The sequence below is a fragment of the Oreochromis aureus genome, linkage group 19, assembly GCF_013358895.1.
Source record: "Oreochromis aureus strain Israel breed Guangdong linkage group 19, ZZ_aureus, whole genome shotgun sequence".
NCBI lineage: Eukaryota > Metazoa > Chordata > Actinopteri > Cichliformes > Cichlidae > Oreochromis > Oreochromis aureus.
The window spans coordinates 5,869,002-5,990,897 of NC_052960.1; the positions used below are offsets into that span (position 1 = coordinate 5,869,002).

Consider the following 121,896-nt stretch of genomic DNA (forward strand, 5'->3'; position numbering starts at 1 on the left):
TATTCCTCATACAGGCCACACATAACCATTGTTTATTTGTCTCCTAATTAGTTTCCCATCACAATAAAACACCAGGTATTCAAATGATACTGTGTATATACTGCAGAATAGGAGAGAATCTCATGCTACAGTCTGTTTGCAAATGTTTCAATAAATTCCTCCACCATTTTTGAGTTTTCCTGGCAAAATATAAAGTAATCGGGGTGGCTAAAAACTTAAGGAATATTTATTGTTTACTACAGTCAAGCAGCACAATTCTGGGCATCTTTGGGTCACAGTAGCTTGAAGATGTTGCAGCTGAATCCACATCATCACAGAGGCACAGATAATAGTGAGCCAGTGTGAATAATCCCTTAGAGGACTGCTGGTCCCTGCAGTGTGCTTTCCCATCACATCAGAGATCTCTCGAATACTCAGATGGCATCGGAGTGACAAGTGTTAGCAGGGTGTTTGACGTTTGTCTCGATGTTTCATGTCAGCTTTGAGACAGAGCAGTTCAAGGGTGCCACGTCAAAACGCAACCGTCACTTCAGGTTAAAATGTTTAGCCATTTGCAGTTCTTTAAAATGCCAGTGAAATACCACCAAACACAGGATTCTCAACATACTCTGTGTGTGTGTGTGTGTGTGTGTGTGTGTGTGTGTGTGTGTGTGTGTGTGTGTGTGTGTGTGTGTGTGTGTGTGCGTGCGTGCGTGCGTGTATGTGTGTTAACAGGTTTCTACTGAAGCGTTTGTAGATTGTCTGGTGCTAATCTGTCTGTTGATTTGTTTCCTGACTGATCCATCAATAAAGTCTGACTGATTGCACTGTTAATCCACATTTTACACACACACACACACACACACACACACACACACACACACACACACACACACACACACACACACACACACACACACACACACGTCCTTCTCCAGACTGATATCGCTGATAAAAAAACAGCTTAAACACCTAATTAAACTCTACTACGCAAAAACCTGCACACACTGACACACACACACGATCATTTGCATCAGGGTGACACGTAGAGACAATAGGTGACTCCTGGTTACTATAGCAACAGGCAGGTGATAATTCCCATGAAGGTTTGTTTTGGGGGGGGTTTTCCCTTTTTTCCTCTTCTCATTAATTCTTACTGCTTTTCATCTTTCTTATCCTTTCACTCTCATTTCTTCTTCTGGTCACTTTCCTTTAGCTCCTCTTTCCCTTTCGTGTCCTCTCTTTCTTCTTCTCTTCTTTTGCTATTCATCTCTCATCTTAGATGTAGTCTTCTTTGCCTTCTCATCCCATTATTTTACCTGTTTTCTTCAGCCCCTTACTCATCACTGCACCTCCCCTTTCTTTTCTTCCTCCATGCTTCTTCATTCTGTCCTTACCTTATTTTCTCCTCCTCTAATTCGCTCTCACCTGTTTTGCCCTCATCCCCCCACCTTTCCCTTGCTTCTCCTCTCCTTCACCTTACCATTTTGTATTCCTATGATTATCATCTTCCTCTTATGCTATTATTTTTCCTCTCCTCTCCTCTCCTCTCCTCAGCAATAACCCAGCATAGTTGTGTTTTCCCATTCCAAATACTGTCACCTTGCATTACCACAGAGGTTCTCCTCACCATCCCTGTGGATTATTTATGTGCACTTGCCTCTATATGTGTGTGCTCCTTTCTCCCTCCACCACCACATGCTCCAAACAGCTGCAAAGAGCTCAGGCATTGATATTCAGGCCCTCCAGGCATTTGGTGCAGAAGATATTTGGTGGAATATTGTGTTTAACGTTTATTTTCTATCTGTATTTATTTATTCTTTAGGTGATGGGATTGAGCAGAAATTCATTCAGTGGTAATATTTACGCCCTGAGGCATTCTTAAGAGTTGTTCTCAGATACTGGAGCAATATTGTGGTCTTTTTTCTTTGTTTGGGACAGTGCTCATCTGGCATCCTGCCTTCAAGCCCTTGTATAATCAAATAACTGTAGCGATAGTAAATATAGCATGTCGTATACGCAGTGGCTGCTGCTTCACTTCCAAATAGCCTTTCTGGCCTTGTGTTTATGTACGCTTTATATTATACTCAACTAGTGTTTGTAGTTTTTATTTCACCAGAGTTATTGTGCCACTTTGTGTGGTCTTGTGAGGTTAGAAAGATTTATCTGACCTATACTGCCCTCCCACCCCCAGGCAGCTATTGTCCAGTCAAAATCGCCCACATATGCTGTGAAAAAAATTCTTAATGAGTGTATCAGATGTAAAAGAAAGCAATCTGGGGCAGAGTGGGAGTAAATGAATCAGAAGGTCTGGGAAATCTACAATTAAAGCTGACTCAGAGTGCGATCACAAATGTTTCCATTTTTAGCTTTTTTGAAATTACTGTATTTTCACTGAGTGTATCTGGAACTTGCTACACAGCTTTTGAAGCCATCCTGCCGAGGTTTCCTGTAGCAGTTCAGCAATACCTCTGGGTTATTCGAACAGTTCTCATTCCCAGGGCATCAAATACTGATGCACATACAGTGAGAGTGAGAATGCCTGCACACCTTAATGAACTGAAGCAAAGCTCTATTCTTGGATTTTACTCAATCAATGATCATTTTAAATAATATAAGACTTTGTCTTTGGTCTCAAGGTCTTCAAGCACGTTTTTGACCGCTAAAATTCATAAGTCCAATAAACTGTTTTAGTGCCTCTGCTGTAACTGCAGATCGTACAGATCAGTATTTCTGTTTGATTTTTCTCCATGCTCTCACAAATGCATGCTCAGTTTTTTATATTAGTTATTTTAATCAGATTTGAAATTATAATGATGTCAAATATATCTCATTATCACTGAAATGAATTTTATTTACAAACAAAATGCATCAAGAGCATTTTATACAGTGCAACCGCAGACTTTTTATAAAAGATATACGTAGCCACCTTGATATCATCGTTGCTTAGTGGGCTGATTTTGTTTGTTTGTTTGTTCGTTTGTTGGCTCCACATTAGCTTTACTGATGATACACTGTTTTTTGCTAGGTTTAGGTAGGTTAGCCCATTAGTGCTTTGCAGATTTTGGATCGATCCTATTACACTAGTATTGATCCAATTCCAATACCAGCCTAGGTATCAATACTATTAATATTTAGATCAATCCGCCCACCTCTAGTGCCCATATTTGGACCAAGTTTGTAAAGCACTAAGGTATCAGACAAAAGCTTGGTCACTTTAAACCAGTGGAAAAACAACTGCTTTTTGCACTTTACAAGCCTGGAAGTTCCCCTTGGGTTTAAGGAGCAAATAAGGCTGTTAGAAATTTTACTATGTCTAGCTAAACCTGTTTGATGTGTTGCTTATGACTGCTCATGTGTCTGTTTTTCTCACTTAAATTATTGTTATTGTAAGAGGAAATAGTTTGTAATAATATTTAGAAATGGTTCTGCTTCTTTTGTAGTATTTCAGCATTTTTATATTTGTTTTATTGATGAACATTAATCTTTTTCTTCTAAAAAAAACATGGTGTTGTAAAAATGTTTTCTTGGATGTTAAAATCTTATTCTAACATTGGTCTTGACTTTGCCCACAAGGAGAACAGTGAATATTTCAGAAGTGATAACATTCATCGATTGCAGGGCTCCGACTGTGACCTCAATATTGATCATTTTAATATGAGAGAAAATGATGTTTCTAGCCTTGTACAGAGGTCCATGTCTATGTTTTGCTTTGTTTGGAAACGTAATATTTTATGGCATGGTATGGATGCAGCTGTCTTGTTTAATAGAAGTGTTTTACAACCACAGTGTCAAATATGAAATATAGCCGCATGCAGAATTAGTCTAGGGAATGCAAAGGCAGTGAAGATGGAGGAATGATGTTATGTAAGTGGAAGAAGAAAAATTCTATTTACAGTTCTATCTTTCCCCAGATGAACATCCAACTTTACCCTTTTCAACAAATTTGATCAGAATCAATCATTTGTTTCCTTATCCCAATTTGACGACTCCGAGCAAGCAAGAGCCCAGTACGTATTATTCATCTGCCTGTAGTCACGTTACACATCAATATGCAATTGTCATCTGGTGCCCGAGGAGGCTGACTTTTGCATCTTGTGGTTATTTTACCATTTCTTTCAACTTTAGTGCTTCTTTGGATATGGCCCGGATGTTATCTAAGAAGCTGCTGACAAAAGTCAGCAAGGACAAACCCGACATTAAACTTTCAGCAGAGGAGAGAAAACACTTCGGCAGTGATTCAGTTTAATGTTGTTCTGTTCGAGCTCTCCTCCAGACATATTTCAGTTAAATTATTCTGTAATAATGTCTCACACACACACACACACACACACACACACACACACACACTGATTCATTGATTATATCATGTCTCCTGCAGTCATGTTTCAGTCAAATGTTCACTCTCTAATAGTGTAGCTGGCCTACTTATGGCCTGATTGAAACCTAATGAAATCTTTTAATGAGCAGTCTCTGTGTGACAGCCTCTGGAGGGCGAGGCTGAATTCACACACCGCTTTGGTTGTGTGTCTGTGCATATAACTCGAGCATACTGCCAGAAGTGAAGTTATTTGTGCACTGATATGTTGTGCATATACGAGCCCCTGAGTGTATGTACGAGCCTGTGTGTGTGTGTGTGTGTGTGTGTGTGTGTGTGTGTGTGTGTGTGTGTGTGTGTGTGTGTAGCTGTATGAGCATCTAGTTTCTTTAAAAGGCCTGTTTTCTGTCACTGAAGCCTGGAAGGGATTCGGAGCAGAGCCAAGAGCCACACAACACCCAAGACAGGATTAGTTCAACTTGAAGAGAATAATTAAAATATATATTTTTTGTCAATTTTAATCTGTTTCTCTCCATCAGCCCTCTTCTCTGCTTTACATGCAACTCGAGTTTAAGATGTTTCTTCCCTCCCCCCATCCACCTCCCCTCCTTTCCTCATCCCCGCTTCCCTGCATGTAATTTTAGTTTTTTAAAATGTTTTCTCTGTCTCCACTTTCCCGTGGAGAGCAGGAGCACATAAGTAAAGAAGCTCTTATCCTCGCGCCGACGAGTAGATAAGAATAGGAATTACAGAGGCATTCACTAGAGAGAGAGAGACGGAGGGGGGAGGTAGTAGAAAGAGAGGGATTGAGTGATCCAGACAGGAGGTAGGGAGGGTAAGAGAAGGTGAGATGGAAACAGAAGGAGAGGTGGAGAGGGGGGGACAACATAGGAGAATACACAGAGCTGCACACAAAGACAGCGACACACGAGCTATGGCGCTTTGGGCTTCCTTGTGAATTTACTGAATTTCTTGTGTCTTTTTTTTTTTACCCCGTTCTGTCTCTCTGCTGGAAGTTTATAGAAGCATGACTGATAACAGGGAACTTCTTAGATGGTTCATTCAAGGACAGGGCCCAGTTTTCATATTGGCACAGAATACACGGATGTGATGAAACTTTCCCTCATGCAATAACAAGCAAATGTCATAGACAGAAATAAAAACAAAGCCGATCATCTCTGAGGTCCCTGCAGACTCTAATGATGAAACTGGCTAATGTAACAACTTCAGCATCATAAAATGTGGCTCCAGATGGGGGGAAAATGCTAATTAATTGAATTTGTTTCAATTTAATTCAATAATCTTATTGTCCCGGAAGGGAAATTTGATGGTTCCTGCCAGTGAATGTGTTTTAGATGTAGCCTCTAGACTCTGCATCTGATTGTAGTTGCTACACATGAACTACCACCCTTTGCAATATGTAATGCTTTTGCTAACCTTAAGGACAAGGAAAGCTCCCTGTGTAACAGAATTCATTATTGTGCTTAGAGTGAAACAAAAGAACAAATGCAACAAATGAAGGCTCCCTTTTTTTATTTTTTATAGTCAAGCCATACAAGCAATGGCGTGAAGAGCACTCAAATGCAAAGCACGGAAGCAGCATGAAAAGTCAACATGATGGTCATTTACTGGCTCCAGCAAGTCCAAACATCAAGTCAAAAAAGAAACGAGAGAAATTCAGAACCACCACAATGTGTGGAGAAGAGGGGCTTAAACAGTAGGCTGTACACTCAACGATTAACAGCAGGTGAAATTAAATCAGACAGACAAAACAGAAATAAAAGACAGTAAAAGAGTTCTAACATCTTTTTTTCCTAATCACTTTTTCTTAACCTCTTTGGAAAACATGAGGTCAAGGAAAGATGTAAAGGGGACTTAGTGCTAGGGAGCAGCGCACCTCTCTCTTCCTGAGTCTAGGGACGACAGATGTCTGACATATTTAAACTACAATGTCCAGAAAATTAAGTACAAAATGCAGTTCTATAGTTTTATAGTTTATGATCTTACTTAATCCCAAAAGTACATAGTTCCCTTTTCTTTAAAATGCCAAACTATTTTATTCTTTATCTATATGCTTTAGTTGGGTCAGGTCATTTGTAGATAGACTATTAAATTGCCCTGGAATACAGGCAATGCACGTTAGTGTCCCACTGACAGGCAGTGACATCGATATAATCTCCAATATTATAGCTTGTGTCTCTGATATGAAATGCTGAGTGTCAAAAATTTCCTTTGGCTCATTTAATTTAAACCTGAGCTCCGGTTATTTGATTTGATTTGTTTATTGATATACACATGATGTAATATAGTCAGAAGTTTTCAAGATAAGCATTGCAGTTAAAATCAACAATGACTTCAACAATTGTGATAATAATGTAAATGTTTTTGTTTTGATTTTTTTAGATGGATAAAAAAAAGCAAAAAAAGGGTGACAGAGATACAGATCACAATCGTGATATTTAGAAAGCACATCACTGACAACAACAATGTTTGTTAAACTATCATAAATGTGAGTTTTAATTAAGTCACCAGTCTCTATTGCCAACTCCTAAAAAGCTCATGTCACAGGAAGCAGCTTTTGTTACTAAAGGCAGCCATATATATTGCAAAGACAGCACATTAAAGATGGATGTAGCCACCGTGGCATCACCTCCTGTGAAGTTCAGGATCTGTTGCAGTCTTATTTTTTTGAGAGACAGTACATGTGAGGATCCAACTAGGAAACCGAGGATACTGCACTGGAGCTACTCTTCTCTCACACGGTAGCTATACTGTAAAAGCATAACCTTCGTCATGTTTTTTTTTTTTCTACTCTGCCATACTACACACTCGAAATCATTGTATATGTAAATCTGGCTCCTTGCTTTAGAAGGTATGCAGGTTTAATGCACTTCATTTCTCAGGCCAACAAGCTTCATATGTTTCATATAAACTCACAAAAGTAATTTTAGGATGTGCTTCAGATCCAGTTAAGAGTCGTGTGGGCCTGGAGACTACCATACAGCAAAATGCAGGGAACACCTCAGACTGTTGCAGGTATAATAGGGTCTTTATTTTTGCTGTTTGCCAAATAGAAAAAAATGAGGTCACATTCACTGGCACAAGCCACCTATTTCCTGTTGTTTCAGCATATCATGCACCTCTCTCCTTTCAAGTGTGCGATTGTGCTGGTTTTTAACCACAATTTTAATGATATATCAATGAAGAAGCTTGGAAATTAGACAGATTATACAGAAGGAGATGTTGCAACAGTGTGAGAGATGCGATTTTAATGGAAAAAAAAAATTTATTTGCGTCTTTTTTTAAATCCCCTCCTATACGAGCACTGATGTGGAGGTCTTGTCTGAATGGTGACATCTATCATTCAGGAGAAAACTGCTACAGGTACTGATGGCCTATGAGCTCGTATAAATGGTACAAAACTGTAATGATGTCACTGTCGGCACACAAAATGATCAGTGTGGCACCCAACCATTTAAAAATTATTTTTACTACACTCCTGTTGATTTTCTTGGGTGGTTCAGTCCCTGGGTTTCATAGAGGTGGCACAACAATGCAACTAAACTGAGTTATCATGGCAACATACCTGGAAGTTTTAACTCATTACATCATTACGTACAACTATAAATAGGAATTTTTTTACATACTTTAATTAAAATTTGTTAATAAAATAACATCTGTGACTGTAACAACAAATTTGCACCTACTTCTTCATGTGACATCAGTGCTTGTTAATGGAATTTCAATCTGATGATCATATGCAAAAGCAGACACACGGCATGAAGAATCAAGCTCCAAACCTGGATATTAATAGGACTATCACCACATGTTCCACTTGTTATCTCCAAGGCACCAGAGAAGCCAGATAAGCCACACAGGTGCATCCGTATTGTTCATAATTTCAGCAGATTTGTAGATTAGACCATTTTTACGCTGCTTGGTAGTCCTATAATTTCTATCCTGTTCCCATCTGAGCATTTTATCTCTAAATCAGACAATCCTAGGACATACATGGGTTAGACATCATAACTGATACCATGTCTATCATGACCTGGGGCAGTTTGCATGCTAGATAAGCCCATAAGTCTGATCTGCCTCTGAAAAAAGAATTTGTTATCCGCGCCTGGAGTCCCTTCAGTTACTATAGAAGCAGATACAGGATAGTGGTTCTTGCACAATATAATGCCACGTGAGTACTGTGAATACTGCTTGTGTGTGTGCGCGTGTGTGTTACTATGATCCATGCTAGCTTTAGTATTATTTTCTAGCAATAAAAAAAAAATAGCATTTGCCAACTACTTCAATATTGCATCAGGTATACTATCATCTCTCTCCATTTCTCTGTTCATCTTTTCACTGTTATATTGATGGGAGGACAATATTAGAGGCACTTCACTAAAGAAGACAAATCTCACTGTTTAATCTCGAAGCAGCCCGGATAGCACAACAACAGCGCTATGAAATAGATGAAGCACATGAAGTATGTGTTTTGGGGGAAATTGTTTACATGTCCTTCCCACCATCTCACACTGTAAAACCACATGTTTACATGGTGTGATCACAACACTTAGTGTATGCTTTCACTATAAATGCCCCCATAGCACTGGGATTAATAATGACCTGCTAAAACCATTCACCTACAGGGCTATGTGTGTATTCATAAAGCTCAGGACTATGGCATCTGTACGTGTTAATACATAATAACAACACATTACCTCCTATAATGTAGGATAATTGTATTTACCACCTGATAGGTTTCTGTTTGTGAATAAATAATGAATATAATGAACTGATCTGATGGCTTAAGGAAAACAGGCATACAAACACGCATTAACACATGCTGTACATGCACCAAATGTTTAAAGATCTCCTTATAACTATGTACTGTATATAGCTAAATATGCACACACTGAATCCTGTTCAAACATTAGTCTTCTTATGTTTGCATTTCTGTTTGCACATTAATCTTGTGCCTGGGTCCAGGTAATATCTTTGGTATGCATGAGCTGCACAGAAAAGGCTGCTTATCAGCCTGTTCTGAAGCTGCAAAAGTGATTAAAAATACATTTTAACCCTAACCCTATCCCAGCTGTCATAAGGCGAGAGGCAGGGTACACCCTGGAGAGGTTGACAAAGGATGATGATGAACAAAATGTATGTCAAAGTAGTAAGTGAATAAAACCAGAATGTGGGTCTATAATTGACAACTAGACCCTTTCTGATCAATATTTGCTATCAAATGGTGTAAAATAATAAGTATAGTATCAGGTCAGCCCTGCATGCATTGGCTAGGTATAATATTTCAGTGTTGGGCTGATCTTCTAAATTACCTTGCAAAGTACCTGCCATATTTTAACAAACACACCTGTGATTCTGCATTTTTAATTCACAAATTCAAATAAAAGTTTGGACAACTCATTAACAAGTTACCCCAAAACTACTTCCATTCCTTGAATACATCTGATACAGCTAAGTTTGAATAAGATAATGGTCTAATATATTTTTATTATAAATGAGAATGTTAATCGCAGATGAAATGTGGGTTAAATGTGTCTGTTGAGCAGTTTCATACAAAAATTAAATTGTTAACCTGACAGCGGGTGCTTAAAAAGCAGCGCATTAATTTGACTGTCCAGGTTTCATCTCCTCTGTGCAGCCTGTGCTACATGATAGATGTTATCATACAGCAGGATGAGTTAAGATGGCATTAATATTTCTGTATTGAAAATCTTTATTAACACTTAAAATATAAAAATGTAATTAATAAATAAACATGATTTGCATATTGTGCAAAGATACATCTAATGAACACCATTTAATGAGACAAATATTTATTTGTGGAGGCCAGATTTGAGTTCACACATCCACATACACGAAGCTTTAAATATGGGCAGAAATCTGTGCCATAATTATGATTCACAAAAAGAGTGAAAAGACGAGAGGTGACATTTTTGTTTAGAACATGTATTATTCCTCGTTCAGTTTGTATCACTCATTTAAACCTGTAGAGACAGACTGCACAGCGTTGGATGGTCACAAACAAAGACTTCTGATTAATTCAAGACTTCTACCAAGTGATGGCTGTTACGCAACAAAACACTGATGTAGGGGGGGTTAAGGGCTTCTCAGAGCTTTTCTGGATTTTATGAGGTGTACTCCACAAAAGAGAAGCAAACACTGTTAGTCTAGCGAGCAAATTCTTTAAAACAATGCAATTGACACTAGAAGAAAAAAGCAATTACTGGTTTGCCTGGAATTTGAAATTCCGTTGACAGTGAACTGTATTATAAGACATTATTCTTTTGTTTTCCAACAAGTATTGGTGGTAATCTTTTGAAACAAACAATAAATATGAAAAAGGGGAAAAAAATGATGTTAAAATCCGCAGGAAGGTTTCAAAGTGACAAGTTATGCAGATAAGTCCCGAATGTGACAATCTGCAAGCAGCCAAATAATCACAAGAGGATTTCAGCCAACATGCCAGGTTCTACATTTTTCCGTGACAAGCAGAGGTTGCCAGAGAGTTGGAGGAGGGCTTGGGTTTTGTTTGTTTGTCCATTTTCAGATATTTCCATACTAATATATATATCACTTTTTGCAGCTACAGCTCAATATGCTTTAATGACCATTTACACTTTACCACCTAAATGTTAACTTAGGATATGCAGTAATTGAAAAACTACACCTGTTTTTATAAACAGTGTCAGTAACCATCTGATGTAGCTTCATGGCCCAGGTTGTATATGTGGTTGTATAATACAATGGGGAAAAAAATTCAAAAGAAAAATTGATATTTACTTGTAAAAATTATTGTTTAGTCCTCGGATAGTAAATGGAGCTGTTGGTTGATCGTGAGGTGAAAATCAATAATGTGTACTTGGTCAGAGTTTTATCGCTGTCACTTGGAAAATGGAGAGTCAGAGGAGTTGAGAAAGGCATAAACTGACACAGAGAAGCCTGAGGCGAGGTTTCAGTTCATGTCTCTGGAGTCTGTTTCCCGTCTCCCTCCTGCCCACTTCTTGCCTGCCCATCACTGTTGAGCTGGGACTGCGTATGACACATGGGCTCCATGTAGACACCCATGATCACATTTACTGAGACTTTTGCACTTTGTTTCAGATATATTCTGCGCCCGAAGGCATTGCTGATCAAACAGGAGATTAAGTCTGCAACAGCACACTGCTCAAGGGCACAGGTTTAGGTGGAGACAATAGGGATATGCCCCTATCAATGCCCAGTCGCTAATGAATTGACCTTAGTGAAAATTTGGTTTGAGAAAAAGGCGACCACTGTTTTCCATTAGTGTCTAGCCCAGAGGTGTCAAACTCATTGCAGTTCATGGACTACATTCAGCCCAACTTGATCTCAAGTGGAATGGACAGGTTAGACCACTGAATAATAACCTGCATGAGGTGAAAACACTCCCCAATATTTCCCTTTCATATCTGATAAAACACAGATTTTAACAGTCTGTATTTCCACAGTCAGCCAGCCTACTGTGTTTACAACAGTTCCTTAGTGTAACCATCATGCTTGAGTTGGGAAAACTGAAAATGGCTCAGACCTCTGCTCCTGGCCCTCTCTTTTGACAGCCATTGCTGGTGTCTATTGTTGAGCAAAATACAGTGAAAAGTCCAAAAACTATTCTCAGAAATTTTCACACCGTGCAAAGCCACAGGTGATCTTTTGTAAGCCTCTTTTCTCTAGCACCTACAGCAGTATTCACAAGTTGCAAACATTGTCTTACAGAAGTTTTCTCTGTGAATTTTTCTCCTAATGTTTTGCAATTTCATTCACAAATATCGTTTATCCGTTCCACCATTAGTGCAATGACCAGATCTTTTATTCAAACAGAGCTAGACACTATTGTCTGGTGAGCTCTTCAGTTCTCGCTCTTGCCTGGTGAGTTTATTGAATTTTAGTATTCCATCAGTATTTCTGATCTATAGAGTCCAAGGCTGTTCATTTGGTTCCTACGGAGCTTGGAAAAGGAAATTGAGTACTTTCAGGTGGAAATTTAAAAAAAAAAAAAAAAAAAAAAAAAAAAAAAAAAGACTAGGACTTTAAATATTTATGTGAATCTTTATGTATATACTTTATCTTTGATCACATAACCAGAGCAGTTAAGGTTCTGGCATGGAAGTGCATCTTCCTCACAAGACCTGTCTTAGCCTTGCTGTGATCGTCCACCTGTTGTGATGCTCTGGGTCAAGGGCGTAGATTTGGCATGGACGGAAGGGACATGTCCCCACCAATATCCAGTGATTATTCAATTGTCCCTACCAATAATTTGATGGCTTCTTGTAAAGAAAAACAAACCCAATAGAAAGAAAACAACGATCTGTCAACGTCTCATTCACCAAGCGGTGCAGAAAGAGTTAAATTACGTTCTCTATTGGAGTCTTGCCTCATGTGAAAAATATGGCCAATGTGATTGGCTGTGCCTTTCAGGGAGCTCTGTTTAGTTTTAGCAGCGGCAAGCCTGCGCTGCGAGGACCTGCAAGGAGGAGAGGAGGATGGCAGCAAAAAGGAAGAACCTGATATAAGAAAGTATTTTTCAAAGAAACCTGTAAGTCACTTAAAGCCAAGTTAACTCATAAAATGTGTCCGTCATAATAATGTTACAGGCTATGCTAGGCTTTGGCCCACATGAGTCTAAAATTGTATGTAACCATGAATAACGTTTTTTTGGAAACTAACTGCACAACAGGCAGCACTATTAGTTCTCTCAGTCTCCCAGAGTAGCATTTCTAATTTTGATTGAAAGTGTCAGAAACAGCAGCCTCGAGTAAACCAGGATATTAGTTTAAAGAGGCTGTTAAAATTATATGTCTAACGTTAAAATGTTGGTGACACAATAATTTCATCCTAGTGGCACTGACATATTCATAGGGTTAATTTTTGAGACAAAATATCATGAGGTAGTCATGATTTTGCAAATATTCCACCTTGTAGTGCACTTTGCACAAATTGTTTTAAAAATGGACTCACCCTACAAACATTACTGATGAGTTAAGATCTGCACAAATTGACAGAAACACTGAAGCAGCTACACATTTTATTCTTATTGTCATGTATGTCCTGTTTGTCAGGTGACAGAAGACCCAACACCAAGCTCAGAGAGCAATGGTGATACAAGATCACAGGTGAAATTGGATGATGACTTGGTGGTTCATGACTGTATTTGAAGCACATGTGTGACTGCATGTATTTGGAATGTCTCACTGTTATTTATCAGGTGACAGACGCAGCTCTGCCATGTTGTAGCTCAGACAGAGGTGAAGAGGCGAGGTCACAGGTGACTGACTGATGATTTGGTGCTATAGATTAACTAATATTTATTATCATGACAATTGTTAGGCTGCTGATGTAAAGTGATTCATTAGTCTATATTTGACAAAGAATCTGAATTGACAAGTCTCACTTTTTATATGGCACAAATCAATGTGTTATTTTATCAGGTGGCAATATGTCCTAATGCAGTCAGAGGGGAAGAGCCAGGGCCAAAGCTGAGGCACGTCAAGCACATAATAATAATTTTGTGGTAATCTTAGATAAGTAGTTTTATGGACAAAAACCACCAGGTCATTCAGAGTTCCCTTAGTGCTAATGTATAAGAGATGTTGGTGTACTATAACTGAAGTAATCTTGTTAAGATAAAGATAACCTTTATTAGTCCCACACGTGGGGAATTTGTTTTGTCACAGCAGAAACTGTACAGAATAGAATAAAATAGTAGAATAAAATATACAATAGGATAAAAATAGAATACAAATGCTATATACAACTGAGTAAAAATACAACTTTGTCAGAAAAAGTATTGCACTTAGTCTTATTGCACATGTGTGGGTTTGTGTGTGTTTGATCAGCTGCAAAAGTCTTTGTTGTGGAGTCTGACAGCAGTGGGGAGGAAAGACCTGCGAAATCTCTGTCCCACATTTAAGTCCTTAAAGTCATATTCTTTTATTGTCTTGACTGTATTTGAAGCTATTTTTATTTTTGTATGATACCTGATTTATATGGAATATGGCTGAAGTAAATTAAAGTCTAAAATACTTAGTCATTTGTTTAATAGTAATTTAACATTATATAATTCACATATAAAACTATGAATTGTAATTTTAAATGGTTTAAAAGCATGTAGAATAGCATATGTAGGCAAGTATATTTCTCCTTTTTTATCAAGAAGCAAAGACAAAAAGGGAAAAAAAAGAAACAGGGCAGGGTTCGGTGGTTGAAACACCCGTCCCCACCAATGCCAAAACCAAATCTACGCCTTTGCTCTGGGTTATTTCATTTCCTCAAACTCCTTAAGCCCTTAAACCATGGCTATATTTCTTTACATTTTCAGCTGTATAAAAACATCCCCAAGTCAGCAGCAGCTCCTCACCTGTGAGGCAAAAATGAGCAACCTTGGATTCTATGAATGAGAGGTAGCGGTGGAAATTCGAAATTCATTAAAGCTCCCTTCGCCGGGCCATAGTGCAACTTAGAAAACAGGTGGAAGAAGTAACAACTTTACTTCTGCCTGATCAAAACTGTATTGCCTGTCAGTAAGTAAATAAACATATGATAATGTGTCAAAGTTGTTACTGAACCGGTCTCAGCTGTGCCACGCCTGGTGACAACCTAAAAATTGCCCCAGGCTGTGAGGCGTCTTTATAATAGACCCTGCTGTTGATTTATGATTATGTTTCCCTCTTCGTATTTTGAAACCAGACAACCAGGGGCCAAAGTGCATTGCCATTCAGTAGCCAAATAGCAGAAACAAGGCAGTGTTGCTTAAAGCATACCCAAAATACATGCATATTATTAATCCACATGGTGACATAATTTCCATGCACCACACTGTGAAAAAAACAATAAATAAAAACTGAAATACGTTTAAAAAAAAAAAAGTTAGAAATACCATTGTTTTCCACAGAATGCACGCCAGCAATACTCAAGTTATTAAAACATGTTCAGGGTGAAAATGCCTAAATAATGTGTAATAGTAATGAGAGAATAATGCTGACTTGTTTATGGGAGTATCCTCGGCTATCCCTTAGCAATAAATTAAACAAATGCATTACCAGATATGTGTAAAATGATACTAATGGCTCAAATGAATAGAAATGGTAAACAAAAATAACAACAACAAAAAAAGGATACATTTTTAATTCCACTTAAGGTGACCTAAGCCAGGATATACACTTATATATTGTAGGTTTGTTCTCATTTTGTGCTTAGATACTGGCAATTTCCTCAACAAGTGCGGAAATTATTAATTAAAGGATCTATTTGTATGGCAGCACGGTAGCACGGTGGCACGGTGGTTAGCACTGTTGCCGCACAGCAAGAAGGTCCTGAGTTCAATTCCACCATCAGGCCGGGGTCTTTCTGTGTGGAGTTTGCATGTTCTCCCCGTGTTTGCGTGGGTTCCCTCCGGGTACTCCGGCTTCCTCCCACTGTTCAAAGACATGCAGCTTGTGGGGATAGGTTAATTGGATAATCGAAATTGTCACTAGGTGTGAATGGTTGTCTGTCCCTGTGTGTTGGCCCTGCGACAGACTGGCGACCTGTCCAGGATGTACCCCGCCTCTCGCCCTATGACAGCTGGGATAGGCTCCAGCGCCCCCCGCGACCCTGAAAAGGATAAGCGGAAGCGAATGGATGGATGGATGGATCTATTTGTATCATATATACTCTTTAACCCTATAAGACCCAACCCATCCAAAAATAGCCAGAAAATTTATTTTTTGATTCTGATTTGTTGGAAATTAGATGTTTAATAAACCTTATAACAAAATCCACAAAAAATGCTATATCGTATGTGTATCATATATTTATTATATATTTTTTGTATTGCATTTGATGCATTGGGAGTTTTTGACATCTTTATGTTCACAACAATGTTTTGTCCATAACATTTTGAAATTATGGCAAGTATTGATCATGTCGATGAGATAGAGGTCTCAGAAACTCATGTATCAAATATGATACAATATAGGGCATATAGGGTTAAATCTGTAGTTTTTATGGATGTCAAGTCATTACCTTGTGCAGTAATGCCATGTGTCATAAAACAGCACAGTGACACTGGGTTGCAATGGACTTGAACTAAAAAGCTAACAAGCCATATATGTCATGGTTTCCTTTTGTTCCACCCCTCTTGTCTCTGTGTCACATTCATACAGTATGTGTGAGTCTGTCTCAGTGTTAGTTAAATTTCCAGTTTTATTTAGAGCTAGAGCTTAAGTATAGCCAGGACTGAAGGCGCAAAACATTCAGGAATAACTGAAAATTAAAAGTTATCAAAGAAAACTAAGAACAAAGGAAACCTAAAGCAACCAATCCAAGAGTGCCTAAAAATTAAATAATTTAAAAAATTCAAAAACCAAGATCACTCAGGGATCATCACACTGTTAAACTCTGATCGTCCCTTCTTGGTGAAGCTAATGCATTTAAGGCATTTATTTGATGTAACGAAAAGGAAAGGCAGCAGTTTCAAATGTTCTCTAACAACAAATCCAACTGCCTTGAAGTCACACTTAGAGAAATATTCGTAAATAATATAGTTGAATATTAAGAGGTGCTGGTTTGAAGGTAAATGCAAAGAAAAACAGTAATTTGTGCTTCAGCTTGTCAGCACTTAATAATGCTCCTGTCAGCTCTTGAAGCTCGAGTTTTGTCAGACTCAAAGAATGTTGAGCTTAAGCACGAAACACTGCAATTAACAAATAAAAAAGACATCCTTGGGAAGAAAACACTTTTTATCTAACAAGAAATAAGAAAAGATACAAAACTAACCACTTGAACTACAAGATTGCATGGCAGTTTACGTTTTTGGTTCATCTTGTGAACCTTTATAATTTAGCCATTCTTTAACCATGCTCTTCAAAGGTTACGTTTATCCCTGGAATGGTTTTAAAGTGCTATCAGCTGCTGTGAGGACTTTTTAGACTTCAGCCATGAGTGTAGTCTCACTCCACAAAAAGTAATTTGTAAGTTATTGCTCTATCTGGCAGCACTGATTCATCTCACAGTGCATTACATTTTTCCATTTCACCACCAAAATGGACAAGGATTGGTTCTTCTACAGCAGATTTTCTGGCCTGACTTGAGCTTCCAAGACAACCTTCTTCTCTAGGTGGATACAAATCCCACCTCCTACTCCTGGAATATAAATCTGAACTGTCTTTATGTGTTATGATGAGTCTTTTAGTTTTGTATTTAATGCACTTTCAGAATGACAGTGGAAGGTCCATACTAAATAAAGGGATGGGAGGCACTAATAATAAGTCAACACTGTGGATCAGTTTCCAGTTGAAGCCTTAAGAGCTTTGTAGGACTGGTACTTTGGCCTAATTTCCTAACAGTTCTACAAAGAAAGGAAGATAATTTTCTTGTGAAGATATCTGACTGGACACATACACGGAGTGGCAAGATTTAAACTCCTGTTCATTCGGATTTGATTTTTGTCTTTGTAAAATATATTTTACCTATTTGTCTGACATTAAAAGGGAATGGCGTTAATCTTCTCAATAACGTATGAAAGAGGTAGGTTCACAGTGTTCTGTGGCTTTTTAAAGTATCTATCCGAGTACAGCAGACATAATAAATAAGTTACATAACTGCTCTAAGAAAGCAAATAACATGGGCTTATTTTTAAAACAACTGAAACTTCAAATGTTATCAGAAATATTATTAGGTTCAACTTAAGAGATAGGCATACTCTATCGGCTTTAAATGGAAAGCTTCAGAAACCCTCACTCTCCAACACCTTTCTTTTGAGGGCTAGGCTTGGATTAAGGCGATCCGTGTCTGAGCATTTCTGTAACTTTCCAAAGACGACAGTGTGACATTCACACCCACTTCACACTGTGACTGCCTTGTTATGTGTCGGCAAGAAGGTGGTTTAAAACTTCTCTCCCTCTGGCTCTTTTAAGGCATTTCTGTAACACCAATTTGTGGCTTTTCATGTGCACCGCTGTCATTTCTTCCAAGGGGAAAATTTCTCTTAATGTGCGCAATTATTGTTCAATTACATTCCCTGCCTCTTTTTGAAAGTTAGCTTTTTGTTACATTTTGAAGTGTGTCTTTTCGGAAGTGACTTTACAGGCATGGTTACGCAGCACATTTGTACCACCTGTGTCAATCTGTATTAATCAAACACAACCAAATATACTTTTGTGCCGGTCATTATTAGTTGCCCATGGTTATTACTTTTTCTAAGTCTTGAGATACCCCTCATTTCTTATTATTTTTAAAAAAAATTAGCAATTGTTTTTCAGGATTTCTGAAGGTCATAAACACTAATCCGAATAAATTTGAAAACAGTGTTTTCGTCTAAAAACGCTCCGCGTCCACACTATCGTTTTCAAGCGTTTCCGAACAGTTGTTCATCCACACTGAAACAATCGAAAACGCTACATTCCTGTATTGCGCATGGGTGAAACGTAAGACCATTTAAAAAAACTCAGTGCTTTTCCTCGACATTTTGCAGCGATGTTTCAAAGAGCCAGAAAGTAAATAAATGGCAGACAGAAGTGACGCAGGTTGAATCGACTGACAATGAGGTGGAGTTGTTTCTGCGATTAACACAAAAGTACAAAGTTGCAAAAGTGAGTGAGAATTACATAATTTGAAGAAAAGCTATCTGAAGCATGTACAAACTGATATTAATCTTTAATAGGGCTGTCAAAATTGAGAGCAAACAAAACAACTGCTCTATAATGCCCTGCGTAATCTTAGTTTAATTGGTCACATGACTGTAACACATGACTAAAATACATCATCGTTTTCGAAAAGGCTCCAGGTTCTCGGTCCACTCTGCGACACAAAAACAGCGTTTCCAAATGTATCCGCTTTGGAGAGGGTTTTCAAAGAGCTCAGTTTTCCTTGACCAAAAACATTGTCTCCGTGTGGACGGAAGGCCAAAACAGAGAGAAAAAGATGTGTTTTCAAATGAAAATGTATTATTGAAGACATGGCCAGAGATGCATCTAGTCTCAGCAGAAATGGTCACAGTTCAAGGGTGTCAAAACACCATGCTTAAGGAAGGGAAACAGGGAGAATAGGCAGAGGTATGCCAAATTGCAAAAGAACTGGAGTTCTTTTGTGGTGTTATTAATCCAAATGTGTGACTTTTGGTTCAAGTCATTGTCAATATGTAGCGTTGGCCAGGAGAGAGGTACAACAATGGATGTCTATAGCTCTGACATGGTTTGGGGTTTTATTTCAACCACAGGTGTTGGAGATCTTGGTAAAATTGATGGAATTTTGAATACAGAAAAGCACATTAAGATTTGATCCACCATACAATAACATCTGGAAAGCATGTGATTGGAAACAGCTTAATTTTTCAGCATGATAATGATCTCAAACACTAAGATCACAAGCCTAAGAGAGCCAACAACTTCCAATACTGCACACCAGGCTGTGTTGCAGTATAAAGGTGGACATACCAAATACTGATTTCAAAGTCATTAGAATTGTACAAGCTCTGTTTATGCTTATTATACTGTTTCAATAAATCAGTGCACTTCTTTCCCATTCTCCTATTAAAATATAATGAAATGAGGAAGAGGTCAAGATTTTGCATATTACTGTGGCCATCTGAGTAGCGACATGGGCGACTGGCCCTGTCATCTGGCCTGGGCCATCTTGGTGCAGTTCAAGTGCAACGAATTTACTAATCTCCAAACAGAAACATCTAAACAGTAACATGCATGGCCCAGCTCTCAGGTTTGGGCATTTTTGACAAAAAGCAGGCAATTCTTTTAATAGATAGATAGATTCAGGGTAAAAATAGTCCCTTATGCCAAACTCCCCTCTTTCATGACCAACCAGGTCCCACTTGAGTTTGATATTTATAAGGATGCAGGACTGACACACAATGCAGGTTTGAAAAGCTGATGTTTATGGAAGTAAGAACTCAACTGATGTCACAAGACACAACACACAGGGGGGGAAAGACATTGTCTTCATTGAATGAATTTAGAATGAGATTCAGTGTGTGCGTGTCTATACAAAAAAGTAAGTGTCTGTGTGCACATGTGTGTCCAAGAATGAGACAGAGAAAAGCAAAGGTAGAGTGCATTTATGTGTGTGAGAAGGAGGATAGTAGAGAGGGTGAAATCATTAATTCCTGGCATTGAGGATGGGAAGCTAAGCCACTGAGGACACACACACACACACACACACACACACACACACACACACACTTTTTTGCAGATCAACAGTGCCACCTAGGTCTAAAGTATAGAATTGTATCTGTTGAGTCATATCTGCAAGAAATATTCCAACTGCACCTCCATCCAGATCTCTACATATATTAGGTTTCTTTTCTAGTTGATATCCTTGCATGCTAATGAAGCTATCATCATTTTTATAATGACATCCAGCAAGGCCCTAAAGGCACACAGGAAGTGAAGGGAAAGACCACAGTTCCATCACCTAATTGATGAAGACATCAGTCTGTCCTCTGAGGGGAGTTTGACATTACATTCGAAACTCAGTCGCAGCAACCAGGGGAGATAGGCAGCATTGATGAGTATACACCGTGTTTGAGGGGACCGGTTTTGATCAGATACTATGCTTTCAATTCCTATCACATTTCTCCTTTTGGAGAAATAATCTTCCAAACTATGGCTATTATGTTAATGGCTTTCAAACTACACTTTGTCTGGATAGTACTTTGTCTGCAATGCCCTGCCAGCAGTCTTTTCTCTGGATAACTCAGGTCCCTGGGTTAAATGGACACACAAAACTTCCACTACAATAAGGTGATTATTCCAGCAGGGCAGCAGGGATTCCAGCTGAGTTTAAGCATCTTTAAGCTTCCCTGTGGAGACATTCTGAGACTTGCATTGAATCCCAAGCTGTGACTTCAAAAGCCACTAGAACTTCTACTACAGTGATTACGCTGGGTGGCAAGCAGTCGTCAGATATGTGAGTATTTATGATCACTGACATGTATATATTAGTACAAATGAGATATTTAGTGTTTCTGTCATTCAGACATAGATAACTTTATTCAGGCATTCCAAAAGCTTCAGGCCAATTTAATTCATTTTTTTTTTTTTCCATTTTACCTTCTTTCCAGTTTAGGGAATTGCATGGATCTGGCTTTAAACTGGGCACCATCTCTGCAGCAGTTGACAAGGGTTTTAAGTCGGTCTGTGGAGTCTAAATCTAACAAGGGATGGAAATTTCAAGTTGTGGGTGGAACTCAGGCTGAAAAAATAAATCAAAAGGTGTTGAAAGATTCCAGGTAGAGTGTGGTAGAGGGTTTGTTGCAGCATTTTGAATTTAGATGGATAATTTTCCTAAAAATGTGTAGTTGTCACAGCAGGGTTTGCCGGTGCATTAGGTACAGGACCCAAAAGCAGATGCAGAGAGGTACAGCTAGTTTCAACACAAAGTGAGCCTTTACTTGGGCTGAAGGCAGTTGCAAACTATGAACAACTATGAAGAAATTATGAAAAACTATGACTGACTTTAAACACTGTGGAGCATAAAACAGACGACCTGACAATGAGTGAACAGAAACACACAGACTAAATACACACAAGGTGTGATTAGGGGAAGTGAAAACACATGAGGAAACAGCTGATACACATGAACCTAATGACTCTACTGGGAAGAGAAAATAAATACAATGACAACTGCACAGTAGGCTCCTCCAAAATAAAACAGGAAACATGAGACATAGAAATGACAACAGAAGCTTGACAACAGGGAACACACAGACCTAAAACACATAACAAACTAGACAAGAAACAAAACACAAAAACTCATGAGACAGATGATAATAATGGCAACTCAAAACTCAACTAAACCCTAAATAAGAATAACAAAAGAACTTATCATCACAACTTTAACATAAGCGACTCAAAAATACAAAATAAAGCACAAAACGCTGAGTCAGTGACCCATCCCGTGACAGTAGTCTGTGAATAAGTTCTTCCATTGTTTGAGCTCAAGTTCATGGTGACAGTTCTGGGGTGGAAGTTAGAGACACAAGGAATAATCTGTTGTTTAGTTTGTTCAGATGGGTTGTTGATGTGTCTCCTAGTAGACAGTGGGGTGTTCCAGCCGAGGAAGCATGCCTATCCTCCCACTATTCCCGTCTACTTTCTTCATCTTCCTGACTGTCCCCCCGTTGTCTTTGCTAACCTCTTTGAATACTTTGCTGTATTTCCTCAATTCACCACCAAGTCATTTTGTCCTATTTCCTCTATCCAGAGAAAACACCAGATACCTTCTTGGTAGTTTTCTTCACCACTTCAGTCCTCTGGTATCTCTTCACCACCACTCAGAATTTCTACCCGATGTCTGTTCTTCCTTCTTCAACTTCAACTGTTTAATCTTTGCCTCTGCCTTCACTGACTTCTTCTTGATTTCTAAAACCATCCTACCAGCTGATGCTGCCTAGCTACATGCAGGCTCCTGCATACGCCTTCCTTTACTCTTACACATCAACACCACTCTATGTTCCTACCTCTTCTTGGCGTACTTGTTAACCACAGTCATTTCAGTTTTTTTCCACAAAATTCACTAATCTATCCTTCCACATTCATCTCTTTAACATATCTACCCAACACCTTCCTTTTCCCTCTATTCCCTTCACCTGTTTGTCCATTGAAGTCTTCTCCACTCACTTCTGAGGATACTCTGTAGCTTCCTCAGGAATTCCTCCTTCTCTTCTAACTGACATCAGAATTTGTCCAGCTTCAAACTCATGATCCTGCACATTCCCAGCATTTACATACTCTTCCTTCAAGATTACGCCGACTCAGTTTCTCTCCCTATCTACACCATAGGCAAACAGTTTGTATCAGTCTCCGTAGCTGTACATACAAAATACCTACTTTCCTTCTCACCATCACAGCAGCCAGCTCTCTTCTTTTATCAGTCATATTTCATACAGGACTGGACATTTAAGCATGAAGATGTGCTGGTTCAAATAATGTCTTGAAAAAAAATAATTGATTTGCTACTGTAACTGCTATCGGTGAAATATACAATAACAATACCTACACAGTGAAGACAAAGAAGAAAGTTTTGGTTGTTTTATTCTAATATCAAATTATCAAAATATGCATTTAAACCACCTACTGGGAGAATCTCAATGTCAAAAACATGGTGCTATGATATGCACGCTCCAAGATGCATTTGTCATGAGGTGTACTACAGCATGCAGCTACTTATTTGTAAACAGTGTGAAAATGCATGCTAATTGGTTGGGAAACGGATGATGCTGTTTTGTAGTATACACACACACACACACACACACACACACACACACACACACACACACACACACACACAGATGCTGCCTGTTAGAGAAATCACACCATTAAATATGATTGACCTCACTCTGATGAATATAAATTTAATAGTACACTGACCTTCTTCAAACGTATGTGTCTGAAGCGCTAAAGCGACTTTAGCTTATTTAGCAGTTAATCCAGTACAGACTGTACTATAAATCCTCTTTCTGCATATGTAGCTGTCTCACACACACACATTAAATTAATTACCGTGCCCAAATCCCAAACTCAATCCATGCTCTGCATTTCTTCCTAATCCCCAAACCTACAGCTTTGTTGAATGCAGGGGTCAGCCTATACTTAAATCCATCAATGGAGTGAATATTGAATGGGTTCTCTTCTATGAATAACTGCCTGAGTCACTTTTTACACATTCAGTGAATGTGTGCGTGTAGGTTTATGGTAGCTAATTCAGGGGACTTTGGCCCAAACAGCCCAGGCGACTACTTAATATGAGCCTGTTGAGCGGAGGCCGACACTGTGGTGACCTTTACAAGTGTAAAAGTAGGAGGAGACAGTGGAGAGACCAATTAATGTGCAAAATAAATTTTCATGTGGCAAAATAAATCCCCCAGGTTAACAGTGCAATAAATCAGACTCAGTGGGCTGAAAGAAGCTTTAGAAACTTAAAAAAAAAGTCAGATTTTTTTTTTAGTGGGGGGCTGTCTTTTGTGTATATATATATATATATATATATTTATATATACACAGTTGCCTTGGGAGCTATTCAGACCTCTTGTTGCGGGTTCCATTCTCTAGGGCAGGAAATACCGTGGTATCTCGTACTTCTCATGGAGGAATAAACCACATACACGTTGTTCGAGTTTTACATCCGAGGCACACGCCTTCCTTTGCGCCATCTTTTATTGACCACACACTTCCGTATTTATACCTTTCAGATTAAGAGCACATGCATATTTGATAGGGCAACACCCCCACTTGCTCTTAACACTGTACATTACACATTTACATGATATACATACTTACATAACATTCACAGATTAACATTTATGTTCCAAACAAACCATGCGTAAACTTATCCATTTTCACTTTACTTACAGACTTAGTCATGATGTCTGCTACCATGTCTTCTGTTGCACAATATTCAACTTGTACTTCCTTCTCAGTTATAGCAGACCTAATAAAATGATACTTGACATCAATATGTTTACATCTTTGACGGTTTATAGGATTTTTGGACAATGCAATTGCACCTTGATTATCTGCAAAAACAGTAACTGGTGAATAGTGCCTTTTCATGTCCATGCCATTAAGTAGCTGTGAGAGGTATAAGCTTTCTTGTACTGTGGCGGCCATCGCCATGTACTCTGCCTCGCACGTTGACAAAGCTACTGTAGCTTGCTTCCTGGTTTTCCAGCAAATGACTGGCCCATTTTTGGATAGTACAAAACAATAACCCGTTGTACTTCTCCTGTCACTCAAATCTGTGGCCCAATCTGCATCGCTGTATGCTATAAGATTTAGGTTTCCTTCTGTCCTTTTATAGCACAGCTCTTTGTTTAGTGTCCCCTTAAGGTAACGTCACACATGTTTTGCTGCTGTCCAATGATGCTCTTTTGGCTCAGACAGAGATTGTGACAGTTTACTCACTATCCAACTCAAATCTGGTCTTGTACATGTCATTAAGTAAATCAAACTGCCCACCAATTCTCTATATTTTCCTGAATCAACTGATTCACCATGTGCATCAAAGTCATTTTTGAGTTCACAAGGAGTAAAACGTGGCTTACAGTCAGACATTTTAAACTTTTCCAGGACTTTTGTGACGTACCGTGTCTGGTTTAGTCTTATCTCATGGTTCTCTTGTATACAGTCAATACCCAAGAAATGTTTGAGCTCACCAAGATCCTTCATCTTAAATTTCTCATTCAACATTTGTTTCACGTTTCCAATAGCATCTTCACTGTTGGCAGCTATGATTACATCATCAACCCAAATGATAAGAATCACTGTCTCACTCACTGTCTGTCTGGAATATACACAATGGTCTACAGGATTTTGTTTGTAACCTTTTTTTCACATAAATGGTCATGTAACATCTTATTCCAGTTCCTGCCAGATTGTTTCAAACCATATAGTGATTTGTTTAGTTTGCAGACCAGTTTTTCACCTGTGTCTGATTTTACTTCAAAACCTTCTGGTTGCTGCATATACACCTCACAATCGATTGGGCGTGCAAATAAGCAGTCTTCACATCCATTTGATGGAGTGTAAAGTTGTACTGTACTGCTAATTGCATCAGAATACGCACCGATGTCATATCTGCAGTCGGCGAAAAGGTTTCTTTGTAATCAATGCCTTGAACTTGGCTATAGCCTTTAGCAACATATCTTGCTTTAAATGTTTTAGTCCGATTCGGGTTCTCTTTTATCACATACACCCATCTCCCTCCCACTGCATTTTTACCTTCTGGTAGCGTGGTTAGAGTGAATGTATTATTGTCTTTCAAAGATCTCATTTCATCTTCCATAGCGTCTGACCAACACTTAGAGTTCGATGACTGCATAGCTTCTTCAAATGTCTTTGGTATGTTATACATCACCCTGTAACAATAATCTACAGTCAGCGATGTTTGGTCTTCTTCTGCAGTTTGGACATAGTCTTTCAGGTAATCTGGCCTTCTCCTGTTTCGTTTAGGATATCGTTCAGACTCTGTTCTGTCACTCTGTTTGTCTGAGTTTTGTGTGTCATTTATGCCATTGTCCTGAATACCACTTTCAGGTTCAAGGATCATACTTTCATTTGATCTCTGGTCATTCCCTGTTTTGTCCATTCTAGCGGGTACTGCAAAATGTCCCTGGAGTCAAATCATTATCTCCATCGTCATCATCCTGAATAGTCTGGGTTTGGTGCTCAACTACACTTTTAGTGAGGAACTTGACCAACCTATGTCTAAGAACTCGTCCTGTTTTAGGGTAGTAGATTAGATACGACGGACTGTTTTTATCGTAACCCACAAAAACCCCTTCGTCACATCTCGCATCTAACTTCTTTTTGTTGTGCCCGTAACCGTAGCAAACTGATCCAAAAATCCCCATCCTAGACATGTCTGGCTTCTTTCCTGTCAGCATGTAATAAGGGGTTTGCTTTGTGCGTCTGACGTAACACCTATTACAATTACTGCGGCAGCCATAACAGCATAAGTCCATAATCTCTTTGGCAGGTTACTTTCAATCAACATACACCGTGCCATCTCAAAAAGTGTTCGCCATTGTCTCTCGGCAGTCCCATTCTGATGAGGCGAATACGGCGCTGATGTCTCATGCTTTATCATGTTTTTATTTAACAATGTCTGAAACTCTTTAGATGTAAATTCAGTTCCATTGTCTGATCTAATTCTCTTTACCTGCCCATAGGGGGCGACGTCTGCCAAAAATCTTTCAGTTGCTTTTACAGTGTCACTTTTAGCCTTTAAAAAGTACACAAACATTGTGCCTGAGTAATCATCAGTAAATGCTAACGTGTACCTGAACCCGTCTTTAGCTTCTGGTTCTATTGGTCCAGCCAAGTCAGTGTGCACTAGCTCTAATGCTTCTTCTGCTCTTTCATCAGGCTCTCTATTCCTGGTTTGGATAAATTTCCCTTTTATACACACTTCACAGTCTTGATCAGTGGCGGTCCTAGCCTGTTTGGCGCCCCGGGCGAACACTCCCTCTGGCGCCCCCCCCCCCCACACACACACACACACACACATAAAACATATTAAGGATTATACATTAACATAAAACTGTTGTCAGAACCATACTGAATTTCACCAGAGAAACACACGTACACACACACACACACACACACACACACGTACACACATATGAAGAGAGAGAGAGTATGCATTGTATGCAAACGGCTACCAAACAGCCATCAAAATTCGTCATACAATGAGAACAGGACAAATCAACAAATGACAATGACTAATTAATATTAAAATCTGTAACATAATGTATTGTTTGGAGTTTAGTCTGTTACTGTTACTATTTTTACCATTTCTTCTTGGAGCAACTGTAACCCACATAATTTCCTTAGGGATTAATATTAAAGTATTCTGATTATGAGTGTTTCAGGATGACCTGCCATTATCCAATGACACATCTGCTTACCTGTATATTTTTCTCGTTTCTCCTCCTCTTCTTTTCTCTTTTTTCTAAACTGAGCACCTGATGGCTTTGAACTTTTCTTGTCCATCTTCCATTTGTTTTAATTTTGCACTCCAGTATGAACACAAATCCCCCAACTCGAGGATCACCACAACATAACCTAACAGACCTACACCTTAGTTCACAGATTCACTTTGTATAGGGTTTATTTGTGGGATTTCACACAACCCAGGATTCAAATCATGAATACATAATGGGCTTGGATTTACAACATTATGAATGAAATGTGCTCTATCTGGAAGCAGCCGGCCCCCTCCCTGTCGACAGGTTGTGTGTGAGATCATCAAACTGTAAATTATAAATTATAAATTGTTATTGATCCCTTTACCCCGAGTCCTAAAGTGTATATTTATTTTCTTACTCTTCTTATATTTATTGTTTGTTTACTTGCACTGCTGTAACTGGAGCCTCATCGTCTCGATACTGGACTGTATGTAGCGGAGATGACAATAAAGTTTACTTTGACTTCAGCAGCGAGCAGGCGCACCGAGGGCTCTCGCGATCACTTTTCGCGTATTGAATTTCGAAAAAAACACCAGTGCAAATTATAAGTCTGTATCATAATGTCTGGTGTTTTCGTGTTTGTTGGTTTGTTTTTATTTTGTTTTATTTTGCGAGTTGATTATTAGATGCTGCTCCAGCCAGCCAGAGAATCCCCCGCCGCCCCGCCCTCTCCTCCCTGTGCCGCAAGCAGCAGGCGCACCTCGCAAACGGACAGCAAATGGGCGATAGAAAACCGATCGGTGCCTATGCCATTCCCAATATGCGCTGGCTGATGTCGGGGCAGCATGAGTACGAGCAATTTTTTTTTTTTTTTTTTTTTTTTTTTTTTTTTTTGCCGATGCCCGTGATGCCGCCCCCCACCACGATGCCGCCCCGGGCAACCGCCCGTGTCGCCCGTATCTAAAACCGCTACTGGTCTTGATAATGTTTAGCTTTACCTTTTATTTTCATACCCTCGGTAATGTTCTCTAGTTTAACCAAGTCTTCATAGTTACAGTGGCCGAGGATTTTGTGCCAAGTCTCTACATCATGACAGCCATTGCATTCGTCGTTGTCAACATGATGATCAGATGTAACACTGTTCAAATAGTATAGGCGTTCATATTCACTTATCTGAAACCTTGTCCCGTTCTTATGGATAAGCTGGTTGCAGCCCTTCTTGAAGGTTACTGAGGCTCCTTTGGCCGTCGCCGCCTGGACCGAGAAGATATCTTGCGGGTAAGAGGGAATGTAAAGTGCCCCCTCCAGTGTCGCCTTCACCTTTCGTCCCTCGCTGTCTTGTAGATAGACCTCCACATCTCCCCTCTTCAGTGCGACCCCACTCGTCCTCGTCCCGTCAGCTAACTCCATGAAGTGTCTTCCAGGTGTGAACGTCTCATCAAAACTTTTGAATCTTTCAAGCCGTTCTCCATACACGTAACCCACAGTGACAAAGCAATGACATTTAGTGAATTTAAAGCTAAATTAAGAAGCTATGAGAGCACCGAAAAGGCCACATGTTCTGAAGATAATGTGATGAAGGCAAATAACTGGAAGAAAGAGAGAGACAATGCAGAAATCATATGTTACAACTGTGAGAAAAAGGGTCATATAGCACGTGAGTGTTACACAAAGGCCGAAAGGAAAGAACAAAAAGAGAAGCAGTGGTGCGGTTACTGCAAAAGCTCAACGCATAAGGACAGCGACTGTCGCCGACACCTCTCACCTTTTTGCACTTTATTGTGTTGTATATTTAATGTTATCCAATTTGGGGCTTGCAGAGGTCTCAGCTGGACAGGGTGCCAGTCTCTCACAGGGGTATGGTAATGAAAAGCAGAGCAGCTGATTGCTAACCCTGCTGTCTTTAACATTTGCATTCTCACATGCGCCTCGATTGGGAAGTATATTTTTTAAAGCCCATCAGTCCAGTTTTATGTGCAAAACGGCAAAGTTAATGGTAAACCTTTGCCAGGTGTGACTTTAAAAGCTACAAAGTTAAAGGAAAAGAAGATATTAATGTGGTGGTTTATTATTTGGCTGCTCCTTAATATTTATTCATGAGATTTCAAGCATTTATGCAAGTTACAAGAGCCTGGAAAAACAGCACACCCACTGATTTAATAAAAATTATGGAGTAACTGACTCACGAAATAGGAAATATCAAAGCTGCATTTGAGAAAAGGTGAACTTTCTATGATGTAAAATTTTAAGGTTAATTACTACATTGTCCCTTCTCTTGATGGAAGTTAGTAATTATGTTTCTGAATAACTACTTTTGATAATTCCCATGCACAGATACAAAAACTATTGTGGCCTTTTTTATAAATCCCTCCTCCCCTCTTTTAATCCATACTTTTTCTCTCCTGTAGGACTTTTTAAGTTAATTATGCTGCTCTTAATTATTTAACAGTCCTCTATGAATTTTAAATTTCAGACAGCAGTGGTACACATGTGGAAAAAATATAAAGTATAAAAGAAAAAAGACATAGCTGGTTGTTGAAGGGCTTTCACGAAGCTGTGTATTGAGTTTTTTTCCTCATAAATGAATGTCTGGAGTCTTGTTCATCACACTGCTTATAGATCAAACCAAGTTACTATTATTATGATTCGTCTCACATTGAAGTGGTCAGCTGTAACGACAAAAAGGCTGGTTTGATTAAATGGCAGTGTTTATCGAAGCAGAACAAAGATGAGAAAATCTGTCATGTAATTGATTTTTTTTTAAATATTTTCTAATGAAAATGTTGGAAATCACTTCAATACAAGTGATGAAAGCTAATGAAGTACTTGGCTGTGGAATAAAATCAATAAACCACATGAAGAGTCGTTATACAATATAGTGATAAGCTTTTATACTAATGCAAGATAATTAACACGTTTAAAGGTTTTCCTCAGGCAGCATTGGAGCCTTGAAATTAGCTGTTTTTTCTTGAATGTTGTACACAGCTGTATCATGCTGTTCCATTTATTTGCACCCTATTGATTTGCACCCACCAAGCAATTAATCCATTTTCACCCCTTGTACCGACATGGCTTCCAACCTTTTTAATTTTATTTTCCAGTCAATTCCCTGGTCAATATTCTGATTTATTTAAAAGCAATAAATTACTTGTTTATGCAGCTTATTTGCCTAAATGTACCAGACAGAAATTTGTAAATGTATCAATAGAATTTAATGGAAATCCATTTCAATTAACATATTACTGTCTGTATTAGTGTCTGGACCAACAGGCCAAAACTGCTGCCATCACAAAAACCAAAGGTGGTCTCAGACAGAAAGTATGAATATATAAACTTTATGACCTTTAGAAAACCTAGAAAACCTAGGAAGTGCCGTTCCATTAGTTTAGTTAATTCCATTCATGTCTGGGGAGCTAGCAGGTGTGCATGCTTTCCACAGGCTTCTACTGAAAAGCATCTAATGTGCTTCTCTGCATGTTTGCCACATATTAGGGCTTTCTTGTAAACTGCTACCCAGTTTTAAAACCATAGATTTAGCATTTAGGTTAGTGAGCACAAAATATTAAACATAAACCAAATAACTAGTTTTAGTCTGATGGTCACCAGAGTGACTCGGATTCCCGGCCGTAGGCCAGCATGTTTCCCCTAGAACCACAGCAAAGAAAAAAGGTTTAGTATAATAATCATCATGATCAAGCACGGTGTATACAATTTGATGTATACTTTTTAAATCTTTTTTTCTTAGAGTAACAAAAACTTTTTCAAACTCAAGGGAAACACACTTTCTGTGAGGCATCAGTGCTGACCACCAGTGTCGGGGTTGTTACTCAAAGTAATGTATTATGCTTTAGATTAGTCAAATAATCCCTGGAGAGTCATTTGTTACACTATTCATTACATTACTTTTGTATTAATCTGTAACATGTCTTGAAATGCATTGTGACATAATTACCAGTTAACAAGATAAACCTTTGACTACAGCCCCTCACAAATAAACCTCTAACCTAGTGTATGTACACAAAGCCTACATCAAAGTTAAAGACCAGCTCAGATAAACACCACACAGTGATTTCACTTACAAAAGGTTAATAAGAAAGGATACAATGTTCCAAGCCTTTCTTTATATTTTCCTGGGTAACATTCAAACATGGAAATGCAGCATATAAGGCAAAAACTGAGTTTCTACAATTTTAACAAGCATAAATGTCAATATTTGGTACGTTCATCCGTATTCTTCAACACAACCTGAAGTCTCTAAGGCAGCTTTCTTGTAATTTCTCTCTGTAGTCTTCAGGAATAGTTCTCCGGGCTTCTTGGAGGGCATCAAGGATGTTCAAAGCTCTTCTGTGGATGTTGGCTGCTTATAGATCATCCCACACTGCTTCATTAATGTTGAGGTCCAAGCTCTGGGGAGGCCAATCCATGACTGATAATGTTCCAGATATGCTTTTACTACACTGGCGGTGTGTTTGGGATCATTGTGATGCTGAAAAAGCTGTTGCTAATCAGATGCTTTTCAGATGGTATTGCTTTGATTCCCTTCTCTCACACGATGATCCCACCCCATCATTTGGGCTCATCACTGTGATTCAGCATGGGTCAACTGAAGGGCCAGATGCATCTCTCAGCTCATGTGTCAGGCCTTTGCTGGATTTTTACCGTTCCTCTGCCATAGATAGCTTTTTGGGCCTATCATTTGTTTTGTCCTCCACTTGTCCAGTTTCATCACACAGAATAAAAGTAATTATGATATTTCCACTCATTAAAAGCTGTGGACCACTTCACCTCCTGGAAACTGACATCGCGTGATTCCAGTGTCATACACCAATGCCCAACACTGCTGACCACTGACCCATGGATGGACACCAGTTTAAAAAGCAGAATAAAGGAAGAGCAGACTGCATCTGTTTCAGTTAGAAAAGTCATTCTGCTGTAGACTTTCCATCATCAAAGCTTTGTGTACTTTCTTTCAACATTTTCTTTTATGTAAGGTACTGCACACATTTTCCTGGGATGTACATAGAAAAAAAAGAGCAGGTAAATTTTGAATAAAAGAACACTCTTCTGTTTAAAAGCTTGTATAAAAGTCCAATAACAGACAGCAAACAACACATCATCGCTAAATTAAATCTTAGACAATGCCATGGTGAATGTTAAGTTCTATTATAGAGGCTATCATGTATTGCTTTAATGTTTAGAGGGAAATGGCTAGCAGAGATACTTCTGTATGAACCACTCTGGCTGTAAGCCTCTGAAGCAGGGATGTCAAACTCATTTTACATCATGAGCCAAATACAACCCGCTTTTTATCTTGACCAAGGAAACTACCCTTTCTATTGGTATACAGAAATTTAAACTACACATTTAATCAATGAGGTATTTCAAAATAGGAAAAATAATAATAATAATAAATAAGCATAATTTTAACAGTACATCTTGCTTTTTCTACATGATATAGAAATGCTGCTGTAGTAAATAAAAGAAATCTGTCAGTATGACTCTTTGGGTTAATGTGTAAAACACAGAAATCAATAACTTAGATTATTGTAATGTAAATAGCCACAGCAGGAAGTCTTATTAGTAGGAAAGCAGTAAAAAAAAAAAAAAGTCAAAATACAGTTAAAATTCAAAAATGTATGTCCTTCTTTACAATTTTCAAAACCATTGAGCGGACTAGATTGGAGGATTTGTCGGGCTTATTCTGGCCTCTGAGCCTTATGTTTGACACCTCTGCTGTACCGAATGATTTGCTATCTGAGGCTTGGGGTAGATTGATGACTGAATCCAGAGGGAACCTAGAATCTCTTCACTGTCCATTGATTGCAGACCTAATCAATCATATGACGAGACATTGTTTACTCTCTGTGATACCTGTAATTAGAGAAAAACAGCTAAAAACACAGTGATCACTACAAAACTGATTTAAAACAAAAGAACGTTCCACTAGTTACCAACATATAAGTAGAAATTTCAGTCAGTCTTACATCAGCTTACAGCTGCAAAGTAATTAGAACTGTGGTAGATCTCATCTAAACAATTTCCTTCCAGTATTCCCCTGTGTTTTTGTCAGAGATGATGACAGTAAAGTAAGGAAGAAATTGGACATAAGGGAAATGTAATGGAAAGCACCTAAAAAGAAAAAATCCTCAAATCAAAGAGATGCATTATGTTCGTCGCAGCCATCTTGCAGGATTTTATTTGAACGTGGATTCCCACCACATGCTGCACACTGAAAGAGTATAAGTGCTGACATCCCTTGAGGGATTCCTAGTTCTGGACAATTTACTTCAACAAAAATTTGCTCAAGTGCTCAAGTGCTTTATGGATTCCTCTGTAGAGAAACATAAAAGAATAAAAACGTGTCATACAGATGTAGCTTTTAAGAAAGAATATTTTTCTGTGACAGTAAATTCTCCAAATTTTGAATTCAAACCCTGCCTCACAAAGCTAGGGCTCTCTCTCTCTTTTGTAGAAATATCATCTGATGTACAGGATTTCCACACGGCTCACTGCTTTGAGGGAAACACTGAATACGTGTCCTGTGACTCCAGCTGCTCCAAAAAACTGCTTAGACTTTGTCAGACAGATTAAGCACCATGGGTTCTGTAATGGTTTTCAGTTATCCAAGTAGCAGCTTGATTCAGAGAAGACTGGATTCAATTTCAGTGAATAGTATACCTCCTGGAACTATTTTTTTTACTGCTGCTTTAACAAGCAAGTCTTTCCACCTGAGCAATATCTCTAGAATCAGTTGTTTAGCTTTAGAAACTGATTTACTGATCCTGCAAACTGTGTTCCACATGATCTTAAGAGTGTCAAATTCAAATCTGCACTTTCCCGATTAAAGATTTTGGTGGCACAACTATACATTACCTGTGCAAGGAAAAAAAATATGAGGGTTTGATGGAGTGAGTGTCTGTGTATGTGTTTCTTCAGGAAAAAGGGAGCAGACGGCAGTTGCAGCTACTTCTAATAGGTTTCTACAGTTTGTCTCTGGAGAAAAAGAACACACAGACACTCACCAGGTCATTATTGCTCTCCTACCATTCTCCAGGTATTTTGTAACCTTTGCTCCACCTTGGTGGTCTCACAAGGAAAATAGCAGAGTAGAAGACAGAAGAAAAAAAGAGACAGGAGAGGGGAGAGGAGAAAAGAACAAAAAGAAAGCTCTAGAGACGGACGCTTGGCTCTGTCAGTTTCCAGCTGAAACACTCCACCGGGGGTGGCAGCTGCAGGGAAGCCAATTTTTACAATATTCAGTGTAACAGTGGTGATGGATGATGGAGGGGAGGGAGGGATGGATGTTACCTTCAGAAAGAATTAAACTGAGACTCTCCATCCTTGCCAGCAAAATCTCTGTGAAGTGTGGTACATTTACTGTATGTTAAATACTGTAGGATCTAAAAGAAATGACAACGTAATGTGCACCGCACTATAATCAGCTCAGAAGGAAATTTTGTACATTTTACTTTTGAATTATTTATCTTTATCGGTTAAACTTTTACCCAGAAACTTAGTTTTTTAGTATTTCAGTGGGGGGAGGGGTTCTGACTGTGAACGCTTTCCTCTGCGTTATCTGTCAGTGTAATGCTGTTATCAAATGCCCAATGCAATTGTCTCCTTTTGGAGATTTGTCTCCCTCTGTCTCACTCAATCAGCAGCCCTGGCACATGTTTCTCTTTTCGAGATTTAAGTGCAGTGATGTGTTAGTTTCAAATTTATGTTTTTGTTGTGAGTTAAGAAGCACATACCCAGGATATCTTCAAATGTGTGGGGGATAGAAATTTGTTTTTCCCTTAGATCACAGAGGTTTTTACAAAGTCCACAGTGTTTGGAAATCTAATCAAAGCTGACATTCTTAACCTTTTTTTTTCCGTAAATAAAACACAGACAACGAGTTCAATGTGCTTCTACAGTCTGCAGGGAGTGAAGTACATCCAACCTTGAATCAAGAAGACCTCAGATAAATAGAGCCAATCAAATTCTGTTCAATTCAGTTTTATTTATACAGCGCACGATCACAACAACAGTCACCTCAAGGTACTTTATGCTGTAAGGTAAAGACCATACAATAATAGAAAAAACCCAGCAGTCAGTGGCAACAGTGGGAAGGAAAAACTCCCTTTTAACAGGAAGCATGCTTAGGGAGGGGTAGCAATCTGCTGTCACAGGTTGAGGGTGGAAGGGAGGAGACAGGACAAAATGAAAGAAGAAGAAAGAAGAGCCAATATATCACAAGAGAATTAGTCCTTTTGACCTACAAGTCCAAATACTAAGTAAATATAACTATTCCAGACGACAGACCGCCAGAGTTGTTAATGTGCAGTCTATGCTGGACCCTCAGGATACTCAGGATATCTTAAAATGTGTGGGCTTGAATATAGAGAAATGCTTTCACCTACATGGTGTGAAACAAGGAGAGTCGAGAAGGATTCCTCTGTTTCGTCTCATTAGTTCCACTCAGCAAGGCTGCTGTCTGCTGACGCTGCCAATTTAAACCAATTTAAATCCAGCTGCAAATGTATAAGAGTTATTTATCATTAAAGGTCGCCATGATGACGTGTGTCTGTTATGTTTCAGTGACGTGTCTAGAGATAACAAGGCTCTTAATATATAACTGAATTATTAAAGATTTAAAAACTGATCTGAACCAAACAAGGAAGGAATAACGCAACGCTAATTCCCTTTTTATTATGTAATTCATTTATAAAACACCTTGAAAATGAGATCATTAGAAAATAAATGCAAATTAATCAGGTGTGTGTTTTTTCACCTTTACACTGAAAAAGTCAATTTACCAGTTCGCTGCAATGTGCTTTGGGGAAATAACACCAATCCAGTTCACCGAGTGATGGGCAATGAAGGGAAAAGGTAGTATTTGTTTATCTGCCATCAAATAATGCAGAATGCTTTTTAAGGCATTTTACAATTTTGCTGAGCACTGATAACATTGTTCCCTGCACTCTTGTGAACAGATGTGATGCATTTAACGTCAGTTTTACACTTGGTACCACATGATGTGCTTTAAATATGGAGATCATTCACACTCAGGTGGGGTATGCATCAGAGGTGAGATCTAGCTGTAATAAAAATTGGGAAGCACGCTCTGTTTTTAGCATACAATGTCACTCTGTTTGCCACATTTTCCAAAATACAAAAGCAGTTCTCTGCACCATCTGTCTCTTCCAAAATCTGCATATGCTTGCAGATCTCAACTCTTGCACCTGCCTTCTTGTGTGACAGAAGATGGTTGAAACGCGGCCGGTATGTTAAGTGACTTCCTTGTGAGCTGTGCTCTCAGAACCAAAGCAGAAACAACATGAGATCACACTCCATTGCAAAGTTAGTTGTAACAACTGAAACAACTGGATGTGGCACCATTTTTTTTTTTTTACTCAATGATTCAAATGTACAGGGACACATTAAACACTGACAAGACCTTGAAGAGTGGCAAGGACCACCACAGAAGGTACAGTGATGTAAATGTGTTTACCCACTTCCTAATTTCCTTGCCAGTGTGTTTCAGATCATTGTCCTGCTTGCATGATGTGTGTCAAAGCTCGAAGTGATGGTCAGATATTCTCATTCGGGATTTCCTGGCAGGGAGCAGAATTCGTGGTAACAGCAATTACAGGAAGTTGTCCAGGTCCTGAAGCAGCCACAGATCATCACACTACCACCACCATGTTTGACTGTTGGTATGACTGAAAATTTCTTTTTCACATAGGGTAGATAGAAGATAGATGCAAATATAACTAAAATAACAAGAGAAAAAAGAAAAACAAAAACAAAACTTAAAAATCATCAAGTTTTCATGTAGATATCTATGTCTACAGAATTTGTGTGCTCGCAAAGGAGTAGGATGAAGTTTACACTTTTCCTTTTCCTACCCCCTTATTTCAAATTTCATTGCTTAAAAATCCATATCCAGAATTCAACATTATTTGATCGATACATGTTTAACTATGTACAAGTCTAACACATTAACATACACAAATAAAACCATTTTCAGCACGTAAACCAAAACAACAACAAACTACATTTTTACATAAACTAATCACCCTGTGTTTAACACGCGCTTAATCTCTGAGCGCATTTTGTATCTGTGACAAACACCTTAATAAACACTTAAGCTTGGGTTACTCAGGCCTTGATCTATAAAAACTGAGGATACAGTGAGACAACTCAGTCACTGAGAGGAAGTTTTCCTATATTCATGCAATTTATTATTTTTAAACAATCGTGTGAATTTTTGTATTGATGTATTGATTTTTGTCTCGATTTAATCTGTACAGGTGTTCCACACACTAACTCCTCTGACTGTAATGCTGTGATATTTAAATGTCCTTACTACTGGTTTGCTGAACATAAGGATTCCTCTCAGGTCATCAGTATTTGGTCTTATTTGGAACAAGTTTTGAATGTTGTGGGGCAAAGATTTATTTGCTGCTTTGTCAACCAAATCTTTAAATTTGAGAATATTTAATTTGATAAAAAGTGGATTTGATGGTTCTCTTGAAGTAGTTCTTTTTAGTATCCTTGTTGCCCTTTTTTGCAGAATATATATTGGATGGTTGTGTGTTTTATACATGTTTCCCCACACTTCCACACAGTACGTCATGTACAGCAGTATAATAGAACAATAGAGAGCATATAATGATGTTATGAGATCCTTAACCTTGTTGACAATTGCAAGAGACTTCAATATTTTGCCTTTGATATAAGTAATGTGGGGAATCCAGGATGGTTTTTAATGAATTATCACACCAAGGAATTTTATTTCAGATACTCTAATTCAATGTTATTTATTGTCAATTTACTATTGGTAGAATATGTGCAATTCCCAAAGGTGTGGGTGAAAAGTTCTGTCAAAGTACAGGTTTGAAAATTTGCATGACTCATACTGTACATATCAGCCCTACAGTACTGTTTGGTCTGTGACTTTGGTCCATTGTTTGCTCATTGTCAGGCACCGTGATGATCCTGTAATATATTTACATTCATAAGAACTTTCAGGGGCCTAAAATGTACCTGTGTGCCAACATCGTTTTTTCAGCTCCTGATTGGGACGAGTTTATGGGCAAAAAAAGAGATCTTGTTAATTATAGTAAAATGTAGACACCAAACATATAAACTAATCTAATACATTACAAAAAAAGAAAAGCGTGTACATGTATACAAACAAATTTACAATTTACAGGCAACACTGCCGAGCAGAGAAGTTGCTTGTGGGAATCAATCATGTACTCTGGCGTGGTTTTGATTAATCACACAATCTGCTAGTGCCATGATCATATTTTGTGTTTTCATGCATGCTATGAAAGGTTATAGATGAGAAAAACCAACCCTGCAATGTCCCTTCAGGAGGATTTGATTTAGTTTGTTTTTTTAAAAAAGGTTTCCTGCCTGTTTTGTGACAGTTCTCTGACTCAGCCTGATTTTCCTGGATTTCAACAGGGCCTCCAACTGTGAAAATTAAGGTAAAAATTCAGCTGTTTGCCTCAAGCTATAAACAAGGGAAACCAAACAGATTAGATGGGGTGCCAACAATGTCGGTGACAGACGATCAACACGGCAGAAGCACAACTGTGTTTCATATTCGAATGACGCAGCAACCTACTGCTGCAATAAATCTCATTAGGCATGAGCAACATGTGTCCCAATATTTAAAGTAAAGGAACATTAGTGAGTTTGGTTAAACAAAGTAGTGTCATACATTAGAGACATAATTAGAAACATAATGATGATGTGATAGTAGGACACCGCCACAGTGAAGCCACCCGTTGTTCAGTAGTTCTGATGTAAAGCCTTAATTTGAGCATTTCAGCCGCTTTAAAAGTGAAGTGGTGAAGAAGGAGCAGATGCAACGGAGTTCGTCACACAGAAACCCGATGCTGTAATTTTTGGCTGAATATATTCCAAAAGACTTGAAACTAGCAATTTAGATCATAAACTCATCAGTAAAAAGCTTTCCGAGGATGTAGAGTGAATGAGCAGTACAATCATTTTCTCACAGCCTTCTTTACTATCAGACTTCAGAAGCATCACTCACTTCAGCCTTCATTTTTCTCTCACAGTTTTCCTGTCCGCGAGATACAATCACAAAACTTTGCAGGTGTGTAGTTGGAAAGCTGAGTTCAAAGGTGGGTTGCTCACAGCTGCTCACAACAAAGAGCCTTCAGTGAAGCACAGTGCAACGTGTTCGACAGCTGGCATTTCCAGATAGACATCCAGATTTTTAGCTGATCCATATGCGTCAATTCCTGGATTTGTTTGGTTCAGGTCATTAATTATGATTTTGCACTCATGTTTGTTAAATTTTGTGCAACTGCTGCATGAGTGCTGTCACAAAACATCATCTATATAATCACCTAGCTCGTCCTGTGCATTAGAGCATCCCTGAGTATGGCCGACAGGCTTGAAAAAACCTCTTTGTTCTTACAGATATAAGAAGATAAAACGCAAAATTCAGAAGCTGATCTCCTCAGTAACAACAAAGAGGTGTGTAAAGGAGAAAACTGGTCCTTTTTGCTGACAGCCGACAAAGTGGAAATTATTAACCTGATTATGTCAATTCCCAGCTGGTGGAAAAATCCGCATCCGTCCCACTGCTGTGATTGAAATCTTCATGTGTCAATGCCACCGTGGGTTTTGATGATAAGGAAATGACTGTAAAACTGGATGTTTTCATCTGTCTCATAGCTGCAGTGTCAATATTTCCATATGACAGCAAGCTTGGTGTCAATGTGCCTAAAGGGGAAAAAAGTGCATGTCTGCCAAAGAAAAAAACATGGGGAGAGTAAGAAAAAGTAATTCTTAAGATGTCAGGAAACGGGGAGCGAGTGTATTTGAATATCACAGATTGGTGAGATCAGAGTGCAGCTCTCTACAATCTGTGGAGTTTTTGTTTAACTTCCTGTTCTGAGAAGCAGGATGGGCTGTTTTGTCTGGATATATGTCAAACTTAAATAAACTTGAAAGGTGACATTGAAGCTTTATTGATTTATGTCATAAAGATACCTTTGGCAGCAGTGTCTATTCTCTCAGCTTACTTCTTAAAAAGTACTTCCTGGCACTGAGGCTTCATGCAGCTCTGCAGATACTTCACTTCAAAGGCGTGACAGACATTTTGTTTGTTGAGTTTGACGTCATTTCTGTTTGTCTGGAACGATCCTCTGTCTTTCATCCTACACTGTTCATCCAGCTCTATCCAACTTCTCACAAGTTCCCCTTCCTTTTTCTTCCTCCCTGTCCACCATCCATTTGTTTATCCATAGCTGTATTTCATCAGCAGAAACTGTCTCCAGGTGAACAGGAAATTTTCTCAGTAACTTTAGCAGAAAACAAGTTCTAAATTGAAGCTACCCCCCAAACAATTCCCTATTTAGAACTTTCTGGGTAAGGCTTGCAGCACTGAAGTCAGGTTCTGATTGGTCAGGTTTCCTCCCGCATTGTCAGACATAAGACTTTCATACAAAAAAAAAAAAATAAGACACAAACATGTTTTGGTTGAGGTTCTTGGTTGACAGTAACCCGAAGGAAATGGTCCAAATAAAAAAACATACAATGAAGTCCAAGGTTTCCAAATACTGTCATTTGTTATATTTTTATTTTATTTATTTTTTTGCAGAGGATAATATTTGTTCTGTCTGTAGAAACAAAAATCATCCCGGACATTTTCCTGCTAAGAGAGTCAGCATGTTGTCCAACTGAGTAATCAGTAGTTACTGTTGTTTGCAACAATCGATGTCCTGACAAAACATTTGAGGGTTTCCAGTTTGGAAAACAAAAAAATCCACATTAGGAGATAGGTTCTGTATTTGTGACTCCACATATACTGTTTTATAATTTATATTTTAAGTTTCACTTCCACTTGCTATTTGGTTAATCTTTCCAAAAATTACAATAAAATTAGAAAGATCACAGATTTGGGTTAATACATCCTAAACATGTAAATCTCACTCCCGAAGTTCGATTGCCGCATCCCATGCCCATGGAAGGACACAATGAGCAAGTGTGGGTGAACTGTGGGGCAGGGGAAACCCAAACTTATCCCACACAAACGGCAAGTGGGTTTGCCCGCACAGAGCTCACAACAGTTTTGCCCTCTGGGGCCTGTATGGCTTTTCAGTGACCAAGCCCACAGTTGGCTTGCCCACAGAAAAGCCAAGTGGTTCCAATGTAGGGATTCAGTGGGCAGCTCACTGTTGGACACCAGGAAAGGTGTGAAATGTGGGGCACATATGGGCCCCGCACTGAGGCCCAGATGGGGCAGCCCACACCGAGAGTGTGGTGGGCTTCACTGTACACTCCTCTCTGTTTAGTGTGGACATCCCACAGTGACCCCATCTAAAGGTAAAGACACCAATTCATATTTTTTGTGCAGTTATTCACATGCCCACTAGAGATCCGTCTATCTTCTTCGAATTGTCCAATTCTGGAGCAAAGTCTGGGAAACGTTATTGGACTTCAGTTCATGGGAATTTAAACAACCTTTTGGTGGAAAAACAACCATTTTCTGAATTGTTTGTTTCTCACCTTCATTTCTCAGTCTAACCCATGAAATTTTTCTCTGAATCCTCCATCGTCTCCGTTTCTCACTGTCCGCCTTAAAGACCTGAGCTTCATTTCATCTTTCTGGTCTTGCTTTACAGCCACATAACTGCACACACACACACACACACACTCTCTCACTCTCACTCTCACTCACACACACAGACAGATTGAACAGTAACCTCAGGAGCGCACACACACTACATCTGTCTCATGGGCAGTCATAAAGCCAACCAATCAAAGCGGTTATGTCACTCAACAGTGTGTGCATGTGCGTCTGTGCATGTGTGTGTTAGAAGGGGGGACTTCACTATTGGCAGAGGACACCAGCAAAGCTTTCAGTATATTTGGTGTTCTCTCTCCAAATTCCCCAAGTTTATAGCACAAAGCACAGGATTCTCTCAGCTCTTCTGATTTATTAGTTTTCAGAAAGACTGTAATGTACCCCAAGCTTCTTCATATTGTGTTTTATTTTTAGATTTCTGCTACCTGAAAGTGGCACACAAACCTCTTAATCTCTAAACTTGGTGAGGGACGTTTGCTCTGTGTTAATATGATTTCTGCCTTACCAGGTACAATGAGCATGTCTTCAAGCTGACTTTGACAGTAGTATTGATTGATGTTGTGTCTCTGTTGTTTACACTGTAGTTCCAAGCTTCATGTACAGATCTACTATCTTGAAATTATGTTAAAGGAAGCATATTTTCTTCTGGATTACATTTATCGTTTGTGTGGCGTTTCCATCCTCTTCCTGTGCATGCTTGGGTTCTCTCTATAGACTCCATCCTCCTACAATCCAAAAGCATGCATTTAGTGTAGTGATTTAAAAAGCAGCATTTTTGCATTATCGCCTTCTAGTCTCCTTTTCCCCCAAACATACAGACAAAGAAGGCAGGAAATCAAACTTTCACTTGTTCCTATGCTTTAAAGCTATGCAAAGGATGAAACCAAACTGTGTCTGAGACATCACCTGCTGTATTCCTAGGGTTTGCTCTATGAAGGACCAGTGACCAGACCTGGATGTTGTCTGCCTCTTTCCCAATGTCAGCTATGATGCCTATCATTGCATAGGAACTGATGCTATGATAGGCTGCTTAGTTAACTAAGAAGATAGAAAACTGGATTGTAGCTTTGTTAACCAAGAAAATGTGATAAACACTGGAAAAGAGTCACAAGAGCAAGAAATTTTCTTATGTTTGATGATTAACTTTTTTAATGTCATGCTAGGACATCCCCAAAATAACAAAAGAGGTAAAAATGATACAGTCACTACATGTAGATATTATACCGCAAGACTTGTGGAGAGAAAAAAATGAAAACTCATTTTATTCATACATTCAGGTTCAATATATTCCTGCCTTACCAAAACAGGTAAATCAGCAGAATTTCTTCATATCCACAAAATACACTTACTGTCCATCCATTCATTGTCTTCCACTTATCCAATTCAGAGTCAAGGCGGAGAGCTGGAGCGTATCTCAGCTGTCATAGGGCAAAAGGAAGGGTACACAATGGGCAGGTTGCCAGTCTTTTGCATGGCTAACAGAGAGCCAAAGAACCATTCGCACATACCATCAGTTTAGAATCACCAATTAACCTAACCCCATGCAGGCAATCAGTCTGTTGGTGAAATCCAGAGTATCCACAGAGAACGAACACAGTCACACTGAGAACATGCAAACTGCACACAAAGTTGCCCCAGCCAGGATTTGAACTCGAGACCTTCTTGCTGTGAGACAACATTGCACTGCAGTGTCACCCCATACTTCCTGTTTAATGCTTCATTGTGTGGAATCCAATTTAAGGACTAATCCAAGGTGAACAATGAACAGAATGAAGTGTAAAACTCTGTGAAAGCTATAGAATGGTTTCAGTTGCAAGATGGGCCATTATTAAACTAATATTTAAAATTTCACATAGGAGGGACACACATCAATGTGGAGCACAAATGTGTGGATATATTGTTCTAAACATCTCTAATACCATGAAATCTAAATCATTGATCTATTAAGCATGTAAAAACCCAACTTCCCCCTTTCAAGACAGAAAAATTCATGTGCTTGTCCAGTTCCAAACTGAACATTCAAAATATGCCAGACGATAGCAACTTGATTGAATACCACAACTCATGAGTAGATGAGTCACCTACACCACCTCAGCTACAGAGAATTGTGAGACTGTCATCGCTCAAGTAGAAGAGCAGTTTTCACACAATAAACTAGTTGACAGTTCGTTTTTCCTCACTTTGTGTTCAGCCGATTTCTTCCCTAGAGCCTGACTCTGATGTCAAAACTCAGCCATTTAAAGCAGTGGGGGAAAAAGTTGAAGTCTAAGTTGGAAACTATGTGCCAACATTTAAGTGTGTGTCTGTTATCATCCATCCACAAGAGCCTCTCGGACAGTAGGTTTTGCTGACATTTCCTCCTGTCTGCTTAAAATCACCACAAATCCTATAACCAAGGCTCAGGGAAACTTTTTCACTCTGAAGAGGATAAACTCGAACCTGAAAAACACCACGTTAGAATGTACTGGATCTACTTTCTACTATTAAAAAACAGCTTATTCAGCAGCTGCAGGACTTCTAAAAGTGAAGATGGTGAAAGATTTGCCCACGGGAGCAGCTGCTGCACTTCATCATGCACCCTTTTATGACATCATAGAACCAAAAGTAGAAAAAATTATCTAAAGTCAAGTATTTACAGAAGGATATTCATAAGGATTTGTCATGATTAATACGAGCAGCTACTACTGGTGTATATACACAACAAAATATAAGGGAAATTGTAATAGTTGTCCTTTTTTAAAAACCAGTGTTCTATTTAGAGGTGCAGAACTGTTTTCTTCGCCCGTGGACCCACTGGGTTATTTGTTTTGCATTTTCTTATTTAAGCTGGCAAAAAATAAAATAAAAATTACATTGAACACTGCTTCTGTGTACTTTTTTCCTCTCTCTCTTATGCCTCATTTCCTGTATCATACATCATTACATAACTTATAGTGAACCACCTAACCCAAGATATATTGTACATAATAAAATTGTGTTCTGGTATTTGCTAAGTTACAGCACACTGAGAGAAAGCAGTGCCAACAACATGTGAAACAAACCAGTGAAATTAAGCATGGGATTCATTTTATGGAGCTCTACTGTATTTATGTGTTTTGCCAACACTCGAGTAATTAACAACAAAATCACACTACATTTGGACTTTCCAGTAGTCTAATCTAACATCATGTTTACATGCTGTTACAGCCAATGTGCTAATTATCCACAGTGTCCTCAGAAAGGCTGATATCTAATTAGAAACATGACAAAGTTTTATTCATCTGGCAGAAATTGTTAAATAACTTGTTTGTGCTTCATAAATCATTAACGGAGAACAGCACATGGTGAATGTGGCTCTGAAATGTGTCCATTTAAGTGTCCACTAACAGAAAGGATGGTGAAATCTGTGTAATATTGTGTGTACATTACACTCAGTAAGACTTCCAAACTACAACTGCCTCACAAAACATGCGTTTGAATATTTAGGTGATAATACATATGACACGTGACCATTCCTGCCTTCACTGTGTTGAAGGTTTGGATTAGTGTAATCTCTAAATATGAGTATTTAAATCTGTAGGTAAGTGAGTTTCCTGGTTTCTGTTTTTAGTTTGTTTGTAGCCCAAGTTAAAGAGTTGAAAAAGTGGAGATGAGGGGAGGGGGGGGGGTGGACTGAAATCAGCAGAATGGGATCTTGAAAAGGTCGACTGTCATTTAACTAGCAATTCTTGGTTTTTGGTTTTATTTACTCTTTTATTTATCTGAATTTATTACTAATGATAGGTGGATGTAAAAGGAAGTCTTCACCTGAATATCTGATAGCTAAGATGAAGTCCTTAAAATGAGGCCCAAGAGGCTGAGGCGGTGATTATACTCTGGTGTGCACATGGACAGTCGTCATTCCAGTCTGAGGGTTGCACTAGTAGTAGGGTATTGTCAAGCACACTCTGTTTTGTTAGCATTTACATTAAAATATCTAATGTTATTGAAGGTTTTATAATAACTAACTGATGAAGCTCTTTTCACTTTTACAGTTTTTTAAAATAACAAAGAATTTAGCCGTCAACACATGGTGGAATGTGTTGCTTTACACAACCATACCAATACCAAATATACATGGCATTAAAGTACACCAGCATGGTTTTCCAGGTCATAAACCTAAGTGGTTAAATAGCTACATGAGAGAGAAAAGGTTTCACGTAACATGTGGTATTCACCAGGGATCTTTTTCATATCATTTTCATAATATTTACAGTGAAACTAAGAAACCATACAAGTAATTATACCATTAACTGTGTACACTCTCCTCAGCTTTCTTCTATAACAATGTGATATCTGGAAGTGGACCCTGGTGCAGATAGTGCTGGAGGGCAACTGACGAATTAGCCAGGCTGGGAAAGGGGCTGGATAGGAGGCTAACACCAGGAATACTGAGGATAAAGCTTGGGCCAGTCCTGAAACAAGCGGCGCCAAGCATGGTAAAGAGATATGCAAAGTGAAGCCAAAGAAGGGTCCAAGGAGCAGGGGAAAAGACACAAGGAGAAACAGGGCAGAACAGTGACAGAATAGTGAGCAAATTTCTGGAATCTCGACTTGCATGACTGAATTTCTGGCAGCATGGTGGCAGCACAGCTAAGGAGGCCTGATTGGAGAAGTGGTTACAACTGGTGATGCTCTGCTCGGGTTTCAGAGCACCTGTGTCCACTTCTGCAATCAAACACACAGCACGACACCAAGAGAGAGAGCAATGCTACAGGAAAGGCAGCACTGAAGGCAAAAGCAGAGAATGTAACATATCCAGGCATTAGAGTACAGCTGCACTTTAATTTAAAGGATGTCCACTCCTTTAAAATACAAAAAACGATGTAACTTCTTTGTGCATCTGCTCTTTATTTGCCCCAAAATAAGTAGTCCTAATATGGTCTAAATAGAAAGCATAGTGCAGGCTTCTTGTGGGTCATGCTGAATTATTTCCTTTCTTGTCAGGCATTTGGTCATCACAGCACCTGATCTACCTCCATCTGACACTAGGTGTATCTCACATCCGTTGGTGTTGTCCCTGCATCCTCATAATTATGTTGGTCCAGGATCAACATCACAACTACACAATCGTCTTGTTGTGATGTCCTACCTTTGCAATGTTGGAAAAAAGAAAAAAGATATCCTTGTTTATATATAACTTTCTTGTGGAACAAGAGAGGCATTTCATTTTTTTTTTTTTTTAATAAATCATGCAGTATAATAAAAATATTCCTGTTAGCCAAAATTGGGTTACTCATGTTGGTTTGCTTGTGATATTTAGCTGACTTCTTGGCTAATGCTAAAGCTAAGTGAATGCTCAGACAACATCAGTGGTCAGTGGCAATGTTGACCCTGGACCAATATTATCCTGATATCCTGGTGTTGCTGTTCCTATATCATTATTATGATGATGTAGGAACACTAATGTGGGATCAGTTCATACCACTTTGTCCCTAGCATCCTCCTCTGTTCCAACAGCCCTCTGCACAATTTTAAAATTATATTTTTGTAAAATTAAAACAGTCAATATATAGGTGGAGACAAGAATGCAATACTTTATAAAAGCACCCTGCTCTTCTGGAGGAACATGTCCAAAAGATCTGATTTGCTTACAAAAATGTACCGCTTGAACAAGGTCTGCAGGTTCTTTTGGAGACACCTGCACAGACTGTCAGTCACAGACAGGTGTCTGGTATTGAAGGTATTGAAGCACAACATGGGATTGCCCGACATGGCATTCTCGGAGCACAGCTGTCATAAGCAGCAAGTCTTTGACAGCAGTACACGTTCAGAGGGCCGTTTGCACTTCTACATTAAGCAGAACTCCCTGCAGACTTAAAGGCAGCTTAGAATTTTTGGTCAGACTGTTGAATGATCAGGTTAGAAGCAGATTTTCTTGTAGATATGACCATTAACTTATTTACAATTAGACTTTCAGGATTTACAGAGGAGTCACTTGATGATATTTAGTTTGAACATCCCAAACATATAATTATTATGGCAAACACTTGTCTTAGCTCTCTTTTTTTCTTATCTAATTCATAATGTGGGGCAGGATGCTTTTTGATATCCTGCTGTATTAATATTCCATATCCTATGCCAACAGTCCACCACTTAAACCATTCCACATTATCTTCGTGCGCTCATCTGAGTGTTCCAGCCTTATTTTTGTCCTGCCAGTTTTTGATTGCCAGTTCTGACATTTTTTCTGTTTGTATGGACTTTAAACTCCGCTCAGTCCTTGGGTTTTATTGCAATCCTGCACCATCATCTATCATATTACTTTCTATCCTCAATAATTTGTATATTCAGTCTTTTTCCTAGCATGTTAGTCCTATCTTAGGTGCTCTTTGATGAAACAAGAAAGAGACACAAAAGAGCAGATGATGCACTGCGGCATCATCTGTTCATGAGAATAATGGTCTTAAAAGACTACAAAGAATACACATGTGCTCTGTCCTCTCTACTTGAGTTTCATTTTAAGAATTAAAATAATCTTCAAGAGGGTTCATTAAAATAGATTTCCTAGTCACAAGCAGGAGGATGCTGACAGAAGAGGCATAAGAGACGGAAGATTACTGCTGTGATTAAGCAACATGGTTTTTCACTGTTAGCTGAAACTACGTGACGGCGACTTGTTCAAATTTTTTACTTTGGTCAGTAAAGTAAAAAGGAGTTCAGAGAGACTGCAAGTAGTATTTGTGTTCCTCTTTACAAAAACTGGAAGTCACCCTCCTTCATGGACGGTCAGCATGATCACTGTCATCAGTAAAATGAAATATATTTTGTAAAGCCATGTCCTGGACGTTTGTGGCTATTCATACAAAAATACCAACATCTTCTTGCCTAAATTACTGGATTCAGTCTCCTAGCACACACACACACATATATGACACCCAGCAACTGGCATGTTGAATGGGTGAGATCCTTAGCACCTCCGCATCAGTGTGCTTGATCTTTCAGCAGTGAGAATAAGTGTGACTCACAGATTCCTGACACTGTGAAGATTCAAAGCATTAGTGTGAGGGTTAAAAAAACAAGGAGAGATGCTTGCTTTAACAAGGTGAAACAACGCACTCACAGCAGTTTGTGAGCTGCATATTAGGAAGCCAACTCACTGACAATGAGTCACAGGAGTGCAGGTAGGAGAGGAACTTTTGGGGTGAATTCCTAAAAATTGTGTGCTTCGAATATAACGTGTGTAAGATATCCCATACATTTGAAAAGTTGTCTGTCATTAGGAGATTCAAGGTTTAACTTCAGATATTTTGAACTAATTTTCAGTTGTTTCTTGATCCACTCCTACATCTCAACCACTACATGATGGTTTGGCTCTCATGTCTCCAAGAAGATTAAATTATCTACACACTTTGAACCCCGATGAGATGTTTTGGGAACTGTTTTCTGTACTGCAAGTAGAAAATTAACTTCTCCCAAAGGCATAAACTTAAAGCCAGGACAAGATTTCAATATTTTAAGCCTGATTAGACCATAATTACATTTTATAGTCCAAAAGAAAAAAAGAATCTAAGCAGCTTCCAGCAGAGAGAGACCAGGCAGGTGAGTATTACCACAGGTAAATGTACTTTCAGAGTCAGCTGGAGTTCCAGAGGGGTTCAGAAAGAAAAAAATCCCACACTGGTGAACATAGCATTCAACATCAATATTGCTACCCGATATTAACCCACCCATATAAAGCCTCACTGAGCTGCTATCATTAGGTAGGCAGGCCAGGTAATAGGCAGCATATTGTGTTACATATTTGAATACTTTCATTGATATCTATGGTTATATCTGAATCTGACGGGAATAGTTTAACAGACCAGTGTAGATTGGAAAATGTATTATGTTTTGCATTATGAGTGTATCACAGTGTGCCCATTGCGCAGGCCTGCCAGTAACAGCACATTTACAACTAATGCTGTGTGATGAGATGCTGAAATCAATCGTGTCACATCCACATGAAATATGAATCCCCCAACCACACAAACTCACTCCCCTGTTTATTGACCTGGTAAATTTATGACCCCTATAAACTACCAGTGTATGCTTAATAGCCTCTATATTTGATAATAACAGGGTACTGAGCATGCATGTCACATAAATATGTGGTGTTTTATGTATGTGGGTTCACATTCCACTTTTCATATCCTTCGTATGTCCTCTTGTCTTGAATTCTGAAGCGTCTTTGGCTGGCTTCCATCGCTTTTCCTCCTTCTCTTGCTTGTTCCATCAATTAGATTACTTATGCACCACAGGGAGAAAATGCCATGATATTACTTTACATTGCTCATAAATAATCACACTCGTGCTATCATCGCTCTGGCTTCCTCCGTATAAGAGAGACAATCTAAGTGCTCATTAAAGGGCCTCACCTCCTAGAAATTACCAGAACAAGAGTAGAGCAACACTACACCCTTTACCCAGGTCTTTAAAAAACAAGTTAACTTGGACACCCAGAGCTTTGCACCTAGTGAAAAAAATCTCTTTTATATCTTTCCCGGTTTTCGGCTCGGTGGAGTGAGACGAAGTTGTCCCCCGACTTGCAGAAGCAGCACGTCTCTGCAAAGCAGACCTGGATTGCATCCTGGTGCTTTCATAATATCTTACTGTTACTCTCTTTATATCTTCTTCCCGCTGTTTTGTGGATCTGCAGCTCCCTTGTCATTTGTTTCAGGATGCGTTTTTGAAAGAAGCAATTGTGTGTTTGCACTGTGTCACTGTCTAACCCGCCCAGCCCAACTTTGCACTCAGTCATTCTTTATATAAGCTGTTTGCTCAGGCATCTCTTTAGGGTGGAAGCTGAGCTTCTAGTCAGAGCTGTCACCAGCTGCTTGTGGATTCATATTTTCTTAGCTGGCTTTCTGCTCTGCTGCTGTGCTTGTTGGCATGAGCTTGAGACATTCTGATTCAATTTAGGTATTAAAGCCTTTTTTAATACAGCCAGAAAGTTTCAGTCTGAATTGGGTAGCGATAAAATACCTACTGGATCCCACTGACACTTAAATATATAAAGCAAAAATAAATCCTTGGAGTGTAGTGTTGCGCGCGCGCACACACACACACACACACACACACACACACACACACACTCCACAATCATGTTTCTCAGTGAGTGAAACGTGATATATACCATACCATTACAAATACGATATGTGGGCTGTATATAACAGATGGTTCACCTTTGCTCTTTAATTATACAGCAAGAAATAGGCTGCTGAGCCTGTTTAGGTACCTAAGGAGTATTTCTTTAGTGTTTCATTGGTACAGTATATTTACACTATAAGCTCCAAGCTGTATTGCAATGTATTACTGCTTTTACTTTCATGTATGCTAGTAGAGAATATAGATGTAAAATCTCTTATTTTGAGCATAGTTTGTAATGCAAATAACATACAAAAAAATTACTATTTATACCCAATTGAATGATAACCCAAAAAATTAACAGCTTTGTGATATTAGCTATTTTTATATGCTTAATGGTTGATCACAAGCTCTGATCAAAACGTCACAGCAAGCAGACAATAATCATTTAGGGTGTTTTTACCACTATAGTATGTTCATTCTAGGCCAAATCCCCTTTGTTTGGTTTCCTTTCACACGGAAAGCTGAAAAAGAAAAACAGAATGCATTGCTGCAAATCATGTGGAAACATTCATTCTGCTTATTGGCCAGATATATGTGGTGGTAGCATCACGATAAGAAGTGAGTCCTTGGTTCATTTTATGGCTTTTTGCTACAGTATGTGTACTGTGCAAAGTACACCTGGCTATGGGAAGATGTTCCTCTCAAACTTGCACTGTTCCACTGTTTTCATGCCTTAAGGATAAGCATCAGTGTGAAAATATAGGTACACATGGGCTCAAACCTAAAAAACTGCACTTCACCTTCAGAGCCCGCATTAAGTGACCGTTGGATGAAGTAATGGACAATCCAGTCCACCGTGTCCATTTCATGTTTTGCCTTTCCAAAGCATGAAACGGACAAGTAGGCATGCAGAAGTTGCAGTAAGCTGCAGTACCAACAGAGGGAGAATTCAATTTCAAGCCAACGTGAAAATAATCACGGGAAAGCATTTACATGTAAATGCATATTAGCCACTATGCTTAATCATTTCTACCATAGAAGGACCCTGAGGATACTTCATACCTTCCTTGGGCACTAGCAAATGGCATGACTATTACACGCTTTACTGTGATATTCTGTTGGACTGTTTGAAAGCTTTGATGGAATTGCTCCAAATGTTTCCATCTTTCACAAAGCCTCATTTTCTTCCTCAGAATAAATAACGGAGTCTGATTACAACCCAAAGGATGACAACAATCTGGTAAAGAGTGGAGGATTCAGCTTTATTCCACACTGGCAATGAGTTAATGGCAGACAGGTGTGCTGGCTCGCTCAGCCTTGGGGTGCCTTGCCTCATCCAAGGGTGGAGCATGGCACAAAGAGCTGCCCAACTCCCTGAGAATAAATAGAAAGGGAGAAAGACAAAGAGGAGGGTAGAGGAAGCAAATGTTAAGCAGCTTGCCAGAATTGTGAAATACGGGGAGTGATTTTACTTTAAACTTTTAAAGGTTAAGATTTTAGGTATGCGAGACACATGAAGATCGGTGTCTGCTCCCTCACCTTCACTAATTTGCTTTAATGGACTGGCCTGGTTATTATCTGAGCAATCAGAAGTTTGTGCTTTAGTTTTTGGGGTGAATATTTTGTCTTATTTTTTGTCTGTTATTTTTCACTGATTAAAGGGTACCTGTGTCTGTTCACCATACATATACAGTTCAAATTTGCTAACTTTAACCAGTAATTTGCATCCTCTCCATCGATGATATTCACTTCTGCCTCCAAAAAAAAAAAAAAAACAGCATTGCAGTGGCCAACAGGCTAATACCAATGCTTCAAAGCCACACAATCATCAGCAGCATATTTATCTTTTATACAGTATGTGTGAATGTAATGCATTTTGCAGTGCAGACCAACATAGCTATTACACATTTTTCTGTGATACTCAGTGACACTACGGTTGTTAGAGATGGAGTGCATTCAGTAATTTTGTTTCATGCTTGTTTGATGTGTGAGCCTTTTAACCATCCTGACAACATTAACACCAACCCAGTGAACGCATGTTAACTGAAGGCCCTGCAGTATAGAAAAACATGTCTGCACGCTTTTACACAGCAAACACTTTATACACTTTGGGAAAAAAGATAAAGAAACCTGTAAATGACAGACTTCACACGATGACAACAGCTATTCTGTGTTTGACTTGAATGTTGTTTCTTTCAGAATTTTCAAATCCTTCAGATTGATAATTCACACTCGCTTCTAAAGAACAGCTAACAGCTTCCCTGAAGGCTGAAAAAGCTGAAAAGAGGCAAAGCTTTTGCCGAAGCTCTTTTTTTTCTGTTGCTTTGTTGACAGCGAGCAGAGCAACTGTATGTTCCAATGAAATAAATAAAGTTTGAGATTTTAAATCTGAGACAGCCTACGCGTCCGTCTGTCATCGCCACATACAAAGCATCCCTCCTGCCACAGCTGAAGTTAAACCAAAAACTTTTTTTTCTTTCAGATTCACTAATACTGAGCAGTTTCTTTTCTTTTTTGCCATTTTTTTTATTTTTTTTTTTTTTTTTTTTTGCTATTATTTCCTTCTGTGCCTATTTCTTCAAATGTTTAGATATAGATTATTATGCAATTCCACTGACAGAAAGAAGAAAGCAAAAAATGCACATTAAACAAATATATTGCAACAAGTTGCTATAAAAAGGTTAAAATAAGTTAAAATATGCCTCTATATAACATTAAGCATACACGTTTGTAAGAAGATCGTTTACAAGCATCCATAAGTGATGACTTACTACGCATCCATCCCTTTTGAAATGTCTGTGGCACTGGCAATTTGACATGATGAATAAGAATAGGAAGGGAAACTCTGCGTGCAATGAGTCCTTAAAAATTTTGAGGAAATTGGAAACTGGACAAGCAGACCACAGATGAAGAAAATATGTCTATAGCAGATGAACAATATCTGAAAGTCATGCCCTCAAAGAACAGAAAAAAAACTGACACAGGACCTGAGAGATTCTTCTGACCCTTCAGCTGATCCATCCACTGCTCACTGCCACATCAGAAATAGTCTCTGTGAAAAGGTGGCTGTCAAGAAGCCATTCTTAAGGAAGGGAAACAGGAGAGGCTGATGAATGCCGAATTAAACAAGAACTGGGCTGAAAATCAGTGACCACAGGTCTGACAGTGTGATGAATCCAAATGTGAAAATTCCGGTTCAAATTGTTATCAATATATACACAGGAGGTCAGAAGAGCGGCACAACAGTGGGTTTCTACAGCCATCTGTAAAACACAGTGCCAACCAGTGGTATCTGACTGGCAACAGCTTCTTTTTCAGCATTACAATAATCCCAAACACATTACCAATGCTGTAAAAGCATACCTGGACCGAAAAGCACACAATGGGACACTATCAGTCATGGTTTGTCCTCCTCAGAGCCCAAACGGCAACATTATTGAAGCAGAGTGGGATCATCTTGACAGAGAAAGGGAAAAAGGCAGGCAACATCCAAAGAAGATCTTTGAATGTCCTTCAAGAAGTCTAAAGAACTATTCCCGAGGACTACTCAAAGAAATTGCACTGCCTCCGAGAGTTCGGGTTGTGTTGAAGGATAAAAGTGGTCTTACCAAATATTGGCTTTCAACCTAGTTAGACTTGTACAAACTCTGTTTTACATGCATATTTGCAGGCATTTCAATAAATCACTGCACCTATTTCCCATTTTCCTGGCAAAAGAAGAAGAAATGAGGCGTGGTTGAAGACTTTTACACAGTATTCCAGGTTTGTTGTTTAAGTGAAGGTGTTCTGCAGGCAGTAAGAAGAGCTTTTTGATTTTCGTAAAGAATCCCTACTTCAGTTTTTCTTACTTGGACAGTCCACTTCCTAAACGCAACATCTCAGTAACAAGATCTCACTATGCCACCCACCACGGACACACACGCCCGGTTAACACATTGCTCCGCTGCTGGGAAGCAAATCCCCACATGGACTGCAAATCAGATCACTACAGCAACACTATGCCGCAATAGCTGATTAAAGCAGTTTTGCAAATCACTCCTCTCTGGTGATATTCTGAACACAGATGGACTCAGTTTACTTTCACAGCATTTGTCACTTTAGGGCTATTTTAAAGGACGCTGTACTGCAAAGTCTTAATTTGAAGCCACTTCTCCACTCAAGGAGAACAAAATCACTCGGGCTGCAGATAATGATTATCTTCACCATCCATTAATCTGTGGATTATTTTTGTGATTCATCAGGTAGGGCCACTGTCACAACAGAGAATAATAAAAAAAAAAAAGAATTACTTTCCAAAGACTGATGTAAGGTCATCAAATAGATGAACACATCCAAAACACATTCCTTATAATACAAGCCGCGAATCACGAATGGCTCAAAGTGTTCGATGTTTGTCATTTTTCTTTAAAAGTGAGGGAATGATTAAGCTTCTTTGAAGCACCAGACCTGTCCTGTGGCAGCCTTTGACTTCATAAGAGATCTTACTGTGCTCTTTTTTGCATATCAAAAAGAATGTGCAAGTTATATGAAGTCCAAAGTCTTATATGCAACTCTTCAAAGGGAGGCTTTTTAATGGAAAACATACAGATGGAATAGCCCCACTGAAAGATTCATTTATCTTTTATGTATTGGTGATTGTTTTAATTTATTTTTAAAATGAAAAGAATCTCATTTTAACTACTTTGGATTTGTTCTTTTGTGTTTTAACTCTTCCAAGAGTTACTTTTCGCATGGTTCAAATGGCAGTTTGCCTCTTTTCGTGTTGGGGGAAAAAAATCCCCAAGCCTGAATCCTTTTTAGAGAACATCTTTTAAATAATACCGCTGCTGAACCCTGAAACACATGACAGATTATCTGCGGACTCAAATACAAGCACCAGTCTTAAAGTGAATCCCAGGTGGGGTGGCAGATTGTAGCTTAAAAGGCATTAAAATCAGCAGACGGGAGGGATCATGTATTTTTTAATTATTTTGAGTATCTACACAATAAAACAGGACGCTCTGCTTGTTTAGTCTCCCACATATACACGTCTCATATATGTAAGGATTAGCCTGCAGTATTTATTTCGACGTCATGACTGAAGCATTTTTTTTAATCCTAAACACAAATCCGGTGATATATGACGTTAGTATATGATGCTGTTTGTGTTTTGTTTTGTTTTTTCTAGGTCTGCATGTTATTGACTTAAGCAGTGATTCAAAGATCAGTCAGTCAGTGATGTATATGTAAACCTTACATGCACACTGCTCTGTCTCTGCAGTTCACTTTGATAGAATTTCCTTCAAGTGTATCATAAGAGACTGGCTTTCATGCTTACTTTGGCTTTCTACTCTGTGTTGATGCACTAACCCCAAATCTGTTTCCTTAGATATGTCCAGTAAAAAACGATGTTCTAGCTATCAGTATCTCGCACTTTAGATCTTTTCCTCACTTTTGGCAGCAGAAGAGCTTCAACATGGCTCTCGGCTTGATGGCCAGCTGCCTGTCAGGCCTCTCCACCCAGCCCTCCTGTTTTCAGCTCTTCAGTCCCAGCCCAGTGAAAGAGATCCTAGTTTATCAGTGTCTTCTTGAAAACGATCATCTCCTCCTCTACACCTTTCGCTGCCTCTATCAGGCACTCCCTGATGCCCTTCAAGCTCTTATCTCTCATCCCTCCAGCCCCCTCTCTGCACTTTCTGCACCTCTTCACTATCTTTCATACTTCAGATTTTTTTCCTTTATTTAAAATGTTGAGCCTTTTGTCGTTCAACTAAACTTACTGTGAAAGCGGCACTGTCACTTTCAACTCTTCCTTCTTCTTTTCTCCCTGTTGTGCAAGGTTCACATTAAATGGTCTGCACTAGCAGTATGTAGTGCTTTTAAATCTTAGCAGTTCTAAAGAGTACTTTAAAATCTGTTGCCCACTCACCTATAAGAAACACTTGCTGACCTACCATCAAGATAAGCCTTCAGTTTCTGTTCCAAGGACACTTTAGGTTGTGGATAGGAACCACTGGCCCTGTTAAGTGGACAATCTGCATTATTCCTACAGCAGTTTTATGATGCACACTCTGAAAGTAGCACAACTTTCAGGTGCCACTTCTTCTTTTCAGTAGTTTTTCTTGTCCAGAATCCTACTGTGGATCTTTGTGTGTCAGCACATACAACATATTCCTTTATTTCAGTGTTGGGAAAAAGTATTTGCCCCCTTCTTGATTAACTATTGTTTGCATGTTTGTTTCACTGAAATATTTCAGATCATCAAACTAATTTAATTTTAGAAAAAGATAACCTGAGTGGATACAAAATGCAGACAAAGAAACTGTGTAAAAAATGACATCAATGGGACAGTTTGAAGGAGAAAAGTGCTGAACACAAAGGCTCGTTTCACATTTTGCAAAAAAACATCTTGAAAATCTGCAAGATTTTTGTTCCATTGCATCTGACATAAAATTAACATAGCATTTCATAAAAATAGCATCAGTCACTGACTGTGACACTCAGTCATATAAACATTTATGCTCAATAACTGTGTGTTTATATGTCAGTGAAGCATCTTTAGTTCAACACAACATGTATATACCAGGGGAAGAATATCAAACTGCACTATGAGAAATTATAATTGATATTATTTTATTATTTAATGTTTCTTAGTTATATTGATCTCCTCCTGTCTGATTTTTTATTATTCCGCTATTGTGCAGAGATGTGGAGCTCTACCACCACCCAGTGCTTTGTACTGGATCTGCAGGGTGCTGAAACGGCAGATGAATCAGCAACAAAGGGATCTGTTTACCTGCAGGGCTGAGATTCATAGTTTAAAAGAAAATAAAAATACTTCATGTCCACTGAGACTGAGAGCTGACTGAATGCATTTACCACACAATAGCTCACTGAGCTTTCTTTAGTTTCCACTTAAAAATTGTTGAGGGTGAACATTACCTCCACATAAATACAGGATTCTTTTTAATCAGTGACATCAATCAAGTTGCCCTTGTTTCTTTTAGCTTTAATTTTCTTTTTTTGCTGGCAGGTTGTCAGCTTGGTGGCATAAAAATAGTCCCAGTGGTCATCTAGACAGGCTATTGTCTGCGTGGTGAAATCTCACAACCTGATGAGTATTCAAAGAAAGACACCATCACGTGTGCAAGCAATCAAAGCACCGACACAGAGTTTGTAAGGATGTCATTGATTAGCAGACTGCAACAAGGGAGACAGACTCTTGTTAATGCCCACACAGGCAAGCACAACAAATAGTTTTCTTATTGTTTACTCTGCAGTCATTCGATTTTCACCACTTACAAGTGGCTGCAATCAACATTGCTCTGGGTTTTTTTGTTTTTTGTTGTTGCTTTTGCAGAAACAAATTCATCACCGGGGAAAGCACTTAACTTTACTACAGACTAACACCTGAAGCATCATTATAGTATCAACATGAGAGCCATAACAACTGCCATCAGACTCTGCAGGTGTAAATAAAACAGATTATCTCACGAATGCAGATTCAGAGTTTAGGCACGTCCCTCCCGCACATTGGTATTCAACCACATTAAGCCTCATTTGATGTGATGTACTTTAATTTCTGAAGGATCAAAGTATGTTTTGCCCTCTGGTTGGGGTGGAAAAAAATCAGGCAGCATGTGGGATTAAGTGTCTTGCTCAAGGACACTTCTGTAAAAAAAAAGCCAGGCCGTCTGCTAAAAAGCTGATTTCGCAAGCCACGAGGAAATGCTTCAGCTTGGTTAGCACGTGGATGGAACAACTAATACCCATGTGGCAATTTTCACTCATTACAGGCAATTGATTTGTAGTGGACTGTTGAAAATATTCCCATAGAAAATGCGCACAATTAATTCTGTGGATTATCTCTTCAGTTCCATTGTACTAGGCACAAATTCTGAAAAGAGATTATTAATTTGGAACGCTCTGAGTGGCACAAATTCCATTCAGTTCATCTAAAAACCTAAAAAAAAAATTAAATCAAAAAATTAAAAACCTACCTACATGAAAAGCTATCACTAGAGGTCACTTTGATAACTGCCAGCTCAAATAACCAGGCGGGAGGGAGACATGTAATTGATCTGTGGGATTTCTGTGAGTTTAGTCCCAAAAAGTCCCAAAAAATGTTTTTCATGGTTTGGGGGTTTTTTTACAGTTTAACTTTTATTCTTTTCTTTCCATTTTTGAACGCTTCGGTTTTTCTGGTGTTTGCCTTTCCTAATATATGTGAAGTTGTAGAGCCACATTGAAACCACAAGCCAGTGTACTCCAAATGCTAATCCTAAGACCAGATAAATGGGAAGGGTTGCATCGGGAAGTTTTAAAATCTTTGCCAAATCAAATATGCAGATCATCACAAATGAGACTTCCATGCTGGGCTCAGATTAACAACATCCACCACTGGAGCTCTTAATTAGCAGGGTGCCAGAGGAAATTATGCCAAGGAAGATGCAAAGCTTAGGGTTAAATGGTGGTGACCCCCTGAAGGAAGCAACAAGGAGCAGGAGAGGAGGACAGAGACGCTTGTAGCACAAGATCATGAGGATCTGGATGTCTGTGTCTGAGGGTGGTCTGCATTCACAGGTCAAAAAGTGTGTTTGCTTTGTTTATTTATCTGCATCATTTGAATAAAAGCAGAGTTTCAAGTTAATATAACTGTTACAGGTGAAATCTGTCATTTACAAAAGCACTAAGATCATTTCAGTGCTGTAGCACCCGAAAAATTGGGGTCAGATGTCTCCTGCCTGCATCGCCATGTGTCTAAAACTTGATTGGATTCCAACCGTGGTAAACTGGATTAATTGGACATAGTTTAGAAAGACACCAAGCAGTGTGTGCGTGTGTGTGTGTGTGTGTGTGTGTGTGTGTGTGTGTGTGTGTGTGTGTGTGTGTGTGTGTGTGTGTGTGTGTGTGTGTGTGTGTGTGTGTGTGTGTGTGTGTGTGTGCGTGTGCGACCAAACAGTCACTCTAACAAAGCTTAGAAGGCTTTTGCAATGAGGCCTTGATGGTGAAGCAGCTCTGAGTAATAGGTGTGATTGCCCACCAGACAGCATTTGAGAGCACTAGAAAAAGAGACTCTCTGGTGTAATAAGACATAAATTAAGCCCTTTGGTGAGAACTCCAAGCAACTTGTTTGGCAAACTGCAGGTACAGCTCATTACCTGACAGTACTGTCCCTGAAAAAAGCGTGCTGGAGCAGTATTACATAATGTAGGTGCTTCTGAGCAATGACCTCAAAGGGAGGATAATATAACATGTTACAGAGAAGAAAATCTGGTACAGAGTGCAGCAACATGAGACTGAAGTGAAGTTTCCCAATGATCTGAAGCATACAGCTAAGACAATACTGGAAAGCAAGGCAGAAGGCTCTCGCTAATCAGGCAGAAAGGGATAAACTGCCCGATCCAAAGACAGCTTAACATTGTAATCACTGTCAAATGGGCTTCTAGAAGAACAAAATATGGGCTCTGAATCCAAAAATTAACAACTCAAATCTTCAACAGAAATGTCCAGAAACATACTTTTACATTGTCATTATGGTTTGTTGAGTGTAGACTGATAGGGCAAAAGGGCAGTTTTCTACTTTTAAAAGTTGTGTAGTGTTACTGTAATAATTGGGGGGCCAATAAAGCACCTTATGTGTCACTCACACGATTACTTTAATGTTTTTTTCTCCTTATTTCTTCTTTCACTGCTAAAAATAACTGCTGTTGTTAAAAATGAATGTGTCATTTGCTGAACAACATGTGTGCCATTACTAAATCTAATGTGTGTTTTTCCTTTCCACTTTTGCTTGAATAATCATATTAAGACAATGTGTAATTACCCAGAAGATGTCCAAACACTAAACTGAGCGTGAGCTGTGGAGACTAAAACATAAGCGCTTCATCTTGTTGACAAGTCACCATCAAAGCTAATATTCCTCTCATGAGGGGAATATTTTAAGGTAGTTTCAGCTTTCATCACTAAAGCTGTGATACAGGGTTTTGCCTTCTCATTATAATACCAAGAAAAAGCTGGACTTCAAAGTAACATAACATAATTAAAATGTTTTATTATTTTATTATAATACATCTTAACATGTAGAATAAAGTCACCTTTTCTCAGTTTCTCCACTCTGGTCAGTCTTCCCACTTTAATTATTGAAATTTTAGGTTAAAAAAAAATCTTGAGACATGAAAATGTCTTCAAATCTGAAACAGGCAAAATGGACAGTATGATAGATGAAATTTGCCCATTTTAATATTAAACAAAATAAACTCTGTGAAATTGTTTTTAAAATAATAGTCAACTGTAACTGAACATAAAAAGTCCCAAAAGCTCCTTTTCATACTCACCTCTGTCTCAGCTTCCTTCACAAGGACTTTTGGATGCCTGGATGTGGAACTTCCCACCTGGATCCAGGTAGCAGGTGATGTCTTCGGAGTTTGAGCCTTCCGGGAGATCAAACTGCTGCCTGAACTCCTGCCACCTATAGAAGCAGCTTCCTTTTTTTCTTTTTCCTGCCTGATAGACAGCTCCTATGGAGAAATGCGCTGAGTGTCCATGGTCAGATCAAATTGCTCTCCCTCCTCCAGCAGCGGGTAGGAGCCTGCAGAGGTTTGGAAAGATGTGTTTCCTCCAAGATTTTTTATTGAAGTTTGTACATCAGCTCTAGGCTGCTGTGCAGATCCTGCAGGTTTCACTGCAGGAGATCCTGCTGGCAGGGCAAAGGTTTCACTTCTGCAGGCGGCATACAGACCAAGAGAAGTCCACGAATGGACTGAGGACAGCATGGAGTCCCTGAGCAAAAGTGTCTTCAATGTGTGTTTATTTCTGAGTCAGTGAACTTTCTAGTCATTACTACAACTCTCCACTGTGTGGAGCTAATGCCACTAGATCATTATACTGTCTCAATTTCATGCTAAATTATGGACATTTAAATGAATATTAACGACACATATTGGAGGATTTCTTCACACTTTTAATTCTAGTCAAATCACTCATGGATGGAAACTATTCAAAACCTTACTTTTGTTTTTAAGTGGTGTAAAAAATCTTTTGGATTTGTAATCAGCCCCTGAGCACTGATTGAGGTGCTTCTTTTATTTTTATTTTTATTCTTATTGCTAATTACTCAAATTAATTGGCTTTTTGAAGGCCTTAAACATCCCAGAGGGGTTCAACAGAGGTGAACCTAAGTGAAAATGCTTTTCAAGTAAAGATTGCGCTCACTGCAGCTGACAAAATCACATAAAGCTACCTTACTTTAACTCACCAACATTATATTCACATACTGAAGAGTTATTCTTCAACTTTCTGGTGATTACTGGATTTTTTGACTTCTTCAGCCCTTGTAGTTCGCTAGTTTTAGATTCGTAGTCGCTGACCAATCACACTACACCCATATAATCTAATGAAATTCAACACAGTAGATTGGCCATGACACTCTACAAGGTTCCAGTGAGTGGCCATGATATCCTAAACTTCATTATGTTAAATTTTTCTAAAATGTCACCCATACTTTGGATAAGCTTTGTGAAAGTGGAATTTTTGGGAGCGCTGTATGAGTATTGGATAGTACAGAGTGAAAGTGGAGCGCTTTAAGGTGGTTTCCTGTGTGTATTTTTCTTGTCTCTGGGGTTTTTACAAGATAATCTTTCAGTTGTTGTTATTTTCTCCTGAAATTTGTATGAATTTATGGGGATACATAAAGTAAATACCCCCTTAAAGATTAAAGCCTTCCTACTTCTGATAAAATTACTGAAGATTACATTGATGCCAATTTCTATATGTACTGTAAGTTATTTGAGATGAAACAGAGAACTGTTAAAAAGAACAGATCGCCCTTTTGTTGTTTCACTGCTAAGACCTTTTCTTTTTTTTTTCTCTTCACACGTCATCTTCTCCAATAATCCCCTGTCAGGAAATCAGAGATTGTGACTAAAGACCAGAGGACAACAAAGTGGCAGTATTGTGATTTAAAGTCTTAAGGAGGATTCGGCTCAGTGGTGCTGTGCTGAGTCACCTGGCTGTTGTATATCCTGTTGATAAAAGAACCTGAATGACCATGCTGCTCACTGAACCCTCAAAAATTGCAATCACATCGGAGATTTTAAAGCCCAAAAACACCATGGCAACATCATGGTGCTGGGTTGTCATATAATAGAAGGAAGGACGGATGGAAAAATGTACCAAGACATTCTTGATCAAAATCTGCTTCCATCTACCAGGATGATGCAGATGAAAGGAGTGTGGACGTTTCAGCAAAACAATGATCCCAAACGCACAGCCAAGGAAAAACCAAATGGTTTCAGAGAAAGAAAATAAAGAGGCTATGGCCTAGCCAATCACCTGACCTGAATCCAATTGAAAATCTATGGAAAGAACTAAAGGTCAGAGTTCAAAGAAGGGGCCCCACAGAACCTTCAGGATTGGAAGTCTATTGGTGTGGAAGAATGGGCCAAAATCACACCTGTGAAATGCGTGTGACTAAGCATGTTCAATACTTTTCACTGTCATTTCTCATATGTTCAATACTTATTTTACCTGCTGTTTGTATATTTATATCTATATTTGCCACACTTTGTTTCAGATCAAGCAGTATTGTTGGGCTCTCTATGTCCAAAATTTTATCTCACTCTACCTGGCCCTGTGTGGAAAAAGTAACTGTAACTAAAGGGTTTTTTGATTATTTTAAGTTCATACCGGACATTCTCCTTCAGGGTTTTCTGGTAGGCAGCAGAAATCATGATTCCATCAACTACAGCAAGTCGTCCAGGGTCTAAAGCAGCAAAGCAGCTCCAGACCATCACGCTACCACCAACATGTTTGACTGTTGGTATTGTGGGTTTTTTATGAAATCTTTTGTTAGTTCCAGAAATAACAGTACTTAAACCTTTCAAAGCGTTCAACTGCAGTCCTGCAGTAATTTTGGTACTCCTGGGAACAGCCACTCCTGGGAAGCTCTAAGCGCTCGTTGTAGTTCACTGGAGACCCAAAGCCTTAAAAATGGCTTTGTAAGCCTTTCCTAACTAATAGATGTCATTTACTTTGTTTCTCATCTGTTAAGTTTAAGATAAGATAAGATAAGATAAGATAAGATAAGATAAGACAACCTTTATTAGTCCCACACGTGGGAAATTTGTTTTGTCACAGCAGGAAGTGGACAGTGCAAAGTTATGAAGCAAAAATTAGAATAAAATAAAATAAGAATAAATACAGTACACAACTGTACAGAATAAAATAAAATACTACATACAGTAGAATAAAATAGAATAAAATATACAATAAGATAAAAATAGAATACAAATGCTATATACAACTGAGTAAAAATACAACGTTTCTTTAGATCGTGGCATGATGAGTTGCTTTTTTGACCTTTTAGCCAACTTCATTTTGTCAGACAGGTTCTGTTTATGTGAGTTCATGATTCAACATGTCTGTCAATTAACCAGGCCTGGGTGTGGCGAGTGAAATTGAACTCAGCTTTCCAAAAAATATGGTCAACAAATTTCACATCGACAGTTACAACATGCTAATGACTGCAGGTTTTATTCCTTAATCAATGAAAAAATACATTTAAAAGTTGCTTTTTGTATTTACTCAGATAAGTCTTATTTTCATATTTATTAGATGAACTGAAACATTAAATGTGACAATCATTCAAAAAACTAAGCAATTGGGAATAGGGCTAGTAGTTTTTCACAGCCCTGTAGTTGAAAATTACATTTCAGTGCAGCAGCCATGCGGCAAACTGTAATCTGGGGAGTTTGATCAAATTGTTAGGACTGTCACACTGGTGTCACTATGTTAAAGTTAAACAATCATTCCTTATGATTATGAAATTCCATCAAAGGTAAAATAGACAGGCACAAAGAAGTTCTAACTTATCAAATGACTGCAAATAACTACCTTACCCAATATCCGGGCATATCCGGAAACTGAACACAAAATAACCAAATTAAAGGAAGCAAAGGCAAAAGAAAATTAATAGGAAAAAAATCTGGGACTCCAATTGCTCTTAGAACTGAAGAGATTTCTCGCATGAGAGGTGAAACGTCTTCAAGGAAACTTAAAGAAGTCCAGACGCTTTTCTTTCCCAGCTCCTTAGACTATGATGACCTGGATGACCGAGAACCTTCACAGACAAATTGGAAAAAATGGTCAAACTAAGTTATCCAGATAGTATGTCTAAACACATTTAATCTTTTTTCGGGGACTTTATTTAGAGTTTACGTACAATATAACAGCAGTATATTAACAATTATTTTAAAAAAAATCGTCTTCTATAATGACATTAAAATAATAAAACTTCCATTACCATTCAGTTTTTGCTTCCAGAATTTTCATATTGGATGCAATTCATTTGTTAAAAATATGCAAAATGTTACTTTTGTGAGACTGCGTAGTGTGTAAATTATTTTTATACTTGTTTTTGTCTTTGTAATGTTTTGTTTTGTTGTTTTTTGCATCAACTAGAGGGGGTGTGTCGTGCTGGAAACTTACTCCAAAATAAAGATCATGTGGAGGCTCGGGGTTTTTCCAGGCGCGAAATACTGCCCTCTAACGGAGTACGACAGTATGGCAAAAATAACAACCTTCGGTTGAAACCATTCAAGTGACAAGGTATCGATGCGGTCAAGCGTTACCCCAAATCTGATGAAAATACCACCAACTGATCAGCATGGTGGAATAAAATATTAGTGTTAGGAAGTAAAAAAAAGGAATACCGCAATGGATGTTTTGATAAGGTTTGTGGGGATTGTTTCGGTCCCCGTGTAATTCGGTGGAGTGGTACGTTCCAGTAGTATTGAAGGCAACGCTGAAAACGGTTTGTTTTCACCGAGAGGAAGAAGCGTCGCTTATATTCGCAGCTGTTAACTCGTCGCTTTAATAAACGGTTGTGGCATTTCGTTTACGTCTGGTTGGTTTTTCGACAGCAGCTTTTGCCGTTTTTAGCTCGCCATGGCTCTGTGCGGGGGTGTCGGAGCCATGGCTTTGCCCAGCGAGCTTATTGTCCACATATTCTCCTTTCTGTCCGACCGAGACAAGCTCCGGGCCTCGGCTGTGTGCTCTCGCTGGAGGGAGTGTCTGTTCTACCCCGCGCTGTGGACCGAGCTCAAACTGCGAATAGGTGGCGGTGGATGCTCCAGCTCCGACGAAACCCCAAAGCTTGAGTTCCTTATGCGAAAGTTTGGCTCTTTTGTGCGAGAGTTGCAGCTGGAGCTCGCACCGGTGGAAGGAAACCTTAGCCATCTGAACAGCGACCCGTCGTCCGCCAGGATGGACCAGCCTGCGGGTCCCGATAGCGACGCGCAGCACAAGGAGCGATGGAGGGACGCCGTGGCCACCTACTTGGACCAGGTGTTATGTGTGTTCACCAGCATCCGAAACAATAGGTAATACTAGAAAATAACCTCTGGAAATGTCTGCTTTGATATTTTTAATTGGAGTGAAAAATTCGCTTGACATGTTCGCCCTGTTTTATTTTGTTTTTTAAATTTCTCGGGTTTAGGTGCGTCGCAGTGGCTAGCAACTGGCTAGCTCAGTTAGCTATAAACAAACCCTGGCATTAGAGTTACGTAATCATGCCAGGTCTTTGCAGTGGCAGCAAGCGTTATGTATATGGAGGCACTGTTGGTTTATTAAGGACAGCTTTGCATGCATAAATTAAATGGTGGTGCATGTGCAAGGCATCTGCATGCCTTTTGTCACCTGTCCTATTTTACACTTCTCATTATGGTCTCTCCATAGCAGCAGGTACAATGCAGCACTGGTGGAGGCTAGAAGGCTTTGTTGGCTGTGACTTGCTGATATCAGCACTGACATAAACACACACACACACACACACACACACACACACACACACACACACACACACACACAAACACAAATATACAGTGTGTGGATGTATTTAGCCTGTTGTCCGTTTGTAGGATGTGATCACTTATATTCTCTCTCTCTTTCACACACACGCACACACACACACACAGGATAATTTCTCCTACTCTGTAAAAACTTGGCTCTGTTAACGCTTCAGATTTCATTGGTGCAGCTGTGTCACACCTTTTTCCACCTTCTCCCGTCTTCTTTACAGTGTTTTCTGATGCTGGCATTCAAAACTGGTTGCTTTATCTTAATCCTACAAAAGGGGTTGAAATATTTGACATTATTTTGTTTGTTTTAAAGTTGTTTCAGTTTAAGGACAACTTTAACCCTTTTCCTACTTCCCTGCTGGTATACATCTTTACTAGCTAGATCCAGAAAGTTGCATTTGGTGCCAATGCTGTCTTTTAACTGATAACGTTTCAGTTCAGTAACAGGCTGTTGTTTGTATAAGCTTCAGCAGCAGAGGAAGGATGTTCTCCCACTTCCTACACAACACTTTCACTGACTATCAGTGTGTATCAGGCAACATATAGACACCAATAATGATCTATCTGTGGTAAGCCACTTCTGGACACCTGTTTATTCAAACACACTTTTAAAATGTGACAAATTTAGGTTCATCCAGATGTAGAATTGTGAAAGTGGGCTTTGTGGGCAGAACTGAAATGGATGAACTTCTTCCACTGATCTCATCATGGTGATGAAGCATTATGAGAATCTAAGAACCATGGTCTCTTTTGTGCATGGTAGTTTTGAAAAGATCAGGACTACAACCTCTAACTTAAGAGCTCGCTATCGGGTAATGAAAAGCCCGTTTTTTTTGTTTTTTGTTTTTTTTACCCTTTCATTTAGTGCGCTGAGCCAGCTCCACCAGCACTGACGTATGTTCCGAATAATGAGAACAGACAAGTTGTTGTTTCTTTCTAAGGGCACTAAGTAGCTGCACATGAGCCCATAAACCTGAACTCTCAGTTGATACACAGGAAGTGGGTACATCAAAGGTAATATGCGCTTCACCTCGCAGGTACGCCTGTGCCATGTTCGGCTGTATGAAACCCTTGTGGTTGAACTGGTGCATGTGCGACACTTATGCAGAGGATATGTTCCCATCAGTATTGAGTTGGCTAATTCAGACATTTAAAAATGTTGAGAAAATGGCCTACAACAAGAATTGTTATCAATAAATAATTGCACTTTGCTAAGTGTTAATTGTAGGGATGCACTAATTATGAAATTCTGGGTTAATGGAACCTGTTTGACTATTATTTGAAGACTGCACATCACCCAGATAACGTTCATATTTGTTTATAATGTAATGGCTGTTGGTGTATTGTGTCGTTGGACTATTTAAAGGTTGTCATCATCATTCATAGGGATACTGACTTTAAGCACAATCATTATGAAAACAGTAAAAATAAGTGTTAACTAATTTCTTAAGATATTCATATACATGTTATTGTCACTTGCAGTTATTTGATTTTAACTTATGTCTGACCAAATTAAAATTAAACTGAAGTGATAAAATGTAAATTTTCCAATATTTTTGTAACAAGAACAAATCTATTGCCTCTTAATCCTGTTGGTTCATTTAGCCAAAACAACACTGATGTGAAAGTAAATGTCATCCTATTTGCCGATAAACCTGCCCTTCCCTCTTATGTTTGTAACCGGTCCTATAAAGAAATTGGTCCTTTCTGCTTTTCACTACGTTTATGTTGGTGATCTTCCAAACATTACTATCAAAAGAGGTGTAGATCGTCTGTTTGAAACAAGGTAATTGGCTGCATTGTGACCACTATGCTTACATTGACTGCATCAGTGTTTGAAAGAATCAACTTTGGCATATACACTGCTGCTTGATCTTTGCCAATCTATTTTGGGTGCCAGGATATAAAGGGCTTTCAACAGCACTGCAGGAAAGTGCAGGGCAGCCATAATTCTGTGCGGGATAGAAAGCAGCTTGGGAGAAGTAGGGACTAAATTACACTGAACAAAATGGCTGCAGTTTGTTTAACAGGTGAAACTTTTTTTTTTTTTTTTTTTTTTTTAAGTTGTTTGGATCGGATGACTCATCGGACTTGCTGCTGTTGATACAGGTGTTCTAGTAATAACTGCAAATTTTTTCTAACTGTACCTGTCTTTGTCTATTCAGAAATCTGCAGAAGCTGAGTCTGTATGGAGACACCTTCATTCTCCAGCAAGAGGGACTACTAGACAGCTCTCACCTGCATCTAATCCACCAGGGGGACAAAAAGATCAATGAGTAAGACACAGCATCGAAGCATGAAAACAGGTTTCACTGAAATGACTGAACTGGATTTGGTGGCTGTTTCTATCCTTGGAGAGAGTGTTTGCAATGTAAATTTAGTAGGTTTTATAAGAATGCAGTTAGTATTGTATTGGTAACATGGTCAAAAAAAAAAAATGTGATAATTAAAGCTGCATGTGGGTGTGAATGAGTAATATTTCCAAAACTGCATCTTCTTGTTGTAATGGAAAGTCTGCGGTGTTTGGTGTCTCAAAAGGGCAATTAATTTACAAAATTAAGAAAAGACCGTTTTTCATCACAGGACAGTCTTCGTCCACGTCAAACACTCAAAGTGTGTGTCTGGTTTCCTGCTGGAAAACTGTGAGTGTTATTACAAAGCATTGACTCTCTGAAAAGGGAGCGTTTGTTTTTGTGTGTTGTTGGTGTTTAAGAGACTGAGGGCTTTAAATAGTGGTCGTTTACATAACCCAGTATCTGACGTCTACGTATATCGGCCCTGATGGGAAATTTTGATTCCCATCAAATCTGAATGCATGCACACACCTCTGCACTGAGCAGACAGCAAATGAATTAAACCAATGCAGAAGTGCCAAAAATGCTGGCCACTTGAGGCTGGCTCCAAAAGCAAATCAGTCCCAATAGACTCCATTTTTAAATGGCCAACTTCACAGCTTTAAGAAGCATATTTACAGCTTGGAAGAAAAGCCCCTGTCTTGAAATATATAGTTTCCCCCTGCATAACAATTCTGAGGATATTATAACTTTTCCACCTGGATGGTCACTGACAGGTGGCCCAGCACGGGGAGCTAAGCCAGTCAGTGATTGATGTATAGGTTAAAGTAAAAAGACAGAAAATGTTATGACTTGAATCCAGTTTTATATGTTCTGTCCATTTGTGTTTATTAATTGCAGCAGCCTAAATCAGTCATTGCGTTTGAGTTGGGCCCTCCTGCTGCTATTTCTTATTTATTTCCCATCATGCTCGGAGTGTTTTTGTATTTGGGACACACATTATGGTGGATGATGGATAGCCTTGCTCTGATAGGTACATGTAGAGCCACTCCCTGTCTCAATGGTGAGAAGTGGACTATGAAGGAGGTCACACAACCCCGTTTTTTTATTACAGTGTTTGTGTCCATTATGCCTCCCAGACAGCTCTCACTCTTTGGGGCATGTACATGGGATTTCTTAGGGTATTTAGAGGATGAGGACAGTGACTTGTTTTTGTTTCTTGGGGTCCAGAGCGTATTGTCCAGCTGCAGTTTTTACTGATGTACAGTAACATCCACATGAATGCAAGGGTTCCAGATTCCTCAGCAGAGTGATCCACTGTAACAGTATGATCAATAGCATTCACTTAACTGGCGAGGAGTTTCATAGTCGGCCGGTTGGTGCTTGTGTCAGGTGTTTTAATATCAGTTTAACTTACAGAGTACATGGACTACTGGCTTTCCAGAGTAACATACACATCACTGCCAGCCTTGATAGCTTTTTGTCTCATTCAGAGCAGCTGTTGTGGATTTGTTTTGCAGCTGAGCAGTAGTTCAGTAAGTGATGTTTAAATAAAAATGAGATTTCAGTGTAGCTTCTGTGCTCTATGTGGTTTGTGTTGTAGACACAATTGGCCATAAAACACTGAGTGAAATGCACCAAGTTGCTGAGCATAGCTCCACCAGTGTGATTGTAGTGTGTGTGTCGAAATTGTTTGCACATCATTACCATAGATCCATTTTAGGCTTACATTTAAACACATAAAGTCGGCACATTTTGAAAGTGTATATACCCTGATGATGTTTTCTATCTTCACTCCACTGTCAGGAATGATTTTTGGGGATTGTTTTGTTTTTTTTAAACCAGATTTGACGGCCGCTGTAGTCATTCTGGTTTATTTAAATGATCTTTCTTTGCCTGTTAATAGAATCCAACAGTTGTTTATGGAGGTCCTCTCCAACAGCAGGCAGCTGAGGTGGCTGTCTTGTAGCTTCATGCTGGGCCTGGTGACTCCCTGTTCTTTATCCTGCCTGTCCAATCCTTCAGCTGAGACCCTGCAGCACCTAAGTTTACTGGACCATCAGCTAGGTATGTCTGTTACGTCATGTAGTTTGTAAACATTATGTGACAGTAATGCAGAATAACTGAAAGTTTCTCTCTGAATTTCCCTCAGGGCCCCTCGTCTCCCCATCTGAGTTGGATCGCCTCTCTAACCTTCATTCTCTGGCTCTCGATTTTACTGACTTTACATCTGAGCTTTGTGGCTTGCTGGCATCTCCACGGCGAACTCCACTTCATCGCCTCTCCCTGCTGCTCAACGGGGCCACCCTGGAGTTTAAATCATTAGAAGGGACCGCTACAGAGGATAACTGGAAGGCACTGGTACTGCTGTGATTCTATATTGTGGCTTTTATTTCATCCTGAATTGAGGCTCTGTGCATTTAGTAAATCGTAGCATATCAGTAAGTTTACGTGTGGTCTTCCCCAGGTTCGTGTAAGCGCCAACCTGCGAGTGTACGTCATGGCCCTGGAGGTCGACAGCTCTGAGCTCCTCAGGGTCCTAAAGCCGAGCCTTCCCCTCGAGCGACTTCACCTCGACAGTTACAGCATGCCGGTGACCGATGCCACACTGGAGCTCATCTCCCAGCAGTACAACAAAACGCTGACTCACTTCCTTCTCCTGAGGGATGGCCCTGACTTCCCTGACCTCAGCATCAATCGTAACGAAGACCCTTTGGTCCTGTTGGCATGGAGATGTACTCAGCTGGCTGTACTCGTGATACATGGTGAGTTCAGTTTCATTCTTTGACAGAATGTGAGCTGTAGTTGGTCAGATCTGTGTGGCCGGTGGTAATAGTTCCATACAAAACAGGCCTGTAGTGACTGTTTTCTAAACAGTCCAGCAAGCTGTGGACTTACTGTTGTGACTGTGGACACAACAGTCCAGTATTTTTAGATTGCATCCCTGAAAAAGCTGAATAATGATTTATTTTTTTTATTTTTTTTTTTTGTAAAAAAAGCCAGTCTACAGACTATTATTTAATTCAGTGGTATGCTTAGTACACTGCACATCAGCAGCAGTGCACTGGCTGCTAACAGGAGAGCTAATGTAGCTTGAAGGAAGCCAGCGGTAAAGTAACTGCAGAGTTCATTGGCAGTCTTGTCTTCCTGTAGGCCGTATTAAAAAGAAGTTGGTATGGTTTGTGTCGAGTATAAATCTGCAAAACATGTTCATTATTAGCTTTGAAATCTGAATGATTGATCCTTTTAGGTTACACTGTGTGGTCCCATAACTTGGTGGCCATCTCCCGACTGCGAGGGTCCAGTCTCCGTGTCCTGACCGTCTCCGAGGATAGCATCGACTTTGATCCAGACCAGTCGGTGTGCATGGAGGGCGACCCGGTCCGCAACCTGGTCAAGGAGGTTTCTCTGGGCCTCGGCCGTGTCTGGCAGCCTTGCCTGGATTCCAGCGTGTTTTTGTCCGAACCCACCCAGCACTTCCACCATGAGCTGCGCGCCTTCAGCATGGGCATGTAAACAGAGGATGGAAAACCCAAGACATCACAGCCTAAACTGTGTCAAGACCAGACCAGACCAACAGAGTGCAAGACCAAACGAGAAATCTAAAGTGGAGTTTAAGAATGGTTTATAAATTATGTGAGCTGACGTGAGCTGATTGTTTTTATTTTTTAAAAATTTTTTTCCACAATTAAGTCTGACCATTTTTCGACGTTGTCTTGCTTTGCTACTCTTATTATCCAGTTGGCCAGTCGCTTGAAAAATGGATTCATCTTCTGATGTTTTAAATATGTGTATATTGCAGATAGGAGTATTAACTTAAAACTGGATTGCTAATTACAATCTGAAAAGCATTAGGTTTGAATATCACACAGAGATCTGACAGCTGGCAGGACTTCACAGGTTTTAGTTTGTGGGTCAGCGTGCGGCTTCCAACGCCCGCTCGGCTCAGTCTGGTCTGGTCTTGCCCACAAGTATTCAGAGCTCTCTCCTTCACCTTAATAACCTCTGGAGCATCTGTGTAATGTACCTTTTGATTTGTTTTTTTTGTCTTTGTTTTTTAATTTGACTGTTTCCATCCCTCCTTGCTCTTTGTATAACCCAGTTGGGGTTTCTTTTTCCTTCTTCCTGCTTGGTGGTTTCCTTGCCTGTATTGGCTTTGTGTATTTAAATACAGATATATTATTATCCTGCTCACTACTAGAACAGGACAGGCAGGCGGGTTGAGTGATGAACTGTAGGGATTTAAGAAGGGTTGTGTGTTCAGCCACAAGCTATTGGCTTTAGTTCTTTTCTTTTTTTCTTCTTTTTTTAATCTTTTTAAACAAACCATTGCTCTGTGTCCATCTGTCTGGAGTCTATAAACTTACTGATCAGTAACTTCCTGGGTAACACAACCATAGCTGCTTCTTCTGTCGCTCTGAAAGAGCATCTCGTGCACTTGTCCACTAGTTCAAGAGCCTTGCCAGCCGGGTGGGAAACGCCACTGTGAAATGGCTGTGGCTGCTGCTAGTGAGTTTTAATGTAACAGCCGTGTCAGCGCCATGACTGATGATTATTGAGGGGGGGGTCGACTCAAAGCCAAAATAGTTTAGGGGTTTTGAGATCCTTACCGATGGTGTTGAGGAGAATATTGTTACATGCTTGTCGCCAACACACTTTGCACCCTGCTCTCTTGTTGACTTTCTAGGGAAACCTCAGCGTCAGCTAAATGGGAAGCCCCGTATTCTGACTCACTTTCAGGGCCAAACTACAAAATTCAGCTCATCACAAAACGACAACTAGAAAATCTTTTTCTACTTTCAGGATGAATATCTCTGTCTTTCTGATTTCAGAGCCTTCCAGTTGTTTGTAAGAATGCAGAAGGGACACATGACACAAAGTCAAAAATCATGAAGCTGGAGGGCTCTGAGGTCAAAAACATCTTCAAATAGTCCTTCATATTTTTTTTATTTTTTTTAAGAGAAAATGGGGTTTTGTTCCATAATGCCATATGTATATTTGTGATTTAAGTAATCTCTTTTGTAACAGCTTCCAAACTCTTGGTTAGGCCATGTTAGAACAGCAGCAGTATTCTGCAGGAGCAGCTTCCACACAGGTCATGGCAGCAGTACTGTTGGTAGGAAGAGCTCTTCTTTCTTTTTGAGGGGGAACAAATCATGATTGAGAGCAAGGAGGGGGGGAATGGGTGCATTGAATGTAACTTAATTCATTTCTGACGCTGTTGGCCAGCCATTGAAGGCTTACTGTATAACTATTGGAAGCAGAGGTTTGGCAGATCTTGCTGAATAGCTGAGTTTTAACATTGTCGGTTTCACTGACAGCCAAGACTGCTCTTCTTTTCTTTTTCTTTTTCTTTTCTTTTCTTTTTTTTCCCCCTTCTTCCTCTTCCTCCTTCAATGCAGCAGCACAGTAAGGTTTCGGGTCATGTGACGAAAGCTGCTTCTGTCAGTCTCAGGTAGGCTTTTAATGTCTCTACGACCAGCAGTGGTGGCAATGTTGTGTAGCTTGTGTGAAACAATCAGTTAATGTGAGTAGAACTTTTGTTTTTATTTTATTTTCTTTGGATTATTTCCTCTTGAGTCACAGTTGCCTTTTGAAACAGCCCCTTGTTTTCTGGCTACAGTTGTTATTGATGTTGTTGTTTATCTTGCCATCCGATAGACCCTCAGTCGGAGGGGTCAGCAAACCTAATCATACATTTGTTTTCAAAGATTATGGTTGATAAAGACTAAAGAATGGTACAACCATGCTGCTTGCTGCACGTGTCTTATATCTTCAGTAGATGTGAGGGACTGAGAGGCTGTGGGGTGGTTCAAATGAATCTATGCTGTCAATAGGGGACCTGCTGGGCCCAATTAATGTTTGAACTGATGGTCGGTCATCTGAGGGTGAAATGCTTTGGCCCTGTGGGTCTGGCTGAGCTTGTCCTCATTCATTCACAATTGCATGACTTTGATTAAGTCAGTGTCTTTACTTGTCTGCTTTCAAGTGAATGCGATCACTTTAATACATGAAATGAATGTTAACAGCTAAAGCGAGGCACCATAGACCAAATGACTCCAGATAGACACGGGCACCATCAGTTGATTACTGGGCCCAATATGGCAGTGTGATCCTACAGTGTTGTGACTGCTGAGTGGTTATGAGGTCCTATTGGGGAGTTTTCTGAGCTGAGTTGAGGTTTTAACAGGAAAAATGGAAGTTGGGTTGGACTTAAATGCACCCAACTTTCGTGCGTAAACGAGCCACTGTCAGAAAAGCTGCCCACCCAAATGGCTTCAGCTCAGGCATGGATTTGTAAAGGTTGATGACAATGGCACTGCACACTGTAAAGGTCCATATCAGGGTCTATAGTTTACAGTGTTGACCTTAGTGATTTTATTCTCTTTCCCCATGGACTGATATGGAACCAGTGTGCCAGCACTTTGCTAGTTTCAGAATGAATTCATCGCAGCGACCGGCCCCGGATACCAAATGTTTGCTTGTCTGTTTAAGGGGACCTTGGTGGTTTAGCCATGATAATCTCTATAGTCCTTGGTTCATATCTCAGGATAAATGCACTTTGATACCAAGAGTTTCTTTTAAAGGCTGTTTGTGGTTGTAAATAGCGCTGTACACTCAAACACTCAGAGGGGAAACGTACCAACATCACACATTCAGACCAAAACGTGTTGGTTTTTAATGTCATCTTCCTCCACGCTCCTTCGTGTTTTTAAAATCTCTTTTATGTGAAAGATGTTAAAGCTGTTAGAGCTTCGTATTGTTCGTAGATGTCAGCCAGGTAAGAGGTGTAAAAATCACGGCAATGTTTAGTAGAATGTAATGTCAAAGTAAATGGTCACCTCAAATAAGCAAGTAGATTTTTAAGAAGCTGTTCCATTCTCGTTTCGTCATCAGTTTTCTGTCTTCACAAGTCTCTAGTTTTTATTGGCTTCATGCTAGAACTTAGATTTGGCTGTTTATCTGCCAAAATTAAAGGAAGGAATGGTGTTTTTACCAGAGATTAAGCTCCGATAATCAGAATTACAGTTCAAATTTGTTAGCTTGCTGAAATACTTATACCACAAAACTAGAAATGGGAAAAAAAACTATTTTAGTGAAGGCACGTGTAGAGAAATCCTGGTTTATCCTTCCAAGGAGACAAGAGGTCAAACAGAAGTGCAACCAGTCCAGCATTGTGGCCAATAGCTAAATATTGAGCCATCTTGTGCCTGAAAGCCTCTGAAGTCTCACTGCTTTTCAAACCTCGCCTGTCAGCAAAATATTGGCTTTGTTAGGTGTTGCAGCTGTTGTTGTTATAAGTTCAGTTTTTAAGGGTTAACAGCTGCAGTGATGAAGGTTTCGGCAGTCATCGTGTTTTGATTCCTCTCGGATCCTGCCTTCATTTTTCTGCTCCGCTTTTCACGTGTATGCAGTAGAAATATGTAAATAATATGTTTTTGGCTGTGCAGTCCCATGCACTGTATGCATGCCTGTGTGTATTTGTATTTGTAGGGGAGAGGGGGAGGCTTGCTCGTGTTCACCAGTGTAGTCTTATCACTTCTTCTGCAGCGGGAAACGGGAACAGAAATCGTTCGTTCTCAGGGTTCAATCGGTTTTTGGAAAAGGACGACGACGATGGAAACCTCAGGCCTGAAGCTGAAAGAATATTAGGAGTCACTGGATCTGTTCTCCACCCTTGATGTGTTCTTAGCTGCCAAAGACCACAGAGGAACAAACTTAACCCAGACACAAGTCTATCTGAAGTGCCCACAAAGACACACGCTGACTGGAGGCTGGTCCAGTATTGTTTTCTCCTTTAAACCTCCTACTATTCTGATATTTCTCCACTCCTTTTTTTCCTATGTTTATTCCACTGACTATTAATAGTCTGTTTGGTGTCAAACTCTCCCCTTCTTACACTTTGGACCATACTGTGGACGTGATAAAATGTCAACAGTCTCGCCATGTGGTTGGAGTGAATGCAGACCTAAGAGCAAAAGGCTTCCTGTCTGGTCATTGACTGTGCCCTGTGTTTAGAAACACAAGAATATGGGTTTTTAAGGCATTATTGGATCAGCGTTGCTGCACATCTTGTACAGTGTTACCTCTAATCGGCACTCAGGGTCTACAGTGCATGTTGCTTAAAGTCCAGTCCAGTGCAGGACACTCCTACAGAGGCTTAAGCAGAGTGATCTGGAGTTTTCCTCCTCCTTTCTCTCCCCTGTCCATCGTCTGTTTCACTGTGAGGAACAAGTGAATGTAAAACTAAGAAGGTTCAATCTCAGTAAAGTCAGGGACTAAACACTCTCGCAGATGCTTCCAGGAGGAGTTACACCCTGAAAGATAGCAGAGTGAGGACAAAGGCCCATGTGTCTTATGTGATGTGGTGTTTGGCCGGTAAGCCTGTAGCCAAGGTCAAGTTTGAGGGGAAGTGTTTAGTCCTGAGCTATAAAGTGATTTGCTGCTAGAGATCTTCTAGGAACAGGACATTCCACGCAGGCGTCGCTCAGGCCGTCTGACAAGCAAACAGTTTACTGCTCCAAGGTCTGCAAGAAGATTACTCTATCTACAGATAAACTATATTTTTTACTTTGAATGGTCTGTGTGTGAAGAGATCAGAGATGCATCTAGAACTGAAGAGTCACACCAGATTAGCAGCTGGTCTGAGCAGAGTGGAGGTGTGATAACACTTAGAAATGGTTTTGAAGGGTGTTGTTCATTTCAGGAGGTAAATTGAGTTTCTAATGTGTGTTTCTGCGATGCCATGCTTCAGCATCCTGAGGCCATATTGTGTCCGGTACACAAAGTCACAAAGGACAGAGGGGGGGGGGGAACAAAAGCAACTTGACTATCACAGTGCTAAAAAAAGAGGGCTGTGGAATCAGGTGGTTTCACATGTTGAGTCAGTCTGGCAGGTCAAGAACAGGACTACGTGTTAAGGACACAGAGGTGCATGTTCACTTTGGATGCACAGAAGCCTGTGCTGGGCTGGTTTTTATAACATGTGCAGACGGAGTTTGTTTGACTGACACAAAGCTAGCAGAGCCTTATTTTTAATGAGTCCTGCCATTAAAAATGACAGGTTTGAAGGCTCTGGAGGGGTGATGGGATGTCAGTTATTCAGGAGACCATTACCAGCACTTACTGCACATTCAAGTGGCCGCAGCCCTTTTGACCATTTTACTTTTTTTTTTTTTTTTTTTTTTTTTTTTTAATTATTATTTAGCTTCTTATTTTATTTTTTCTTGTGCTGTTATGTGCATTCAGAGAAATCCTGGAAGATAACTGGGCTCGAATGGCCCCTAAATGAACCCACAGAGCTGGCCTCTAATGCACTCCATCTGAGAAAGTTGGCCTTGGTGGCATGCTTGCAGAACTGTAAATATACTGTCCAATCAAGCCTGTTATACAGAGGGATGGGTATGAAACCTCTGTGATAGCCACTACTAATTCCCTTGACATGGACAGGGTCATGAGTGTGTGTTATTTTAGTACCAAAGCAGCAGACTGTGTCAAATCTGCATCCGCCTAAACACGGGCTCAGAGCCACAGGGAGACACACATCACAAGTTTCATTTCCACTTTGATCGTTGGTTAGACTCGATGCCGACTCGAGGGTTTCTGATGTTGACTCTCAGGATGTTCTGGAAAATGAAACTTAACTTAAATAGCTTAAGAAAAAGAGGTAGTAAGATGGTTGTGGGCCTGAAGCCTTCCCTAAAAGACATTCAGGGCTGGTTCAATGTTTCTGGAGGATTAACATGAAGAGACAGGGTTTCCTCATAGCAAGGTTGTATTATTATTATTATTATTTTTTTTTTTTTTTTTTTTAGGTTTGTTTTTTTCTCATTGAAATGCTTTGACCACAGACTACTACCAGTACATGCAGGACTGAATGAGCTCACACAGGGCTGGCCGCATGCAGGAATGTGACAAATCTGATTAGCATCCTGATGTGTTTCAGTAACTTGGAGACAAACACTGGATGTGCGTTGCACTGGTATAAAATCAGTCCTGTAACAGAGATAAGTAGATGTGTTTGAGGCTAGATGTACTAGCACTGACAGGAAGTTTGGACACTCCGGCTTTTAGTTTTCCAGCCAGCTGATGTTGATGATGATGATGTCAGCCTGGGTGCGATAGTAATGGTGTTATCATTTACTTGCTTCTCTGTAGATGTAGAGGCGAAACAACAAAGTGGCACTGATGGCATTAACCTGGCCAAATTCTGTCAGTATCGTTGGTGCATGGCGAGATTCACGCAGCGCCTGACTGTATCATGGACCTGATAGATATTCATGCTCAGTGTCGGCCAACTATCTCCATTTAGATCTCAGCTACTGTGGCTGTGATGTTTCTGGCTGGTAAACAAAGTCGTTCTTGTCAAGTCTGGAGAGCCAAACCTCCTAATTAGCCAGGCAGGCAGGCCTGCTGCCCAGTCCAGCAATACAACTATGCAAGAGGAATGCATATAATCCACACTCACCCTCTTTTTCTTTTTTCTTTTCCTCCTATTTTTATATTTGGTTTTTCTCACTGTCATACAATAGAAGCGAAGATGTAAACTAATAAGAACTTGCAATGACAATACTTGGCCTTATGATGATTTCTGAAATCTTATCGTTTAGTTTTAAGATCTTTTTGATTCTGGTCAGCCAGCCCAGCGACAGCAGCGGTGACGGCGGGCTCACTCTTGGTCTCTGTGAGACTGGCTAGATGGCCCCAGTTTTATCGTGGTACGAATGTTGTGCATTTGTTTAAAATCAGGACAGTTTGCAATAACAGCAGTCTTACTAGTGGCCACAAAGGGGGCACAAGCAGTGCTGACAGCGCCCGGCTGCATCTTTAGAAAAACCATAGAGGAAGAAATATAAACTATATAGATATCTAAACTCACACAGTGCATATTTGTATAGGTATCAACACTGCATTACCGTGGTATACTCTTATGCAACACATGTCCGGGTTCAATTTATGAACATGAAGTATACTCTGAAATCACGCAGACTTTGTAAATCAGAAGCTCTGTTGTTGTGTGTTTTTTGCAGAAATGGTTTTACCATCGTTAATGTTGAATATTCTGAGCGTAACGTTCCTGTGCGACTGTGTCGGTTAACGTGAGCACATAGCACCGGGTTATTACCTCCTTTCTGTAAGCAGGGAATCAGACTGAACCCAGAACACAGCTGGACAGACTTCAGGTACCACAGAGCATATTTCAGAAACAAAAACTTCCAAATCTGTTCTGCACAGAGCTTTAAAAGCGAGTCAATGCTGTAACTCACCTGAGCTATGTCAAACAGACCAAGGTGTGATTAAAAGAATGGCTTGTGGATTTTTAAGACCAAGCAAAACCGAGTTTTACCCTAAATGTCTACAAGAAAAGGCACATAAAAGTGATATTTGAAATCATCCCAGCTGTTTTTTGGATTAGTCTGCAGGGAAAGAGTCCTCTGGAAGTAAGAGGACAGATTTTATCATTGAACAGTGTTGATCCATGGCTCTGTGGTGAAGAAAAGGGAGGACATGTTATAAACCTCCATGTAAAACCTCTGAACTGACAGATGGCATACACTTGAGGGGTCAACCTGACGAATGTTGATTTGAATTATTGTGGAATGAATGCTTCTCTTCTTTTAGTCAGTGAATAAAAACAATAAAATGTCACTTGCTTCATTTGTCTTTTCTTTTCTTTTTTTTTCCCCCTCAAATCCATTAAAAACTGGCATTGGAAAGAAGTCGTCTGTCGTTCTGCAATCTCCAATCATCAAACCAAACCAGACCATTATTGTGCATGAATGTCAAGTAGACCCAAAACTCAGTCACAATTAGTCTGCAGGGACATTACATGACCCACTGGTTTCCCGTGTGTCTTTAAGTAGCCTATTGTGTCTTAATCCACCCTTGGTCCCCAGCCTTTTTCACACCTCCACACCCGTTAGTGCAAAAAAACAATAACTGCTCCTCATGACCTTTGGGTTTTTTTGTTTTTGTTTTTTTTTTAAATGGGTTCAACTCACCTAATTTTAAATGACATTTCTCAGTTATTAACCATTTCCACACCTACAATGGACATAAGCATTAGAAAAGATTCCTGAGATGATGAAAAAGACGACTTGGTCTTGCCTTTTCTTTTAAGGTCACCCATTTAATGCAATAATCAAGACCGTTAACAAAACCATTGAGGTGGGTTATCTATCTGATGTGGCTCAGTCGAGTGGGTAAGTGAGAAAGTGCCACTGAAGAATTTGATGAAATAATCAAATGTAAAGATAAAATGTTAAACTGTCCCACCCACCCCCACCAGAAAATTCCTCATCTTTACTTGTTAAGTCCCTCCCCACTGAACAACGATATTACACAATGTTATTTTGCCATTTCTTTGTTTACTCAGAGGAAGTCCCTGCAGCGCACCACAGGGACTTCCTTTGAGTAAACAGCATAAAGCACTTGCAAATGGATCTATGGAAGCCCAGAGATGTAAAACATAACAAAGACAAGAAAAACGTGTCTCTCCTTTTTAGCTCTTCTGCAAAATCCTGCTCCAAAAAATATTTCACATGTTAAAATATTCCCCTGTGATGATTTCAATATCCTTCTGCTCCTGCTCTCCTGCTTCCACCTTACTGATCTCACACCAGCCTGTCACCACAGACTTGCTTTTTATCTGCTCAAAAATGTCTTCCAACAATAATTTTAATCATAGTTTGAAGACGCCAATGTCAGAAATGAAACGGGCAAGAAAATGCCCCTCATGTCACTATACACTCTTTAAACACAACTATCTTACCTGAACGTAATTCAACCCATTTGGATACGTAGACATGGTCAAAACAACGTGCTGAACTTCAAACCGAGATTCAGAATGTAGAAGAAAGGTGATATGCGTGGTTTTACAACCCACGCATGCACAAGAGCCTCTCTGAAGGCACAGCACATTAAACCTTGAAGCATATGAACTACAGCAGGAGAAGACCACATCAAGCGGCCCTACTGTAAGCTAAGAAAGTGGAGCCATAATTCAGTTTTAGTAATATGTTGGAATAAATGTTTTATGGGTTGCCTTTCCCAACTGTAATGTACTATTATGCATCACAAATTGCTAAAAAAGCAGTCTGCTAACAGTAAAGTTAATTAAAAAGCTTTTTAATTAATGGACAGGAATAACTGTTTTGCACTAATGCTGCAGGTCTCAGACAAAGAGCTCGTTCTCATCTGGATAATGAGACAAGGAGATTATCATTGTGGCATTTCACAATTAAGCTGAAACAACAACACATTTTTTTCCCAACCAACAGTCAGAGGAGTGGGTTTTAGAAGGCTGGGTTCTCTGTTGTGTAATTAAATGCATGATGACATCAGTGTTATTGGACTGGTAGTAGAATGATATGAAAGAATCATCAGCAGAATTGTAGCGCACACTGTTAAAAGCCAGGAAATCAGCTGCGGTTTGATGCTTGGTTTCCACTTTGATATGCAAGAGCTGCAACAGCGGGACTCAGAAGGGTTTTATTTTCAATCCGGGGCTCGCAGCTCAGAGCCGGCTTCCTCGGTTACTGATAGAGATCAAAAGAGGCAGGCAGGCACCCTGAATCTGGCTGTCAGGAGAAGAAAGAGTGTCTGTACTCAGGAGGAGTGAAATAAAAGAACACTTTCTTCATTCCTGTCCTTAATCCAGTCTCGAGAGTATCGTCTGTATCTTTTAAACCTCTCATGAAGCTTTAGTAAAAACAGATACAAATCAGATGTTTTAAGTCTAAATTTATTCTGCTGATGCTAACTTGAGAAGTAAATCCTCTTGCTCCATGCAAATTGTGATACATTTCTTCTGGTTTAATTCCTTTGTGACTTCTGAGGATTCACAGATATTTTGTGCCTTCTTACAACATTTCACATATAGCACTTTTCACCACCTGGAAAGGGTCTTAATTTATTGTCTTCTACAGAAGTAAGAGGCTATAACACTGAACCATGTGTCTTCTTATGAAATTAGATAATACGCTTTTCATTTAGTTGACTCTCAGAGAAGATATAGGTGCACTGTTGGCTGAAATAGCACACACTGTGATATGTGATCAGTCCTGCAGTGGTGAATAATCCGCGGCTTCTTGCCTTCAGTTGCTTGCTTGTACTTTAGTGTGTGTGTTGTACTGTTCTGTCAACATTTTTACTTTGAATTTAGTTTGATCAACTTTAAAGACCCTTCTAAGGCTGGGAAAATTAATTTTATTTCAGATACACGCAAACACACCTTTCACCCCCGATTTTAGAACCAATACATACACGTTAGTAAGCATTATCCATCCCTGACCAGAGGGTGGCGGTGATGCGTTGATAAAGAGACAGGATGCAAAGGAAGAAGAGTCTAGAAGTAGAAGAAGAGGACGAACACGTGATTCGCGCTAACTGGAAGCAAGATGGCGGTGGCAGTGCGGAGTTTGCAAGACCAGCTAGAAAAAGCCAAGGAAAGTTTGAAGCATGTGGACGATAATATTCGTAAACTGACCGGACGTGATCCTAATGAATCAAGGTAAAAAGCTTAACTGGTTATTTAGTTTTTTAGCGAGTTCCTGGAGTGAAGCTGAAGAGCTGTACTCAGTCGACGTGTGCTAAGTTAGCGTGGGTCGGCTAACCTGCAAACAGCACCGCCTCCTTGTTTTGTGTCGCACATATAATGTTTTTACTATCTTAATTTATTCGCATCAAACGAATAAAAATTAACCAAATTGGTAACTTCTTAAAATATTGAATTTGAACATTAAATCTGGTAGATGAACAGAGTCGAGGCCCTGCAGGAGGCGTCGTCCGGGCGGCACATCACTTTGTCTTGCTTAATAATAAAACGGTTCTGCAGCAACACAAACGCATAATGTTAAAGTGAGTCTTATTTGTCAGACTGTATTCTTTCTTTTGTGTTAACCTCGGTGTCTCCTGTGCTTGCAGGCCGGGTCAGATCCGTCGGCTTGGCGGCCCCATGGCAGGCCCTGGAGGAGGAGGTAGAGGCAGAGGAATAAACCTGCTCAGGTAAATCTTTGCGCTCCCCATCTCAGAAAAAAAGAGCTTTAGATTTTCAACTTTAGTGGGTGATCTGAAAAGTATATACAACAGTACCCCCCCTTCCCCAATCACACATCTTCCACAATCTATTCAATGTGAGACTTGGCGTCACGTCACTTCTTAAATAAGCCTTGTTTTGAAGGTTTGAACTGGGTTGTTGCTGGTTACAGAATGCAAGGCGTAGTTTATGACCATTTGCACAATAGCACACTTATAATCATATTGATTTCATCAGTTAGACGTTAAAAGGGGGAATTGTTGTGCTTTTTTCATATTAATAGCCACGGGGAAGTTAACTATCAGAAGCAGAAACTATATAACTTTCACTAAGTAAGTAGCTTGGTGTAATGGACTGAGAAGCTGCCCCATTTTGTGTTATAATTTGCTTTGGGGTTTGTTTGGTTGTTTTTTTGTGAACCATCCACATCTACTATAGCCAAGAACAAAAACATGGAGTTGAGGATAAATGTTAATCACATTTGTCTGATGTTTTTATGATTCAGTCTGTAAAGGAAGCACTGTTGAAACACATTTTCTGTTTCAGTTAAATGTTCAAAGAGGGTTTGAAAATGGCTGTTTTTGTCTTGATGCATGCTCAATCATCCAAGTAATTAAATCCCAGGAAGTTGATTGTTCATCAGGGCGTTGTTTTTAGTGGGCAAAACTTTTGGCCGCTCATTCAAGTGACTTAATATGCAAAGTGCTATGACCACTTAAGGACAATGAAACTGACCTCACGACCCATTGTTGGTCCTTAATGGTAGTTTCGGTCATTATGCAAATAAACTGTTTAAAAGGTTGGGGAAACCTAGAGTCAGCTCAGTCTGAGCTCAGTCACTTGGATGAGTGAAGCATTTCTGACTGAAAACGACACGTCCAGATGAACGGAATCAGCTTTCTTGGAGTTTCTTTGCATCTCTCCAAAAAAAGGTAGAATAAATTATTTAAACCGCAAAAAATTCAGTCTGTGCATCTCTAAAGTTTTCCTCTTTGTCCTTTCTCAGACGCAGTCTCTCAGACATGGGAAGCGGCGGCCCTCCTGCCAAGCAAAGGGACATCGAAGGAGCCCTGCTAAGGTGAGATCTCGACTTGAAATATAATATAGTGATTGGGTAGTTTCTAGTTTTGGAGCTTGTGTAACACATTTTACCTGAAACCCTTCATTAATATTAAGATTATTTAACAAGTATAGGAAAATATGTTTCTTGTTTGGGGGGGGGTGTTATGGAGACTAAAACAAGTTTTCTAGAGTAAATTGTATCAGACTGAAAGTACAACAGCATTTCTGCACATGTGAGGCATTAATTGAATTAATTCTCAGCTTTCTGTACTTTTTTTTTCTTTTTTTTTCCTTGTCTTGATTTCAAAGTACCATCTCTTATGAGTATTTGATCTTTGTGTGGCTGCAGGCTGGCAGGGGACCAGAGGGCCAGGAGGGACATGCGTCACGACAGCGACGCTGAGGATGACGATGATGTCAAAAAGGTAATTTTGTCAAAAATACTTGATCAGTATTTGCTGCCTCACAGTGGGGTTTTTTTTTTCTGCTTTGAAGTGATAAAAATCCTAACAATTTGCTTCTTGTCCTTCCTTCAGCCGGCGTTGCAGTCGTCTGTAGTAGCTACCTCCAAAGAGAGAACGCGCCGAGATCTCATTCAGGACCAAACCATGGATGAGAGGGGCAAACAGAGGTAGCTCTTAAACTCTAGATTTACATTCAGATTTGATTACTAAATAGTCTGAGCCATGATCAGTTTAATTTCATCTGGCAAATGGCAAAACGTGTCTACAGCTGAGAATTAAGTGTGTGATGGTGGTGTTTGTATTGTCTTGGTCAGGAATCGGCGCATGTTCGGCCTGCTCATGGGGACCCTACAGAAATTCAAGCAGGAGTCAAATGTCTCTTCAGAAAAGGTGAGGAATAGATTCATCTTTTGCTTGGTTATGAGAGCAGTATTTTTGAAAATATAGGTTTCTGTGTTGATGAGGTCATAAATTCCATGATTTTGTTTTCTTGTTCTGCTTCATATTTCTGTTTGTCATCCTGCAGCAAAAGCGACGTTCTGAGATTGAGCAGAAGCTCGAGGTTCAGGCTGAGGCTGAGAGAAAGAAGGTGGAGAATGAAAAGAGGGAGCTGTTTGAAGAGAGGAGAGCCAAGCAGACAGAGCTGAGACTTCTGGAGCAGAAAGTGGAATTGGCTCAATTGGTAAGACGGTGTATTTGTTTGAAAGTGGGACTAGCATGAAAGTGGCTGAGTTTTGTTTATTTTTAATGAAACTGGACTTACTGATTCGGCCAAACTAAAATGTCTATTTCATTTATATCTGTTTAATTTTCACACCAAATTGTAACTTGATAAACATCTAATTTAATACTTAGTCTTTTAAAGCTTATTTTTGTAGCTAGAATGATGGGAAATGTAAAATCAATTTGAGAAAAAGGTGAAATTGATTTTTTTTTTTGATTTTTTTTTTTTTTTCCCTCCATCCAAAGCAAGAGGAGTGGACCAGCCACAATAATCGCCTGGTGAAATACATTCGCACAAAGACCAAGCCTCATATCTTCTACCTGCCTGGAAAAATGTGCTCCGCAACACAAAAACTCCTCGATGAATCCACCAAGAAACTAAATGGTCAGTGGGACTTTTATTTCTGGAGTGCACTGACAGTGTTGTGGCGGTGTTATATACTCACAGGGGGTCTGTCTACTAAATAACATGAGGATTTTTTTTCTTCTCAACAGTTGTGTTTGAAGAGAGGCGTGAGGCTTTTGCTGAACACCTCAGCAAGATGGAGTCGCGTCCCCGGCGACAACTAAACCGCGAACAGGACGGCAACACAGCGGCAACAGGGACGGAGCAGCCGGAGGAGGGTAAGCCAGCAGGTCAGGTAGTCAAGGTGACAGGTAATAAGGGCAATGTAGAGATGGAAGAAGAGGAGGAGGAAGATGAGGAGGAGGAAAGGGAAAAGGAGGGGGATAGAAAGGTGACAGAGAAGGAGGAAATGGAGGAAGGGGAGAAGGAAGTGTCTAAAAAGGTAGAGGAAGAGGAGGAAGGGATGGAGTTAAGTGAGGAGAAGCGGGAAGGAGAGGATCAGAAGGAGAAGGGAGACAAAGAGGGGAGTCCAGAGTCAGAGGAGATGGAGGTAGAGCAGGCAGTAGAGAAGGAGGAAAGGGGTAAGGATGTAGAGGTAGAGATGGAAAGTAAGCAGGGGCCCACAGATCTCCATGACAGCAAGCCCTCTGAACCAGCTGTAAGCAGCCAGGAAGCCGAAAACACCAGTCATCAGCCCAAGCCCAGCCACGCTGCTGAGGAACCAGCAGCAGAGTCTCCTGTGACCCACGGGGCATCTAAAACCCCAGAACCCCAGTCAGCCCCTAGTGTGCCTGCACAAGTGTCCACAGTCCCTGGATCTACGGTCCAGGACTCCACAGTTGACAGACAGGCAGAGGAGGGGAAATCCCAGGAGGAACCCCCACAAAAACTACCTGCTTCCCAGGAGGTCCCCGTCACTGCCCCAGCTAAGGAGGACAGCGGCAGAGGGAGAAAGAAGGAAAAGGAATCGAGGAAAGGCCGCAGTCGCAGTAACAGCTCTTCCTCTTCCTCCTCTGGCTCCTCCTCCAGCGGAAGTTCCTCTTCCTCCTCCGGGTCCAGCCACTCCTCATCATCCTCTTCTTCCTCCTCATCCTCGTCATCCAACAGCAGCAGCCGTAGCCGCAGCCGAGACAGCGGCAAACGCAAGAGGAGGCCCTCGGACAGGGACAGGAAGAAGGGAGACGAAAGACGAAGCCACAAGAGAGGAGGGAGTGGCGGAGGAGGGAGGGACTCGAGGGGATCGAAGGAGAGGAGGAAGAGGAGGAGCGAGGAAGGAAGGGGCAGGTCATCCCGGAGCGATAGGGAGCATAAAGATAGAGACAGGAAGGACAAGCGACGCTAATCTGGTTCTTATTCAGCTTCTGTAAAAACTGATGGAAAATAAGATTCCAACTATTTACTTCCAACATTGTTTGCTCATAAAATAGTTTTTGACATAAGGGGGTCTGAAGAGGCGATGCTGGTGGCTAGTTCCTCCATCTTTAACTAGGAGGCAAAAGAGTCCATCTCTAATTGAACCCCTTAAACAGTAAAGGTGTAAATTCCAGATGATTCATCCTTAGTCTCAGATTTGGTCTTTACAGAGGTCTTTGTGAAACAGTGAAGAAGGTTGTGAATGTTCTATTTTTCATCTTAAGCATAATGAAGAGGCTGGGCTCTTGATGGTTATGGTAGACGTGATTATTCACATACGTTAGTTTTGTTTCATGTTGTGACAACGCTGTTTATTCCAATTTATTTCCACTGTTTTCAATAATGTCAAGTGTGATTTGCTCAAATACTGGATTTTGAAACTTTTTTGGGGGGTGGGGTTAATGACTGATAATCTGCTTCAAAATAAAGTTGAAGTAGTGAAAATATGCTTGTTTGTGTGAATTATTCTTCTTACATCACACTTTTCAGTTCATTGCACAGTTCAAAGATCCTCCTCAAAATACAAGTTATACTTTCCTAAGGATGTGAGAAGCATTAACAGTGGTTAAGTTCAAATACATGTACTACAAAGACACAATCATGCTTATAATTTATACAGAGCCAACCAGCCCTAAAATGCGAAAACTCATTGGGAGTGACCAACACAAGTGGAGCAAAAAAGGCAAGCCTGAGATGGTCTGGGGGTGTTGTTAGGGTTCAATATTGAGAGAAGAATCCATAAAAACCACAGATCCAGGCGTGTGCAATTTAGACGGCATTTTAATGAACACATGTGTGAGTTCAACAACCCAATCAGTGTTGAACTGAACTTACAATCATGAGACAAGGTTCTATATGGGTACAATAACAAAGCCCCCCTCTTTTACAAAAATAGACAATAGTACAGCTTACGTCAATCCAAACCACAAAATGTTCCCTGACCTTTAACATTGCTCTAAAAAACATTGTCTTCGGGTCGGTGCTTCCCCTCTTCGCTGTCGCTCGTCTGGTGCACTTCCTCTAAGTACGTCGGCACACTTCTGCATTTCTGTGTGTATGTGTCTGCAGTGTATGCTACATGTACGTGTCATGACCTCTCACTATTTGTCTGTCTGTGCGTGCAGAGTTTGCATCTGCTTTCTGAACCTTAGTTGACCTCAACTTAAGCAACCAACCAGGCTAAGGCCATCCTGTGTGTAATGATCTTGACTTATATGTGAAATATATAAACAACTGTTTCAATCTACCACAACTGCTTAAGGCTTAATCCGCAATAAATGCATACTAAACACCCTTGCACTTAAACTTCTGGCTTCAGTTTCACTTCTGCAAAACATGCTCTGCAGACGCGTTTTGTTTCCTCTCTCATTTTAGCACAGAGAGTATTTTCCTGTCTCTGCCCTCTACACAGAGATCATAAAAGCATTAATAACATTTAAATTATAGATTCAACAGAACCATTTAAAATGGTTCTTCTTTGGACCTGTAATAAAGGCTATAACCATATATTTGAACATCTGAATGCATCTGAATGCAACCTCACTATTAATACTGAAATGTTAATGATGATTATAAAAATAGCAGCAACTAATAGCAGGACAATATTTCTATTCCTGACACTCCCACTCTTGACCTCTTGACCACAAGAGGTCACCATACTGTGTGTTAGGTCACTGCTTGGCCCATTCAGCTGCTCCCCTGTCCATCCCAGACATCATGGACATTTAGGATCACTGTTCTTAGCTCTGACCCTCTCTTGGCATCCTGTGACTTAACAAATCAGACAACCTCATGTCATCTAGGTGGTCTTAGTTATAAAATGCCCGCTCCCACTTGAGAACACTCATGCTTGAGGTTAATCACACCAAAGTATCAGCGAGCCTAAAGTTGATCAGGGGCATGAGAGAATAAGAGTGCGAGCAGAGCTCAATCAGCACTCCTCCCTCACCCCAGAACCCACTCATACCCGGTGAAAGACCCCTTACACTTGTGAATCTCTAGTGGTCTGTCCCTTTTCTGGGTCCCACTCTAGTGGAAATCTGGCCACCTGCAAAGGAAACAGAACCCTTCCTCCCTAGTACGGCTTCCCTGCCTTATGTCCCTCAATTGTCTTCTTTATTCAAACCTAATGTTACTCAAAACATGAACCTAATTTTGTATTTGGTTTTGACTTTTATTCCTATATAATCTTAAACATCACTCATCTCAATCTACAGCTTTCTAACAGTCTTACAGCACTGCTGTCATACGTTTCCTGTTTTTCCTTATCTGATCATCAACATCCTGTGCACAAAACTGTCCCTGCTGCTGCAAGTGCCTCTCATCTAAAGTCACCTCTCACCAGCAAAATCATCATAAAATCATTATAACGGCTTATTCTACTAAAAGGATCAAAGAAAAAACGACCACTTTAATCACTAAGTGTAAGCACATAGTTAATTGCTCCTAGATAAACTTCATCATAGCTAAAAACTGAACTCTAACAGTATTTTGAACTCCCATTTTCTGGGTAATAACCTGTTTGAATATATCATTTTATTTCATTTTGCTGCTTTTAATGTAATGCCTCCCTCTAACTTAAACTTTATCAGACTTAACCAACATATATAAGCTTTCTCCCTTTGCTTCTGTTTTCTGTATTTCTGTATTCTGTAACTGCTTTTTATATAAGAGGACTAAGTTAGAGCTGCATCTGTTATCTCAATATTTTATATGTCACTCAGTTTAGTTACAAGCAAAACTCCTATTCAGTTCCTCTTTCTGTCATTTGTTATTGGGCCAACTCAAATTCAGTTAAAAGCTAAAGGAATTTCAGGCCCTAGGCCTCAAATCAATACTGTCCTGTGTGTTGATGAACTCTGTATGTCTGTAAGCGTGTGCAATCCTTCAAAACTCAGGTCATTCTCACAGTAGATTGGCTAATCATAACGTTAACCAAAAGTTTATGACCCTCAAGAGACGACTCTCTGAGCCACAACTCCGTTAAAGGCCCCAAAATGCAATGTGTATGAAAAATCATTTCTACATATATAATCTCCAATATTATTCATTTGAGTCAGCGAGACTTTTAACATCCTCATAAAAAGCTCTCCACTACCCTAAAAATAACAACATTCTAACATTATGTCACTGTTACCACTTATCCTAAAAATCAAAAAGAAAAATCCCACATTTTCTACTCATAAAATGTTCACTATTTTCCCCAAAGCATATCCTTTATTCCCACAATTTCCCTTTAAATTTGGTGTACAACTTCTTTTTAACCCCAGCAATTTATCTTCTAAACAGAATTCAGTTCATTTTACTCCTTTCTTTAGAATTAACAATCTCCGCCTCAGTTTTACTGTATCTAGATTATCAAACAACCCCAATCATTATAAAATCCTAGTAAAACCCCTTTCACATTAAACAAATTAAATCTTAAATCCCTCTCTTTTTTGACACATCTCATGTGGCAAAAAACTCAACATGCTCCACCCAAGCTTAACAAATTAAAAGGAAAAAAGGTTAGTCATTTCATTTCCCAGAACCGCTCAGCAATTCTCCTCTCCGGTGTTTTGCTTCAGCCCTGAAAACCTGTGTTTAAGGAACAAAATCAATTTAATCATCATGTCAAATCTCCTCCAACTCGTTGCTCCATTGAACTCTGGATCCTTGGAATTTCCTGAAAACAAAACCTTTACTCAACTCTCCCCCTATGTGATCCAATCTGTGTCATGACACAAAATAAACTTAAACAGCACAGTTATTAATCATGTGTTACCTCAGTTAATGGTAACTTGAATCTCATCAACCAATGTTTCCCTTTTAGCATTTTGCATTCTCCCAACAATATAATGTAATCCCATAATCTAACCCCAGTAAAAAGAAATTTTCTCCAAACATACATCAGCAACCCAAAATCAGCATCCCCAGATTTAAGTCTCCCACTTGTCCTTTCATTTATTTCCCCCCTTGGTCCCCTCACTCACATTCACTCACACGCATTCACACCTGATATTTTTTGCTGATACTGCAGCCTTCATGCGACGTCATCAGATGCTCCACATCAGCAAAATGAGCTCAATCCTTTGTTTTATTTCGTTTTCCTTTTTAGGAAAATAGTTCTCTATACTTTTGACTGGATTGAATCGATACAACCCATTTTTAGACAGAGACTTGCCGCCCATCCGTCTCTGATTGTAATCAATTATAATTCTGTAAAGCCCACCTGATTTTCGTACTTGGTAATTTTGTCAGCGCCGTCCGTTCACTCTCTTCCAGGCCTGCTTAGAACAAAAATGAAAAAAGAGAGCTGATTATTAGCTCATCAAAGTACCAAACAAAATCACCTGACAGGTTTTTTCCTGAGTGCACTACTACAAAAAAAATTTTTGGGGCCCCTCTCAGACAGATCCATGTCTTAATTAAACACCCTCTCTGGAAATAAAACAACAGCCTCAAAAATCTGAAACAATCTTAAATTTCACCCATTCAACACACCGAAAACCTCGTCAAAAGATCAAAGACCGTTTTCATTCAGCACAAGATAAAAACCAATTTCAACAACGTATCATCCTTAAATTATAAATTTCCTGTCCAAATCTGCCCCTCTGAACAGACCTGACCACCGTAATCAAATATCCTGATACTTTACCATTATATATTTCTCCCAATACTCTTCAACAGCCACTGCTCTCTCTTGAACTGAACCGAAAGCCTCCGACACACACGCACACAGGAAGTGTCTTTGTCACTCACTCACTCCAGCTAATTTGCATAAACCCACAGCTCAACAGCCAACTTAACAAGAGGAATACATGTTTAAACTTTATCACATTATTGAATTATTTTCATTTTCTTTCTATACTAATCACTTGTTTTAATCACTCAGTGCAAAAGCACTGCTGAGTCACTCTTATAAACACTCTTCTTTTGTTTTTTCCATCTATTTTAAATCTTTCCATCAGTTGTATTAACCATTCACACCATTCTCTCACTCATACAAGCAGCAAGCAGATCTTCATTGCATATGCTTGTGTTCTTAGCCAGGTTTTTAATATCTATTCATTAATCTTCATGAGCTTGTCTCTGTAAGATTAATGCATTCTCTGTCTATATGTGTGTGTACGTGTTATTTTGCATCTATGGCTTCACAGTCTCCCAAACTCCTTCCCAATTCTCCAGTTAAGCAGTCAGTTTTCTTTTTCCCCCAGTTACTAACCCACATTTTGATTTCCCACCTTAAATAAAGCACTCCTAGTCTTCAGCCAGGAGCTAGGGCCTGTTTTCCAGGTTCATGGACACATGATTCTGTGAACAATTCAACCAGAAACTTGCCTTAACTTATCTACAATTTCCTTCCGACTGGTGCATCTGGAGAACTGGTCCAGGTCTGCTTTACCCTGAAAATAACAAAACTAAGACATTTCCATTATTATCACAAGTGCTTAAATAACCCATTTCTCTGTCTCTGGTCAGAAACACCAATTATGCCATGCATGTAAGCGTGTTCTTCCCTGCATTTTATGTTAATTGGGTGTAAACTGCTTCTTCATTAAATTAACTCATTGAGTTCTTCGTTGCCCTGCGATGTATTCATGTTAATGTACACTACGTGTAAGCTGTTTCTTCATTGCATCCGATATATTCATATTTAATTTATGCATTTCACCACTGAGCTTTAGATTCAAACTATCTCACTTCTGATTCATTTCAAAAATAATCTCACATGTAACAATTTGTATGTGTGTTTTCTATTCATTAAGGTAATGACAATTATTTTCGTTCATTATTCCTACCTTTTCTAATGTTTACCTCTTTGTTATGCTGTAGTGGACATCCCTAAACAATTCATGAGTTCAGGTTTCAATTTTCAATCCAATTATATCCTATATTCTCGCAGTCAAACTCGTCCAGCTTCATCTCTCACTGGTCCTCTCTGCACAATGTCCTGTTCGGGCTTCAAAGCTCCAGCAAACACAGTCTCAACTCAGCTGCTGTCTTCTTCTCTGTTTCTTTACAGTCTTTCTTTCAGATTAAGTCCCAGCAGGGCAAAATATCACTCAATGTCCAGTGCTCTTCCACAATTCTTTATCCCACTGTTCAACTGCCCAGCCTGTATTTTCACAGTACATGTTACATTACTCTTACATGCTGCTGCTGGTCGTCAGTCGTCATCAGTGTTACTGGATCAGTGGCACTGCCGTTTGCCTGCTGTATTCAAATCCACGATGTTCTATCGGTCTTCATCAGGCGATTGACTGTCCTTTGAACTTCTTCTCCGCTTCAGGGACAAAGTGAGAGATCCAGCCGCACAATTTCGAGCCAAAACTGGCTTATTCTCCCAATTCTTTTAATCTACTTTTCTGCTGCTGAACTCAAGGTTGCAAAGTTGAAAGACGCCCACCTGTATTGACCATATAATTAGTATTATATTCATTTTTTCTTAAAGGCTTCATTTGCTCCCATTTCCTCGTCTGTCTCTCTGTGTTCTTTCTGCACACACTCAGTTCCCATATATGGGCATGCACAGTTCCTGTTCACTATTTCCTGTTGCTGCAGCCCCGATACACAGAGCAATATTTCCTGTTCCTCAAACTAATCTAACTCCTTTGTTTTTTGTTTTCTTGAATTAAAAACACTTTCAAACTTTAGCACATCCTACTTTTTCATCACCCAAGAAATATATTTCACACTCCTTTATTCCATACACACCTTTAAAAGTTCTCACCTCTTTCAGACGCCATAAATCGTCTCACACGCACTGCCTTTCTCTCACTCAGAGAACTCACGCAGAGTCACTCAAATCAAATACTGACAGCACTCACACAGTTAAAATCACTCGAAATACGCTTTCATACGAGTATTTTGGACATGCCTTCCATGATCAGAAAGAGCAAGTCAAAAGAAAAAGAAAAAGAAAACTGAAACCTCTCATCATCCTCACGGCTTCTCCCCACACACATAACTGAAAATGAACACACCAACATTTATGGCTCACGAACTATACATCTATCAAAATTCAGTCATTTACTATGCATCCACACTAATATATTCACACTGTATTTACACTCTCATAATAAGCAAAACCAACCTCTTATATACAGGCATTTAGCAAAAGCTCAGTCCTCTCGAAAACTGAAACCACCCTCTTTGCGCGTCACTGCTGCTCATTTGCATTTACACACACAATCAGTGCACATCCGGCTGTGCATCACTAACACAGAGACTGATCCTACTCATAGATCTCATATTTTATATTACAGACGTCTTAAATTACAACTGCACAGATTTTTTTAGGCCTTTTCAACTCCTATGTAATTTCGATAATAGAACATAACGGCTCCAACCGATCAGTCCCAGACTTTTTGTGCTCAATTCACCAGGGCGGTCCCAGACTGTCCTGTCCAGATCTCTAAACCTAACTTAATTTGCCAGCATACCCAAAAAGCGCAAAAATAGGAGACTCTAACTCCTAGCAATTTCAGAGGTTCCCAAGTTCTCTCCCGCTGTCGACGGTACTATCCCTACTGTCCAGTAGGTCTAAGGTCAGCGTCCTGCCTTAGCGCAAGCGTTACCAAGGAGAAAATGCGCTTCTTAACAGACGCCGCTGTCGTCCTAGAAAAATTTATAATAATTTGAAACAACAATCTACACCGGATCAGGATTAAGATTGAGGCAGATCTCCGTTGTGGACATAAGGGACTTGAACCCACGAACTGACCATCACACGTAGATCAATGACCAACGGGCTTCACCCACACAATGACCAAATTCCTATCCTTCTAAAGTTCACTTGCAGTCCAACTGCTTTAATTCTCTTTTCATTCCTTTATTCTCATTAACTCAGTACTGTCACTTATAAACTTCCATTTCATTATCATTACTTCAACGGTAAACTTCATGAAAACTTCACCAAAATTAAAAACAGACATTCACCAGTAATTTTCAGTGAGTAGACTTTAATTTGACATGCCCAATGTGACACCTTTTGAAATATATTTCAACAGGCAGTGTCTTACCTTTAAATGCCCCGGGAATGCCTGCTCACTTTCACCACTGATTACCGTCTGCCCGTCCAATTACCACGGACCCCGGATCTCACCAAAACCCCAACATTCCTCTCTCTCACCGGAACGAGCCCCCAAATGTTAGGGTTCAATATTGAGAGAAGAATCCATAAAAACCACAGATCCAGGCGTGTGCAATTTAGACGGCATTTTAATGAACACATGTGTGAGTTCAACAACCCAATCAGTGTTGAACTGAACTTACAATCATGAGACAAGGTTCTATATGGGTACAATAACAAAGCCCCCCTCTTTTACAAAAATAGACAATAGTACAGCTTACGTCAATCCAAACCACAAAATGTTCCCTGACCTTTAACATTGCTCTAAAAAACATTGTCTTCGGGTCGGTGCTTCCCCTCTTCGCTGTCGCTCGTCTGGTGCACTTCCTCTAAGTACGTCGGCACACTTCTGCATTTCTGTGTGTATGTGTCTGCAGTGTATGCTACGTACGTGTCATGACCTCTCACTATTTGTCTGTCTGTGCGTGCAGAGTTTGCATCTGCTTTCTGAACCTTAGTTGACCTCAACTTAAGCAACCAACCAGGCTAAGGCCATCCTGTGTGTAATGATCTTGACTTATATGTGAAATATATAAACAACTGTTTCAATCTACCACAACTGCTTAAGGCTTAATCCGCAATAAATGCATACTAAACACCCTTGCACTTAAACTTCTGGCTTCAGTTTCACTTCTGCAAAACATGCTCTGCAGACGCGTTTTGTTTCCTCTCTCATTTTAGCACAGAGAGTATTTTCCTGTCTCTGCCCTCTACACAGAGATCATAAAAGCATTAATAACATTTAAATTATAGATTCAACAGAACCATTTAAAATGGTTCTTCTTTGGACCTGTAATAAAGGCTATAACCATATATTTGAACATCTGAATGCATCTGAATGCAACCTCACTATTAATACTGAAATGTTAATGATGATTATAAAAATAGCAGCAACTAATAGCAGGACAATATTTCTATTCCTGACAGTGTGCACAGGAGGGACAGCATATATAGTGGGTAGAGGTAGATGTTGAAGGCTGAGCTGCAAAGCAGGAGGAAATCCGGGAGACCTCAAGAGAAGATTCATGGATGTAGTGAAGGAAGACATGCAGAGACATGACAATCTGTCATGCCCTACAAAACATGCAGAATTGAGCGCAAACTATGTCCATGTTGCTTCATTTAAAGTATATGGGAAAAAAAAATTTTTTTAAATTAGGAACCCAAGTGTACCTGATTTGACAGACTATCATTGCAGTATATTTTGTTCCACTGTATATCCATGAGGAATTGTCATGTTTAAAGTCATTTTTAAATTGTCACTTTTAAAGCATCTATTTGACATGATCACAAGAGCTTGATGACCAGAAAAAGTGTAATTAGCTTGAGAAAAGAAGGCCACAAGACGTCTTTATGGTTGTAAAGATGTTTCCTTTAAAGTTTCTTTAACAGGTGGGGAGTTCCAGGTACTAAACGCTTAGTGGGGCATTATGCCCCTGAGGGTCGTTGACACATTATTGATCACAAGTCATCACAAGTCAAGGTGAGAGTCGTCATTGTCACCTGGGATTAAGGATGAAACCAGTGTGTGAGGCCTTGCCCCACCCTATCATGAGCTATTAAGGTCACTTGAGGCAATGTGTGAAGAGGGGGTTGAAGCGCCTGGGACTGTATTGTAGGTGGCTGATAGCTGGTGTCGTTAGCCACCACACCTGTTCAGTGATGATTGTTCCAAAAGACATGGCCATAACAATAAACTGGATGACTGAGAACCTGCATATACATGATCAGCAATGATGTCCACATACACACACACCGTTTTCTTACAAATCACGGATAATAGAAAATTTTTATTTAGAGCTAAATTACACACATATAAACTCACAAAAAAAGAAAAGCATAAACCTGTTTGAAAAAGTAGCCCTCATCCTGCTGCATTTGCTTGTAGTCCCTGTGTGCCAGCGCTGCTCTATGCAGGTAACCAAATACCTTACAAATAAAAACAAATGTCTTTTTGTAATCCAGTCTCTTTGTTTTCGGACTTCAGCTTTCACCGCAGCCAGACTTAACAATATAATCCTCCATATGTTGGTGAGGTTAAACAGATCAGGTTGGCTTCACTCCTGCTGATCTGCCAGATCATTCTGTTCAAAGTACCTGCAGTAAAAATAAAAGGAAGCAAGTATAGCTGCATCCTCTGTACACATCCAAACAGCAATATAATTGTATCATCACCCTGAACAATTTAGACACTGGTGGTTAAAAAAAAAAAAAAAAACATTTAAGGGGCTCTCTTTACACAGAGTTCCATATAACAAAAATACAGAGAACCTTACCTGGCAACAAGACAGATGAGCAGGTTGAGGGCGGGCAGTTTATCATCTTCCTGGCTGTCCTGTGAAGTCATGCAAGCAGGGAAAAGACTATCAGAGTAAATAAAATCCCATCAAATCTCAACAAAGAACTAGAAAAACATGGCATGCTGTGGCCGTTTCAAGCATGGAGTGATAGCACATAGAGATAGTGCTTTACAGGAGATGGTAGGATTGTGGCCTACCAACGTGCTGCGGAGCTGGGCGCATCTTCGGGCGAGCTGTCTGATGGATGAGTGAGCTTCAGGCAACAGAGGCTTCTCCAAGCAGGCCAATAAAGCATACAACCAGCGTCCCTGAAACAAGAAGACAGACTGCAAACTCAAGTATTTCACAATAACTGCAGCCAATACACCATCACCTTCTATATCTGAAACATAAGACAGAGGCTGAAGAAATGTTTGGTTTCATGATATCTGTGAGGAATGCATTCATAGTCAGCTCATATCTATCTTGAATGCAGCACAGGATCACTATAAATGCGTGTGGAGTTCGGAACCAGCATAAAAATGTGTCGCTAATACATCAAACTCACCAACTGTGGAACAAATTCTCGTTCCTCGAACCAGCCGATGAGGATTTCCAACACCATCAGCACTGTGGACTGTAGACAGGTGGGAAAACACAAACACACACATCGTCTAATCAGGCTTCGACTGGTTTAGAACATCTTGAATGTCTACAGAGGGATCGTTTACCTGGTTTAGTCTGCTGATGATGCTTAGGAAGGGAGGGAACCCCATCTGAACAGACAGAGAAATGCTGAGGTAAATAGAGCAGGACATATTTTGGGTCTGAAAAGTAATGCAGATGCAGAAGTGCTTTCACTCTAAATAAAAACACTTCCGTTTACATAGAAATCTGTGGAAAAATGGCCCACAACTCCCTGATGACTCAGTCACTAGTTTCAGCTCACACTGAATACAACATGAAGTGATTTTTTTTTAAATTATTGGCATTATTAGGAAGATTTTCAATCACAGGTTGTTACTTGTAAGTGTGTGGTGTCAGGTCCAGTTTCAGTCCTCAGCTGGAGGCTTTGTGACAAAACCTCATTATCCAATGGGTGACAGACGTGACTGACAGCTTCTTTACTGACAAAAAATCTTACAGATTGTATTCATGATGACACAAAACATTGAGATATAGCCATTACATATATAACCTTGCTATAGTCCAGTGCTGGCTCCTGTTCTGCATCTGTGTGGGTGGATGAAGTGCCCAGATAGACCTTCTCTCCTAAACAAAACCTCTTCCAACCCTCCTCATCCGTTAGCTTTGGCTGTAACACACAAATACGCGCATACATAAAATTTTAACATAAATTCTGTTTTCAAGTTTGCCTCTTGGAGAAAGACAGAGGGATTTATTAGGTTATTAGAGGAAAGCATTGCATGCTGAAGCATCAAATTTACACATTATCACATCACCATCAGCACGTTGTCATCTAGAGTCTGGCTGGTCCAGTGTTTCCTGTGCCTTGTGATACTCTAAAGGGAAAAAAATGTTGTAGAAGTTCATAAATTGTCAAATATCCATTTGTACAGATTTGTGCGGATTTGGACCTACAAAAAGTTTTAGTGAATTGTGTTAGGCTGTGCTATTGTATAATATCATAACAGCAAAAAGGCGCTTACCTGTCTGATTTCAGAGAAATTGCTGACTTGCTGTTGTTGCCATCTTAGACTTGGGGAGAAACCCACTGGAGCAGCATGACACCCTGCCACCTAAAAACCAGAAAACAACCCCACAAAAAATGTAACTGAGAAATAATCAGAACAGGTGATGCATTATTGAAATGTATTTTGTTTTATTTTGTATAGCATCTTCTTTTCTTTGCTAAATGAACTTCTGTATACTGTTTACATGATCAACGTAAAAATTGAACACAGCACAACATTTTTCAGAGCCTATCATTCATTTCTAACTGTGCAATGAAAACTATGAAACGATACTGAGAAAGATTCATACAGGTGTGCTCAGAAGTTTCCATCCACTCATTGTGGGTATGAATGTTTTGACTCTTTGTGGATTACAGAAAATCCAAAGTAAATTAAAACTTGTGCACCCAATTCTTGTTTTTCAAGGTTATTGAAGTGAATGCTTTAAAATCATTCCATCCTGAAAAAAAAAAAGAAAAATTCAAAGAAATCATTTAAAAGCCCAACATTTTTAGGCCATTCACACGCATGATGTGTGGGACTGACTGCTCACATCAAGGTAAAAATACTTGAAATACTTTGTTTTGCAGACACCACACAGTAACAAAGCTAATGAACCCTCTCACTATCAGGGTCAGGGGTTTGTAATTTTCTTTCATTTGTCATACACCTGGAGCATCAACTGGTCTCAATACATTTGCCTCTCAGTTTACTTACAGATACATTCACTGTTTGCTTCTTCCTTAGTTTTTTTGGGTCAATCTGAGCGACCACCACCTCTGGGCACAATGAAGCCTCCAGCCTGTCCAAAAGGAAAAAAGTTCATTGAAGCAGCCCGACCACCTCAACTAATACATTAACACACCAAAGAGACAACAGGCAAAGAGAATCTAAGAGTTAATTACACGCGAGTATTAATAAGAGGTGTGTTCTTCAGGTTGGGATGCACTTACTGGACCTGTCGGAGGTACTCCTGGGGGTTTCTCGGCGGTCCGCTAAGGTCCAGGTCCTCCCCGGTACCGGATCCACACTCCATGGGCAGCAGCCTCGGCATTAACTCCTCTACGTCTGACTTCATTGTGACTGAATGTGTAAGCTCGGCTAGCTTTTAGCTAAATGAAGCAGTCAAGCTCAATTAAAAATACGGACTCGCAACGGACCAAAACACTAACCTTTTACCAAGAGTAAACACAACCAGACTAGACCGCCATCTCTCTCGCAAAACAAACGCACAGTGATGACGTCGTCTTTGTGCGCGCGTTTGCCTTGTTGCCACAGCAACAGACCAGCTGTCAGTCCTGGAGAAAGGTCGAAAATAACAGAATGGGTCTGTTTTTAGTTGCCATGGCGTTTACCCGGAACCTCGTTTATGTGTGTACGCATTAAAATCTCAATTAAATGTCAATTAAAGCAATTTTCCATTAAAATTAAGTCTTGTAACGAAATAGAAACCTTTGACCAGCGAACTGATAATATTTGGTATTGCAAGCAGGCCTGAGATGTTAATGATTATCCCCATACTGGCCTTATATCTTATCTCAGCTGTTTCATTTAGTATTGAGTCTTCACACAGCAGCAGCTCAGAGGCAATGTTCACTTGCCAGCACAACGGGCCTGAGTTATTTCCACCCCACTATGGACATTTACTACTAATAGCCTCCAGTTAAAAGTCAGATAATCATGGCTATTTTTCAGGTCTCTAGGTTCCTGTGGTCACTGGGTGCAGTTTTAGTGATTTTACCCCACTTAAATCTCGGATTATTGTCTGACTACAAGATCTGCGGAGACTCTGAGTGTCAAAGTAAGTTCAAAATCTCCTGATAGCTCCTTAAATTAATTACGATAATGATGGTCACCTCACCCCTGTGTTCTATTGCTGTGGTGTGTGCAGGGCTCCTAAGCAGAGTGCAGGCCATAAGGGACCACCGTGGTAAGGACTGTCGTTTCCTGAGCTTCAGGCAAGGAGACACAATCTTTGTTTACCACAAATTGACTGGAAAGAGGAATGACCTGTGGGCAGGCAGTGTATGTGTCATATTTCAATCTTTTTTTCCTTTCTGTGCTTCCCTAAAGCTTCATTCATGCCAGGTGCTCACTTAGAGACAGACAGAAAGAAAACCTAATCCCTTGACCCCTGCACTGTAATACTGTGAGGTTTGGGGCAGTTTGCTGCCAGGGTGTTTCCCTAGGATGAAAGGGCAACCTCTGATCAATCAGTACAAACTTGTGTGATGACCTTTATCCTTTGATTGATGGGATTGGTCTTTTTCAGAATAACAGTGCCCCAATTCTCTGTGCAAAGGAAGAATGAATTATTTGATTATAAAAGATTATGTTTGCAGTTATCATCAATGCAGAAACACCAAATGACAGAGCATCTTTTTAAAGAATAATCTGTTACGACAAATGTTGAGATTTCTGTGTTTCTTCAAGGTAGAAAGAAGAAAAATGCTGACAGCTCTTTTGTTTCCTTTTTTATTTCAGATTGACAAAGAGTTTGGATATTTTCCAAAGGACACAGTGCAAGAAGAGGAGGTTTATACTACTGTGGAGAAAGTAGTGGAAACACAGGTAATTTCATCATTCACATGTAAAGAAACTTTAAGTATTAAAAAGTATTGTAATTATTAGTATTATTTCTATTTTGTCTTCCTTGTGTCCTTCCGTAAGAATTACAATTTTGCCCTTTTTCTGCAGAAATCTGATTTCTTCTGCATGAATGAGTTTGGCTCCACTTATCTGGATATGGATGATGATGATGACGATGATGATTATATTGATCAGAAAATCCAAATCCAGGAGCCAGAAACCACCCAAATTACCCAAAGCACTGATGACACGAAAGCAGAAAGCCACTTAACAACCTCAGACTCCCCAGTTTCTGCACAGGAAGAAGAAGAACAAGAAGAAGAGGATCAGAATAAAAATGTTGGTGGTTCCGGAGCTGGGTTTCAAGAGGAGACACATGAGATTCCTGTGGTTCCTAATCAACAAGGTGGGTCTCCCTCCTCTTCCTGGCTTGGTTCTTCAGTGACAGGATGGTTAGGTCTGGGTAAAGAGGACCAACCTGACAGTGTGGCTGAAGGGGAGATAGAAGATAAGAGGAAAGAAACTCAGGCTGAAACTTCGCTCACGTCCTCTGTGACAGGTTGGCTGGGCTTCGGAGGAAATGGAAAACCTGACAATGGCAAAGAAAGTGTGAAATTTAAAGAAGAAACTACTGAATCGTTAACTTCAACAATGACTGGGTGGCTCAGCTTTGGAGGTGGAAGCAAAAGTGAGACAGAAGAGGAACAAGAAGCAGATGAAGACAAAGAACCCACAGAGAAATTCAGGAGCAGGAGGATGTCCTTGGACCTTGAAGGCAGCCAGTTGCAGGAAGAGGAGAAGAAAGAGATGGGGACTTTAGGTTGGCTAGGGAATGGGCTGTCAAGCACGCTGGGGTTTGGTTTGACCAGTCAGGAGTCAGGACAGGAGAAGGAGGAGAAGGTGCAGGCTAATTCTTGGTTAAACATGGAGATTGGAGGTATTCTAGGTTTCAGGAAAGATAAAGTTGGAGATGATGAAAACAAAGAAAGTGAATCTAAGGAGGCAGAAATAGTCACAACTTTAGAGCAACCAACAGGATCGCAGAATGTGGATCACAGTGAATCAGAGGAGGAAATTATTAAGACAAGCAATAATTCAAAGGAGGTGGAAGAACTGTCAGAAGACCAAAATACCCCTACAGAACCCCTTAATGGTCACAGTGTTGATAGCAACACAGATACTTCACACAGTGGGATAAACAGTGATTTCCATGAAGAGGCTGAACCCACAGTTGATCACAAAGATATTTCTCCTGATAGGAAGTTTGAAGAGGAATCTCAGGCTTTAGCAGAATCACTCTCCAGTAAAGATGATGATGACAATATAGAAAAAAGCAAAATTAATGAGGACAGATCTGCAGAAAGGGAAGGTGAAGACGCTGAACATATGGATAACAGCAGGGAGCCAGGAGAGGAAGAAAGAAAAACTCTGAGTGCTATCAGTCAGGATTCTATAACACCATCTGAAAGCATTTTGGGCCCTGATCACGTTTCAGTGGATTTAAAGTCAAAGTCTGTGCTGGTCAAGGAAGATGAAAAAGACCAGATGGAGAACAAGAAATCAGAAAGTGTGGAGGAGGAAGGGGCAGAAATCACAAATCAAACTGATAACACAGAAGAAGAAACCACAGAATTGGCTCTTAAAATTGCCAGGGGTGACGATAATAAAGGAGAAGTCAGTAATGAGGATACAGATTTATCTGGAACTCAGACTGAGGAGCTGAACGGTGAAGACAGTAGCACAGATAGCCAGCCTCACTTACCGTCATCTATGGAGAAAAACAATCCAGTTCCAGCTGAGAATGAAAGTTTTACTCCTTATAGTGCTGAAACAAATGATGACAATTCAGATACAATAGCTCTTTTTGATAATAACACAGAAGCAGAGACAGTTCATGGGGAGTTAAAGCAGGAGGGAGAAACTCTGAGCTCACAGGAATTGGATTCACAGCATAACCCTGTCAGAAGCACTCAAACTATCCCAAAGGATGACAGAGGAACAAGTGGACTAGCCACAGATCCCTCTGTGTCTCCAGTGATGGAGCATATTGACAATGAAAGTGACAGTGATGCAGGCAAGCTAAAGGAAACTGTTGAAGACAACATAAACGAGTCCCAGCAGGTTAAACTAGAGATAGAGCCATCAGGCACTGAAGAAGATTTAAATGAAAATGACCTGAAGTCAGCGATAAGCTCTGAATTAGAGACTGAAAAAGAGGAGGAGTCAAAGGAGGGGGGGAATCAAGGGGTGATGAAGGTGGAGGATAACGAGGAACTGGAGGATTTAAAGGAGATAAAAGAGCGAAAGGAAGATGAGAAGGAGAGTAATGAGGCAGAAGTGGAGAGCATGCAGGGAGAGGTGGAAGACCTAAAGGAGGCTAACAAACATTTGAATACAGAGGAGGAAAAACACCCCAAGGTGGAGGAGTTAATGGAAGAAGGGGAACTGGTGGGTCTAGAGGGAAAAGAGAAGAAAGAAGGTGAAGGGAAAATGGTGAAAGAGCAAAAGGAAGATGAGGAAGAAAAGGAGACTAATGAGGCAGAAGTGGAGAGTATGCAGGGGGAGATGGGAGAGCTAAAGGAGGATAGAAAACAGCTGCAGATGGAAGAGTTACCAGAGAAGGAAAAAGAGGACAAGGTGGAGAAGTTACAGAGGGAAGAAGAATTGGAGGGTGTACAGGAAAAAGAGAAGAAAGATGAAGAGGGAAAAACAGTGCAGTCTTCTTATTATGAGGCAAAGATCCTGAGCACCATGAACACACAAGAGACAGAAACCTATGACAAAAATACACAAGGTGAGAACGGCTCAGGATCATCTTTAACTGAAATAGTCGCACAGGTTGAAAGCCACCAAGATGTGGAAGGAAAAAATGGGGAGGATGGAGAGAAAAAAAAAGCCAAGGCAGAGGAGCTAAAGTTTGAAGAGACTGACCGAGCAGAGGTTGAAGAAGTGCATCAAGAGGAGAATGAGGTGGATGACAGCTTTAAATGTTCAAATGAACTTTGCCATCAAGTGCGTGAAGAAAAAGCTGGAAGCGGTTTAGAGGAAGGAATGAGTTCAGCAGGTGAAGGAGCAAAACAGACAGAGAAGCTAAAGGATCAAGCAAACACACCAGGAGAGAGGCAGATGATAGACTCGGATGAAGAAACAGTAAATAACAGTTCAGAGGAGGCAGAAAGCACTCATGCATTAGGTCAGGGAGATAAAACGGAGTCTGGAGACACTGAAAGTAGCAGCAAAACAACACAACAGTTAAACTCCGGTCAACAGACACACACAGAGAAGGCTGCTGTTGTAGAGGAGGATAAAGACTCTGATATAAAAATGAGGGAAAATGTCAGTAATGGTAGTGAATCCTGGGATGAGGGAGGAAGGGAGCCTTCAGCCCCACATAGTGACCCTGCTAAAAGTCAGTCTTTGATATCTGAGCAAACTGCCCCAAGTGTGACTGATGATGCGTCCCCACATCCACCTACTGATCAGAGTGGGGAGACGGCAGAGAGTAAAACCAGAGGAGCTTTTGGTCTTTTAAAAAACCCCTTTGGTGTTTTCAGCCAGAAATCTACCACCGAATCTGACGGGTCCGCCGAACCAGCCCAGAGCTTCAGTACTAGTCCAGCTGACGCGTTGCACTCGCAAGACTCTGAACAAGAACCAGATTCCACCACTCACCACCTTGAAGTTGTTCGCAAAGACTCTCCCACTATCACAGAGCAGCCACAGCCTCATCCTTCCTCTGCTGAGATGACAAGAACTCTCTCCAAACATTACAAAAACCTGCTCGCTCACATGGCTGCAGATGAGACAGCTATTTCGCTGGAGCTTTTTGGGCGACACAAGCTTCAGTTTTTGGATTACATTTTGTCCAATTCAGACACCATGTTGTACAAACCTGATGAGGAGGATGAATCTATATTGTCAGATATAGAGAGACTTCTGTATCATCACAAGGAGACGCTGATTGCTCCTAGCCTGACGCTCACTGATGCACTGCAGGAGGACAAAGAAAAGACCCGAATGCGTATGGCGCTTCAAAAGCTGGAAACACTGTTGGGAAGAGTGAGACAGACTTTCAACACAAGACAGACCAACGACCGTAATCATCAAGGTAGTTTTTGTCAACATTGCCTCCTACTGGCTTCCTCATGGCCAGTACTAATGAGATTTGATTCAGTCTTTTAAATTCAGGCATGGTTTTGAATTGCATCTGTACATGTGTTTCCCTGTCAAATGCAGCTGAGGCCAGCTGTGTTGGCGTCTCTTGTTCAAATCATAGAAAAAATAAGAACGCGAACACTGAGGAAGAGTCAAAGACGACACAAGATCCATCCATCCAGAGAGATGACTGGATGATAATGAAAGAAGGCAATAACCAAGTGGGTGGTGGTGTAGGAAAAGATGAGATAAGAGGAAAAAAACAGGGCGGAAGTGTTGAAGAAGCATCCCTTCCTCATGTTCAGCCAGGATCACCAGAGATGCTGAAAGGTATGGATAAACCAGGTATCCATTAATCAAGAAGAGTTTAAAATATTATTAAAAAAAAATCTTAAGCAAAAGCTACTCAACCTACTCCGTCATCGTCCTCACTTCACATAACCCCAAAAACTGGATGGCCAACACAAATATTTTCTTTTCTTTTCTTACAGTAATGTGTCACATTAAAAGACAAATATTCTTTTAGATGTTTAAAAGAGATGTATGTTAAACAGCAGTATGTGTGTTACTTTAACTGCAGGAGTTATGAAGCAAATTCTGGACTTCGTTTATCAGATGGCTGAAGACTCTTACGCCCACGCTTGTGCAGTGAGGGAGCTCCTCATATGGCTTACTGTGCAGGTACGCTGTGCCAGTTTCTGAGGATTTATAATCTGCAGAAACAGAATCCAATTTTTTGTCATTTGATTTCCAAATATACCGTTTTGCTTTAATCTACAGAGATTAGTGTTGTGCGTTTGAGAGGGATTCTTCAGTTCATGCCAGAGATTAATCCACAATGGCGATGATGGGGGGCTGAGGTCAAAGCAGGGTGGACGCTGCCTAGCCAGAAAAAATTTTTCTGATCTAGTTTTAACATGCTTTGTCCGATAGCTTTTGATGTGTAGCTAATTGTGGCCTTGATCATGTTGTACAGGGAACTTTGGGGTCCTGCTGGGTGCAGAATTTATCATAGCATGGGCTGCTATGATAAATTCTATGAAGGTAAGATGTTAATGTAACATCTTATGTTTTGCGAGTTACAAGTCCTAAAACTTTACAACCACTCAAAGCGTCACAATCTAATTCAAAATCTTGTTTTGGTTAGTATGCTGTTTTCCTGTAATGAAATTTAAGAGTTTAAATATGATAGGTTTATCACTTTCTATAGCAAAAAAACATTAGTACTTTGCATATTTCATGTGTTTTCTGATAATTCGCTGGAGTAACTTTCAAGCCTCAAAATAGGTTATAGCATAACCTACATTTTGATATCAGGATCATCTTCTAGCCATGATTCCTGATATGTCAAAATAATTCTCTAATATAGTCATATCACTTGACCAACCTCTGTGTTTGCATGCCTGTATTAAAGGTGCTAAAGTTATAGTACAAAAAAATATGTGGGAGGCACTAAAAATCACCCTCTGCTCTGTCAGTGTGGCATTTTGTGGTGCCTGGTTCTTTAAGATATTACTGGTGACATGCTGGGCTGACTCTCCCTCTGGCATTTAGCTTTGCTTACGTCTCAGCTGTCAAGCTGGCTAGGTTCCTTAAACATTACTCACATTTGGGTCTGTGACACTCTGGACTCGCACACCTGTGAAGACAAACTGGCTCTCATGTTTTGAAAGGTGAAAGTGGTTTCAAATGGATGAAAGTGAGGCCAGACTGGTGAGTATAAGAAATACTGGATGACTCCATACTTTCCTACGTGGGTCATAATTGTTTCTCTTTCTTTTTCATATGGGAAGTCTTTACCTTCACCTGTCTCCTAATTTGTCATTGGCCTAAGGCCGAGCACGCGACACGTGGACAAATACCCGTTCGATGCAGATGTGTTACCTTTTCTTTAAATGAAAATTATCACAATAATGATAATACAGGTGTCATTTTGGTAACACCTGTTTCCCCTGGTGTCACTTTGAAAGCGCTCCGATATGCCAGTGTGGCATCTTACAATTGGTGACGTTGCGACTGAACCATTTTCACCAGCGGGGGTGTGCAATCATCCGTGTGAACTTGTGAGGACACGAAACAGCGTGCACGTGATGCATTATATTATACATGCTATGTTTACATTATTTTATATTTTCAGATTTTATGTAATGTTTGGAGTGTTTACGATGGTTGTACAGCTGTACAGTAGTTTTCGTATTACTCCCTACGACGTCCAGCAGGACGTGGTATAGTCCTAAGCGTCAGTGTTGTGGATAGGATGTGAAACCGCCGCTGACCCGCTTCTCGGCTCTAGTTTCTTAACGGTGTAAATATAATATTTTTTAAGTTTAAATATACGTCAGATGAAATAATTTGGACATGGCAGAGAATCCGGCGAGTGACCAGTTGGCCATCAAAGCGGCCGACTTCCAGGCGACGGCAGAGGCTTACTACAGTATCGCCGTGGAGAAAGTGAAGGATGTACGTTATGTGGCAGGTTTCGTTAGCAATTCCCAATTAGCCGAGATAATGTAACGGGCTTCCATGTAACAGTCATTTTTTTTATTTCTCGGTACTAGCTACAGCTCTTGGTGTTGTCCGTCTCATTCTGAAGTAAGAGTGTGACCTGCTGTCAGGATTATTCTTCTTGTTTTCAAAGGTGTTTATTTGCTCAAACAGTTAGCTGGTAATAGTTAGCTGGCTAGTTGTCAGTAACAGCGCTGTCTTGTCAGGTGTTCGGATTTAAGTTAAAAATGGCAGGTATTTTTCCACATTTGTCTGTAGTAGAATAATATAACTATTAACACTGTGCCCTATTTAATGTGGTCAAAAACAGGGTAACTGTACATAAACCTATCTTCTAAAGACCAGCTGTTTGGTAGTATTTTGTTTACCAATCCATATTCTGATTATTCTGTCAGGAGATAAGTGAAATTGATGCTGTCATTTCATATACTAGCTGGAACTGGGGTAAGCAGCAGTTTACCCAGAAGTCCAGTCTGACTTGTATACAGGAAATGAAGAGCCACACATTGAACAACTGCATAGAAATATAACACATACACTGAGTTTGACAGATTGCTTTCAGGAAGCCCAAATCCTGGTCCTAAAAACCAAGAACGTTATTAGAAAATATTGACCTTTCTCTGTCAGTCCGGTGCAGCTTAAATGCTTAATATATTTGCATATTCAAATTTATTGAATATGCATCAGTGAATGTACAGTCAGATGATAAACAAATGCATGGTCACGCTTTAACACCATTGCATATATACAAAAACATATATATATATATATATATATATATATATATATATATATGTGTATGTGTGTGTGTGTATATATGCAGTATTTGCCACTCAGATTTTTCTCTGGAGTGCTGTCCTGGTATATTTGTGATTTATTTTATATTTTTCATCAGTCTGGGGCCTTGTTGTGATCAGTTTACCATTGGTTATTCTCAAAGTTTAGTCACTGCTCATCATTTATCACTGGACCTTCCTTCCTGTGCTACCCTGTCGGTGGGCTGGTTTCGTCATTGTTGTGAGACTTCACCTTTGTTTGACACACTCATACTCAACCATCTTGAAATGCAGCTGGTAATGGTACTACTAGCTTTGCTCTGCTTAGAGCTGGAGAGGTCAGTCTAACCAGGAGTTTGAGTCTGTCCACTCCATCCCCGCTTTCCTGTCAGTCTCCTTTTAGTTCTTCTCTTCAGGATCTGGAGAGGAGGTGTGGCATATTTCTAATCAGCAACATTAACAACACCTCAGCCCATTGTGCCGGTGCTCTACAAAAGCTGTTAGTAAGAAGAGGCATCTCAGTAAGAAGAGCCCTGAGATGCCTCTTCTTGGTTTGATTCCTTCCTCCAAAAAACACTGCACACACAATTTCTTTACTCTTACACTCACTTGCACCATTGACCGTACTGCTTATGAACAAACATGGTTAGTTTAAGTTCTTTATTTGCTTCTTTAATCAAAAAAACTGTCGTTTAAATGCCATCTCTCTTTTTGTCAAGGTGTGTGACCACGAAAAGTTCTACTGAGAGAAAGTTGATACTTGCTGCATTATTATTTGGCACATAGTATATAGTACAATTTATTAATATATTTAATAAGGCATGGGTCTGTCTCCACACTGGTTTGGGCAGATGGGCTGTATTTTGCCCATGTTCAAGAGGCAGTCATATTTACTCAAGGACAGAAAAGCTAATGTCCTTGAGCATCGGTAGAACATCAGGTTTTTATTCCCGGACTCACATATCCTATTTCTAACAGGAACTGGTCATTATTTTCTCTTTTCTCAGGTGGTATCATCTCTGCCCGATGACTTAAGACCTGGGCCAGACCTGTATGGTGTGCCATGGGAACCTATCATTGTCTCTGGCCTATTGGGCTTGGTGACACTTCTGTTGTTCACCTGTAGATGTTACAGCTCTGTGAGTGCACAGCCATGCATATTCATTTCAACATCATAAATATTTTTTGCCACCTAAGATGGTTTGATAAGTATGGCTTCTGTTTGAACTGTCGGACCTGTCACTGAGCACAGTTTTTTTTTTTTTTCTTTGTTTTTATTTCCTCACAGATAAAAAGCAGAATTTACCGACGTAAGTTCTCACTTCCTCTTCCTGAGTGTCATTTTATGGACACGTTTAACATTATCACTGATAGTTTTTCTTCTCTTTGACCTGTGAATGTTAACAAATAAACCACTTTTTTTTTTTCCCAAATGACGCAAAATAAATATGAATTTTTTGGCTGTTTTTCAGGTAGAGAGCAGGGGATGGCAGAACAGGTTGCACAGCTACTGGATGAGAAATCCAAAGTCCTTGAGAGTCTGAGTCAGTGTCAACAAGAGGTTAGTAGTTATGCCAGTGCTGTCTAGACACAGATTTGATCTTGCACAATAATGTGAGGTCAGAGATTTTTAAAAAATTTTTTTTATATATATCCTGCTATAGCTTTCAAGTAATTTGGATTACAAGCTTTCTAAGGTGGTATCTACAAAGCAGAGAGGTTTACTTTCTGAGCATTTGTAGGTGATCAGAAATGTAATGTAATTCTTGATGATATCATGGATGATGTACTGAGAAATTTATTCATCTACAGTATGACGACCTTGAGAGTTCACTGAGGGACAGCGGTGTCTTGGCTCAGACTCAGAAGACAGAACAACTGGAGGTAAGGCAGAGAAAAGTATGAAAACTCTGTTTCATGTTAGTCCATTGCATCCATTCTTGGTGTAAAGAAAACCTGCTTGAATGCTCCTTAATAAATATGGCTCACACAGTCTTCATGTCTGGTACACTGCTATGCTCCCACGTGCCCTCATCTGTGTGAACAGAGACACATGTCCTATTGTTTATTCAGCTGAACAAGCTTGTATTTTTTATTAGCTGTCAAAGTCCCTACAAAGAGGATTTTTTTTTTTAACAACCATATGTTGACACTTGTTGGAATAATTTTTGAGTGAGTGGTAATGTATAGTGAGGTTTAGCATATTACAAAAAGAATAATAATAACATTATTATTATTATTATTATTATTATTATCATTGTTGTTGATGTACACAATGAAGTACAGCCACTGCCGTGTAATTTTTGACACAGACTTGCAGAACTAGTCAAAATGTTGAAAATTTGCACTGCTTCACCTCAGATCTGTAATGAAATTATTTGTCATGTCTTTACAACCCTTACTCATGTTTCTGTGTCCCAGTTTTGCAGCTACTTGAAGTATTTTTCCGATCTTGTTGTCTTAGGTCAAAGCCAGGGAGTTTGAGCACTCCAAACGAGAGTTGGAGAGGGATCTTGAACAGCTAAAGGATCAACTGGACCAGCAAAGGGAGCACAGGATAGAACAAGAAAGGAGGGTAGGTGCACACTAACAGAAGTACTGTGGAAGCCTAGTTGGCAATCCTGAGTGAGAAGCTGTAGAGTTCATACTGAATGAAAGTTGTTTTGGTTTCTCTATCCAGATAGCAGTCCTCGAGGAGAGCATGAAATCCCTTGAAGATGAAACTAAAGACTTTCAGTCACAGGAAGAGCAGGTGCAGTATTCCAAAACTGTCACATTCGTACTTTCGCCTGTCTGTTCTCTTTCCTCTGTTGGTGTTTCTTTTCCACCTCTTCTCTGTTCCACTAGGTTTTATAATATCTCTGTCTGTCCTTCTCTAGGCGCAGACCACTTTGAAAGTGTACAGTATGAACAGTGACAGACTACAGAGGAACCTGGAAACAGCTGGAGAGGAGAATGAAGTGCTAAAGGAGAGCAATGCTCATGTACGATGGACACACACACACACAAAAAAAACCTTCATATGGCAGTAAACTAAATAGTTTTTCCCAAATGGGTGCACAAGATTGTTGGCTTACCTTTTTTTCCCCCAACTCTTTTCTCCACAGTTGAGGCAGCAAGTGGAGGGATGGGCAGAGAGAGTGAGTGAATTGGAGGCAGAGATGAAAAGGTGTGAGGTTGCTTACAGTGGGATGATGCAGGATGTGGCCACCAAGGATGAACGTATAATGGTATGATTTATTCTAAGGTGAAGTTCTGTGAAGCAGCCCATAAAAATGATAAATTTTAAATTTGGCCAGTCTTCCTTTAAGGTCATCTTTTTGGAAATGCCTGAGTTGCTACCAGCTCAACTTTTATTTTTATGTTGTTCAGTCCTTTTAGTCCTTTTCAGGTGTGCCTCTGTGTGAAAACAGACACCCTTTAACTCTGTTTATATTTCGGAAAGGTTGACAAAGTTGCAAGTAGGGTGCTGAGTTTAGATTTCGTTTGTGTGGCCAAAAAATAAAGAACACTGGCACAAATCACAGTTCACAAAATTTCCACTGAACGTTCTTAGGACAAAGGTAAATTGCCTCTATTGAGGTAATGGTGGATGATTAATCTGATTGTAATCTCAGTTTTAATTTAGGTTTCCAGATTACTCCTTAGCATTTGTTTTTCTCTTTTTTTGTCTGGTGTTATAAATCAAGACTGTCTCTTTTGTTTACACTGTAGCACTTACAGACCTCCTTAAAAGTTCCACCTCACTTGCTGACTGTAAAAAGATTGTTCAGTTCATAAGATGTATGTAGAAGTATTATCAGTTATGACTTTTTTTTTCCCAGATTGCTGTGGGTTTCCCACTGTTTGCTTTCAGTAGTGGTGACTGGTCACCGTCAGCTTTGGCTTTGTATCGTTATCTCCATGGCTGGTTAACTGTTTCGCTAGGTGCCAAAGCCTGGCTCTATCTTTGCCCCCGTTTTCTGGTCAATGCCTGACTCACTATCAGATAAATGTGTGATTTTGTGAAATGAATGAGTAACTGTGCCAGTTGTGTTCAAGGGTTTTAATTTTGTTTTTTGGGGGGCAATAGTCAAGCAGCGTTGCAGTGAGCATGCTCCTGGTTGTACTTCTAATCTGTCTTCAGGCTTGGAAACTATAGACTGTTTAACTAAAAAGTGCTGCGTTGTAATTGACGAGCCAACTCTCAGCACCAACAACAATTCTCTGCATAGAAGTCGGGTCAGTTTGAAACAGAAGCCGTTTGCTCTGCTCTTTTTTTCCCCCTCTTTCTTTCTGTTTGCTTGTCTTCACAAGAGAGCAAACAGAGAAAAAAAGAGGATGGTGTTGAAATCTCAGAGCACACAATGTTAGTGGTCATAATAGGACTTCCAGGGAGTGAACTGAAAACAGCAGCCATGCTAGAAGCTGCCTGGACCTCTATGAAAACATGATCTTAAGGGCAAAAACAGACATTTTTAAATTTCTGATTTTATGTTTTGTTTTGTTTTTTGCTTTTAACTATATTAAATCAGGTCTCAACTATTGTCATGTCTCCAGAAAATGGCAGAATGACAGAAAATATATTAAAATGGTTCAGTGAGAATATAATTAATTGTCAGAAAAAAATCTGTTTGCTTCTAGTCCTTAACAGATCGGCTGCTGAGGTTGAAAGGCTGGGATTCAGATCTGGAGGAAGAGGAAGGAGGAGAAAAGGAGACAGCCAATGGTACGCCAGAAAAAGGAGAGAAGAATGGAAGAGGGGACATAACGGACACCCAGGCCCATCTGCAGAAAGTCCAGAAACTTGTTTATGCTGCTAAGGTAGATGGAAAAAACCAAGCACATAGTGTTTGGCATTCAGGTTGATGATGTGCTGGCGCACAAGAATTATTATTGTTTATTTTTTTTTTTTTAATGTAAGCTCTGTAGAGTTTCCCCTCTAACACGTCTTTATTTTTGTATAGCTGAATGCAGACCTCAAATCCCTAGATGAGGATAAGGACAGAGTATTTGCCAAACTGAACGATGAAATCAAAGCAAAAGAGGACCTGCAATGTAAGTAAACTGCAGAACATCTTGTCAATTTACTTATTAACCTTTTCCATATTAATGACATGTATGAACCATGCTAGAGGCTAGACATATCCCTGATAGCGTGCATGTCATGTCTTTTGTTTTTGTTTTTTGTTTCCCCCTCCCCCCTCAAGTGAGCATAGAAGATATGGAGAAAGAGAAACTAACTTTGCAGTCGGACGCCGAGCGCTACTCGGATCAGGTAGCTGACCTCACCTGTGTGTGACTGTATTTGTTCTATACATGGTCCACATCTGTTTTCCTTTGGATTAAACCCTTTACCTTGTGTTTAGGTCCAACGATTACAACAGAAACTCCAGATTATGACAGAAATGTACCAGGAGAATGAGCTCAAGCTGCACAGGTATATGCATATGCAGTAAACAGTTTTATATGAACAAATCTTTTTGTAACAATCAGATGATTTTAAAACTGTGTCAATAAATATTTGTAGACTTCTAACGGTGGAGGAGAAAGAGCGTCTCCAGAAAGAGGAGAAGTTAAACAAAGCAGACAAAAATATTGCGCTGGCGATGGAGGAACTTAACAACTACAGGTAGCTGAAACAGTCTGTAGCAGCTCGAAAGCATTTGTTAGTTTTTCGTCCTTACAAACTGTCTCATTTCTGCTTTGCTTCAGGCAACGAGCTGAAGAAATGGAGGAAGAGCTGGAGAAAACCAAACAGTCTTACCAGACTCAGATATCAGCACATGAAAAGAAAGCTCATAATAACTGGGTTAGTAAAACTCCACCAAAGACCAGTTGTAGTTCAAAAAGGTAGCACCCTTGTTAGCATGGCTACAATAAAATGGTTGAGATTTGTCAAGTTTCTTTTTGAATTGTTACACTCTTATGTATAGTCATAAAGTGAAAAAACGGTGGTTATACCACTAATTGCCCCTGAAATTGTTGTCTTGTTATGTTTTTGGCATTTCCAGGTGGCAGCCCGAGAAGCAGAACGACAACTGTCAGACATCAGAAGAGACAACGCTCTCCTCAGACAGAAGTAAGCATGATGTCAGCGTTTTGAGTGAAATACTGAGATGATTCCCTCATCTCCATGTTTCTGCAGAGATCTATGATCCAGTATAGTCCTTTTATTGGCTTTATGTTTGTGCCTTTTTTTAAATAAAAAGTTGTGAACACACATTAAAAATGAGGAGTTCTTAAGACTGAAATGTACTGCTACTTTTGTCATGGCAACTTTTAAATATATTTTCTTTTTAAATATATTTATTAACAATTGTATTAACATCTCCAGGACCAAAAGGGCTTGCCATGTTTTAACTTTAGGTGTGCTTGTTTACAGACTGACAGATACACAGTTTAAACTGGACGCCCTCGACAAAGACCCGTTTGCCTTGAACAGTCTAGCAAGACCAATGCCTTTCCGAGGTACGTACACACACGCATGTAGAGTCCTACAATGAATTTTCTTCTAATCTGGGGCTTAATCCACGTCCGGGACAACTCACAAAAATGTCTCTGAGGACTTAAAGCTGCAAAGGGTATTTTCAAACTGTTTGGATGAAGAACCTTCTTGGAAGACGAAGTGAATTGTCTTCAAATACTTAAAGAAGTCCAGTAGCCACCTTTTAATGCTCTTAAGCCTCCCTGAGCCTGGGTCAGCTGGAGGTTTTCTTCTGTTAAAAGGGCGTTTTTCTTTTCTACTGTCACCAAGTGTTTGCTCATAAGGGGTCTTTGATTGTTGGGGTTTTCTCTGTAGTGTTGTCGGGTCCTTACCTTAAAATATAAAGTGTTTGCAGGCGACTGTTGTTGTGATTTGGCGCTACATAAATAAAATAGAATTTTATTTATTTATTTATAAATGAGACAGTTTTGGAATGTGAATCCTAAGAATGGCCACCCTGCAAAAATCTCTCTGAAAGTACTATAATTAGAGTGACAGATTAAAATCTCTAAATGTAAATCACTGACTGAAAGAAGGTGGTTGGAAAGTTCTAAAAAAGCTGCTTCTTGCCTAAATTGTGGTCGAAAGACTCAGGGCTACAGATTTTCTTCCATTTGCACTCACCAAACATTCCTTTATTTCCAGCTGAAAGGTCACCGTATGTTCCTTCTCCTCTGGGTCGACCTTCATCGGAAACCAGACCATTTCTCTCACCTCCTACGTTAATGGATGGACCACCTGCTCGACTGTCTCCTAGAGGTAAATGCATTTAAAGGTGCAGCTAGCTGCAGCAAACACATACACCAAGCATGGCCAGATCCTTAGAATGACACACAAACACTACAAATATAAATATACTTGTAATAATTTTATCCTTACATAATTGGGAGAGTACATTTTCCTCATTCATACTCATAAATGGTGTAGAAACATGCAGCATGTTGGGGATGACCAGCTGACTGTAGCATGACAAACTGCTGAAGCATTTTGTAGCATGGTCTGTGCATGCTAACAGCAATCTTGAATGCACAAAAGACAACAGAATATAATATGATGAAATCTGGACTGACTGTCATCACCCTCTCTGGGCGTTTGTTCTGCTTGTTCTCTTTCTTCTTCTGTGCCCCTCTCTCTGTCTGTCACTCTGTTTTTTTTCGTCTTCTTCCAAAAATCCTTTCCTGCACAGTGTCTCGTGGTCCAGGGGAGCCCCCAGGAGGCCAGGGGGAGATGGAGCGCAGTGGAGGTCCTCATTCAGACAGCGGCTCAATCTCTCCTACCTGGGAGAGAGATCGCAGAGGACCCCCACCAGGACCCTTACCAGGACCCCCAGGTGTGTGTTCATATGTGAGAGAGAAAAAAAAAAGTGGAGAGAACCAGACTGTTACAAGTGCCCACACAGCCAACATCTCACAGATTATCAAGATAATGTTTAGCAAACAGAAATGAAAGGGGACCTGTTAGTTTCCTTATTTGGCCAAAGTTTCAAAAATGAGGTCAGTGTAAGTATGAGTAATCCCTGTGAGACCTTAAAATAGCCACATGGAAGCCCCATGTGCACCTATTCAAACCTTTTTTTTTTTCTTTTTTTTTTTTTTACAGCAGAAAGCTAATCAGGAAAAAAAGAGTTGGATTAAATGGAGAAAAGCTAAAACAGATTGTTTCAGAGCATCAATTGAGGTGCTGCAGCAAGGCCAGTATAATAAAAATAATGATTATTTTAAGCTCTGAATCATGCAAAGCTACTATATTAGAATTCAAGATATATGGATGTTTGAATTGATCATATTAGGTACCCTTTACCAAAGCAGGTAAGTCCTGGACAGTTTGAAGTGATTCACTTGGTGTGTGAAGCATCTCGTTACATCAAGGAGATCTAAATAGTAAATATAAATATATATATCCATTAGGTGATAGTAAAACTAAGTTGTCACTGCATGGATGACGTTCCCCTACAATGATTCCAGCACTTGCGTATGAAAAGAATGAATGAGTACATGAATACACAAATATGAATAGAAGTTAGTTGATATTCAACATAGTTGTCATGCATATTATTACTGTGTGCATGTGCATCTTGTATTTAAAATATAAAATAAGTATAGTGTGTGTGTGTATATTTAGGGTGCTAAAGCATGTTGATGTTGCATGTGCGTTGTCTTGAAAGCATTTTGAGTTTTTACACTGGATGCTAAAATTGTCCCTGTGATGAAAGTATTTGTACAGCGTATTACTACATTTCCATTTCCAGCTCTTATGTGGTAAACCTCAGACACTCACTCTATCCTGTTTTCTAAATGTCACCACAGATTTAAGCTTTGTGTAGTTAATATCTTCTTACTCTCCATCTCTCTCTTCTTCAGGCTATATGTTTCCAGAACTAGGAGCTCCCATGTACAGAAGACCTCCACCTCCTCCAGGAGCTCTGGGCCTTTTGCCTCCTCCGGACTCTCTCCCTCCTGGCGTCCTTCCCCCCGGTGTCCTCCCACCTGGTGTCCTCCCTCCCGGTCCACTCCCTCCTCGTGCCCTTCCTCCTGGTCCACTCCCTCCTGGCCCCCACCATCTTCGGAATCTCCCTCCAGGACCCTCTCACCCTGCAGACATGCCAGGTGAGTTTCTCTCTCTCTCTCTCTCTCTCTCTCTCTCTCTCTCTCTCTCTCTCTCTCTCTTTTTTTTTTTGAGAGTAAATGGGTAAAGTTGGACATGTAAAGAAAAGCAATCCTCCTTAGCATGTGCTGAAATGCACACTTGACCCTCATATTTCTGTTAATTCACTAAATGTTTTATCAATGCAGATTCCTACAGAGAAAACAGCTTTGGACCTGGTGAACAGGACCATAGAGAGGTAAGTGTATGTGTCTGTATGTGAATACTGAGTGTGTATTTGTGGCTCAGCCTCTCTAATCTTTTTCTGTCTTCCAACAGTCTGGTCCTGAACGCAGGACTCCCCCTGAAGCAGATCCAAGGATGGGTCCACCAATGGGTCCCATGGATGGTCCCTTTCCTCGCAGAGCCCCTTATGGACCCCCACCTCCTGATTTCTACCTTCCCAGGGGACCTGGGGGACTTCCTATCAGGCCTAGTAGGAACTTTCATCCGTCTTTGCACCTTTAACCATCTCCAGATGTCATTATTGTAAACTTAACCTTTCCATTTTTTTCCCCCTTCAGTGTGGGTTCCTCAACCTCCAGGAGTGATGGCCCCTCCTCGATATCATCCTAGTGGAGCTCCCCTTCCTGCCGGTCCTCATCCTCACATGCCCTCCTATGCTCCCAATATGCGACCCCCTTCTCCCGACGGCCTCCCACCTTCTTCCATGGGCCCTCCCCCACCTCATCAATCCCTCCCTCCCGCACCACAAAGCCAGTCTCCAGAGAAGGCAACCTCACCTGAAGACGCCATTTGAGCCTGACTGAGTTTCTACATCAGCTGTGAGACGAAGAACTTCTGGTTAATGTTTAACGTGGACAGTGTAGGGCAGATTGCTGGTTACCCTTTTTCCATAAACATCTATTTATTCACCAGAAGGATGTGTTTATTGAATAGTGTTTGCAGGGGAGAACATCCTCCTTCATTGGCCTGTTTTCTTGCTGCTTGTTGTCCAATGACATTATTTCTTACGTCTCTTTGTTATTCCCTCACCTTGCTCTCTCACCATTTACATTCTCTATGAGGAAGCTGATGTTAAAGTAAACTTGGCCTGGACTGCGTGTGTGCGCATGAAAACACATGTCACATGACCCAAAAACAGCTGCCTGTCGTCTCGTCAGCGGTTTTTGATGGGAATACTTCACCGAGATGGAGAGATTTGAATGATCATACCATGTCTGTCATGGCAAAAACACAGTTAGCCCTGAAATAGTTTTTGTCTGTCATCATCAGTATAATTTAAAAAAAAAATGTAGCTGGTTAGCATCTTGTTGTTGGATTTTATGACACTTCAGTCCGAGCATGTTAAGCCTGGTTTTGTCTGACTGAGCTGAGTTGATCTTGAACTCAAAGGAGACTGCTTTTGATGAAATGTATCAGAGTTGCATAATTGAATTTCACTGACTTCCCTGTGGGAAGTGGGAGATTTTTCTTATTTCACAGTAAGAGAAGCAGTTGAACAGTGCTTTTGATCGTGTTACAGTGACTTAAATATGGCCTAGACTTTGAAAAACGTGGCTTATAATAGCTGCTCATGTTTCCCCGAATAAACAGTCACAGGAGTGAGTTTAATAGACTGACTGGAACAGAGGAGATACCTTCATGTGAATTTTGTAAAAAGTGATTATTGCTAGATTAATAAAGACTCTTGAATTGTCAGTGTCATCATATTTACTAATGTAAGTTGTTGTGCATACAGCTGTAAAGTCATCAGGAGAAACAAAACATTAGAATGTAACTATTTTTTAATAAATTTTTAAATTGTTTTAAACTTGACACATCTGAAATTGCAAAATATACTTTGATTTATTTTAACCTTGACTGTATACAACAGTTTATCCCAACTTCTGGTGATTTATCACATGATACATTTCCAGAACATTTTAAAGATGCTCAAAAAAATCTGAAAATAAATGTTTACTTCTCCAGCTTCAGTCATAATTATACAAATTTCTCCCAGTAAATATACAGCTGCCCCTCTCCTGAACCAATTGGTGCGATACCACACAGTGGTAATTAAATATTGAATCCCTGAGACATCTTAATAGAAGTTTAATGTTGACAGA

General features: G+C 39.9%; 4 protein-coding genes across 5 annotated transcripts; 3 read left to right on the forward strand and 1 right to left on the reverse strand.

Annotated features, from left to right (window-relative positions):
• The first annotated feature begins 65,996 nt into the window (after positions 1-65,996).
• LOC116325300 (F-box only protein 33) lies at positions 65,997-81,211 on the forward strand. Its single transcript, XM_031746150.2, has 6 exons — positions 65,997-66,791; positions 69,434-69,544; positions 71,469-71,629; positions 71,715-71,923; positions 72,030-72,327; positions 72,813-81,211. The coding sequence occupies exons 1-6, from the start codon at positions 66,358-66,360 to the stop codon at positions 73,076-73,078; spliced, it is 1,479 nt and encodes a 492-aa protein (XP_031602010.1). The 5' UTR covers positions 65,997-66,357; the 3' UTR covers positions 73,079-81,211.
• Positions 81,212-83,912: 2,701 nt separating this feature from the next.
• Positions 83,913-89,055, forward strand: pnn (pinin, desmosome associated protein). Its single transcript, XM_031746135.2, has 9 exons — positions 83,913-84,074; positions 84,488-84,568; positions 85,606-85,677; positions 86,011-86,086; positions 86,198-86,292; positions 86,440-86,515; positions 86,652-86,807; positions 87,095-87,233; positions 87,344-89,055. The coding sequence occupies exons 1-9, from the start codon at positions 83,962-83,964 to the stop codon at positions 88,534-88,536; spliced, it is 2,001 nt and encodes a 666-aa protein (XP_031601995.1). The 5' UTR covers positions 83,913-83,961; the 3' UTR covers positions 88,537-89,055.
• Positions 89,056-98,478: 9,423 nt separating this feature from the next.
• On the reverse strand, positions 98,479-101,949 carry gemin2 (gem (nuclear organelle) associated protein 2). Its single transcript, XM_031746134.2, has 10 exons — positions 101,647-101,949; positions 101,411-101,495; positions 100,670-100,759; positions 100,463-100,522; positions 100,198-100,314; positions 99,731-99,775; positions 99,568-99,636; positions 99,218-99,328; positions 98,997-99,055; positions 98,479-98,817 (listed from the first exon to the last, which is right to left on the reverse strand). The coding sequence occupies exons 1-10, from the start codon at positions 101,769-101,771 to the stop codon at positions 98,778-98,780; spliced, it is 801 nt and encodes a 266-aa protein (XP_031601994.1). The 5' UTR covers positions 101,772-101,949; the 3' UTR covers positions 98,479-98,777.
• Positions 101,950-102,190: 241 nt separating this feature from the next.
• ctage5 (CTAGE family, member 5) lies at positions 102,191-121,489 on the forward strand. 2 transcript variants are annotated; one of them, XM_031746130.2, is made up of 28 exons: positions 102,191-102,494; positions 102,585-102,718; positions 103,178-103,264; positions 103,391-107,390; positions 107,519-107,767; positions 108,018-108,118; positions 111,726-111,857; positions 112,007-112,028; positions 112,191-112,279; positions 112,531-112,602; positions 113,183-113,293; positions 113,399-113,470; positions 113,598-113,702; positions 113,826-113,948; positions 115,342-115,521; positions 115,665-115,755; positions 115,908-115,975; positions 116,067-116,137; positions 116,228-116,329; positions 116,413-116,509; positions 116,712-116,779; positions 117,083-117,168; positions 117,830-117,943; positions 118,371-118,514; positions 119,545-119,790; positions 119,977-120,026; positions 120,107-120,263; positions 120,352-121,489. In XM_031746130.2, exons 1-28 carry the CDS (start codon positions 102,374-102,376, stop codon positions 120,585-120,587), a joined length of 7,128 nt encoding a protein of 2,375 aa, XP_031601990.2. In that variant the 5' UTR covers positions 102,191-102,373; the 3' UTR covers positions 120,588-121,489. The 2 variants fall into 2 exon arrangements, with proteins under 2 accessions (XP_031601990.2, XP_039459761.1); XM_039603827.1 differs by lacking the exon at positions 107,519-107,767 and having other exon boundaries at positions 102,246-102,494; positions 103,391-103,688.
• The last annotated feature ends 407 nt before the right edge of the window (positions 121,490-121,896 follow it).

What these genes read in the sequence shown, in the direction of transcription:
- LOC116325300 (XM_031746150.2), top strand. Translation starts at nt 66,358, where the DNA reads ATGGCTCTGTGCGGGGGTGTCGGAGCCATGGCTTTGCCCAGCGAGCTT. An exon ending in ACCAGCATCCGAAACAATAG is followed by an intron (nt 66,792 to 69,433) that starts GTAATACTAGAA and finishes TTGTCTATTCAG; the next exon opens with AAATCTGCAGAAGCTGAGTC. An exon ending in AGGATAACTGGAAGGCACTG is followed by an intron (nt 71,924 to 72,029) that starts GTACTGCTGTGA and finishes GGTCTTCCCCAG; the next exon opens with GTTCGTGTAAGCGCCAACCT.
- pnn (XM_031746135.2), top strand. Translation starts at nt 83,962, where the DNA reads ATGGCGGTGGCAGTGCGGAGTTTGCAAGACCAGCTAGAAAAAGCCAAG. An exon ending in ATCGAAGGAGCCCTGCTAAG is followed by an intron (nt 85,678 to 86,010) that starts GTGAGATCTCGA and finishes GTGTGGCTGCAG; the next exon opens with GCTGGCAGGGGACCAGAGGG. An exon ending in ATCCACCAAGAAACTAAATG is followed by an intron (nt 87,234 to 87,343) that starts GTCAGTGGGACT and finishes TCTTCTCAACAG; the next exon opens with TTGTGTTTGAAGAGAGGCGT.
- gemin2 (XM_031746134.2), bottom strand. Translation starts at nt 101,771, where the DNA reads ATGAAGTCAGACGTAGAGGAGTTAATGCCGAGGCTGCTGCCCATGGAG. An exon ending in AGCAAACAGTGAATGTATCT is followed by an intron (nt 100,760 to 101,410) that starts GTAAGTAAACTG and finishes TCTGGTTTTTAG; the next exon opens with GTGGCAGGGTGTCATGCTGC. An exon ending in TAGATGACAACGTGCTGATG is followed by an intron (nt 100,315 to 100,462) that starts GTGATGTGATAA and finishes TGTGTGTTACAG; the next exon opens with CCAAAGCTAACGGATGAGGA.
- ctage5 (XM_031746130.2), top strand. Translation starts at nt 102,374, where the DNA reads ATGGCTATTTTTCAGGTCTCTAGGTTCCTGTGGTCACTGGGTGCAGTT. An exon ending in TGAGTCAGTGTCAACAAGAG is followed by an intron (nt 112,280 to 112,530) that starts GTTAGTAGTTAT and finishes ATTCATCTACAG; the next exon opens with TATGACGACCTTGAGAGTTC. An exon ending in AACGCTCTCCTCAGACAGAA is followed by an intron (nt 116,780 to 117,082) that starts GTAAGCATGATG and finishes GCTTGTTTACAG; the next exon opens with ACTGACAGATACACAGTTTA.